Genomic DNA, 139,349 nt, shown 5'->3' with positions numbered 1-139,349 from the left:
TTGTTTGTCCCTTAGTCTAATTACTAAAAGTCTATCTATCTAATGATACCAATATTACTAGGACTATTACTACCAATAATAACACGATAACACGTAACAAAATAAAAATAAATAAGAATAAGAGAAAACGAGAAAAATGTACTCACTTCTCTCTGAAGACTTGCCTGCTGAGAGCCAATGATGATGTCATATGAATAAATGATTTCCTTCAGAAAAGGCCGGAGAATAAGACCGAACCAGTGGCAGGTGACAGATTATCAGCAGGTCTTTTCCCCGCAGTGTGGGGAGAGGACAGATGAACGTGCTGAACACAGGCTTTTCACACAGATGAATGTCGCGGCCCTGCATTATTCTTCATTCCACTGAAAGGACAAGGATCACTAATGGTTATAATCTCTGGCGATAGGCCGCCTCTCATAGATGCTATCTCACAGCCTTGGTGCGCTGGGGAAGGGGATAGCGCGTTTCCCCACGCAGGCTCCCTGCTCTGTGGGCCCCTGATATTTAAGTCCCCGACAGTATGGAATTAAATGTGGGTTGAACAGTAAAAACGTAATTTAAACTTGTAAAAAAGAAAAAAAAAAGAAAATGTTTTTTACGCGCTTAAATCATTTTTTGTTATAAGGAAAGATTTCAATGTCAGCATTTTTTTTTCTTTACAAATTTCTCTCTTTACTACTTTTTTAAATTTTTTTTTATTATTTATTTATTTATTTATTTTTACTTTTTTGTTGCTGTTCTTTCTTTTGACTGTTATTGGCAGCGAGTAAATCAGTCGAATTGGGTCATGGAAGGGTGATAAGACGTTATGGATTTATTGAACCTCCTCTGCCCCATTCTCTGTAAACATTTTCCTAACTGCAAGACCTTTGTTGCTGAATATGAATTTATGAATTACTTCGGCCAAACACACACTTGTCCTTATGCTGTGTGAGGTTTTACCCAAACCCATCCACATTTACAGTTTTTACTTGACATTATTGTGTTAAAACTGTTATATTCTTTAAGCGTCATGGTCAGCCCCTCATGCACCTTTAATGAATAAAGAGCATAGAAGCTGTAACTCCTGATTATGTTAATGTAACTTAATGATTATGTATAAACTTTTCAAGGAACACTGGCATTTACACTGCAGAGAGAACAATATATGCCCCTAATGTCACAGTAAAAACTTGTTGTCTTCTGAGTAAAGTGGTTCGGGCTCAGAAAGAAATTTTGCATGGCAAATATACTAAGATAATTTTTTTAAAAGAAGAATGAAATAATAAAATAATACCAGCCTGTTGTCTTCTCCAGAAAGTGTGTGTAAATAACTACAAAACCCATTGGAAACTAATGCCCCATTACATAGTAATGCTGTCAGCATAGACCCCTGGCCATAGACTACTACTAATAATCAGAAGAAAAAAAAGACTTGTTGTACATCTATTCTATTTGTAAACCAGATCTCAGATGTCTATATGTAACCATGCATGACAATGAAAAGGCCAGGATGGAGAACAGTTATCCCCAAGGTGCATTAAGGACAAGTTGGATGAGCCTTTCCTCAGTGAGTTAAGTGTGTTTCTCCATGAGAGGTGTTGATTAGAAGCCAGGCCCAGCGAGTTGGCCCCCAGCACCACACACACACACACACACACACACACACACACGCAACACACACACACACAAGAGGCCTCTGTGCAGCACTGGAATCTGGCAGGGTGCGCACTGTTTGTTTTGGAATGAAAAAAGCATGTCATTAGTGTTTGTTAATTGCAGCTAATTGGCCCTAACGAGATGAACAAGGCCACCCACCGGGACCATTCATACAAATAATTTGGAGAAAACAAAATTAATTACTAGATGCTAATTAAAGTCAATTAAAACTGATTAGGCAGTAGTGGAAGGGTAAAGTTAGAGACAGCGGCGAGTCACAATACGGTGGGACGAGTATATTTGGCAGCTTAAAGAGCTTCCTGCTGCGACACAGGAGGACCTTCCCTCCTTTGTCCCCATATACTGAATGCATCTTAATAGTCCCCATTGTTCAGACGGAGCAGGATGTATTAAAAGTGACATGATAACCACCTGGCTTATGATGGGGATGACTTGCAAAGGTTCTGCATACAAGATTCAGACTCTCTTTTCAAGGCAAACTTTCCCTTTACACAATGAAATGTGTAAATAATGCTATTAAAGATTTTTTAAGAGGTGTTTTCTCAGAAAATAGTAGATCAGGCGTAACATTATGACCACATTTCTAACATTGTGTAGGTCTCTCTTGTGCCACCAAACCAGTTGTGACTCATCAGAGAATGGACATACGTCTTCTGAGGATGTTGTGTGGTGTCTAGCAACACAGTGTTGTTAGTGGGGGCCTTCGTGTTGAGGGGAGGGGCCTTTGTGGATCATCTCACACACACATACTGCACATACTTGATCATACTTGATCAGTTTCACCTTGTGCTGTTGTTCATGTTTTTTGTGTGTCTGCCTGTGCCAGGCTGCATCCTGCTGGAGTGTCTTTGCTATGTGGTGGGGTTGCCTGGACTGGTCTAGTTGGGGGTGGTACATGTCTAAGTAACGTCCATCAAAAGTTTCTTGGCAGACTGGATCGTAACAAAATGGTATCTACTGTACTCTACATAAAGATGTGCCTCATCAATGTATAATCTATTTAAGCTTACTTTAGTTCCCAAGGACTTCATGAATAGAATTATACTTATTAGTATCTGCTCACTAGATGGATAATTTAGCCGATTAATTGTCTTGGAATACAAGTCAGAGTAACTATTGAACAAATCAAAACCAAAGAACACACAAGATTGAATTGCACCACGTGCTATGAGCTGTTAATTAACAGAATTTTCTTTCCCCACACAAATTTATTTTAAAATAGACACAGGTGAAAAAATATGTAATCAGGTGTAATAAATGCAAAAAGTGAATACTAAAGGGTTAATTCCTCAAACCTCTCACTGGAGTGTGTTATTAAAGTCTCACTGATACACACCACTCAGTATAACACTGCACTGCTCCTGTAAACTAACCTTAAGACTCATTCGATAAATCTTTTAAATACTTTCTGCATGAATTGAATTGTAATCTTGATGAAAGTAGGATTTGTTGCAGGGCTGTTGTATCAGACAGGATTCGTTTTCAGTTAGACTCCCCCTTGAACTGGGTTTATATGCTATCTGAAACTGGTTTTAAACAAAGCTGCTTATACATTTCTGAGAAACGAAAACACAATTTGTATTCCCTCTGCTTTGCGCTCACTGACCTTAAATCCTCAATGTTTTTTAAAGCTGAGAAGTGGAAACGTTTGGCATGACAATTGCAGCACTCAACACTACACAACACAACACAGCTACTGTCCGTGAGCAGCTTGTGCATGAAAAAACAGTCCCTTCAATCCGGCGCAATTACTGGCCATTAACCATTTGACGATAGCAACAAAAGGTGAATATGGTGATAAAAATCAGGGGGGTAACAACGTGGACTCTGCTCCTCTGCGCGCAAAATGGCACATTTACAAAGGCAGGAAAACCCATCTGTGCAAGGGGTGAGGGCCGAAGAGAGAAGAGTAATCCACATCGACCGTCTTTACACTGACCTGCCAAATCATATCAGGGATTTGGTCTTGTTCAGACGTGCAGCTCCAGTCTAAAAACATTGATGTGACTGATTGATTACTTAAAGTAATTTCCATAGTGAGTCAGAATGAGTGTTTCCCAACAAACAAGAGAGGTAAAAAGCCCTATGTGTGTGTAATCAGTTCTTTTCTGTTGCAGAACGCTATTAAATTAAATTTAGGTATGCACAGTTCTTGAAGATAAAGACTTGGCCGAATGATAGAGGCGTGGAGTGCAGTGAGTGTTGGGGATCAAGCAGTGTCATGCAGCTTGCATGAACGGACCCTCCTGTGAGGCGGCGCATGCGAGCGCGCGGACTAGGAAACCTGCCCCATCCGAGGGGAAGAGAGAGTGATGTGCCTGAGGGGCCGTTCAGCGAGCGGGCCCAGGGGACTGAGTGCCCGCGGCCCTGGTGATGATGGTGATTGATGCAGACACAATTCAGACACCCCAGACAGTGCAGCAAATTAAAAGGCTATTTTGTAAAGTTGTAAAGGAGCAGAACGGCTGAGGGGAGAGATGAGCCCCCCCCCCTCCTCCGCCCCTCCCTCCCTCCCCCCACAGCTTCTCTGTCATACCATCAGCTTCTGTTTGGTTTCCTTGGTGTCATCAAGTCCCAGAGGGAGGAGGGCTATTACAAGCCTTTCATGCTCACTCACACTGGATACACCGCTGATGCTGCTTGTGCACATATGTGTGTGTGCGAGTGTGCGGCAGGAGGGTGAAAACCCCTTAAACCCCTGTTTTATTTCTCAGTACTGAATGCATTTTCTGTATAGTGTGTTGCTCTTTAAATGTTAATTAATTCCTTAAATTCTTCTCAAAGTTCTTTCTATTTTTCATGGTATTGTATTTCCATGCAACTGTGCAGCCCTGTGGAACTTTTTTTTTTTTTTTTTTTTTTGCAAGGGGAAATAAAAATAGAGTTTTCTAGCCTACTATTGATCAGAAGATGAACGTCAAGTAGCAATATTGATGAAGCACCCATTGGTGAGTGTACCCATGGATGTTCTCAGCTGATAAAAGTGAAAGCCACAGTGTGCATTCGCTGCTTATCTGTACATGATTTACAAATCATTCATCCTCAGTTTGAATTTAATTGACCCGGCTGACCTCAGGATGCACCCGCGGCATCCTGCCTGGGAGCAGTGTGTGTGGGGAGAGGAGATAGACTGACACACAGCATCAGGCTATAGGTAGAGCAGCCATCGGGGAGGACGACTCACACGCCAGAGGTCAAACCAGTGTCAAGTGGGGAGTGAGGCCAGCTGAGCAGCCTGGGCCCACGCATTGTGCTCATCAATGCAGCTGCTGTCAGTTATCAGGAGTGCAGGCCGAGGGTGGGGGGGCGGGAGGGGGCGTGTGGGCTGCTTTGAGAGAAAGGGCCGTGCTTGTGTGGAAGTTTAGGGGAAGCGGATGGGGTGGGGGTTCTGTTGGAGCTTGGGGGCATATGGCCCTACAAGAGGAAAATGACTCTTTTCCACGCAACACATGCCAGATCTCTCACAAGCAGGTCACCTGCTCCACTAGGCTCCTCATGTCTGATATTTTACAATGTGTTCCATTAATATTTAGTCTTAAAAAATTAAAGATTCTAAAGATGCAGGACTATCAACAACCACTGTGCATGTATTATGTGTATGACCGTTTATAAGAATAGAAAGTGAAATTAGATCAGAGGAACAAATAATCTGAAAAAAATGCATGTTTTTTTTCAGAATAAAAGTGTAAAAACATGCTTTACATTCATGAATACACAGGATAAGATGTTACAGTCCCTTGTGCCATGATCTGAGGCAAAACTCATTTAGAAGAGTAGTCCAACTGAGAAACCGACCAGCAGGCTAGCAATCAGCTACCAACTAGCAACCGACAAGAAGACACCAGCTAACTATCCTAGCCAACAGCAGCAGGTAAGAAATGATGGGACATGCAACTACGCTTCAACGAACACCTCTACCCTCTGCCAAGATTGGAAGTAAAACACTAGAAGACATCAACTAATTAGCCAAGCCAGCAGCAGTAGGCAGTATGTGGCACATCATTGGTGTTTTCAAGTGGGAACCTCCCTTCACCGATATTTCGTTAAGTTAGGCTCACAACACCTCAAGAGGCCTTGACACTGAGCTCCAGTGTCCTGGAGTCACCTGCCTCAATGCAGCCACCACGCCACCGTGTGACTTTCAACCGAGAGATTAGCTTAGACCTAGTACAACTACTAACTACTAATTAATACTAAGAAAGTATGGAGAATAATATGGAACAGTTTGAAAGCAAACTCAGTAAAATCGTATTCCTAATGCAGAAACATTTTTAGAAGGATGACAGTATTTTCATTCCTACTGTTTGCTCTCTCGGTCATATTATCTCCTATATGGCTGCTGCGAACTCAGTCAGGGGTGATATGTTTCGAGCTGCTGTAAAGAGGCTTGATTCACAGACCTAGCAGTCCAGTGTGAGATATAATCAGCCTTACTGCAGTAGGGTCACGACTCTTGCTGGAATGGTTTGACTGGCCTATAGCAGCTTATCACCTGCTCCCACGCCGCCCATCCCAACCACTGAATACTGACTACAAGAGCGGGTGGGGGTGGGGGGCACTGTTTGAATCGATCCGCGCTCAGATATATCCCGCTAAGAGGTCACCAAGGCTGGGTAATATGTACACTGTCAAGTCAATAGGAAAATATTAGCTAAACAGCTTAACAGAGAGGGAGAGAACACAAACACTGCATGCATGAAAGGATAGATGCATGTGTCAGACATCCCAGTCTGCTTCCCCTGGTGCATCTGTCAGTCTCTGATCTCTGAGACGTATGCAAGCAGGGGGAGCAGATTCTGCATTAGAATAAGAGCGGACTGTAAGAGTGCCGTGGACAGACTGTGTCCTGATGCGGCCGCCCACCCTTGTCTTTTCAGCTGGGCCTTCTCATACTCACCCTTTCATTCCAGTTGCTCTGTGGGACTAGTATCGTCCCAATGCACTAAACAGATGGGCGTCTCACAAAGGGCCCTGCATCTCGGCAAGCTGGTGTCCTACATGGCTGATTACACCTAAATACCGAACCCAGAATTGATACAGTGGCTCATGGTCCCAAAAAAAAAAAAAAAAAATATGATATAGGTTGAAACTCATTTGTATTGTTCAAAATTCTAATTCCATTCCTGCATAGGATAAAAGAGGGGTTTAGGGACTGAGAGAAGTCATGCAATATACAATTTGCAAAACCTAGACTATAGAGACAATGATGGTGCTCATATTGCTTTTGCTTAAAGAGCTTTTTTATGTGTTTTAAGTGTTAGTTCCTTTTTTTTTTAATATCAAGACCGATTCATGTCTTCCAGCCCATATCCCACAGTGTTGGAGAATTTTCTGAAGACAGGTCAAACGTTGTGAAGTACAGGGTCTTGTCCTTTAAATTCCGAGAGAACCTAATCAATCATCGGCCACTCTGCATTCACACTGTCAGAAGTGACATCGGCATTGTCACAACACTGCTTTGCACGAGTACTCCACAGTACCACCACCTTTTATGTTATATCTGCCAGATTAAAGCACATGTTGAATAAGACAGCATGCAGCATGATCTATTAATTCTTAATTTAGCTGCTTATTGCTCTAAATGAAACAAACACAGACATTTTGTCTTTTTCCTTCTCAAACCCCTTCTTCAGTAGTGTTGTCACTGTGTGTGTGTGTGTGTGTGTGTATGTGTGTGTGTTTCTGCATACATCAGCGTATCCGTTCTCATCTGATGCCGTGTATGTGCACATAAGATAGAGAGAAGCAGACAGAGGGGAGTGAGTACATGCCTGTATCCAGACTATCCACATTTTTCATCAACATGAAGAAAAAAAAAATCTGGGCTTCTTATCAGCAGCTGTGTCCTTTCCTTCCTCTCAGACTGCCCTCCCATCCCTGTCTGGCCTCCTAGATATGCTAATCGCTGTGTAAGAATATCCTGTTGGCTAATTACCATACATTACCCCGTGCTCATCTCCAGATTAATTCTTCATGTGCATAATCGCATTTGGGTTTCTTTCCCAGTCCGGTGTTAAAGGTGAAACGTGGGTAAATACAATTTACACTGGTTGGAGGTTATTGTGCGGAATGTGTTAGCGCCTCTTACCTCCAGGATATTATGTGCAGACAGAGATGGCTGAATGAAAAGGATTATCTCTTCTGTCATAAACTGTCCAGGCTGCTGGATCTTAGAGAGTTGTAATACCACCACCCAAGGCTGTGTTCAGCGGCGGATCTCTTTGCATTATCCCTTGTGTTTGGATGGCTTCATATTCATTTTTATATTCATGCAATTGATCTCCTGCAGTGTAACTGTCAATGGAAAATCTCTAATTTCAAAATGAATTAGACTCTCTTTGTGTATGTTTCAGCAGTTTAAATTATTTTAATGTCTTCAACTGTTTTAATCAGAATAAAGTATCCAAATTAAATTGTTGAAGACATTATGGAACACCCCGCCGTTTAGGAATTTATATTTTCCAAACAGTGGTTGAAGTATGTGGCGTGGCTCATCAATGCATTCTAGTCACATGATGCTGCAACTGGAACGTCCCTGTACTAATAGCACCGCCCCTATTTTTATGTCTCATTTGAATATATTGAGTGGGCCATCTGTAAGCCATTTATCTACATCAAAAAGCCGTTAGAATCGCCTTCTCCTCCCCCTGGCCCTGCCTCCAGCCCACACATACAAATCAACATGGGCATACATATGTTGCGGCAAGCAGGCAAACACACATCCTAAAAGCGCTAACAATTTGTCTGACAAGCCTAAAAAGCTGTGTATGTTTTCCCCACATCTAGGAATATTTTTAATCAACATTTTTTTTTTTTACTAGTCTTTCCTTCCGTGTACGTTGGAACCTTTCACTCCTGCTGCAGCATCCGTAGACGTCTGTCTGACAGTCACCATTATCGGGGAACACAGGAAGCTGCTTTAATGTGATCCTCCTGACAACTGATGCATATGTCTCTGTCTGCAGACCTTTCTGCAAAGCTCTGCTGTGGCGGTTGCACACATGACCCTTGTGAACAAACCATAAAAGCACTATTACAAGAGTAATGACCAAATTTAACAGTTTGCCTCAGCACACCTGGGTTCCAGGCAAGGACTGTATATTTCCTCTGACAGTCCCAACATCTCTGCGGAGAGCAGCCAACCAGAACGGAATAGGCAAGGTCAATATCCCTAGAGAGAAAGAGAGGAGTACTTTAAAGATGTGGTGCATTTGAGGGTTCCCATTTGTGGCTACAGAAAGGCGCAGGTTACAGAGAGGAAGAGGGCTTTTTGTTAATTCTCATAATACTGGAATGAGACAGCAGACAGGGCGGTCTGTCAAGATAGGCGTTTTTTTTTTTATGTTGTTTTTTTTTTCTTCCAATTTCATTTTGTCAAATAGACAGAGAAAACAAGAAAGATCTCCACATGCCATGTAAATTATACCTGAATATGTAAATAAAGTCAGATGCAAAAAGAAGTGTGTGAGAGTCCGTTAACATCTGCGAGCATCATTTGCTTTAATCACCTTGGAAGCCTTGAGGCAAAGCCAGAAGTCTTCCTTCACCCTGTACAGTGCTAATGTGCTAATCTCTATTCTCCCAACATACCCTTGTAGTTTGCATTGCGTTAAGGTCACAAAATAGTCGTTTCTTTAAATTAGTTAATTGGTCACACGATAGGGAGGGGCAGAGAGGCGTCCTTATAATATCAGAGAGACAGAGTACTTCAAACAATATATTATTCATATCACACTTGGTCACCCTTTTGCCTACCAGACTGAGAGGGGCAGTGTAGGTGGTGAGAGTCAGGGGAGAGCATAGAAAAAAGTGACAGCATGGAAAAAAGAACATCTGATCACGGTTGTAAGTGTGTGAACATCCCTACACTTCATGCCTCTTGTCTTGGATGGCTGATAAAAGCAAATGCAAACCAAGGGAAGCTGGTACAAAGTGAAACCTATCACAAAAAGGGAATGATGGAAAGAAGATTGGGTGGAATGTCTCAAGCTGGTACATGGAGAGATGAGGAGATGCGGAGCTGGAAGCCACGGCTAACAGAGAGGGGTATTTCCTTAGATACCCAGGCAAAATGAAATTTAGGGCTGATCAGGGGAAACTGTGTTGATGAGAAATCAGGTTCAAGAGCTGAGAGGTAGGGGCAATTTGAAGTGGATCCCATTTCTTGGTCAGGGGTCAAAGGGTGCGTAGATGAGAAGCAAGGAGCAAAGGCCAGAGGGTAGCACACAATCTGCTAGGGTGGAAGTGGAAAAGAGGACCTGATTATGAAACTGGTTACAGCTGGTAGGGTTCCGCTCTGACTCCAGCACATCTGCCTCTACTCTCAGGCACACAGACACACAAGAATCAGAAAAAAGAAACATTCAAGTTGAGAAGACAATAGATGGTATGTAAAAGGAATGTTTGGACTCTAACTCTTTACTCAACAGTCATTTACAGAAGTAAATAATCTCTTCACGAAAGACATTTTTACATTTCCGGACATGCTACTGTTGTGCTTAGTTCATTATCACTGGGACACGTAAGTGAAACAAGACATCACTAAGGAAAACACTAAATGTGGACCTCGAGGCCAGTTTTCTTTGGCCATTAACAGCAAAACGATGTCACAGTGGTTTCACATCCATACTGGTCATTATGCTGTACCTGACAAGACTTCACATGGCCACCTCTCGTACATTGCCATGACAACTATTTGTCCAAACAGCATCATCAATGCAGATGTTACATTTGTCATGTCAATAAAGCTATTTGCAGGCAATTGATCAGCTGCAACCTCCGGGTTCCCATGAGGGTTGAGTGAGAATTAAAGAGTCAGACAGAAAGAAGGAGTGAGAATCGCTGACTCTTTACATCTGACCTCAGATAATAGCATGGAACCTGTGATCAGCTCCTCACAGTATCTCGCTTATCAGCTCTTCTCTGAAGAGAATGAGAAGAAAAAGAAGCATGACACTGTGCCCCAATCCTTTATCAGGAATGGTCAGAAATCAGCATCAAGGCCCCTGTGTACGGAAAGGAAGGGACCAGTTTCTGAATGTTGCAGGGTTGATAGAGAGTTTGATCCTCTCTTAGCAAGTTCCCCACAAACAGTAATGCTTGGGATTAAGCCTTGTGATTTTTCTCCTCAAGCATGCAACAGGTGCTGAAGCATCTCGGTACATTCCTGCTTAGAGTGCTTTAAGGTATCCCCGCAATGGGAGAAAAAGAAGACATATGTATCAGTGGAACAAAGGCTTCCTGCTTTTTGAAAAGAAGAAGCAAGATCGATTGCTACCTCCAGTTTGTGAAGACACAATCAATTGTGTGTGACTCTTGTCTCCTCAATGGAGATGAAGGAACAATCATGAAATACGGCCATTTCAGGGTCACAGCAGATTTGGAGAGAAACCCTTTGGTTGAGGTGTTTGTGTTGGATCCTGAGTTTTTGTGTTGTCTATTGATTTTTTTTTCCCTCTTCCTCTGTCTCACCGAGAACATGCCCTCTTTCAGGAGACAAATCACTCATTCGTGGCTGCCCAGCTTTGTGTCTGAGGACATTTAAACCTGTTCTGCTCTTACCCTCAAGAATACCCCCCACCACCCCACCTCTAGAAAAGGCCCATTTTCTGGAGCTTTTCTATTTTGAAGAGCTTTAAGAACCTTTAAGTCAAAATTGTCATTATCACGTCTCATGTGCAAAAATGTATGCAAATTCAATTCAATTTCAATTCAGTTTTATTCATATAGCGCCAATAACAATACAAATCGTCTCAAGACGCTTCACAAAACCCAGCCTGCAAATGAGATCTAGATGTTAGTACAGACAGTCTGGTGCAACAGAAAGAAGAAAAGATAGAAGAGACAGAAAAAGATTAATATTAAACAAATTCAATGTACAGTTTCATGATCAACACAGAGTATAATTGTTGCCTTGGTGGCAATTGTATGTAAGAAGATTTCCATTTTAATTTCTATTAATCTCCTAAAATAATTCTTAATTCTATTCGTCACCCAGAGGATTAGGCTTGCTTTATTCCACTACATCTGTTGTTTACCTCATTTGATTTGATACACTTTAGCCTGCCTGCAACCCAAGACTGATACCCAACAACCAAAGTCTTTACTTGTGGAACATAATCCCTGATTGGCATGGTACGGTCCTCTAGATTAGAATATTAATATAATGTGAACAGAGGTTTAAAGTGTGTCAATTTTATTCTCACAAATTGCAGCTTTGGAAGCTTTGTGCCAGTGCATTCAGTTGTACAAATGATGTAGGCGACAGTCACGTTTCAATTGGATGGTGCCAATGCAGTGGCAGGCAAGGTATCATCTGGCATTGCCTTGAGACAGCTGCAGTCAAAACAGAGATCATACAATAAATGCAGGTTCCACCACTGAAGTGTCTTTTAACAGGAACATCTATTTTCCACTTGTGGCAGACAATAAGATAAGTGTGCCATTGGACTATTGGGCCATTCTTCCTAACCACTACAAATATGGATGAACCACATCTCCAGTAGGATTCCTAAAAAGCAGAGGTGAGTGAGAACTAGTGACCTGCCACTCACAGTGTTCATGGCTAAAATTAAGCACGGATGTAATCCCCCTCATACAACTGTCAAGAAGGTGTAATTCACCTGAAGTCTCTGAACTAATTTCCTGTAAAGTGGGACATTTCTACATGGAGGTGTGGTGTTCATGTGATCCATTTAATGCAAAGCATTTAAGGAAAGGCAGATTTGGTAGCTCTTGGCCTTCACCACTGTCAGTTAAATGTATATTTTAATCTTTTGAATGAGCACATCATTGGATATCTTGGAGATCATTAGTTGCATATTACTGAAGAAGGGGAAAAAGGCTTGTGCACTACTAAATATTGATTTTGTACACATACTACAGTGTTCTTTCTCTAGTCACATTTAGGATTGGACCAACACTAATGCACAGTTCATTTTCTCAAGTGGGAGCAGGACTTACACTGACTTCAAGTAGAGAATAAATCAACCTGTAGAGGATGTGGAGCATTAATGAGCTGAGGGACGTAGTACAGAAAGATGGAAAATGAGAACTGGGACCATCTGTCAGTACTCATGATGAATGGAAATGGGCCTTCTCCATCACCGAGAGCTTGTTATATTTTCCGCTGCCTTGGATGACATTTTTCTCATCAGTCATGTTTTGTACAATTGTTGCAAATTACTCCATCAGACATTGCGAGCACCTATCCGTCCGACAAAGGGGGAGCTTGATGCCTCGCGGACAGGTGAGTGACAAGGACGGGAAAACCAACCGGAGGCAGCAATGAGACAGAAAAGGGAAGAGCGAAGGATGAGAGAAGCTAGGGACTCCTTTGAACGTGAATTCCCCTGGGTGAACCAGTATCAGTCAATCTGGGGCTAATTCGTGTCAGAGTGTGTATGCTATCTCCTTGAGAGGCCGGCAGAAGGTTGATAAAATTCAAGTGGAATTGAAGTTAGATGCACAAGTGGACACATATAACAAGGGTGAAGAGAAGAGGAATTTTGCCAATGTTCTGACTTTTATAGATATTCCTCTGATGTCAAAGCAGATGATTTTTTTTAGATTCCCAAATTGTAGGAACAGCCAATCATTCTAAGTGTTAACATCAGAACATATACTCAGAGTTGTAAAATAGCAGAACAAAACATCCAAAGCTGATTTACAAACTTAAAATTGCAAAAAACTCAACCTCCTGAAAGGCCCAATTGAAAGAGCACATCAAACCTCATGCCCAAAGACTAAGTTGCAACCTTTTGTTTAACACAAAGAAATACAGATATACATTAATTTTGAAACTCACAGTTAATGGCCTTTCCTAATTTAATAATAACTTAAACAAGGGTAATCCTACGTCACCAGAACAGCCATGGACAGCGTCTACAAGATATATAAACACAAGTACTTTATTTATTGTTCCTCCCCCATTAAATATATATATATATATTTTTTTTGCAAACTGTAGTGTTTTTTTCTTTTGTGCAATGCTAAAAATGAAAAATAAAAATACACAAAATGAAATGATGGAGAAGTGTTAGTGAAGGAGCACTGGGTCATCAGTCAGAAGCAGGTGAGAAAGTGGAGCAGATGGTCACGTTGATGCTCTGTGTCGAGTGCATAGTGTGCCCTTGGGCGTGGGGAAGCAATGTCTAAATGAATATGATTTGTCCACCTTTGATATGTAAGAGGATTATACCTTATGTTCAAACACACAGTTGTGAATGGCCTCAGATGAGAAGTGACACAGAGCAGAATAGAATTAGAGGCTCCTGAAGGACTTCTTCATTCATTGTTAACTTCTTGCCTAATCCTTATTAGGATGTACAGGTCTGAGGGAGTAGCCGCTGCTGTGGGGACATGTGCCCCTATTGTGTGTCTGATGGTTAATTGTGCTGTCATGGCAGGAGGAGGGGAAGGCAAATAGAAAGAGAATGAGGGATCAAGAAAGTCCATAAAGGCCCCCCGCTCGTCATGGGTGTTACTCAGTCTGTCGGAGGCCTGATCCTCTGTGCCGTTAAGTACGAGGTGCAGAGCAGAGTCGCATGGCTCCCAGCATGTGGCGCGAGATATGTCGCGCATGTGCTCACACACACAAATCTGCAAATTAAATGCAGGTCTATTGAGGAAAAACAGCGAGCACTATTGTCAGTAAAAATTTTCATCACGAAGAACTGATTAGATTCAGAAAATGGGGGCCTTTGATTTCAGGCCCTGTCCGGACAGATCAGGCTGCTCTGACTGGATCGATTTGCAGATGAAGGAAGAGGGTATTTCACGTTGTAATGATACAATTTCTTTCTACATTGCGGGCACTTAGTTATATTAAGAAGAAAATCGAGCAAGCTTAACTTTGAAAGAAAATGTTGTGTTTGTTTGGAGCTCTAACTAAGGTTTCACCCAGATGAGTAGACTGTGAATCTCTCTACATCATGAATGTATTTTATTTAACTGATAAAACTGATTTAATGTGACGATAAATGATCTACAATATGCTATACATATTTATATATTTATTTTCCTGCCATCACACACTTGTCTTGGCTACCCCAAGACTCTGCAGTTGGGGGGAGACTTTCAATCAGATTGAGAGTCTTTGATAATTTGAAGAATATGAAAATATTAATGTAAATGATTGATCTGACAAATACATTCTTTCTGCACAATGTTTGAATCAATGTGTGCATCTTATTCATCTTTTTTCCAATTGAATGAAAGGTTGCCAATAAGAGTGGGTAAAAATCTTCTCCCTCCCTTATATTTAAAGACACTCTAAAGGGAAGTGCTTTGTTCGTGTTAAATATGTCTTTGTAAAGCACTCTGCATCATATCTTCTCCTCTCAGACACAGGGCATTGTGAATGTTTCGTGTTGTTTGTATTCCTCAGGGTGTGCAAGTTTCCCCTCCCACACTTACTCCCACCACCACCACCACGTGCCTCCTTCTAATGCCACAGTGCGCTGCGTTGACCCCAGCATGCTCGCAGAGACGTTGTGGCAATACTATCATGTAAATGAAGTCAGGCTCATTTCAAGTGCCTTTGGGAGACCACCGGTTTATCAGAAACAAGCCTGCCAGAGCAGCTCAGTATTGTCCATTCATTCACACCAGTGCACAGAGACCATGTGGGACTCATATTCACAGCCCAAAGGTCAGCATCAGAACTAATACATGCGGCACTGCGCGCATGAAAAGCAACTCAGGTCTAGTTTTTCATTCAAAACAATAGCTAAAAGACATGTTTTTGTCCATAAAATTCTACATACTTCTCTATATTATGCCTAGAAGTATCAGTAATCAATAATCTTCTTATATCCTTTTGCTGTAATTTCTTGAAAATAGACATGACATTTTTGCTGGGGGATAAGAGATAATTCTTATGCATAGTCCTACAATGGAAGAAGCAGCATCAGAATATTTATCAAATCAAGTCCGACTCATGTGCATGACACCGACAGCAACGTAGCCTGTTGGTTATTCTTGTGCTTGAAGCTAACCATCAAAATGTAATTAAATCATGAAGCAATCAAGCCCCTCATGCTTGTTTGTTTATCCAGCATTAGAGGCTGAGAGCTTCCCTGCTGTCAGTGACAAACGTAACTTACGATATGAGCCACAGAAGAGATTAGAAAAGAAGAGAGCAGTAAATTGATCTGGATGGAAACACTCAAATAACAAGTAGTAAAGGGTGCATTTTTGTAACTCCAGTCAGTCAGTGACACAAACATATGTCCATTTAAATTAAACAAACAAAAGAATGCACTATTGTCGACTTAATTTCATGGTGAATTATGATTATTTCCCCAAGTTAAACAATAACACATTCCTGCCTTTTCCCAACAAGCAACTGAGACTTTAACCCTTTAAAAATGACCTTTCGCACGACTGTTGACAGCATACTGGTAATAATCAGTGTTCATGTAGTTGGCTTTTGTCCGTTCCTTGTGTGCAGCTTTTGTCGGGAGGAGCAAAAGATTTGCCCCGCTTTTTTGTTTACACACACCAAATTGGAGACACCTTTTGCTTTAGGGGTGAAATTTACTGGCAAGCAACAATTCAACCGCGGGCCTTTGTTCAGCAACGAATAGAAGTTATAATGAGAGATATTGTTGTTCCCTTTTAATATACTGGCCCCCTCCCCCCACCCCCCCAAAAAAGAAAGAAAAAGAAATGGCATAATTGAAGTAGTTAGAGCAAATTATGACACTTGCGGTTGTGGGTAAACGTTCTGTAAACTGCCATTAGAGGTGAGGAGGCTTTCTGGGCGCTATAAAACAGCACACGGAACAGGTGGAGAGGCAACAGGCTTTAGCCTCCACAATCTGCCATAATAACCCCTCCATTTACTGTACTAACACCTCCCATCTCCCATTCTTCTGTGTGATTGAACTACTTCGACAGATTCGGTACTTAGATGGTCTACTTATTTTCTTAACTGTATCAGGCACGTTTTGGGTGTTCAAAGTTTGCCATGTAGTATTAAGGTCTTTTCAAGGTCTACCCAAAGCATCGCGTTTAGCTTTTAGAGTTGACTTTAATAATTACTGAATAACAACAGTTTTTTTCCAAACTTCTCAATGTCTCCCCAATATTGCGTTTTACGTTAATCCAGATTTTTCCGCTTCCCTATTAATTTCTGGTAGGTAAGCATGCATGCTGTGCACTGTACAAAATCACAGGGGAAGTTTCTCCCCATCAGTGAGAGCTCTTCATTTCAAGAGTCTCATATTTCCGTGGCACTTCACCCAGGTACAGTGCAATTACGACAATTACACTTGCAAAGTGGCTCTCTGACCTCAGTGAGGAAACATGTGTAATGTGAGCGTCCGGCTGATTACCATTCCCACTAAACACTGCAACCATAATGAGAGCGGAGTGCAGGGCTTGCTGAGGTCTCTGGCTGGACGTCTGATGTAATGGTATTCATTACTCTGTTGATATTCTCTGATGTGATTATGATCCACTTCTTTCTGCCAAGGAAAGCCCTCCTCCTAATCGTCACAAAGAGTGAACACACATGTAAATGCTGCTCGAGATTTTCAACAGTGCATGTCGATTATGCACTCACTTACCAGTTCATTAGGGACAGCGGTGAAATAAAATGCATTCTAATGTAACAGTCCTGCCCTGAATCTTATTGTCATGAATGTTATGGCATCTGAGAGAGCTGCTGATTCGACTGTGCTTGTAGCGCTGCTGAAATGTATAATGTATGTTTCTATTATACTGACAACCCAAATATAAAAATTTTGTCAGTGGACCACATTAGATACTTTTAATTCATTCCAGTTTAACAGCACCACAAATAACGTCCTCCAAAATGATCATCCAGTTGTATTGCATTTTTCAATCGTGATTAATCGCGTTTTTTTTTTTTTTTTGTGCGATTAATCGTGATTGTTCCACTAATTAGAATGCATTAGTTTTCACCGGTCTTCCACATGAACTGGTCGGTGAATGTGTAATGTCAGGGGTTTAAATAATATGTGAGAACACTGCACAATGTGTGCAAAGCATTATTGATTTGCACTGAATGACTTTGTAGTGGTCATGTATATCTGTGTGGGATAAGAAGCCAAGCTTGCCAGTTTCAGTCCATCATTCATCTCTGGGCTTATCCTCACCTCGTCTCCCTCCAGTGGCCTTTGTCTCCAACACAGACTGGATTCACAAGTAGTGCATGCTTGGTTTCTAATATCTCTTAAGCCAGTGTCTTCTGACAACAGGGACATGTATATGTCTTTCTTTATGATACATAATTAGTTTAATATATGCAAGTTGTTCAGGAAAAAAAAAAACATCCCATTATCTCTGTTTTCATTACATTGTGCACACTGAATTGTATTGTTCCCTTGCTTTTTACCTCTTTTATATGCATCTTCATATTTATTATTTAATAAATCTTTTCAAAGCCCCTCTACCTCTTTTAAGTTTTACACAGAGCTAATATCGCATTGCAGGATTAAAGTAATGGTTTCATTCTGCTATGATATGATTTAATCATTTCATAACAGCTGGAACTGCAGCAATGGTTTACAGGACATGCAAAAGGCGTTTAAAAAACAGGCAACTGGAGTTTTGAGAGGAGGTTTTGCTGCCCATTCAAGTAGTCTTCACAAAACTCTGAAAGTCCAATAGCCTATTTAAAAAAAAAAAAAAAAAAAAAAAAAAAAAAAAGCCTTTTTGATTACTATGACCTGGATGACTGAGAACATTCACAGACATGTTACAGGACATGTGATCCACTTTCCTGAAGCTTTATCATACTTATTACCTCTTATGCGAAACCCAATATATATGCTGGTGTCATTTTGTGTTGGTCTTTAACAGATTGATTAATGGCAGACGTTTGCGTTTGCATCTGAAAATGGGTCATTGTAGGATGAGCTGTTTATTATTTTCGTTTGTTATTGGAGAAAACACCTATGCGTCTCAGACAGAGGACTGAGTGTATGTTTTTCAGAAAACACTCTCTTCCAGTAGTTAACACCGCAGTGAAAATGATGGACTCCCTGAAGCACTGGAATCGACCCATAACGACAGTGCTCAAAGCTTTGGATACACTCCACTGTTATAATAATATTCCTGGCAGGATGTCTAATAACTATGCTAATTATCAAAGAAAAAGTATTTTCCTCCTGATTCTGGTAGCTAGAGCAGGGTGGTGATCTGGGGCATCAAACCTAAAGACTCTTGGAGGGAGCTCAGTGCAGAACTCATGCTTTATCATTAGTGCTATACAGTCCATTAACTAAAGCCTAGAAGACTGCAATTAACCCTGCTATCATTTATTTAGGCTCTATATGTATGGGCTTCATACTTAATCCACTCATATAGGCGGGGTATCATCAACTAAGCCTGTCAAAGCTCATCTTCTACATCTTTAGAGTCTTTCTTCTACTGAGAGAATTAACTCCCATCCCAGACTGCTGTGAACGATGTTAACAGACTGTTAATACTGTATTACTACACAGGTGTATTAGTCAAGATTGTGAAGAAAAAAAAAGAAGTTCTATTAATTTATGCACTTAGTTATTTTAGGTTTTTAATTTTATATGTAATACAAAAGTTAATGTGTTGAGAATTTTACCTTTTACTGTAGCAGTAGTAGTTTTTACAGTAGAAATAGCTACTCGGTAGAATTACCATTTCAATTCAACTTCAATTTTATTTATATAGCAGCAATAACAACACAAATTTTCTCATAACACTTTATAAAATCCATCCTGAAACCTCCAGCACAAGCCTGAAGGCGACAAGGAAAAACTTTGAGCAGAACCCAGCTCATGTGGAGGGACCCATCTGACTAAAGCAAACATAGATACAAGTCATAGCTGAATGATGTTACATGACAGTTTGAGAATATAAGGCAGGTTGGAAAATTGTTCATTCAGGTAGGAGAGGATAACTGCAGGCCATGAAGACTGGGCAGGTTGATGAGGCTACGACAACAGGTGCACTATGGAGCTCCTCAGGTCAGAAATGCACAACTCTAGGCCAGAGACACTCAAGAAGGAGGAGGGGATATGGAGACACAGCAGTTAACATGCTATGCAGTAGCAGAACAGTAGCTCGTTGAGGGGTCTGCAAAGACACAAAAGTCTATTGGTGAGGAGTCATGGGCCGTTAAATAAATCAAATGGATCAAAGGTATAAATTCCCTCTAAAATCTAGGGGTGTTTAGTAGTGTGGCAATACAACACATTGTGATACAAAGTTATTTCCCATTATGTGAAAAAAAACAAGCTGGATTATATATCATTTTTTTTATGACAAATTGCAAGTTGTCTCATCTATATATAGATAATATTAATACATATCGCTTGACATCAGTCATATTGCAGTGTGTGTAATGTGTACAGGCTGAGACGTTTACGGCAAGGAAGGAAAAAGAAGGAGAATGGACAGGAAATTACTTTACCAGCCAACACAAAAATAACACTGTCATTAAGGAAGTAAAGGGGAATCCATAACCAGAGTTAATTAATATTTAGACATTGCTTTCCAAATGGACGCAGCTAGACTTTTTGCCTAATAGGCTGACACGCTTATATTACATTGCTGTTTTACAAATGGCTTTGGAATTGCATATACACAGTGTGAAGCTGGCACAGGGGGATGAATGAGTATTCACAAATCAGGCCTCTGTTAAGTTCTTCAGGCATTATGAATGGCTCATTAACAGGACGTCTAGTAAAACACATCCGAGCGTGAGATAGCAGTTGGCTCCTTTGACCGTATACAGAGGGAGTACTGCATCTGCAAAACAGAAACAAGTGAGTGCGGCCATCCTTTTTGAGTTTATGTTTTTTTTTTTTTTTTTTTTTTTTTATATGACACATTTGTTGATAAAGAATCACAATTTTTCAATGGAAAATTCATTCCAGCTCTTGCTCGTGTATATTCAGGCATAACTGATCATAAAATGACTAATTATAGGATAATTTCAAAATGCATTTGCTGAGTGATTAATCAAGACACTGTTAAAATATAGTCTTGTAGTCCCTCCTGGTTAACATATTAAAGAACATATTAAAGTTTAATGTTTAATTATAAAAAGATCCCAAATGAAATATGCATGACTTTTAATGATCCAGGTGCTGATTTTGATTCTTATTTGTGAAGGTAGCTCTTTGTAACTTATTCATCCTTTGTAACTTAGAAATCCTGGACAATATGAAGACATAATGCGTGTTTATTTTATGCTTATATTGCCAAAAGGTAGAGGACTTTACAAGTGAACCTGAACTTTAAATCAACAATGGAGTTATTCATCTTTAAGTACCTGCTTTGTTCACTCAAGTCTCCTCTTTGTCCACATTTTGTTACTCATCCACCTGCTGTAAGTATTTTCCTCTGTTCTGGTCCTATTCTTTTAATTTTTTACTTTACAAATGTTGCTGAAAAATTCAAGATTTTTTTTTAATCCTATTTTAGTTTGTTTTAATATATTAATATATTGAATCTGAAGAACAGAGTTTCCGGATCTGGAGTTTGAAGCCAAATTTAATGTACTCGCTTAAACATTTTTTTTTTTTTTTTTTTATGTATTTATTTAACATGGTATTAGCCCCAACAAATATAACCAAAAAGATGACTGTCCACCGGCTCTGCTAACTCAGTATTGTTTACTCCTCTTAGTGCCTCATGCATCCAAATTAAGCTGTGTAAACACAAACTTTACCTGGCATGCCACAAATTCCAAATCAATAATGGTTGATAATGATTATGCATCACTATACAGCGGCGAAATGTGGAGGAACGGCGACGAGAGGCTGAAATCGATATGAGCTGCACATTCTTCTCCTCCATGGCAGAAAGGGGGGCCATTATGGAGAAATCATGATTTATGTCAACGGCAGGAGGGACGTCGGGCTCAGCAAGGGATGGGGGTACGAGCCAATAATGATAAATGTCCCTCATGCACATTCCTGCTCCCCCCCAAACACTCTTGTGTGACCCCAGGTGAAGATCTTCAGCCAGTCTGTGCGTTTCATTTTACTGCTGCCTTGTCCAGTCCGATGAGTTCCTTCTCAGCATATTTAGTCCTGGCATCTTCTCTGCTGTCTTCCCCGTCTGTTGTTGTTTCTTCCGTGTGATCTGTCTGTGCGGAGGCCGGTGCCACTGCCCATGATGGATTCCAATGATCCAGCGCGTGTGGGAACATGGAGCGAGGCAGTCACCTTTAAGCTGTGGCTGAGCCATCCGTCTCCGTCAGGCGTCGCCCATACATGGGAGGGACAGTGAGCGAGAAAAAGAGGTGACAATGAAGAAGAGGAATGATGTCCAGGATGGATAGGGGACAAGAGAGGATCAAATTTACTATAAGAAAGGAAGGAAGAGAGGAAGAATTGAGGAGAACAATCATGAGTAAATTATGTTTAAAATATGGATTGCATGAAACAGTGTTTTTTAGTTGAATAAGGACTTCTAGATTAATAATATCATCTACATTCATTACAGAAATGATTTGACTATCAGTGAGAATTGGTATTAATCTCACTAGTGATTAGCACAGTACAGTAGTACAGTAGTAAGTCGTGGTATTACACAGAAATGTCTTTCTTAGACGGGAGCTACATGAGAGCTATATCCCGTGATCACCGGAGCCCTCCTGACCTGTGTTTGCATGCTCTTCCAATTTGCATTTTCTCAATTTGTGTTTTCCCCAGCAGTCCAAAGCAGGTCAAGAAAGCTGATAACTGTCGTACTGACTGACAGAAGCGTGAGTGAGTGATAGTCGATCTCTGTTAGCCCGGTTACCGACCTTCCCAGCATGTCCCGGCGGCCTGACACCTCCGCTCCCGCGTCCCTCCTCTCCAAATGCATTCAATGAAACTAAGCAAGTGAAGAAATGAAACCACCAGTTTTACCTTAAAGTCCACGAAAAGTCCACACACACACACACGCACACACACAAAAAAAAGCTGCCACAGATGCATCGTAGGATCTTTTTCACTGCGTGGTGGCAGGAGGGCACGAGGCACCTAGTGTGTAATTGATGGAGACAGATAGCAGTCAGATGTGATTAGTTCCAGTGTGGTAAGCAGTCCATCGCTGGCATGGCTGACAGAAGAAAACAGAGAAGTGCAAAGGCAGCAGAGCAAAGAAACCAAGCTGTTTGGACATGGGTCAAACTGTCTATGGAGTATACTACATACAGCATATTCTACCTACCCTTAAATTTATCTCAGTTCAACGGGAAGATACGAACAATCAACTTAAAAATACTGGGATATTGCTTATTGCTAAAACAGATCTGAAATTCATTGTGATTATTTCTCACCTGCAAAAAATCTCTCTGCTTTTAATTAATTGCTTCATACGACCTCCAGTGCGCCCTCTCCCTATATGCAAATAGTCAAATTTCTATATTTATTCTCCCTTTCACAGCAATGCATTTACATATAAAATGTCCCAGCTGGTTGTCAAATAAATTCAACATAATCCACTTAATATGCTTAGTTGCGTAAGTAAACAGGACAGCCCTGGACTCCCAACTCCGTATTTGCTGTGCGGTACACAGCGGCCTTCCATTCTTTTAAGCTTCAAGCAAACAAGAGTGTGTCTGCTGCAAATTTGCATATAGGACGGATTACCTGCGATGTCGTCCCGATGCATATGTGCGCTGTGCAGGACAGATTCAAGGAAGTCCACATGGGATTTAAAGATTAACTTTCCGGTAATAAGAATAAAACTTGACAGACACTCAAACACACTTAAATGTAACAATGATAGAAATGGCGACACATTTTTTAGCTATATGTTTTCAAAAGCATTTAAATCACTAAGTATTAACAATCATAAAACACTGCATGGTCCTGTTTAATGATGGATTGCATTAAAAAACAACAGTGCAGCGTTTCGCCCCTAATGAGCGCCCTCCTACAGAATCTCTCTAAACATACAGTGGTGATGCTTAGCTAATCAATGAATTTGTATAGATCACATCTATCCGCATAGGATGCACTCATAAGGATTCATGTATACTGGTGAGGACTGAGCAGAATCGGAGGTGCTGGAGCACAAACAGCTGACAAAATGTTTCTGCTGAACGGGAACATGATCTAAATACTAATCAAACATCATTTACAGCTGGCTTTATTTGAGGCTCCTGAGAGACTGTCCCGTTCTGCTCCTTCACCATGGTAACCAGGGATTCATTTCAGAAGTGTCATGCTGCATTATCATCTCACCAGCTCATCCACTCCCCTCCGCCCTCTGGCTCGCTCGCTTTTGTCCCCTCTCTGTTCAGACCCCTCAATCTCAAACCCGCCCAGCATCCTGGAAGGAAAACATCTTCTATCTTGCTCTGAGATAATGCGTCGATGTGATTTCTCTGCCTGGGACACACGCAGACACCTACACGTGCACCTACACATGCACACGCATACTCCACACAGAGCATAGAGGAGAGACAGTCTGAGCCTTTCTCCTCATGCACAAGCAAGCGGACTCAGGGATTTTGCGTTTACCTTTAAATCAGCTTTCTAGTCTACGTTCAAAACCACTCAATTTTTCATTTTCTCTTTGGTTTAATGGCGAGTCCACAAAATATAAAATTGTACTTAGAGATAACGGTGGTATCAGACTCGCATTCTTATGATTCATCCATCTTACGTTGTTTGTCTCAACTTCTCAGCCTACCTCGTCCATCATTATCACCATCACGCCTCCTTTGGAGTCTTCTAAGCATCCATTCAGCCATGCAGTCATCCACTCATTCCTTCCTACATTAAGCTTTGTGCATTGCCTCCTTCATGCTTCAGGTGTACCATCTGGAGCTGTAAGCCAGCGAGTGCCTGAGGAGATCCACTACGCTGAGTTGTCTTGTTTCCCAGTCTAACAACCTACAATCTGGGAATCTCTGCTATTGTCTGACTACTTAGCCCAGTGGTTTGGGACTTCAGCTGTAGCCAACGGAAGTCCGAGGAACAGACAATGCATATCAAGGCCAAGATGGCTTGTTTCACGTTCCAATTATTGTCTACAGACGTGCCAATGGAGTTGAAGTTAAGCGATAGCATCTATGGCTGCCTGTAAGCGGAGGAGATAAAGGCCTTGTTTAAGGCACTTTCCTGACAGAAACTACATGTTAGCTCACTTGCCCACAGGGTATGACAGAGCGTTCTGCCTCTTTTGCTCTGTTTACCTGCATGCAACCAAAGTCTGCTCTAAAGTGATTGGTGGATACGACTTGGACCTTCTGTCACCAAAACCTTTGCCTGCAGTTCCTGCACACGAGCATGCACATATCAGTTTGCAGACTGCGTCATTTGTCACCCCTGTATATCCATTCATCATCGGGACCTTTATGCTAGCTTTACATCATTAAACTTTAATCATCAAGTGATCCTTGCAAGTAAACAAACCACTTCCACTGTGCAAGTAAAAAAGGGCAAGATTTGTGTTCCTTTCAGCGACGCCCCGATTGCCACCAGTTACTTGCAGATAAACATCTTGAAACGCAATTGAATTTTCTTGTTCCCCGAAAAACAATGAAACTGTATTAGACATTATTTAACTATTAACTTCAGTTTAGAATTTCCAGTGGGTCTCTTTTAAGATGATGTTTGCCATCAGCGGGTCTAGACTTCGTAGGTCTAATTCAAGCTCTCCTTTGTTTTCATGAGTTTCAGTGATCTGAGGGCATTAGGGAAACCCAGACCCCCTACGTATGCTGGAGAGTGAGATTTGGCATCTTGCCACATCAAGCAACACCAGAGGCGTGCAGGGGGTTTGCCCTTTGTTTTGTGCAAAATGGCTTCCTGAGGCTGCAGTTTGTAATAACAGAGACAGTGCGCGCATTCTGCACGATGTGACATGGCTGCCTCCTTCATCAGTCATCGCTCACTGGGGTCTGGAGCAAAAACTAGCTCTAAGATGTAACCAGTGTAAGGCTTACCCTTTCATTTTTGCAAGGTAGGTCATTCACTGGGTTGTAAAATGACATGAAATTAAAAAACAAACAAACAAACAAACAAACAAACAAAAACACCCCTAACTGTACCAAACCTAAAATTGCCAATACTACCTGCATGGTGTGCTTTTAGACTTAGACTTTATTGATCCACAAGGGAAATGCCTTGGTCACAACAACTCAGTTGCGCATAAAAAAAAACACTCTTGAGGACCACTAGTAAAAAGAAAAACAGATGTAAGATAGTAAAATAAATATAAAAAAATAAATAAAAACTAGAAAAATAAAAATGAAAACTAGAAAAATAAAATAGTATAAACAAAAAGTTTGCAAAATTTGCCAGATGTACAAGAAACAGAGACAAAAGTAAATATGAACGATATATCATTTTTTTTTTTATCCACGTTATATTATGTTGCATTTCTACATTTCAGCATCAGCCGTCAGTCAGTGAAGTTTTCATGCATTTTCTTGTAATTAAATTTTACTGACTGAAACAAAATCCCATGAAGAGGCTACGCAAAGTTTGAGGCTTTAAAGACAAAAGGCAGGATGAGGTCAGTGTCGTGAGGCTCACCTCGGTTGAGCAGCCAACCTTGGCACCAACCTTCATTTCTCCTCCACTAAAAGGTGAGATCGCGTAAACATGCCCCGGCTCCATCACCGAGCTGCTATTTTCTCCTTCTAATGCACATAATAACACATTCGTCAGATTAATAGAATCACGCTTTAGGGAAGAAAAACTGCCTGTCAATCTCAGCTAAAACACAGGAATAAAAATGAAAGGAGCCTCAAGGTAAACCATCAAAGCTCCAATAAATCCGATTAAGCTTCAAATGTAAAGCAGCACCCGTGAGAAAGGAATATTTACTTTTATTTCCTGGCTGAAGTAATGAAAGGAACATAGCTAATCTGTTATGTGGTTAAATCAGTAGAAAGGAACAACTAGTAAATCAAAGACGTCCGTGTGATAGTTATTGTTTCAGAGCATCTTTTCAACCACACCGTAATACATTAACTGAACACTGAAATTGATTCATTTTTTGCATTCCTTGCTATAAATGACAATCCACTGCACCCTCTTCTGTGTTTTACTGGGCTGCTGCTGAATTGTCCTGACACAGCTCAGTGCATACTGTACACTAGACTCTTTGAATGGGTCATTACATTAAACTATCTTTCGTAACACGTACCCCTCAGCCCAGCAGTAAGTGTAGTGCATGCCCTGGGACTGCTGGCACATAGAGGGAGGTCTAATGGTCTGCTGTATTAGTGGGTTAATTGCCATGTCCTGGTCTCCATTGGATTGTGAGCAGAGCATTTTAGTTTAATTGTGAACCATTCACAGCCTTCCCATAGTGCACTATGGGAGTATTAAGTGTTGAAGATGGTCTTCATGATGCACTTGATACATGGCCAGCTCCTAAGATGATTTGGTGGTAGATTGCCACCTGCTGGTAACATAACGAAATAACGCATTTTATGACAAAAGCGTCATTCTCTTGGCTGATTCTAACTACAGTAAAGTACTATGCAATACATTTTATTGCATTTCACAACCCATAAATTTTGGTTGATTAATTGCTATAGTATTTAATATCTTTTCTTCCCTTTACTCAGGTCAGTGCAACTAAACATTCAACATGGAAGACTGATGAGCTAACCAGATGACATTTTGGACCAAATCCAAGCTACAGTACATGTTCTTTTATACATTCCCCACAGTGGCACATAACTCAACAACATTGTGTAATCTATCTTAAAAAAAGATTGCAACCAGTTCAAAGAAGTATTTTCAGTAAATTATAACAACATATCCATAAACGCCTTGTGACAACTGACAGTATTTATGACCCAAATTTAAGAACTCTTTTACATCTCTCTCAAACTTCCATTCTGTTACCTATTCAAAATAGGTTGTGACTTTAACATTGTCATCAATTTGTCACTAAATGAATCTGTCTCCTACAGGAAAAAAATATTTGGAAATCTACAGAATCTATTAAGCTGTTCATAAATAATTTAGGTTTCGACTGTTTTAGGCGATTGCAACCTTCAACTGCTTAAGAATTCACTTCTGTTTCTGCAGGCACATTTCAATTTTCGCCAAACAAAGCAATCTCGTCAAACATAAATCCATCGGGTTGTTACCAGTGTTACCATCATGCATCGTGATCTTCTATTTGGAATATTAAAAACTATTCTTCAGAACTGGAGAATCTCTTCCTAAATATCACTGATAGCTCTGACTTAGATGCAATAATTTGATATTGAAGACTTGGTGTCTAACACATGCATACCGTGTAGCACAAGTGAAACTGATGTCATGTCAATATCTAACAGGAGAGGCACATGTTCCTTGTGTGTTTCCAGGGAAAAGGAATTAAACAAACCTGTAGTAATGGAGAAAACCACTGAGGAACATGTCCAATCCACATTGCATCTCCCAGGTGAAGCATCCGTTCCTATGTCCCATTAATGAGAGCTACAATGGCATTTGAACATCTGAACTGGTGACGTAATGACTAATTTGGATTTTTCCAGATTTTGTTAGCATTGACATGCTGTTGCTTTATTTATTTATTTTTTGCATATAATTCACATAAATCTGTTATTTTTAATAATTGTATGCAGAAACTACACAGCCTGAGATAAGCACACAAATACTGAAGAAGAATCCTGGTTTCCCTGGTTCATAAAGCTTAATACAATTCCTCGGCCACTTGTCTATCCATAACTCGTGACTCCTGACCGTCATAAATATATTGCTGCTACTATGATTATGGCTAAACTACTTCAACTTTGTTAAGAACACTCGGGAGAGCTGCTTGGTAGGTAGTGAGTGTCAATGATAAATCCCTGCAGTGACTAAAATCTCCCCTAAACAACCTACTTCTATTAATTTTGTAAATGCTTGACATTAATTTCAGTTTAGTTTCAATAAGTTCTTTTCCTCTGATGCGCCCTACTTCACCTCCCCACCCCCCTGCAAATAATATTCTTGTTCACCATGTGGATCGGCAAAACAAAAAAGTTATTTTTCTGCTTAACCCCTGCCTAATTACTACTAAGAAGTGTGTGGTGACCAACCATGTTTGGAGTCTGTGTGCATGGAGAAGTGAGTGCATTGCATTAACTGTCTCCAGTGACTACTTCTTGTGTCTGACAGGCGAAATAAAGAGAAAATCGAATACATGAGTAGAATCTCAGCTGTGCCCCTCTTCCTCAGACTGCACAGAAAATTTACATTTTAATGGCTCAAGCTGCTCGGTGTCCTCTGCATAAGAGTGAAAGCTCAGCTGAAATCCTGGGTGACTGCCTCCATGTGAAACAAGCCAGGTCCCACATAAACCCCAGCACAAGAACCAAAAAAATAAATAAACGAAACATTATTGTAGTAGATATACTGTTATGTACCACAATGTAAATCAAACTGGAGGACCAGGAAGAAATGAGAGTCTAATAATATTCTGACTGGATAGGTTAAGGTAAGGCATTGTGAGATGTTTTACTGCCAGAATTAATGTTAATACAAACACAGTGGAAGTAGATTATAACTAGTAATACGGTAATATGGTGTCAAGTGACACTGACTGATTTCCTTCTCATTTACCTCATTTCCCTGACAGACACATGGATCCACGTGAGCTCCGGTCATTTGAAACGGTTATCTGGACATCCTCTTTTACGTCTAACGTGCTAAAATCAATGAACCCCAATCAATTGCGCAAACGCTGAGTGAGACCACTCATCAGCATTTATGGAAACCGTCAAGCTAATTAGTGCAGAGGCTAGAGCCAAACCAGAGCGGGGGGACTCTGAACGTGGACGAACCCAAATGTGTTCACAGAGCAAACAGAAAGGTGTATAAGAAATGCACGTAACCTCATGGAAGTAGAATTGTGCTATTTCTATACAGACCTACACACACCGAGGACTGGACAAACCTTCCTTACAGTTATGCAGTTTATCAAGTCACACCCTGATAGCAATTTCTGAACCTTTCCTTTCTCCATGTTTATTTAGCCTTTTGCATTTGTCTGACTGAAAATATAATCAGCTATTAACTGGATAATAACTGTCCTTCTTGGTACCATGCTGCCATCTAGAGGTGAACAAGAACAACTGTACAACAATTTAATGTTTCTGAGCTCCTTAGATTTAACTGAATATAAACACAGATGCTTCCGTTAGATAAAAAAACAATGCTGTTAGATAAATATCCAAGATATCGCTTTCATTACATCAATTTTTTTTTCTTAATTTTGACTTGCCGCGCTTTTGAAAGCTCTGCAATCCTTAGAATTTTAAGAGTAGCTGTGTTACTGTCCGAGCTTTCTCCCTTGTGTTTGTTGTAAGGTGTGATGAAACTCAGTTTGCTCACTAAAGAGTCAGTGACAATACTTTAAACAACAGTTTATTTTATTATTAATCAGAGGATTATAGATAGTTGATTATGTGTTTTCCTGGGTGTGGTTGCACCTGCAGTGATGCCGAAAGAAAGATTTGTTAGCATGTAAATCATCTGCACATAGGACATGTGCACATTTACAAGATGATCATTAAGTAAACTCCCATCTTTTACGGGAATTTATTTTGCACACTGCACGATTCAGTCTGATGTTTATTAGCCAGATCCATTGGTGTAATATCAGATTCTGCTAATGCTGAGGTGCAACCACATTCTGGAATATATACAAGTAAACTAGGTGCTACTTATCCTTTGAAGCAGACTTTACAGTGTGACATACAGTAAGAACAGTGGTATGCATAGCTGATGGGTTCCATTATGAAAATGTGCACCTGTACAGTATATCTGAGAAAATCCTCTGAGGCCAACTGCAGTCGGAAACACACATCAGCGAGTAGGAAAATATCCGGCATCATTTGTTTCTTGAGGGGAAACTGCACGACGGGGAAAAAAAGGGTGAAAACATTGTGCAGCGCTAATAACGCCAGGCGCACAAATACAAAATGAAAATTCAACGAAAAGTTTAGTTTTACAAACATTTTCACAAGTGTTTTTCTCAGGTTATAGTCAGTCGTGAGGCACTCATATTGGACAGGCAGTTTATTTACAAGTAGCAGATCCACACACAAAAAGAAAATAATGATGGCAAATTTTCCAAAGTGTAATGGGGTGATGGGTTATTTTTGTCCGACACATCTCGATGGCAATCAAAGCACCATTTCCCCCCATCTCTAATTGCCGCTGGGCATCCAAAAAGAAAAAGAGAGAGAAAAAAAAAAAAACGTACAGTCACCAACGGTCATCAACGATTTACTTTATAAAAATATCACCATGGTGTTCCACAGATTCACAGGTTTGACCGTGGAAAGAAAGACGTAAGACATATTTACAGGGATACACGTAGAGGGAAAAGTAAAATGAAATTGTGGGAAAGAAAAAGGGGCTGGAGGAAAAGATGAGCAGTGCAGAGAGGGTCCCAAAAGGCAAAGCTTGAGCACTTCCTGCTTTGAGGTCTCTTAACGGACCCCTCTTAATCTTTTTCATTTGTCCTGTAAAGACCAGACAAACAGTCAATTAAAAGTTGAATGGTGATGACAGAGAATGATGGAGCTTATGAACGCAAATAAAGACTTTAACACAACGTTACAGGATCTTTTCTACTGCGCATCTTTCTGATAACCCATGACATATATACACAAATCTACATCTTCTTACACATGTTTGCAGTTTTTATGTAATTTATTTACAAGTACTATTTATTGGTTTCGGGAATTCTATTAAACCTGAAATAATAAGAAAATAAACATAGGAATACACATAAAAAGAGAAGAAATTTACATGTGAATAAATATTTTAGACATACATTCTCACTGTATGACAGCACATCAGTGTTAACATGACAGAAATGTTATGTTGACAGAAATGCAGTGTGTCCAAGTGACAACTTCCAAGTTAAAAACTGTACTTTATTTTATCCCTTATTCATTTTTTATGATGAAACGAACTTAATTTGCATTTCTCTATAGGTCCCACCATGTATCATGGCTGCCTCAACGCTGTGCTTAAAAAACCTTTCCAACATATACTTCTGTATTTTCATGAATGTTTCCAGCAGGTCAGAATGTGCAGCAGGTTAGGACAGGTAGTGAACAACCCTTCAGCGTGGCTGAAGACGGCTGAGGGGTCGGTACGATGAGTTCTCACCTCATGGTTGTTCTGCGGCTCAGTCAAAGTGACATACAGGCAGGATTTAGTATCTAGAATGAGCCTGCCAGTGCTGAAGGAGCAGAGGGGAAAAAAAAGAACAATAAACAAGAGAAGACGTACTTAGAGTGGCTAGTCACATATAGCCCTGTGGTCATGTGGTAATTGGTTCTGCTGTGCATATACTGCACGTACAGCATCTTAAGAGACGTGTGAGTCAGCTGGCGAGCGCAGGACAACACGGCAAATGCTGTAGAGGTTTTTCAAAGTAAAACAGCACTTTATGTATGACTGATTAATAATGTTGGACGACGTGCAGTATTTTATGACGCCGTCACATCTGCGGAGGCTACTGAGACGAACAGCATCACAGAAACATTTCACTTCTGCAGATTGGCGCAATTTACATTCATTTACTCCACAGGGGGTTGCAGCATACCGCATGACAGCACAGGACAGTGTGCAAAGTGGGTGAGAGATACCACAATGAGACGAGAGCAACATGTCACAATCCACGTCCATGCAGATGAAGTATGGAAACCCAGCACCCAGAGTGGTGTCCTTTTGTCATAACTGTATGAGCCACATCATCAGTTTAGGACCACTAGCTCTTACTGATGGTTGGAATGGTGGTGAAAGATGAGGTGGAGAGCGCCCTCTGCTGGTAAGATGAAGGTGACGAAATGACGACATGATGGCAGCCAGATGGGGATGGATCAGGACAGCACACTGGTGTTCTGAGAATCCACGTCTTGCATGCTCACGTCCTCCGTACTTACTCCGCTCTCGTACACCGGGTTGTCGAAGGCCGACTCCTCTGTCATGTTGTCATACGGCGGCGAGGATGTCGGCATTCTGATGGACTTGCCTTGGAGTCTGGGCAAAGAGAGGAGCGACAAAAGAGCAACATGTGAAGGGTCGTTTGATTGTAAATAAAATAGAAAAAAGTTTAAGTTATCACTCACTTTGCAAAGTAGACATAAATCCCAAGGACGACCACCAAGATGATTGCAGTTGGAATAAAAACTGCAAGGGCGATATTGGTTCCCTCCATGTCATAATCCATATTAACAACTTGAAGGGGGAAAAAAAACATGAAACATGTATTATTTCTGCAAAAAATATTCACCACAAAGAAATATCAGTGTGTTGATGCTGCAGTGTGCCGAATCATGACTCACCATCTAGCCTGCGTTCATTCACATACTGTTTTGTGGATTCTGCAAAGACGATATTTGGTCAGTATTTGGACCAGAGATTTTGGTTGAATAAAATAAAAACTAAAACAAGTGTTTTTTCGGTGTGAACTTAAATCTTAAAAATCTCGCCCTCGACGAATACCCTCAGATCATAATAAAAAAGCTAAAAGTTAAACATAAAAATTTCAACTGAAACTGAACGGAAAGTAGAAACAAAACTAATGCATAATACAAATCTATAGCAACTTGGAAGGACAGTGCATGTAACACGGTAATGTTTAAAACCAGTTTACCTCTGCAGGCAGGAGGAGTGCTATTCCACTGTGATGGGTGTCCAGGAATACAGTAGATGGTGGCCTCACCCTGTAGCTCATAGCCAGCATGGCAGGAGAAGGTCAGCATCTCTCCTGCTTGGTAAAAGGCCTTCTCAGAACTCTGCACGCTTGTGGAGGCAGCCCCAGGGTTCCTGCATGGTTCGTACTTTTCAGCTGAAAATCAGGATGGAGTCTTATATTATGCTTTCATGCATACGTGTCAGCAGTAGAAACAGTGGTTTTTCTTAGCAGGTTAGGGGTAAGGTTGAACGCACTGAGATCACTCGCACAGCGACGTATGCCACGTCACTGAATGCGCGTTTTTAATGACCCTTGTGACTTACGGACGCATTTGGGCAGCCTCTCGCTCCACTTGGGCGCGGCTGAATCCCTGTTGTAGCAGGTGAGGAGGCTGGAGCCGGACAGGACGTAGCCTTTGTTACAGATGAACTGCACGGTGGATCCCACGGTGAAGCGGCTGCCAGCGATCACTTTACGACTGTGCTCCACGTTTCCAGGATCCCGACACGTCATAACTGCCGAGCCACGAGAACAAATGGGTGGTAATTTAGTCAGCACCACTTAAGTTTTGGGAAACTGTTATGTTTAGCAGTATAGCTCTGTGTTGGTGTTGCATCAGCAGAGAGAAAAAAAAAAAAAAAACACTAACTGGCACCTCGGCTGAGCTAGAAACTCATGGGCCGGTTTATCGATTAACTATCAGCTGATGTGGCTGGACTGAGCTGGGATGGCCGCGCGGCCTCTAATGCTGCACTCAATTTGGTTGTCACTGCCACAAGCAGTGCAATAAAAAATACTTTTTAACAAAGGAAAACAGATGAAAAACAAATTGTGAACAAGCAAACTTAAGAGACTGCGTGAAGGCCACGCACGCCAATTAATAAATAACAAGGATATAAAAGAATATTTAACCAATTCAGTGCTAAACTAGACGAACAGGGAGGATGTTATCGCGTAATCACGTCATTTTGCCAAAGGATTCTGAGAGTATGCAGTATGACTGATGACTCCCGCTCACTGTCCCCGGGTGACTGCTTTCTCTTACCTTCCTCGCATTTTGGCACATCGCCGCTCCAAGAGAGATCCCACTGGCACATGAGGATTTCCGAGCCTACCAGCTCATATCCAGGGTAGCACTGGTATGTGATGACGGTGCCGTGAATGAGGTCAGGGTGGGATGTGCTTTTCCAGCCGTTGGTGATCTCTGGCAGCTCTGGACAGGTGTCATTCCTTGGCACCTCTTTTGTCGGGCGTGAAGAGAAGAAAGAACAGAGAGGCAAATGGCAAATTAAGACGGGGAAAGATACTCGCTGGCAACTATTCTTGTAATATTTCATTTTCTCGTATGATAAACAAATAAAATTTTCATTCCTCATACGGGATATAAATCATCATGGGATGACGGGGATCGTCAAGGAAACCAAAGCATTAATATGCAACAACCTCTGCTGGGAAGGAATAGGAAAATGCAAAATGTTCTGTTCTCTCAGCAACGGTTGGGGTGGAAAATGTAAATAAAGGCTTGTGATGTTTGCTGGGAGGAACGCAGCATGGGGTTTGGCACCAGTCAGTCTGTGCTTCTCTAACTGCATCAAACACAGCCAAGAACACAAAGCATTGGGCAAAACCAGCTGATGTTGAAGTGTCCCCTATTATTGTGTCTCTGTGTTTGTTGTTACCTAATCCCGCGCACCTGGGATGAGACAGGAGACAGAGGCAAAGAGAAAGAGGAACAAAAATGCTACATAGCGTGACTAACATTTTATATTTACCATTTATATTACCACTTTTTGTTTTCTTGTCAGTGTTAATTTAATGTTGACAGTCTATCATACATGAGGCTGCACTATATAATACACTCATGGAATCATGTCACTGCTCCAATGCAGGCGTTTTCAAAGTGACCCAAAAAAGCCAGAGACCTACTGTGCGCAGTTATAACTAAATTAAAAATCGCAACCGCTACGCACAAGCACCTCAGCAGAAAAGATCTGCTATCTTTCTGACCTCAGCAGTTAAGTCTTTAAACATACATGCTTTGTTAAAAAAAAAAAAAAAGTAGCTGCATGCTAGAGCAGCACAACCGCTACGCAAGAGGCAGCAGGTATCAGTGAGCACCTAACGTGTTACACTGAGTTTAGGTGGATTCTTGGACGGCGTTCAGTGCTGAAGGGTGGTGACGTTCTGTTCATATCTGTTGTATTTCAGACAAGAACTCAACAGCTAGTGGCTGATATGGCAGCTCTGCTTTTCAGGGAATATGTCATAAGAACTATGTGCGCACATATAGACTTATACAATTAAACAAGACCTCTATTTACATTAGACTTTTGGTAGGTTTAGATGATTAATTCACTCATGTATTTCCAGGGAAGTTAAATCACACTCAACACTGTTTACACTATTTTAGTTAAATATTAACTTCTGTGATGAAGTTTCAGACATTTGGGTCATTCACAGAAGTTGCGTTAACACATGCAGCAATATATTTGAATAAAAGTTTGAAAGTTAAATGTAAGAAGTTGTGTTTATTTAGCGTGAGCAAAAAAATATATGATCAACTGACAAAATACTTGTATCAGCCCTCATAGCATATTTCATTTTCAGCATTATTTCCCCGAGCTTAACGAAAGTATATCCGTACCAAAGAAGTGAACCACAAAGCCGTTGTTGTAGCCGTAGATGTTGGTGGCAGGATCAGACTGGAACTGAATGGTGACATCAGCCATGGAGGTGTAGAGCTTGAAGTGAGGCTTCGTGCCGCTGTATTGGCCCAGGATGTTGGCTGTCAGATCATCCCCATCGTAGAAGGTCAGCAGGTCATTCTTACCCACATGGAGACTGGGATAGACAAGAAAATATGATGAAAAAATTATATCACTCTTTTTTTTTTTTTTTTCCAACTATACACAGTGTCCCATTTCTCTGGCGGTGTATTTTGTGAGGATTGTGCTCGGAGCATTTTCTGTTTACACTGAAGTTAAGCTGATGAAAGCAAAAAAAAAACTAATGATATTAGGGGGATGTCAGCATAACTTGGAAAATTCTAATTCTGTTTATATTGGACGGATCGGATGTGAAGTAAACACTAAATAATTCATGGTGTATGTCTCTTCGCTCCCCACATTGCCCTCATGAATATGTACTAATGTGCATATATAGGCATAATAATCCAAAGGAAAAAGCCATTTTAATTGCCCTTTACGAGCCCTGCACAAAAGCTGTAACACATGGAAAACAAGATTACAGGAATTTAAAAGGGCTAAAGAAGCCAGAAAGGTAAATAAATACTGAATATGTGATCTGAACATTACCTAATCCACAATCTAATGTTTGTACAAGACTGAATATGAGGTCGTCAAGAAAGAGTTTGACAGAGTCTCTGCTGCCATGTTTAACTTAAGAATGCATTAACCTTTTCCATTTGGAGATTTGTATGTCCTTGCTGTCTTTATAGAGCATCAGCAAAGCTTGACATTTATTCATACACTGGGGATGGAGAAATGGGTGGAAGAAAACGAATAAACCACAGAAGTTGCCGTCCCCTGCTGATACAATAAGCGGGGGAACGCAGTTGCTCTTTGCGTGCCTTATGGCAGGTGTCAAAATAGCAGAGCAGATATGCTTATATGTCTGCACTGGGTTATGTTAATATTCACTAAACTGTGCTGATTAGAACCACAGCGCTAACTGTAGCACAGTGCGATGTGTAGAGATAGCTCCGTAACAAGTGGATCTCACAGAACCTGAAAGAAACATATAGAATGGAAGACAGGTGGTTTTACATGACTTCACAGAGACATCACACTGCCTCAAGAATGCCTTCAATCATCTGTATGTTACTCACAATAAACAAACAAATAAATAAATAAATAAATAAAAGAATAATTAAAAAAAAACACAACATACAATAAATACATAGTGCAGACATTTAAATTGTGTAACATCTACAATGGAGCATGTAGTAAATAATTTGAAGACCACTAATTGACTTAATTTACATTTAACTAATGTGAAAATATAAATTCAAATGTGATCCAAACGTGATCCAATGAAGCACATGTGAACAAAATTGTTCACAATTTTCCTCATTCTCTTTCCTTTTTCTCCCAGCTTTCTCCGATTAGATCTGAATATACTAGAATGCAAGATTCACAGACTTTGTTTTGGAGGCAAACAATTGACCTGAGTCTGTTTATCTCCACTAAATCTGTCATGCACAAGCTGCCCCCACAGACTGTCCACATTACGCTTGAGCGGGAACAAAACCCTGATTACGTCATGCTGACTCCCAGTATTAACAAATAACCAACATAACAATTGAATATATACCTGAAGGTGTATTCAGGCACAACGAGCTGGTTCCTAAAGCGGGAAGATCATGGACTTAACGATCTCACTATGTACCACAGAAATATAGATGAGCTTCTCCTGCCAGACAAAAATAATGAACACCAGCTGTATGAACCTGAGTGAAATGAGGTGCTGAGGGACAAGGTACTCTACTACTTCTTTAACAACCAGCGTCTTTGAATAGAAGTGACAGGAATGTTACCTCTCAATCTCCATGCCAACACTTCATGCACATATAGACCTTGTAGCTTTTAAGAGGACGTCAGCAGGAGAAATGAATAACACTAAAGGCTTTAGTGTTTTTGTACCGAACACCTTAATTGATGAATCCAGGAAAAAGAAGCAACCTGCACAAGCTTCTAATAACAGGCAATGTGGATATATATATATATTTTTTTTAGTAGAACTGCGTCTGGACTGCAGGCTCGTAACCATCTGCTAAACAGTCCCATAAGCCCATCTGTGCACAACACAAAAGAGAACCCGCCAAATTGTCATAGCTGCCCTTTACCTGTTGCTCATGAATAAAGGCTGTCCACCATGCCTGCTTCTCTCTAATGCTTCCCTGCTTTAAGACAACCATAGGAGGAGTGGGGGTATTGCCAGAAGGCATATTGCGGATCATTTTGTTGGCAATTATGAAAAACATTTCTTTGTCTCAAGGGTGTTCATGTATGGCTTTCATAGCTGCAGCAGTGCACAGTCTGCCTGATCCACGCAGACCCTGAGACTGCCGTCATGCTTGTCCACTCAACTTGAGGACAGCAAAGTGTATCAAAGCGTTGTCTCATTCGATTAAATATCCCCTTCACTGTGCCTTCGCGAAGTTGCAGGGCGTGCATGCGAAAGGACGTTTGCGAGAACTTCTGAAAACCCCCCTTTTGCATATAAATGGCACGAGCTCAGTTGTGCAGATGAGGGGATGACAGTTATTTTTTTTTCCCAACAAGCCTCAAGCTTTTTATCACCTTCACTGACCTGTCACGTTTAAAGAACCCAGCAAATTTCCAGTATCTCTGACTGAAATGGAAATTGCCTTCTGTGTCATGCTTTCAAAGGTAGCCCTCTACACCTTCGCATACACATATTTGACATTTGAATTGTTCAAATGAAATAAAAACAACAATTTAGTTTCCCGGCACCAACACAACCTCAACACAGGCCGACTTGCCGATGACATGTAATGCTCAGAGCCTCCACAAGAGGTCTCTATAAACCCAATATGTGCCATCTAAAAAGTCCCCATTCGTGGTTAGTAAGCTGACACAAACATTAACACTGTTAAAGACACTTCCTTATCACACTGCACTTCGAAACAACATACTCTGAATGCTGACATCCACACGTGTGAGCCATTTACCTGGCTGTGTTCCACAGGTGGGGATATCAGCTGTAACCTCTTGTCTCTGGCTCTTGCTCCAGCCGTGCTCCATGCTAATTAGCAAGGAGCCAGCCCTCCTGTTTGGCCTAAATTAATTAATCAGTCCTCATTATGCACACTGCTCCTCTGTAATTGCTAGCACAGGCACAGTGATGAATGATAATACAGAAAACATTCTCATTAACGTGGAAAAGTGTGTGCCCACCCTTATAATGAGGCAGCTCTTAACCACAAGAGCCTTTTGCTACTACAACATGCAAAATGCATGGACACAAAAACTCTTTGACACAAATTACATGTTGACCAGGCCTTCAGGAATTTTATCCTCGAGCTGATTGGACCAGACAAGAAGGTAATGGTGGGGCCTGCTTTGATCAGACAAGCTTTGGGTTTGTACTGCCGCGGAAGCCACGCATGAGCAACCTTGAGATCAACTAAGGCCGGCCGCTGCACCCTCACGTGGCCCAGATTAAAACAAAGTTGTGCAATTTAAAGAGGTCTCTGAATGAAAAACAGTTTACCTCCAATCAAATTTGTTTACTGCTGCATGGAAAAAACAAATCCCCTCTGATCTTTTTTTTTACCCTAGGTACACTGGCTGGCTTTCAGCATCAGACATTAATCACTAAGTCTTAAGCTTCATCTAAAGAACAGAGAGCCATGCAGGGTCACACAAACCCCTGTGTGGCATTCAGACATTGTGTTTTATTGGTATCCTCTGATGCTATTATTCCCTCTTGATCTGTGGATCACATTTGAGTGATGGCTCATATCTCGGTGCTCGTAAGTCTGACGGATATCATTTGGGGAATTATGTGCATTGTGATTATGCAGCAGCATACAGAGCTGAGGCTATAGAAAAAAAACTTACTTCAGCAAACCATAATTATATCATATCTAGGAGAAATTAAACAATATTCTATACACTTGATTCAGCGAAATAATTGAAACAAAACGCAAAACCAGTGTATTTGTTGTGTTGTGACCTACTAATCTGGATGCAGTTTAGGTAGAAACCACAACATCACTGGCCTTGATGGTTAATGATTAATGATGATAACAAACACAACGTGAACACAAATGAGTGGTATGCAGAATAACGGCGACCAAATAAAAGCTGCACAATATAGAGGTTCTACAAAGATCACACAATAAGCTACGAATGATGATACTTTTCCAGCCTCTGTGCGGTGTGCGAAGACGTCTGTGATTTCTCAAAGACACCTGACTGCCCTGAATCACTGTCATCTCAGAGAATCCGCAGCGGAGCCCTGCTCACTTCTGACTGAGAGCGCTATTGTCTGCTCAGGTGTGATTCACGGCATTAGATTGTTCTGAAAATATTTTTTGGAATACCATTAAATATCCAATAACACAATCATAATCCGATCATGTGTAAATCATAAATAAGGTTTGAGCTATTGATGCAATGTAGCATGGGAAACAAGATGAAAGATGCCAAATTAGTGTTAAACATTAGGATTAATACTGAACAGTGATTTAAACATTGTGCACTGAAGTGTATTCGTCAGGAACTCTGAATTTCTGCTTTTTCCCTCCAGTCAAAGGACACAAAGGCCCTCCACTAACAACAGTCTGTTTCCAGACACCACAGGACACCCTCAGAAGACCCATGTCCATTTTCTGATGAGTCACAACTGTTGGACGCACAAGGAGACCTACACAATGTTAGGAAGTGGTCATAATGTCATGACTGATCTGTGTTGACAATGTTTTTTTTTGAGGGTGGTCCTAAAAAGGTAGGTGATTTATCTGCAGCACATCCAGTACCTCATGTCATAATTAAGTCATTCCTTTTAATGCCAATAGACTATTTAGAAAGAATTCTGGGTACAGAAGATATCAAAACTGAAGGGAGCAAACGCCTGCATGCATTAATGATCACTGTGACCAATAGCTTACAATAGCTTCTGTTTGAGCTTCGGCAGTGACTGTGTTTTTCTACAACCGCGGGCAGTATTCCCACTGGTTTAATTTTAACCTCTCTGTGCCCTCTTCTCTGCAAGCGCTTCAGGCAATAACACAAATCACTTATGCTGTAGTTTTTGTGCTCACTATAGGATGCATGTGGTAATCACTCTACCGAGGCAAACGGATAAATCCATGAAAGATAACAAGAAGAATTCTCACATTTAATCTTTTGTTTTTTTTTTGTCTTTAAAGAAGTGTTCCATAAAAAGAAACGAGGCGATGTGATTGTTTTCGCTTCATTTAAGACCAATAACTGGTGCAGACTGTTGGTGTGTGTGTGTGTGTGTGTGTGGTATAAGGGGCATTCATGTAAGAGTGATGGGCAAAGGCGAAATGGTGCGACTGTATTTGTGTGCGCATGCATCTATTTTAACATCTGTGTGCATGTGTGCAGAATTACTGTTGGGTAGGCCGGATAAGTGGCTCAGAGTAGTTCACTGCCAGAGCATATTCATTTCAAAGCCAACTCTGAGGCAGACACCAGGGAAGTGAGAGCAAGGAGGCTTACTGGCTAATCTGGTCAGAGAGCGAGCTGGAAGCGACACAGAATTCTTAATGCAGAAGATGTAAAAAAAAATCTAATTAGTGACTGCAGCCGCAGAAACGCTTCCCCGTGAGCATGTCATAGCGTCTGTGCGGATAAGGGCAAAGATGAGAAAGTCGCAAAGAGCGTGTGTGTTTATGTCTGGAAATGGAGTGTTTAACATCCCGAGGTCAATCTGACCTCCTCCCTAACCTCCCCGTGTGATTTCCACTCTTACACCTGGGTGCAGACTCTTACACTTGGATGTCAAGCATGATCCTCTTGTCCTCTTCCACATGAATACCCCAGATGCAGTCCTGCCCCTTGTCGTACGCCTCAGGCCAATTAGGAGACAACACCACACCAGCAGAGTCCGTGATCTCTCCACTGCACACAGCTGCAACACACAAACGCTGCAGGTTGACAACGAGGAACAAGCAGTAACTGCTTATATGAAAATAAATACCACAGTCTATTAAATATACGCACGCTTGCCTAATCTGGTCTAAGCATATCAGCAGAAAGAAGTGTATTGTAATGTAACATTCCTGCACAAAGCCTTTTTATTTCTGTTCTGTTCTAATGCTCAGTTTATGATGAATCAGAGTAAAAAGCTTCCATTTCAACTGGATGATCATTTTGGAGTCAGTAGTTTGAGGTGCTGTTAAACTGGCACCGCAAAGAAAGTGTTTGTTATTTAGCCTTGCCCCCTGACTAAAACGTGATTGTCAAAATAACAGAAACATGAATGAAAACAAGTTTGAATCACCAGTTCTTTGATTAAAGTGCTGCATACCTCCATGAAGCTAAGAGTTAGGGTTATATTAGAATACATTTGTTTTCCCTCATGTACCTAATGAACTGGCAAGAGAGTGCAACTTAAACAAATACGTCTCGATACGTAATAATATATAATACACCTGCACAAGCTCCTTGGCATCATCCTCGCAAAACTGTGCACTGTCACTAAAGTGCTTGGTGACCATGACCCATAAGTGCAGAAATTAAATTTTCTGATCTATCTAGGCTTACCAGAGAGCTTTTCAATTTCACTTTGTGGTAGAATGAACTTGCAAACCATGAGTAAGGTCAGCTGCTTGCGTGCGCGCGCATGTGTGTGTGTGTGTGTGTGCGTGTGTGCGTGTGTGTGTGTGTGCGTGTGTGTGCGTGTGTGCGTGAATGAGAGGAGAAGGGAAGAGCTCAGGCTCAGGCCGCTATTAAATATGGTGCATAGTCTGCGGACTGTGGCAGGCTTCATCTTAGCCCGGCAATTGTATGCCTTTAATCTTGAGCACTTCTAAAATCTGCCCTGCAAGCACACATATCCAAGTAAATCATTGTTACAGTTTTAAGAGAAAATTTATCATGGATCAGAGGAAAGCAGCTTAGGAAGATATAGTTAACTGCCGGTGGTTTTTAATATTTGAACAAAAAGACTTTGCTGACTCCGGCTGTGATCAAGCATACAATGAGAGCCTTGGGTCCTTGGGTCAGTTTTAGCTGCCTTTAAGTTCTTCTCTAGTGGGAAAAAAAAAAAAAAAAAGATTTAAAACCCCACAATTACTTGAGTCGAAATCTCTTGACTCACCCCTGCAGGCTGGCTCCGTCTCATTCCACTGCGGGTTTTGTGCGTCCATGCACTCAATCACTACAGAACCTTGCTCCAGCGTGTAGCCGGGGTCACATGAAAACTCTACCACTGTGCCCACGCTGTAGGTGGAGTCGCTGCTGCTGAAGTTGCCGTACTTCACGAAGGGCTCGTAGCACGTCCCTTTCGAGAAAGCTGTGAACACAACACATGAACAACGCGTGAAACACACACACGCGACGGGGAGCGCGCTGTCAGAAAACGGCGTGACGGCGAACGATCTGCCTGCCTTCGTATCGGATGGCTGCACCAGTGGAAGTCGTCGTCGCGTCTGTGGTGAACTCCACGAACAGGTGACGTCCGGTGCTGAGCACGCCTTCGTTGGGCAAGTACTCCACCTCGTAGGAGTCGTACACAGGGGGGGAGTCTATGTTGTTGCCGTTTTTAATAAGCAACCTGAAAAAATAAAATAAAAACATGGAAGGAACAGAGATTAAAAAAAAAAAAGATGTAAGGGAGCCTTGAGAGGAAAGAAGGGGGAAAAAAAGAGAAGTAAGAAGCAAACGGAGAGCTGCTCACTCTTCCAGTTGTGGCTGTAATAACTTTGTGATAACGTTCTACACTCTGTAATGAGGTGAATGGCCATGCATGACGATAGCCATGTGGAGTAGTTAGAGAAGAAAATGCAGTGCATTCGCCGTTTCCTACGTCTCACTACCTTCTAGTGCCTTCCATTCATTTTCCTGACAGAACGGTCTTAAAGGATTATAATGATAAAAGGTCCTTTCAATTTCATCTGTCACTCCTTAAAGATTTTTCCCATTTATAGCACTCAAGAGTTTCCTCACTGCAGGAATACTGTTACTCATAAAGTGAGTTTTAAAACTTGACGCCTTAGCTGAAGACACTGAAACGTCCACACTTTCCTACTGTATGCTTGATTTTGTGTGTCTGTACCACCTGTCATCGTCCTCTGCCAGGGCCACCTTCTCAAAGTGAATGTGAAGCCGGTGGCCTTCGGGGGCTTCCAGGACCCAGTGGCAGGTCAGATTGTTGCTGTAATTGCCGGGGAAACCGGGAGAGACGATGCGGCCGTAGGTAGCATTTTTTATCATCCCCCCGCAGGACGCTATATGAGAAGAAGTGGTGAGGAAAGAGAGGGAGAGGACAAAGAGTTGGGGGCGGGTAAAACTGGATGAGAAAAGTAATGACGGCAACAATGGTGGGGGGATTTTAGAGAAAAGTCCCTGTCTGAGCATAGATTGCATCAATATCCAGTGGACTGTGGCTGGGCTACACTAGGCGGCTCTCCTGGGTCTGAGAGTGTCTGATTGTTTGTGAACAGAACAGCAAAACGGCAGCAGTAACACTATCAGTTCAGAGCAGCTGCAGGCATGCACAGTGAAAGGCTGGAGGCGGCAGATGAGCATTTACCAGCAGCGAAAGGATAGTCATGTGGCCCAGTTCTAATTAAGGAAGCCGGGTCCAATGGCCTTGTTTTGCCCCATCTCCAAAAAAAAAAGAAAAAAAAAGCGCTCCCCGTGCTGTGAATCACATGCAAACACATTCATTTGGCCTCTTAGTGCGACTAATCAACTCAGCTGGAGACAACCTAGTGTGGAAGCTTTCGTTAATCAAAATCACCTGTTTTCTCGGGGAAAGCTGAAAAGAAACAGTCTCACCTCATTAATTTTTTTCACTTTTTAGATGATTCATTTGTCATATTCTAAATAGCCATTAAAGCTTCGTCATGGAAGTTTTGTCCTCCCCCACTGACACATGACGTATGCCTATAGTCTGCCGGCCCTCAGCTTCTTCCCTACTGTTTCCATTCTCCTGCCAGTAAAAGCCACAACAGCTGCTGTCAGTCCTTTTTTGTTTTAGACTGTAATCCTTTCTGTGAACGCACAGTTTCTTTATCTGAAGCATCCAAATTTTGTTGGAAATTCTCCCTCGCCATCTCCCTCTCCGTCAGTCTCTGTCTATAGTTGCTCCTTCTCACCTAAGGCATACCAATAATTGCTGGTCGACATGACCACTGGTGCACAGGAATGTAACAGACACATTCATAACTCAGAGGGATTTACCTGTTGCTGATTAGCTTAATGAATGCCATGTGAACTAGTCTGGCTTGAATATAGTGGATGTGGATTTGACGTGTAAAATAAAGCTTTAAACAAAGTTTCTGGAGAAATGACTTGTCAAAATAAGCATGTTTAATTAAGTATGAATACAAAATGAATGTCAATACAATTGTGTAAGCATTGGAACCAGGGCAGGTTCAAGGTTTTAATAAAGATGTTGTTTAATTTAAATTCTGAGCCGGTTGTGAGAGCTACATCAATGCCCTAACATGCTGTAATATTAAACTGAGCCAAAGAACCAGTTCATCTTACCCACACATCGCGGTTCCTTCCCACTCCAGTAAGGTGTTGTTGCATTGCGGCAGCTGAGCATTTTGGGGCCTTGCAGTTTGTATCCGGTGAAACAACTGAAGTAGGCCTCTCCGCTGGCATGGAGGTGTGTGACCGAAACTTCTCCACCGGCAGGCTCCTTGGGAAATGCACAGCTCAGCACAAAAGCTGAGGAAAAAGTAGAAAACAAAAGAGCTCCTTTATCAAACTGTAATGCAAGTAAGATTGTTGTTGTTTTTTCCTGTGTTATTTCTGGCTGGCATCTCTCTGAAGACAAGGCAAATGGGGTCGTATTTTTGCTGTGATTTCTCCTGTTATGTCCAATACATCAGACAGTAGTTATTTGAGGGGAGGAAACAAATAAGTTTTTAGATTCATGATTTCCCGGGTCTGAATGATTTGTTTGTCTAAGGAGAATCCAGTCCAGCATCATTCCGGCCAAAAGTGCCAACAATGTTAACTGGCTCCACAACATAATCCTCTGTGTCCTGCATTGTGTTTCCTCTTCCGTTTCTGTTTTGTTTCATTGTTGACCAGGCTGTCTCTCTTCCAAACCACTGCTGAACACCATTACATATTTACAGTACATATAATGTGTTAGGTTCTGCAGATAAATCAAGTACAGTTTCCATCTATTCTTCTGTCTTCTCGATTCACCCTCAAACACGCACACTTTACCATCCTTCAGCTGTGTTTTTATACACTCCATCTCTTAATTGCGGTTTTCCAGTAGTATGCAAATGCCCAGAGACGTGTTTGCAGCCCTAATTATCATCACCGTGCGATTTGGTGTAGAGCCACTGCAAAGACTTTGACAAATGGAAGTATCGCCGATCACTTTAACATCATAGCGGGTCTGTAACACGACGGATGGAGGAGGAATAGTCTCTATAGTGGTTGTCAAAGAGTTGCAATTGCAGCGGGGTAAGATCAATGTTCCCGACTCGCTTTGCATTGTTGTCCCATTCCTGCTTTTAAATAAATGGTGTAGGATGGGGATGGAGTTCACATGGATAATGAAGTAAGCTTACCAGGTCTTTAATGGAAGCTATTAAACAGCCTTTCTCTTCCCGTCTAATAACCACACTGTTCTACCTCATTAGTGCAGGCAATTTAATGACCAGACTAAAACTTTAAAACTTCGGGAAATGTGCGAACAACAGGACAAGCAACATAATTGGAACCACTATGGCTTAGTAACATCAACGGACCGCCGCAAAACTGAAACCTACAAAAAGCTACAGAAACCTTTCAGGTTGCATGTCATGTTTCAGCTTAATGGAATGAATGCAAACACTAAACAACTGCTAATAGAAGAACAATTAAGAAGAGGGCAGCTTGAAGACCTGTTTGTGTTGAAATAATATTAGCAGCCTTAAAAGCAATTATGATAATAATCCAGCAGAGCCCATGTAGTGTAAACACCTTAATCTACTTATGTTAATATGATTGTTTGGCATTTACAAAATAAACATGGGGGGACTTTTTTGTCGAATTGTTTAAATTGTTGTTGTTGAGGAGTCTCAGTGTGAGGCTGTCTACAAAAACTAGAACTGAATTTTTTTACATGAAACTTGTGTTGCTCAGTTTTTAATGTATCTACTTTAACTGCTTAAAGATGATAATTTTAATGTACTAATATTAATAATATTCATTCATTCATTCTCTGTCAGTAGGCGAGACAGGGCGCCAGTCTATTGCAGGGTTAACACATTATTTTTTTAAATATATTTTTGGGGCTTTTAGCCTTTAATGGACAGCATAGTGAAGCCAGACAGGAAATGGGAGGCAGGGAGGACTGTAGCCTCAACACATGGGGCGGTTGCTCTACTCAGTAAACTAAACACTGCCCCAACCTACAGTCAATTTAGATTTCATTTTAATTTGTGTCTGTGGACTGTGGGAGGAAGCCGGAGTACCTGGAGAGAACCCACGCAGACACGGGCGGAACATGCAAGCTCCACACAGAAAGGCCCGAGTGGGTTTGTGGATTCAAACTAAAGCTAATATTTAATTCAGAATCTGAAAGTCACAATACAATTTGTACATTTTCATGTACAATGACATTCTGATATTTTTGATCTAATTTTAATTCATTCAGATCACAAACTGCAACATTTGTTAGATACTGACTCAGGTTTTAATGAAAATGTATGGCCTCCCAACCTCAGTTCAGAGCTGAAGCATCAGACACTTGATAGACAGGGTCAGTGTTCCCTAAGCAAGTGGAGGTTAAACGGCACAAAAAAAAAGATTAGACGGCGTGCAGCAGGTTGGATTTAAAGGGCTTTCGATGCAGCCAGTCAGTTGTAGATGAAAAACTCTTTAGTGATGTTTTCTACCATTACCTTGAAACTAAATTGTCTATTAAAAAATTCCATGCTATCAATCTTTGAACTTGAACTCGGGGGGAAAACAGTCCTAAATGCATGATGGCTATAAAGGTTTGTGAAACTACCGACTTATACTTTTCTTTTACACAAGCCACTGGTTTCCTTCATAATGAAACAGGCCTTTTGTTTGCAGTAAATCAGTGAGCCACAGGGACGAAGTACACTGCCCCTGGGTCATCCATTCCATTCATAGTTTATCACTAGCTCCAATGAACCTAGTTATTGCCATTATCATAGCAGCATTTACATCCCTATTGAGCATGCAGTGAGAGAGCCAGAGGCAAAAATTGCGGAGCCAATTCCTGAAGTATTAAATTACGTGCCGCCTCCATTCCAGTAGATGTGGTGCTGGGCCATAAAGTCTGATTGTTTTGCCATTAGAAATAATAGATCCAGAGTGCAGGCAGCCAGGAAGATTAGCTGATGGTACTGTGGAGCCACAGGAAACAGATGTGGAGCTTATGTCTTTAGTTATTGTTTTCTTGTAGAGGTGAGGAAATAGTCATGTTGGTAACGCTCAGGTAAACCGTCAAGTATGCACAAGTATTTCAGATAAGATTTTAGACAACATGGTTTCCAAACACCTGCAGTGGTATAGTGCAACACAAATGAAAACAAATGTTTTACTGAAGGAGAAAAAGACGCTGCATGTCTTCCACGCAATGAAATAGTATCACTTCGTTTAATATCGGGTTAAAAAGTGTTCCCTTGAAGCACTATTGGAATGAGGGAAGAGCAGCTGAAAGCCATTGGGATTTAAATGACAGTCATAAAGAAGTTGTTTTGTATATATCTTGTCATAACCAATAGAATATCATAAGGCACCTAAAAAAAGACTAAATGTTGTTTTCATTTTATTTTTGTCATTTCCCTTTACCTCTTCACAAACCGTCAACAGAAACGACTCCAGTCTTTCTTATCACAAGTGATTGTTTACACTGACTTTCTTGAATCCAGAGCATTTCTGTTTTGCGTTCTGCCTTTTCTCACTCATGTGGAAATCAAGTATCCCACGTCAACAAATGGGGAACCATTAATGTGTATCTTGGATCCAATAATGAGCTACAGTTTCTTCAGCCCTCTGTCAGCGGTTGCTTAAGGTGAACCCTTAAAGGAGAGTAAACATCTCCTGAGAGAGCGCTTGGAGTGAAACCCGCATTCACTCGCACATCCTTGCCATTAATGAGCCTTGTTTGGCTGCATGCACGTGTTTCGTTTGCCTGAGCACTTTAATTTGAGAGCGCTGCTCTTCAGCCAATAATGGACAAATGTTCTTGACTAAACACAATAGATGAGCTGCAGAAGCCGGTAACAGTAAGTTTTCCAGTTTATTTTGGACAAACAGATAAAATGCATTTCAATTTAGCTCTAATAAACTGTTACACTGCTGTATGTGTTTCCTGAATCCCTTCAGGTAGAGAGCTGGAATAGGATCAAATATGGCACGGTGAGGGCGGGAGATAATGAAATGGGGTAACAGAAAAACAGAACACAAATAATGAATGTAGATTGTTATTATTGTTAATGGCGGTATATTTGGATAAAATTATCCACTGCGTGTCACACTGACATTTAGAGAAAAATGTCTTTCCGTAGAGAGGCAATTGTGTGCCAGCACCTCGTCACCTAGACTCCGTTATTGTTCTGATATATAGTTGTAACAGCAGTCCCTTAGTCAATAGGCGACTTGTGGGGGAGTGCAACTGTCACTGTACCAAAGCCTCATGTCCTGGGTGTGCATCAAAGCATTTCCTTTTCACACAAAGGTCGATACTGTTGTTTCTCGGAAAGTGATTTAGTTGTAGAAAGTCAGACCATACTTCTTACTGTGATATGGTCTGCTGGTATTTATGTGGCTGAGTTAAACTCGATGTTAATGGTCATTTACTCAATAACGGCCATTAAAGAGAAATAACTTTGGGCCAGAGGCAGAATCTCATCAATGCTACTCAGATCACGTGAACAGTAGTGGAACACATGCCACAGTTCTCTAGCAATTCCCCCCACTTGTCAATGCAGCTTATTAGTTAATGCCAATATATAATCCCTGTAAGACATCGCCGCCATTGATTATACTCCATGCAGTTTACAAAATCCTGACTTCACAATTCAAGCTCATCTGACACTAAGAGGTCAGATGTGAAGGCAATTATTTCATGAGCTGCATGATAAAGAGTAATTGAATTGTGATCGAATTCTACCCTAAGTTAAACCTTTGATCATCAATATTCCCACGTGCAGTGTTCTATTTAACTGCACACGTTGTGAAAATTGCAAAAGATGGCAATTTCTGAGTACATCTACCAACTGTCTGTTTAAAATGTGTTTAAATATGTCTTTACTGGTATAGAAGGTATGCATTGATGTCACTGCCGCCTGGTGGCCACGCCCCCTGAGCGGCATAAACATGGTGAAATGTGTCAGTAAATACAGACTGAGGAAAATGTGGATTACTATATCAAATTAAGAACAACGGACTCGCCAATGATCCATAACAACTAGTATCGATTTAGAAAAGTGGATTAGCCTCAGTTTCAGTTAGTTTAATTAACGTCAGTTAACATTAAGTAACATTAGCCACATAATACTGTAGCGTCGGACCGGACGTTAAAAGGATGACGAGGAGTGATCACAAATCTTCTGTTTATATTTTTATTGCTATTTTTTTAAGAAGTGACCTAAGGTATGGCTTCATCAAACAAATATAGCATGAATTAACATTATCTGACACAAAATGAGAAGCACAGCACCAGGTTTCGGTGTCAGGATTCCGGTTGTTTTTTTCGTAATGCAGCGATTCATGTACTTCTCTTTTCTTTGACGTATATCTGTAAAAATATATCTATGACTGCTTTCCAAATCTGTTGGTGAAGTCAATGCACAACAGCTCTTCCCCATTTTTAAATTAATTGTATCAAAGCCTATGATTCCTTTCATATTACAGATGCTTAGGATGAAGCATTCTCGCACGCCGACTCTGTTTTTGGAGTTGCAAACAGTCCTTGTTACGAAAAAAAAAAGAAAAACTCTTTAGACTTAAATTGTGCAGACTGATGTCTACATAAGAAGCCAATTATGGAGTAATGAGGAACCTATTTGAACACCAGAGAGTTTCCTTTGCGTTAACATAAAATAAGGTCTAGAAATACAACCCAAAAAGAGTAAATACTATTTTCTGTAGTTAAATAATACTTTCATACTTTGCTAAGTTAATTCAGATTGACTCTGCAAGCAATACTGATGGAGTGCATACAGGCCAGTTTACACTCTACATGCACATGTTCATGTTTTATAAGATTGTTGTTGCATACATTTTAAAAATAGATGGACAATTGAGATTGAATGCTGTGCTGTAAATGAGAATGGGTGCCTGTGTGCGCACGCATGCAAGCATCTCTTCATTCCCCACACTCCCACCCCCCACTCTCAACATAAACAGTAAAACACACCTTTAATCATGTTCGAAGTGTCAGGCACACGACTGATGTTATAGAGGCATCCATCAGTCTGCCATCGCAGGCACAGCTAACGTTGTAGCAGATATTAATTACCCCGAGCTGAGATGCGTCTCTGCACAGTGCTGTCTCCTTTTCCGCGCTTGTCCAATCGCATTACTCACAGACCATTATAAAGGACAAGGGGATACTTTGCTTACCAAGCAGGGGAACACAAATTGAAATATCTTCTCCATCTCCAACACGCCTAATCTTCAAGAAATCTGCTCATTGTTATTTTGTTTGTTTGTCTTTTCTCGGTGTAAGTGAACTTGTCACATCAACTTTCAAACACTGCACATCTGATTGTTTTTTAAATGTTTTTTAAATTACAAAACAGAAAGTGGTTTATGTGGTGAAGTGTTTCACATGCATGAAAATACAGAGAAAGGAGCCAGACACTAAGTATTCTTTAGCTGGCCACTTTGGAACCCTCGATCACATATCTACCGGCTCGCCTGTAAGAACTGTCATCTTCACAGACCAGTCATTTATATAGTATAAGTTGCTGCATCTATGGTGTATTTTCACATATCCTACATTTGCATGCCCACTGCCTCCGCCGAGACTTGCTAGTGATATGTGATCTGACACAAAGGGAACCGAATTATTCATTTCTCTGTATAATTCTGCACTTGTTTCTAGTAGTCCAGGAAGATGTGTCTAACTATAAATCAACAAAAGGCAGCGTGTGTAATTTCTTCACCGAGGTCCAGGTATTACCACTGTGTGTAAGCCATGCTCTATTATCAAGATGTTTTTAAAATGAGCTATTTATAATAATTTTTTTTTTTTTTTTTAGGTGTCTCTTCTATCGATCTCACAGTCTCACAAAGATGTGTTTTAATAGAGTTGCTATTTTTGCAGCTAACATTAGAAGAGCAAACATCTGGCTTATGTGCTGGCTTATGTGTCCCATTCAAATGTCTGCAAGTCCTCTCTTCTATTTCAGAGAGTACTGTTTTAATAAAGATAAGCCTTTCCTTGACCGATACAGGTATGAACAATACATTCCTGCGTGGTTATGAGCCTCGTCTGGGTTTTTATCTCATTAGGATCATATGCATGTGCAGGACACAAAAAACCACTTGGTTATTCATGTTCTTTATGAGGAGGTGTGAGCATATGCTCTGTGGGTCACAAAACATGCTGTAGTCAGCCGTTTCAATTAATAACACTGAGGATCAGCAGTACATATACGTAGTGTCCCCACTGAGTTCGCCTGCGGAGTCCTCTCAGCATCCGGTGATCAGCGCAGTAGGGATCGAGATATTTTAACGATACAAGCAAGTAGAACAAGTTGTCCATACACAATAATCAGTAAACCTGGAAAAACACATTTCACGTAATTATACTGATTACTCAACTGCAAAAAAAGAGGCAAAGGGGAAAAGTACACCTACTGATGTGATACTATACTGCAATATTTCAGCAATGTGTCACAATCCGTCCTCGGCTATGCATCACTTTGTATTATCTGGACAGACCCCTCGCTGTCATCCTTCAGCCTGACCACACAGTGATACTCACACATCCGACAGCGATGAGCTGATTTATCTCACAATCAGCAGCACCGTTTTGACGGCCCCTTTCATTTTCTAGCTGATGAAAGTGCCACAGTAATGTGGTGGAATGAATGTTTTGTCCACCGGCTTCCACCATCAGCTCAAATCGATGGGGCATGTAATTGGTGGCCACTTTGTGGGATTGCTTAGATAAACAGACATTGTTAGGGACATGGAAGATCAATGTCACGCACAGCACAAGCAAGGGAAAGCTTATCAACAGCATACCGGAACTATTTCCACCGACAGCGCTTGCTACCGCCACCTACTAGTTACTGTAATGTTTGTTCACATGTTACAATTTATTCTTTACGGATTTAATCTGTGCAATGGACAATGGGAATTTGGTGCTCACAAGAAAGAATGGCTAAATGAAAAGGGAAAATTGAAAAAAAATTCTCCATTTTCTTTTCATTTTACTGTGCTATAGTTTCCATAGCAATAATACAGCCTAAATCTTCAGTCCATTGTAAACAAGTCTAAACTGATATGTTTGTGTGAATGACATGTGTACAAAGCTAGCATTATAGTGACTACTCACCTTGGTAATGCAGCAGGAGGAGGCCTGAATCGGACCGCTGGTTGCTACGAAAGCGGATGGAGATCTGGTTGCTCCAGCTGCGCAACACAAGGCCCCTCATCAAGACTGACCCATTGGCAAGCACGAAGGGTTCTTGACCACCCGTATCCTCCACAGTCACCTGCTCTCCCTCCAACACGCTCACATTCAGCACCTAAAATCAAACCATGTCACAAGGTTAAACAGAGGCCTGTTTGACGCACATCCGCGCACCGCGTAATGGTTCACTAGCTAATCTTTTGCGAAGAGTCGTTTAAGCCCAACACACTGCAAAGAGAACATTCAAAGCTAAGAGCGGGAGCAAGATTTATTTTCATACTTTCACATATTTATTATCCCTCACCGTTTTCCTTTTGCAAATACAAATAGAAGTTATTTGTAGACTTTTACTCCAACACAAAACATAAAAAACAAAATCTAATTTCACACAAATCTGGCGATTGTTGACTTGCAATATGAGGCTTCACTTCACACCAGATGGGAACTTAAATCTGCACTGGGGTTGTAAAGTTTCAACTGAAAGCCACTGAAAGTCTAATGTTGCTCTGAAAAATGGGTGTTTTTACTTTGCTCAGTTGTCAACCAGCACAGTTAAAGAAGGGTCGGCTTGGTTTAGCCGCATCTTTGTCAACCTGCAGCTGGACTGTAGACAGGGTTTTGAATAATTGCAGGTCATTCCACACATACAGCAGCTAGTTGTACGACTGATTCATCCTCTTCCTGTGTTCCCCTCATGCCTGTAAGCAGCTCTGCCCACAGTGCTTTATGTCCTCAACAGGTTTGAGCAGCATCTGCAGCTAAGTCTGGCGAAGAAATCTCAGGAGTACTGCATGTAGTTAAACTGTCAGGATAATGGAGTACTGACACCTTTTGGAGCAATGTTTGATTAATTCCCCACAGAGCTATAAAAGAGGAAAGTTAATCCAACTGCAGGTCACGATTTATTAATATTTTTCTGTATGATAGAAGAAAACACTTTCACCATGCATTTGCTAAAGGAAACTCATGGCATTTGATTTTTCAGACTTAATCTAGGCTTGTTTCTCCATTGCAGATCAACTTAACTTGTTCTCAAAGAGTTACACATTTACGTGTGTCGCAGTTACGTATTTACGCTATCATTGTATTTGTATGGTGTTCTCTATTATATTTCACCAGCTAGGTACTGGCTGTTCTGTTCTGTCTTCAGATTCCTGAGCATGCAGGGCACAAGGGGTTTCCTCTCGATGCCATTTGGATCCAAAAAAGATTTGAGTGTGAACCAGAACAAAACGCTGTAGGCCGGGCTACTAAACAATGAGCTTGTATACACTATAACATGATCTGCACAAATACAACTGACAAGTAGAGGGAATTTGTAAAGTGCGAAACGCTAATCTAACTGCTCACAGCTCAGTAAATCTGATTTTAGACCTGCGTTCCACCAAATGCAAAATAGATCAAACCCGTCTTGAAAGACAAGTGCCACATCAAAGCATTTTCAACCACCTCTATTTCAAGCCTGTAGTGGAATTCATGACATGTTCTGAAAGCTAATGCTGTCATAGGTAGCGGGCTCAGGCCTCAGGTATGCCATCAGGCAGAAAAAATGTTACCCTCTGTATAGCCTGGTGTCCCCGAGGCAATATGTGTTCAGGAGTGTTAGTGCAGCAGCCCGGAAAAGCTGAGACAGTGGGCAGGATGAGGAGTATTTACAATGATGGCAGTAAAATGAATTTGGTCACGTAGACTTAACTGTCACTCACTCGACCGGGGGCTTACAATCAGTGCAGAGAGGCTAATGGACACTGTGAGACCAAGCTTAGAGGTGACTTCTTCCAGTGATCCATGAGGTCGGACACTTTGATTGATTTGATTCTTCTTTTTTTTTTTAATCAGTGCCAGAATTAAACACAACACTACTCAGTTTACAGACAAACTGAGAACACAAAGAGCAGTCAAACAGCTGAAGAAACAATCAAAAAGTATATGCAGCTATGATATTTGTGTGTGAAAGAATGATTTCTGTATGTTTTAATTCAAAAACAGCATAGTATCATTGCAGCTACGACTTTCAAATGTTCAACAACCCTCTGATATTAGTGGCACAGTGAGCAATAAAGGAATGTCACATGAGTTTAGAATCCCAGATTCACCATTCCTCAAGGGTAATGGCAATGACAAAGCCTTAGGCACTGTTCCTTTTTCCCCACTTCTGCCTTTTTTCTCTGAGTTAATATGGAAGGATTGGATGTTTTGCAAATCAGGTTACCTCAGCTACTTGCTCGTCTTATAACTTCGGGATTCTTCCCCCGCAGTACAGCACACTAATTCTCCTTCAATTTAACATTCACACTCATGTATTCAACAAATGAGACTGGCATGCAGACAATGTGGAATTGCAATTTAGTCAGGCAAATTTAGCAAATAAGAGCCACAGAGAATCTGCAGTGAAATTTTTAAATGTACTGTGTGATTTTTTTTTTTTTTTTGTCCCTGTACATATCACACCTGTAATAAAAACTCAGTCTGTTTCAAAGGTTGGAAAATAAATATGCTGCTGTTTAGTCCATTTCCAATTCAGTTTTGATTATCTGGAAGTAAATGTGTAAATGATATAATTTGTCACTTATCCATAGATACTAGAACAGTTCATTTTATCCTTACAGCAGTGGAGATGTTGACTACATTAGTGTGTTTTAAGGTGGGCATTTAAATAAATAAATAAAAACAGCTTAGGACTAAAGAGGTGGTTTAATTACAGTCTGTAGAAGAGTTGAGTTTGGACCAGCTGAGAAACACATTTTAAGCTTGCGAATATTTTGATCAAATCTGTTTAAGGATTATAGGCAATTAAGGGAGACTCTGTTAATGTCTCAGTTGTCATTGGAAATCATTATTTTTTTTTTACTGTGATGTGTTTTCGGTTGCCTCCACTATTGAGTATTTTTTATGTTGGTGGTCGATGAGGTATGGCTCCTATTCCGCCGAGGTTGGTTTCCATCCCATGGAGTAAACAGAAGGCCATGGGCTGCCATCACTGCTGCAAGCACGATCACCCAGGATCACAGGCAGGCCTCTAGTGGAGATGTGGAATTGTGTCTGCCTCTTCTGCCTTACTGAGTCTTTCTTTCATGGCAATCAGACGACATGGTTTTTGTTGTGTTTGTATGTACTTTATTTGCTTTTATGTAATATCAAAAGTAAATACATTTATCCTTTATTGAAAATCATCGTTGCTGTTGCCCTGTTGAGGTATCAGACTGTGTTGGCCCCGATGAGAATGAAGCTACTGAGTCTTTAAACAAAAAATTGCCTTTTGGAATTTTCCCATTAGGGTCAAGCAAACATGTTGACAGCATCTGTGTTACTAAATATATTAATACGGATTCATATTTGTCAAGATGAAACTGAAAATAGTACCGATTTAAGCAAATCCTCTGCACACGTTTCCTGGATGTGTACAATTTTCCATCAGTCACATGCTTCCAATGCTATTCAGTGGGGCTTTTTATTAATACCAGCATTCATAAAATGTATAGTGGTGGTAAGAAAACTGAGTTAACATGCAGTCTACTCAACTGCAGCAGCTTATCATATTTAATGAGTAAATCTGTGACTGCTTGGTTTCCATATACTGGGGAGGCTAGTGAAGGATAGGTGAGCAGATAGTGGACAGTGAACATTTGGACTGATAGATAGTTTGGCCCCAGAGGGCCCTATCATCTGTCATCCACCCTGGGACTTGTCAGTGCAGCCAGCAACAGCTGTCCAGCCTCAATTATGAATCATTGGCCATGTCAGGAGACATCAGACTATCTTATCTTCACCAGTGCTGCAGCCAAATGTCCAGAGGGACTTCTTCTTTCTCACTGTCTCTCTCTCTCCCCCTCGCATACACGCACACATATACACAAAAAACACACACGCGAGCACTACAGTACGTGCACATATGCACACACGCATGCGTGTTCCTCTGGACTGTAATAAGAGTCCTAGCTGGAATCCCTGCCTCAGCAGACACATTTGTGGAACCGGGGATTTGGCTGACCAAGCACAGTCCTGCACCAACCACAACATTATCAGAGGATGCCATCTACAGCATGCTGCCATTTTGAGAATTGTGTTGAGGGAAGAAAGAGTGTTTCAGATTCCAACTCATGGAAAAAAAAAAAATAAAAAAATAAAAATAAATAAACTATGGAAAAACATTAAGACCGTCCTCTGAGTGGGTGCTCTTTCACTTGAATCATTCTCTTCTTTCCATACTCTTGCATTGGTTATTTTTTCTTTATTCAAAATGAGCAAACTAGAGAGAACAAGGTCATTGGTCTTCTAGTTCTGGTCCTTTCAATCTAACCCAAATGCAGAGAACGCACCATGCTGCAAGGCCGCATGACAACAAAGACGCCTAGAACTGCACTTGGATTACAAACCATGAAAGAAACTATCTAAACTGTTTCAAAGGATAACATTATTGCATATCTTGATCTCGCTTCTGTGTTACCCACAACCTTTGTAGATCACGGAGCTTCCAGTAAGTGTAAATATGAGAGTGAACAGTGAGAGGGGGTTGAAGATCCATCTTATCACATCCAAACAGAAAGCAGCCTGGCACGGTGTTTAATCTGAGACTAAAGTCACCGCTGATATCATACATTTAATCCCACATAAAATAGAAGCTACATCATCTGTATCATGAACTTAGGGAGTTATTGTCTGCTTTAATAACACATCTTTAAATAAAAAGCCTAATAAAAATTCTAAATCGACACAGGATCAGTTTATCCCGGGGCTTTGAAGTAAACGATCTGTCAAACTAATCGGAATTTTCGCGCATTATGTATCTGTCCTTATTTATTCATTTCATCCAAAAGTGCGCAAATGAGTTAACTGTCCACAGAGACTGTCTCTCACTGATAGTGTACTGTTAAAAAACATCTGGTGGTGCTCTGCAGTGAACATTTAGACAGACTCAAAGGAGCCATTGCTGATGCAGAAATGAGCAGTATGTAATCAAAATGATACTACTACACATGAAAATTAAATGACCCCGCTGCTGAGGGCAATAAATCAACAGCCACTGGTCTCACCAGCTGCAGTGTCATCATTACTATGATAAAAACCCACTGGCTTATACAGAGGAACATCGTGGTAATGCACCCACCTCATTGCCCATGCTATCTCAGGCTTGCGTTTGACTAATCTTGGTACACCACATCCAGTCGGTGTTTTTGTGCATCTCCTGATAATTTCAATGCAAAAAAGACTCATTATGTGAAAAACATTATCTTAATTGAACATTCACCTCTATATAAAACTTCCAAGGCCATTTCCTGTTTGCCCCGCTGTCTAAAACAATGGATTCTAACCAATCAGCAAAAGCTGAATGTAAATGAGAACATGCTATATCCAGGAGCTGAATACAATACTAACTTTCCCATTGTCTCTTTTTTTCCCAGTTGGGATGGTTCACATTGTGCTCCTGAGATTAACAAAATGCATCCACCGTGTATTAACTCGTTCTCAAATATCTTATATTCTCTTTTTCCCCCCAGATGCATACGGTAAGGCTGATATAAAGGCCCCTCTGCATTAGAAATCATTTCATGAGATGAGATTGTTGCTTTCTGATAAATCAGCCTCACATTCTGAGGAGATGCCTCTCGGGCCTAGACGGCTCAGTTTATTTGCTGCAGTGTGCATCTTTGCATAGATTTAAATTCATGCATTGCTGATTGCTATTCATATTTCCAAGCATGCATCTTCACACTCCCATCCTCATCATGACTCTGAAAGAGTGTGAAAGAACTTAGCTTTCTGCCAGACAGACTTCTCCATTTATGACAGCTAGCTGGGTGGAGGGGCAATTAGTGTCACCTGAAAGCATTCCTCTAGAGATGGCTGGGCCCCATGAAAACTCATCTCAGCAAAGTCCTGACACACTAAAAAGCTCATCAAGATCAAACTGGCCTTCTTTATGTCCTGGCTTACTCGCCCACGGCACAGCATGATGAAGGTTTCCTTTTGCTTCATTTCGACTTGATTAAAGGCTGCAAGCCTGTCTTGGCCTCTGTTACTCAGTCAGACAGGTTCCCTGCGACACATCTGCTACATCCCGCGCCTCTTGTGCTGCTGGATACACGAGCCGGTGAATGGGCCAAACATTACCATGTAAAAGTCCCCCCCCTTTGATATGTCAAAGTGGAGAAAGACAGATTGCATTTATCAGTGAATTTTAAAGTGGAACTTTTCTTTTTACATGGTGTCACGACTCGCCTTTGTTGGAAGCCCTTTCTCGCAGTCTGTTCATTCCATGAGTGCTTTGCTGGTTGCTGAACACCAACAAAACAAATTTAATTCCCTACCTCATCAGCCAGGGTCAATGCCGTGTGCATTTTGCTTCTTTTGTAAGAAATACTGGAATTAAAATGAGAGTGCAAGGATCAATACAGCAATTCACCCAGCACTGAGAGGGGGCTGTGTGTCAAGTATTGGTGGCGCTTATTAACATGACTATTGATTGGAGTCAGAGGAGCATGGTCGCAGAGGCAGCATCAAATACCAATCATTAACCCTCAAGTCAGGGTTAGCTGTAAACACTTGGCATGCACTGTTACGTCTCAATCCTTAAAGGAGCGCTCCATTGATGATGCTCCTCGACGGTCTCACCTTAGGTTTACTTTATTTCCCATCTAGCCGTGTGCTCATTAGACGCTTGGTTTTAGGTTGCTTAATTTTTAATTGTCTGAAACAGGAGGAAAAACAGGGAAGCTATAATATTCCCCACTCAAAAGCCTTTTATTTATGTGGTTGAATTAACAAAACAAATACAGAAAAATCTGTTTTCTTTCACCTGATGGCCACTTTTACAGTTCACTTATATTAGTTTGGCTCCAACTATGATCAACATATATTATCATTTTTATGACATGTTTTACTTATGGAAACGCTGATATTATTTCAGCTTGTTGTGTTAACCAGCATAATCAGGAGAATAAAATGAAGTCAGTTGAGAAAAAGCGACCATACCACGCCAAGCTGGTGTCGTGCTAATTCACATCTGTGTTCTGTTAATTTATTCCCAGGTTCACCGCAACAATTTACACTGATTAAGACAGGGCCAAGAAGCAAGACAAGTGGAAAAAACAATACACGGGAGCAAGACGGAAAAGGTGGAAAGTATGGCACCGTAACAAGTTTTGGACGAGGGAGAAAATCATATTGACCTCAGATCCCTCTCCAACATTGTCTTGAACGATGCCACTTTAAGCCTTTCAACGAGTGGAAACACAACTATAATAAGCCTTTGTGACAGTGGAAGAAATTGGCCATGTCTAAGCTTTAAACCGCAGAAATGTATTAACCAGTGCCTCCCACACATTATTTTCTCTTTCAGAGTGAAAGACTCCAGGATGTGGCATGAAACAGAGCTGTGACAACGTGTGCAGAACCTAGGATGGCAACTCCTAGACACCCAGGCAGGTAGATCAGTGAGCAGAGGAGACGGAGAAATCAGAGCAGGACAGATGGTCTGGAAAGAGCTGATAGCTAGCGAACCCACTAGATTTATTTGATCAAATAAAAGAAAACTCCGAAACAGATTTTAAGCACTTTAATACCACGGCCCAGTTCTGGAAAGCCTCCATCTGTACTCCGCTAAAACCTTATTGCAAAAGCGAGTGTGGGGGAGAAAAGGACACGGATGTCGAAATAAAAAAATCACAAATTCACAGTAAAAAGAAAAAATTGTCTCTTGAATGTATGCATACAGCGGTGCGAGGGCTAACTGGGTTAGTGTTGACACAATCCATGCATGATTTGGACAAATAAAATGAAATGATTGCAGCTAGAAAAATATGTACAATAATCAATGAGCCAAAATTGAATAAAGCATGAAAGGAGCAAGTCAACTGAAAGTTTTTCCCACATCAAACCCACTTAAATGTATATTAATTCTTTAAATGTTTAGATTACTTACTTTAAATCTGTGAAGGTTCTCAGCCATTGGCATAGACAATAAAACTAAGCTGAAACTAGAGTCCTGTTGTGTGTTCTAAGATGGTCTTAATTTATGTCTGCATCCCCGTTCACACCTTGGGAGCCATTAATGACCATTAATGGTTGTTAAAGTACCATTTATTTGGGAAAGAAAAGCAGATGATTATCAATTCCCAAGTTGTTACAGAACACAGTCAAGTCAGTTTCAGGTGGACAGCACCCACAGACGTCTCCAATAAACAAACAAACAAAAAAATCCCCCCCCTGTCATTCAGAACAGAAGAATTATCTTGGATGAGCGGTGATATGTCTTCAAGAAAACACCAAAAGTCCAGTCACATTTGTTTCAGCTTATTCCATACCATGAAGAAGTGTCCCGATGTTGTCTAATGTGATAATGTTAACAAGTGCCAGAATAAGCTCCTGTGTTTGAATGATCTAAATACATGTTTACATTTGTCTACCACTTAAGGACATGGAACCATATATGGTAAAGGAAAATGTTTGAAAAATATCACCAAAGTAAAAGTCTTCTATGTCCTATAATATTACTCTAGGGTTGAAATTTATAAATCTGAAGAATTTTAATGAACGCTGTAAGGGGTTAAACAACCTTTTATAATACAGAGATCTTCTCTGCCTTTTTTATCTTATATTTTTTATATTTGTACACTCTGCCTGTGAAAACATCTTGTACATACAGTATTTTGCATAATTGACCAAATGCACTGGATTAAGCTAGCGTTATAGCTAATAAGTGCAACGTGTCTTTAAAAATCACTTTCAGTGTTTATTACACCATTAGATAATCTCACTGCTGAAAGGGGCTCTTAATATTTGTACAATTATTCTGGAAATAAATCATAATATGGTCAGAATCACCAGATGGGGCAATGCATTATATGCAGTTAACTGTGGCAGAGGGGTAGAACAGGCAGGCTGAGGCCAGTAAATTCTCCTGATACATTTTTCATCCTCCCTCTCACACAGACTGCCAGACTGCTGAAAGGAGTATTGACTAAATAGAGAAAAGGTCTGATCTTGCTTATTTATTCCCCACCAATCTCTGTGATATTTTATTTTTTATTTTTCTTGAACGCTGCTAGGATTCAGAGAGGTCTGAATCTTGGAAATGACATCGTGCCTATTTATATATTATGCTTTACTGAACGATAGGTGCACAACATCAACATATAGTAAATATTTATCACAACCTCTGCATCCGTCCTTCAGAGTATTTCTTTCATCTAATTTTCTCTCCTTTGCCCTTGAAAACTGCTGGTCTGTCTGATATGATGATAACTCACTTTCATGAGGAAGGCTGGCTGCCAAAACAAAATACGCGCTTCAACTATGATGTCCCTCTTGCAGCTCCTCCAATCTAAAGATGGTATATTCGGCCTATTAGTGCACATTGAATCAATCAATCAAAGCGAGTATTAAGAGATTTAAAGCCAGTTGTTTTGTATGTGTATATAGCTGGGAAAGAGTTATAGTCACAAACCAAAAAAATCATTATAATTCGACCAGAGAAGTGTCAGGGGGAGGTGTGATCGCTCCGGAGATTGGCGTCCGTTTATGACAAATAAGGTCATCAGCAAAGTGGATGCAATCACTTTTTTCTCAACAATTTCATCTCTTGTTGCTTATGAGACACTGAAAAAAAGTTTAGCATCTTCAAAGTTAGGAGGACTCTGAATGAAAGACATTTAATTGAACTGTTAGGTATCAGTCGGTGTCAGTCTGCCATTCACTGAAAGGACATGTTAATCAGTAAAGAATACATTTTACGACACGCATTCTGTGACTCTCCATCTGCAGAAAAAGGAAGTGTAGCACCTCACTGCTAGCGGTTAATCTCAGAAAACAGTTGCAGCGGCATTCCTAAACGCGTCTGTCTCTCCCCGCTTACTTTAAGGATTACCTACAACTCAGTGACGAGATTACAAACTATAAACTGTTGAGGACATTGCGTAACATTTCTGGAGCACTGGTGCTCCACAAGTCTACTCGTGGTCATCCCGTGTCTTTAAAGCCTCGAAACATGGATAAACTCCAGGGGCTGATGAGGAGGCATGACACATGCTTGATTTTAATTTCTGCCTCTCAATCTTCAGTCACTTTATGCGTTCCCAAGGCAGAAACCTTGGCTCCACGTTCACTTGAGCCATGCCAGGCAATTGTCTGTGTAGTCTGCCATTGGATCACTATCAGTTTAGTTGAGGGAGCGAGACAGTGGCCCCCATCTGTTCACATGGTGGTGCTGAAACACACCTCCTGTTTCTGTAGCAGGCCTGGTTGATGTGTGAGTTTCTCTGTTTCTCTGTTCCTTTAAAGCCTTGCAGTTCTAGAGTCTGCAAATATGTTTTTTTTTCCTACCATATTCACTAGAGAAGCTGCGAAAGCCAAGAGCTGATACATCAAATGCCCATGTGTGTTTGCATGCGCATGTGCAGGTAAGTGTGTCTCTGCCTATAAGTGCTTCAAGGTTTACTTAAGTTACCCAGAAGAAGAAAAGCACACTCTCAGAACATATACTCTGTCAAGACTTATCTTGGCCCTCCAGAGGCAGCAAGACAAAGCTCACACATTTTCAAGTCTCCACTGGTAAATGAGGCGTTTGAGGAATTGCAAATGCCAGGGAACGCACACACTGACAGTTAATTTTTATAACCTTCAGTGAAAAGACTTACCAAGCAAACATTCGACCTGAGACAGACCCCGCCACTTGTGCCCTCATCCACCCACTCACAGTAATTCACTGCCTGTCTATCTCTATCAACCCACACACAAGACAAGTAAATACTCTTACAGCTGAAGCTAAGCCAAAATATGTCAGCACTCTACCCGGGCTGAATAAAAAGCCTTTGTTGCAGCATTTGTAGCTTTGAGGAGTGTTTTATAAAGCATCACACTGTCTTTTGCAAGTTTAAATCGCTACAGTCAATATTTTTACATTTAAAATGAACCATGGTATTTGACAAACAGAGACAATTACGCACTCTACCCCAGTGACAGGGAGCTGTGTAGTATTTTTCAGCTAAGTGTTATGGTTTAACAGCCTACACGTTTACTATATTGGTTCAGGCTCTCCGCTTGTGTCAGTTTCATTTGTGATGCCGACAGCTGTTGTCAGACACAAAACCTGATACGCCACTGAATAAATAAATATATAGATGAATAAAATGCTGGATTCACATAACTCCACTATATTCCAACTATTGTCTCATACAGCACTCAATCCAGCCTTACAACATCTCACCTTTCTTTAAAAGATACGTTCATCCATATCATTGGACCTTACCATTATCCTTATGCATATGGGGTATATATTCACTCCTATTTCTCTCTCTCTTCAATTTGCACACTTGCACACAATTGTTTTGCCTTATAATCCATTATGTTTTATTGTATTTATTTTATTATTCTTGATACAATTTTTATTTTTATTATTATTATTTATTTTTACACCTTTACACCTATTTTTCTTTTACTAGTAGTCGTCAAGAGTGTTTTTGTTTTTATGTGATACTGTGACCCAGCAATTTTAGCAAAGTCGGTTTTGTGGTTGCACAACCTCAGTGTTTATAGCCTGTTATCCCTCCCCCTTAAGTGGCAAATTAACGCAGGTCTAAGATGCAGACATGTTATCAAAAAGCATCGTTTCAAAGCACTACTAACAACATTATTGCACTGACCTGAACCTCAATGCCATATCCCAGGTAGACCGTAATCAAGTAGTTGCACTCCACTCCAGAGTCAAGTTGCTGTAGGATTTCGATGCTACCCTCAGGGTCAGTGAAATTCAGACTGCAGGGCTCTGGGGGAGACAGCGAAAAGACAAGTGATTCCCTTTTTCCCGGACCACTGATCTTTCTGACAGCCCACCTGTGTCTCCCTGGCCCCATAACCCTCTAACTATCTCTGCAGATATCCTGTCCGACAATACTCATCAGGGCTTTCAGCCCTCTGTGGCCAGTGGAAAGGACGGGCAGGACACATCGGGAAAAATCAGATTGTTTTTGACACATGAGCAACTGTGTCATCCCTGGTGGAGAGATGAATAGTTGTGTGCTGAATGTGAAATGAAGAGGAATGATGCTGATGACCTGATGCCTAATTTTCTTGTCCTCTGGGATGCAGCTGTTAAATTTCGTTTTGAAGACTCAATTCTTTTTAATTTCCACTGGGGACAGATTTATGCAAAACTGGTGCCATGTTGTACTCACTGCTTTTTGCACTTCTGGTTAGATGCTAAACTGCGTTTCGTTGTCCTGTACCTGTACATGTCTAATGACAATAACATTGAATCTAATCTAATCAATGTCATTTGAATAGTGTGATCTGTAATACAACAAGTCTACCTGATGTTTGCATGGTGGTGATGGTAGTAGTTGTGATAACGGTTGTGGACGTGGTGGTACGTTCTTCTTCAGACTTGAGGAGTACATGGTCAGGGCTGGTTTTGTTTTTCACTGCAGTTTCCCTGGCTTCTCCTTTCTCTATCCACAAGGAGGAGGGTGCAATAGTAGCCCGTACGGGAGAAGCACTCCAACTTTGAGGCCGACTTTCCCGTGAGGATAAGGAAGCCACTGGCTTGTTTTCGCTGCCCGAACCTCTATTATTTGGCGTTACTTGAGTGGTGAGGGTGTCTGTAGTTGGCTGTACTTTGTCGGCCACCCTTGTCCTCTCCTTAGATGACTTGCTTTGAGGGAGAGACATCGGCGACCCCGGTGTCGTGGGAGAAAATGTGGTCAGCGGGGAGGTGGCAGCCGCAGTGGCCGTAGTGGCGACGTCGGAGAAGGCCGGGGCATCCTCATGGGGCACGATTTGAGTGACAGGGTCTCCAGCATTTGAAGCAGACACAGAGCCTGGCATTGTGGGATATGCAGCAACGGAGCCATCCTTCCTGAAAAAATGCTGATCCCCCTGGAAATCCCTGGTAAGTAGGTGCTCATGAAGCAGCAGGCCCTTGAAGACACGCTGGTGGTTGGGGAGGTTCATCGGTGAGACGGTTGTGACTGGATGAACTTCGCTTTCTGTGTCCTGTGTAGACAAGTGTGTAAAGAGCCCCCTGTCTTGGTCCAGTGTCCTCTTATTAATGCTGTTACTTTCTTTTGGACCTGAAAGTAAATGAAAAAAAAAAAAAAGATAAAATGGTCATACAGTATTAAACAAAATATAAAACAGTTCAGTGAACTACTAAAGCAACACACAGCGCAAAAGAGCCGTATGTCTTTTTGACAGTTTCATTATAGAACCATCAACTCTGCCAGTTTATAATCTAACAAAATAATGCCTAATGAGGTGAGAGGCTGTCCTCGTGTATAATTCTTCCACACATAGAGTATTTTGCTGATATTTTAATCAGTTCATTATCCATGTGCGTGTGTGTGAGAGAGAATGAGAGAGACTTCGGGAGGGGGGAATGGTGACACAGCATAGGCCTAATCATTACAGAACCTTATTGTGGGTTAACACATGTCAGTCACAGCAAATCTGATATTGAAGAAGAACATATGCAGTCAATACACTTGGTGTGTGTTGGTACTTGACGTGTTTGACTGAATATCTTCGTTGATAAATGATATTGTTTCAAGTGTCCTGTCACTGAATAAAACCAACAGTGGAGAGTAGCAGCTTGCAGGGAGTCAGCTTATCAAAGATTAATTCCAAAATCACACCCCACGGGCAGTAAAATCTCAGCAGAGAAACACTGAGTAGAAGTGTAGTTACTTGTTGGATAAAAAGGTTTAAAAGCACATATTTTTTTCCAAGGCTGCCTTTCACACTCTAGTATTATAGACGTACTCTCTCTTTTCTAACCTTGATCAGTGTGCACATGTGGACTTTCCAGCTGCAAGATCTGTGCTAGAGTCTGAAAACGGCAAGTACCCTGTCTGCTGAATTGCTACGGGTACTATACTTATCTGTGGGTGTTTAACCTCACAGTGAAGTCTTGCCGTTTTAGTAGTTTAGCTATTTTTGCTAATTATCTGTTAGCATTGTGAAATAAACAGTTTTTTCCTTTTACGTTCTTCAAACCTTCCACAACGACAAGCATCCCAGTTTCCTAAATGTTTAGCTGTGAACTGCATCCATGTCCCCTTATTCCCCCAGAACGCTTAACTTAAGCTTTGCTTGTGTCAACACTCGGATAGTTAGACTGCGTGTTAGGAAGACTTATTATGGCCTGGAGGATTATCTTTTATCTTCTGTCTTTTATCTTTTAAGGATGAACTTTGCTTTGTAAAATACACGTATCCACTCGTCTCGATTCAGTAAATCAAATTTCGACGAAATATTTGCATGCAGCAAACCTCTTCATTTATCATTTGATTATCTCAACAAATAATGCTCTCTCTGGTGGCTTTGCTAATATGTCAGTGGCACTGTTCATCCATTTTAAATACAGACTGAGCGATTTTCTACTGAAAAAGATTTTATTCAATGATGAAGTGAGCAACCCATATCTCATTATTACCAGGAAGAATTAAAACTGCACGTTAGTTACCTTTAGCTCGGAGTCTGTCTTCTACGCTCCCTGTCTTCCAGTCCAAGCAAAACAGAGCGGGGTAGCCATACTCACTGCGTTTATATGCACTCATTTACATGTAAATTTAAATGTAAACGAGTTACTAATATCGGAGTTCTCCTTATCCGACTAAGACACCCAGATAACGCGGTGGGAAATTTTCACGGCATTTCACTGCGCGGCATCTGCGCGTCATAAATCCGGAAGTCACCATATTGGAGGCACTCGGTAAGGTAAACAAAGCGCACCAACTTAAGTAGATCTGGAAAATGGTGAATTATTGTGATGTTTTTGGCTGTACCAACCGGACAGAGCGTGAAAAAAAGATTAGGGATTTTATAGACTGCCCAAAAGTTTTTAAAACTCAGAGGGAGCAATTACAAAAGTTATCAGAAGAAAGCTGGTTGCAGAAGAAGAAGGTAAACAGAGCCCATAGAAGAACCACTTGAGGGATAGTGCACATCCTATCTGCACCATAAGTAGCGCGCACATTACATAGAGGTTAAAAGGCTGTACTATTATCCATCTTGTTGGTGTTTTAAATGTGGGATGAAGGGCAACCTGAAAGGGCGCCGTATTAACCCGCTGCAAAGACACATATCGCCACCTAGGGTGGAGGAGGAGGACACGTTCCTGTCAGTTTTTCCTGTCAGATTTTCTCCTTTGCATTTAAACTGGGACAAGGACTGTATTCGGAAAGTTGAATTTTGGGCATAGCTCGATTATGCAGTGCATGTAAACGCACTGACTTATTTGCCCAAAACGAGACAACGATGCTCATTTGTGGTAGAATTATAGAAAATAGCAACTGCTGAGGCTCACATCTGACATTTATGGCATTTTAAACACCAGCATAGCTTTCAACATCTGCGGAAGGACAGACAAGCCAATCAACTCATGTTGTGTAAGTGTTTTTTTGCAACTACATAATTGCACTGCACACCCAAAAGGGCCATATTTTCTCCATTATCTGCTACATTTCCTCATATCAGTTGTTTGGGGAAATCTGATAAATGAACATTTTTCACCACTTAAAATCCCTAATTGCTCCATACAGTATAGACATTTGCAAAGATGAACTTCAGTATGTCGTTTGTGTCTTTGATGGGCCAGTTAACCTCAAATGATCAACTCCCAGTGCTACCCAAACATACTTACACTACCTAAAAGATGCCTCATTTCTGAACCATTTGCATAGTGAGATTTTTTCTTCTGGTTTTGACACTCCACTGCTGACTTTATGGTACCTTTCATACATAACATGCAACACAACAAGTACGAAAAGCATAAAAACAAATATGTTGATTAAAAAAAGATCTACTAATAAAACCAGACGGAGAAATAAAAATGGAAAGTGGTAGTGGAGAGAGATAAATTCACACTGCATTATCTAAAGGCCTGCCTGAATAAGTAGGTTTTCAGGAGCTTGCATATCTAATATAACTGCACAGGGTGTTCCACAGTCTTAGAGTTCAATAGTTAAAAGAAGTTTCCCTACTGACTTTGTGGGCCACTTTAGGGACAGTTACAATACCAGCATCAGAGGACCTAAGAATGTGCCTCAGCATTAAGAGCTTTGAGTTTAAGGATCTCATGAAATGAGGAGCCAGAGCAGGGTAGCCATATTAAAGGAGTGGTAATGTGCTCTATTTTCCAAGTTTTTTTGTTAAAAGTTTGCCACCAGGGTTCTAAATAAACTAGCTGAAGTTTTCTAATCAGATTCTTTGCCTTGCCTGCAAAGAGGTCATTACGGTATAGTCCAACCTCCAAGTAATGAAAGCATGAATCCATTTCGGCATCATGCAGATAAATAAAGTCTGTGTCTGAAACTCACTATCCTGCAGAAAAGTGAAACGAGCTGACAAAAATACTGCTGATTACTGTGAATGTGTGATTTTATATTAGTGTTAATGTCATCTCCTCCTTCTCCCTCCTGTAATTTTTAGTCCTTACCGGCTTCTTCTCCTCCCAAGATATACACTTGTTAATCTTTATTCAGCACAGTGCAAAAGCTAATTTACAAATTTAAAGATGATGTGATGATATATGAACATCAAACAATGTTTTCCAAAGTAGAAAACGCACAGCGGCTAAATGCTTAAAACAATGAGGGAGCGTCTGCGTACATGTGTCTACATGAAACAGTACTGTCAGCTTTGACACGGTAATTAGCTTGCATTCGGGGTGACAGTTTGTCTTAATGAGGCAGAATAGCTGCCAGCACACTTTTCACGCTTCTAGATGAAAGGATGTTGTTGACACAGGCTGCAAATGAGTGAGATATCCCTATGCGAGTGTTTCTATTACGGCGCCGCGTGAGGATGAAGGAGCCTCAGTTGGAAATCAAAATCATTCGGAGGTTTATTTTAAAAAAGTTATTCAGTATTGGGTGAGACAGTCTACATCAAGTATTCAGTCTATTTAGTCAGTTTTCTGCATCTTTTTTTAGTCCCCAGTTATAACAACCTGAAAAATCGACATTGTCATTATGAATTCTATACGGATTCTTATAACAGAAAATAAACATTGATGTTTTAAACAAGAAATGAATAAATGTGAATTAACCATGCCTCCGGAGAAGCTCTGCTCCGCTCGTAAAACTTGGAAAGTAGTTGTAAGCCTCTGTAACGTTTTTGCTGATGCGGAGTGATTTTACCACAATCGAGCGCGCTAATAAAAGTTTGATCAGGCCGTACATGAGCAAGAGTAAACAGTTTTGTTACAAAGCCTCTCCCAGGCTGACAGAATTGACACGCGGTTTTACATTTTACTGACAAACGCGACAACACCACATTCATCTTTCTCGACGACAGAAGCAATTCAAAAGACCTTTTGATGTTCTCAGATAGAGGAGAAACATTTCCTTGTAGCCTTATTCTGTCACAACAAGAGCAGCCAAAACTGCGCTGTAAAGGCAAACTAAGCACATCTGACATGTCTCGCTACCAGAGAGAATAAAGAATGTTAAGGGAGGTCTTAATAAATGATTGAAGAATATAAGACTGGCCTCCCTGCTTAGAGCTGCGAAGCACAGAGGAATCTCAAATACATTATTGTATGGGGAATTATCTTCTGCCAAGATAATGTTTATTGCTGCACTGGACTCGTAAGGATACCCAGCCTCCTGTTCTCTTATCTTAGTCCCCCTCTCTGCCTCTATCCATGTTGGGCAGATTTTGATCATCCAGTCGCTGCCCTTCAGTTGGAATATCGAGTGAATGTGGAGAGTGAGAACAGAGAACTGGGTTAAAGCAGAGTTTCTCATACACAGATCAATACAGGATCAATGTGTACAGGTTGGATCCCTCGCAGTGGTGATTACAGAGAAGAGGAGTACTGCTACCATACTGAGTTTATCTCCAAACCTTAATTGGGCATTTACAGTTGAGGTTTCAGAGAGAAGTGCTGAATTTAAAGTGTCATTTCAGTAGTGGACAAATATTTTTGGTTTGGTGCTTTAATGATTTTTATTTTTTTTATTTATTAATCAACTAATTGAGAATTGGTTGTCCAAATACAAGCTTTTTGAAAGTGACTCCAGGCTTTTCATGATCATCAGGGAATTTCTCTTTATTTTCAGATTTATTTATTTTTTTACAAAGTCAGCCATAAATCAAGAAAATAATCAGCAGATTAATCCATAATTGTGAGTTTCACCTACAGCAGTTATGGCATTAAAATGATGCCAGCATACTGATGTATCAGTTATGATAATATAATAATAATATATAACACTGCAGCATTCACAGTGGGTGTATTTCAGCATTGAGTGCTGTTTACTTTTGATACCTGAAGCTATTTTCTTTTTTTTTTTTTTACTTGTAATGGAGTAGTATTAGTTCTAGTACTTATACTACCACTACAGCACTTAGTGTCACTATAGAACTCCAACCATTTCTTTTGTAGAGGGTCACAGGGGGCTGGAACTTATCCCAACTGAACTCAGAACCAGAGATGGGATTTGTGGCTCTTTGAAGGGAGCAGGATCTTGTAGATCTATTCCTTTCAAAGAGCGGTTCAAAGGGGTGGTTCATCTATCCTCAAAATAAGTACTGTGATAGGGTATAATTTGAATCACAATCATCCAAACTTAGACATTCTACTAATACATATTCTCTTAGTGGAATATCTCAATCTGTCTATATAAAATATAGATTCTCGATATAGATAGACGCTTAATTATTCTGTGAGAATTTCTGCAAGCACCTTTGTGCTGACCGGCAAATCAAACCCTGGTCCACATCGCTATGCTCACCATCTCTGTCACCATCACTGTTTGCAACTGCGTGAAAAAGAGTAAAAAGAAAAACAGAATGACTCACAACTGTGAGTCCCACTCAGGTCCCATTGTTTGTTTTAAAGAGCTGGTCAGTAGATTCATTTTGTTCACATATGTCACAATAGTACTCCCTGCACCACTGTCCCCCCTTTAGTTATTACCACTGAAGTCAAATATTGTGCCGCAGCAAAATATTCTGAATGTAATGCAAACCTTTTATCAGAATGGTAAATATTACAACCTCTGCTGGACCCAGGGGCTTTATTAAAACACAGACAATCCCTCATCTTAGAAAAAACTCACCCCTTAAGAACAAACCGATTTGAGTGTATTGTGCTGGAAGGTCTCCAATCAGGTATTGATGTACTGAATATTCTGGCACAACCAGCGCTGTTTCAGAGCAAAGTGATCTTGATGTTCCCTGTCAGGTTGACAAAATGGGTGTCATCCTATCATAGTTGTGGCACAAAGCAAGTTGTAAGTTGTTCTGTGAGACTTGTGATAAATCACAGCGAGGTGACAGATGTGTAAACTGCTGTTATTCCACACATCTCACTCCTAAAAGTAGAAACAGTGCAGCACACTCAAGACATTATGCACATGACTGCATCCCATCACGTAACACTGTAGCTGGTTAATTAGAGCTAATTCATAAATTAGAGGTGGTAATTACCATGACAGGAGTGAGATTACCTTATTCTAAGCACTGGCATAAGTACAATATAATACCATTTATTGTCTCAGGGGAAATTTAGCTTGTGATTTTTTTTTTTCCTGTGAATACATCCGGTAGAAGGATCTGAGAAGAAGAACTGTGTGGAAAATTCTCACCTACTGAGTCCTTATGGCAAATCGCATCCAACAATAATGACCCTGTTGTAAAAACGTAACAATATTAAGATATGGAAAACCCAGATCTAATAATATAAAATCATGCAAATAAGCAAAGCGGATTTGGTACATAATTCTGTGTGTCTTGATATCAAGTGCATTGACTCATCTCATCACATCTTCTATAACCGCTTGTCATCTTGAGGGTCGGGGGGGTGGCTGGAGGCTAACAGGTAAGAGGCAGTGTACACCCTGGACAGGTCTAGGGATGGGCATCTAGAACCAGTTCTTCGGAAAAAAACGGTTCAGTTCATCAATATCATTAGCCTTCATGCTTATCGATTCCTCTTATCAATTCTTTTTGTGCTGAATCTTTACATCCCAGTCCAGAAGGTGGCGGTAATGTACCTAAGACTTGTTTGTCAATCGCCATAAAAAAGAAGAAGAAGAATCTTTACATTGAAGGTCCCATTCACAACACGTGACGACAAGGAAGACGTGATGCCAGAGAGACTAAAATGGTCCAAAGTGTCGCTTCACGTCACCAGAAGGGACTGTACCAGTGCAGCATGCAATTTATGCAGCACTGATTTCAAGCAAGAGCTTTGTTCTAAAACCACCAAAATGCTGAAGCATTTGTCGACGACGCACTGCATCTCTGGTAAACCAGTTCTCAATCAGTGCAACTATCACTTAGTCTCAGCAGAGCAGTGCTAGTGATTATCTAGTGACCAACTTCCTATTCGCTTACTTACACAAGGTCTTATCTGTTGTTTAGAAGCTGTTGTTTACGCAAAATCACGAATGCCTGCTTTCTCTAAACCAAAAATGCACCGGAGGATTTGATAAAGGAATCAATAAAGTATCGGATTGATAAGCAGAATCGATAATGGCATCAGTATCAATAAAATCTTTTCGACGCCCATCCCTAGGGCTAACATGTAGAGACAGGCAAATATCCACACTCACATTCACACCTACAGCCAATTTTGAATCACCAATGAACCCAACGAGCATGTCTTTGGACAGTGGGAGGAAGCCAGAGTACCCGGAGAGACACAGGGAGAACATGCAAGTCTGCACAGAAAGGTCCCAGTCAGATTCAAACCGAGAATCCGACTGGGGATTCTTGCTGTGAGATATCAGTGCTAACCACCACACACCACTTTCCCGCCTGTGCACTGACTGAAGGGGAAAAGAATTCTTGCTGCTTTCTTCTGACAAAGAATATCCTTATCAAAATGTTCATGGTACCCCGATATATTTACAAATGATTATAACAATCTGTGTAGCCCCACTATAATTCCCTGTTAGATAACGTGTCAACTGGACTTCCCCCCCTTTTTTTCTCTAATGAAAGTATATGTCTTGTAGTCCGCTTGCAGTCTTTCATTCTCTGCCTCTGTTTTATTTATTTTTAATTTTATTTATTTATTTGATTAGGACAATGCACATTAATCAACATATCAGCAAAAAGCATCAATATAAATATGCCGTAGTTAGCACAGCCGCTAAATTTCATCCGCTGTCCTAAGGCAGGTATTTTAAAAAGCATACGGACAATACACCATGACAAATAAACAAAATTTGTAAAAATCTTACACAAAACATTAGTCCTGATTCACATAAAGCTTAAAAGTCCATACGCAAGCCAGAAAAGATGAAGAAGTTACCCATGAGGGCAGGTTTGGCTTGATATTCCATGGATCTGTGGCAGGCCCTCAGTCTACTGGAGGACGGCAGAGTGAGCAATCATAGGGGAATGCTCCTCAAGATAGCAACAGACAGCCCCCTCTCTTCAGTTGCATATCAATGGAGTCATCAGTGAACACTCAGTGCATGGAGAGAGCGCTAATAAGATGGGACAAGCCACACTTGAGGCTGGCTGCTGATTGACATCAATCTCCTAATATCCAGGGGCTTTATTTCCTTATTATTACAGAGAGCCCACTAGACAAGCAAATCAATAAGCAACTTCCGCTGGGCTCAGATACGAGGCCTTCAGATCACTCTACATGACTCCTCCTAGGGTTCTCAGTGGAGGCTCACACGCTCATGAATTCATTCATTCATTCTAACACCTAAGGTGAACTTTCCCCGTTCGTGACTTTTCCTGCGTTTCCTGCACCATGTGCAGATTCTACGCTAGTTTGCATAAAGCAGTGAGGGAAGACTATGGGAAATAATGAGGTGAAACTGATAAATGATTCCATTAGTCAACTTAATGAATTGATCATTTAAAGTTGCTTGCGGGTGTGACAGGTGCGTGAAAGTGGAAATGAATAAACATATATATAAAAAAGGTAGCAGGAGGTAAATGAAGAAAATTTAATTAAGTGAGCACTGGAACTAGCCTTTCAGAAAAGAAAGAAAGAAAGAAACAAAAGGTCACAATTGCTTTCCTCACACTGATTTACAGCCTAAGAACAGAACAATTTAACCATGAATGTGCAGATTTCCCAATTTCAAAGCATCTAAATTTCCTTTCACTCAGATTTTTTCTAGTCACGAGGATAACGCCACATTGAGATGAGATACAATCTTATCCTCCATCTGCCCTTTGACTTCATTGAGCGGAACCATAACTTTTCCCTTTCATTTATTACGGGCTGTCGGTGTTCCGGTTCATTGAGCATTGTCCTTCAGACAGGCTTTTAAACAAACTGTCTCTTAATGGTGCTAGGAAGCTCATAAGACCTGACCTTTAAGCTAGAGCAGAGTGAAAACAGAGCTACCCGGCACCACTATTTGCATGAAATCTACTGTGAAGCATTTAATCTGCAGGGGGTAAACGGGCCACAGTTAAACAAATCTGAACTCTGTGGCGAGGAGTTGAATGTATTTTAATTGGTAATAAATTGTTTTAGAATCTGTCCTATTGTTAGCTGAAGATATTTGAATTCTTTAAATCACAGCTGTCTTCATTTTTGCATTTTGCTTAAATTTTTCTTCTCCTACCCGAGAACCAAGGAATAAATGATTATGCGTAATGTTGTACAAATGCCTGGCATTAAAACTACATCATCTTCCGTAATCAAGGCAGAGTCTGTCTAATGTTGAAGCCGAATCCTTCGCTGTATTTCAATTTACCAATGCTCCGCATCCCAGAAAATATACTGGGAGGAATGCCTCTTTTCACACTCCATTTCCTTCCATTAGAGTAATTTATCTTTTCATTTTCTTCTCATTTACTCCATGGTGGAGTCAATTAAGAAGAGAGCTGTGGGTGAAAAAACACCTACAACTTTCAAATCTGTGGTGGATCACAATGTGATTTGAAGAAGTCAAGGAAGCTCTGGCTTAATAGAAGAAACTTTTAGTGATTATGTCGCTCCCATTTGACTGTGGCGTGCATTGCCTTTTATTGCTGCCAATGACTTTTAATCTGTATGTAGAAAAAAAAATATATGTAGTGTATACACAGTCATTCTCTAAATGGTGTTCTTTGAGAGGGGAAGCTTGTACATCTGGCCCTCCCTCAGACAGCACAGACATTAGCGGCGAATTTAAAAGCTACTTGATTGATGTCACACTCTCCACCCATCCTCAAATGATTTCCCAGCCCCATAACAAATCCATCAGCTCACGGAAAAGGACCACACTGGCGATTTTCAACCTTATCAGTGTACTTGTCATAGATTGACATTCCTATATAAGGCATTGCACTTGTCAATACCCTGTATCTCATGGGGAGGCTCTTGTTATAAAACCAAATTAGTCAAGGGCCAGACACCAAAACAAGGAAAACTCATTCCGGCCTCAAGAACTCCTCCAAATCTTTATTGGACAGAGAGGAGCATCCGAAAATTGAAGCCCCAACAAGATAGCTATCTTGCTTTTGGCAACAAACACAGTTCTCTTGTGTTCACTTAAAAAAAAAAAAAAAAAAAAAAAAAAAAAGATAGTATTGTCAATGACTTGTGCAAGCTTGACAGGATTTGGCTAGGCCACAGAGATAGTCAATAAGGTGGCCCTGCTTAGCAATCTGCAGTTTTAGTTTGTTTAGACTTTTATTGCAGCAAACGATAAGAAAGAAGAAAAGCTCATCAAACAGCCTGTTTTAAATATCTTCAGTTGCACACTTCAATGTAGAACAAATCCAGCAGGACACACTTACTCAAGTTATTCTGTGGGAATCCTCCTCCAAAGTCACCTTCCTCTAAAGTAAAATTCCCTGCCATTTACCAAGAAACAGATGCAGGCTTTGGGTCTAATTAAGTCCAGACTTAAAATCCTGCCTTGCACCTTGTTTCTCACCTGACCAGTTGTTCCGTTTGTCTACAACTTTATAGTTCGATACTGTGGTCCATACTCAGAGACACACGTACAATACACACACACAGCTGGATGGCACTCAGACACACAATCCAAACCCACAGTCATTATCACATTAGACAATATTGTGTCTCATTACTCAGCAGCAGTGACAGTCCAAAAGTGGTGAAGGCAAATCGTTAAAACGATCATGCTGCGTCATGTTCTAGGGTGGTATTAATGACAGTTCTTAATCGGACATGTTCTTTGAAAATCTGCCTGAGCATTTAGCGTGATAGCACAAATTGTGGATTTAGGGTTCTGATCTCTTGCTTTCGGCAAGTGCGCCTCATTTCCACAGGCTGCCACGAGGAGCTTGTTAGGTGATCGTGACTTGAATATTATGTCTCATCAGTGATTTCTGATGTGTCTAAGAACTTATGAGACAGAGGGAAAATCTATAACATAAGCACTTCTCCTTTATGAGTTCATGTTAAAATAATAAAAAAAGCATTGCACCTATGGAGGAGAAGGAGAAGTTGTATTTAATAATGCTGAAGCATCTAAAGGAATAAAGACCGCATCCAAGAGTGAACCTCAACCTTGAAGTATTTACAGGAGGAGTTTTTTGCACTTAGATCTGTAGGAATCAAGGCAGAGTGAGTATTTTTGGTGCACACTGCTGAAGCGAGCGAGCAAGCAAAATAAAAGTCAAATTGGTCAAAGGGTCTAGAAATGAAGAGAAAAGCCAGGAGGAGCATGGACACAATTGGCTTGAAATGGATGTATGTTTCTGACACACGGTGGTTAAATCTCTTTTATGGAAAGGCAGTCATTGAGCTGGATAGAAAGGCCCACAATTAGGTTCTAATATTATTTGGGAGTGATGTTATTTTCTGCCTTCTAAACATGACAGACATACTGGAAAACTGCCTCTAAGTGTGGAGACAGTGTAAACAGAGGCTGGACAGCATTTATAGTTTAGGCTTTGATCTGAACTACAGGGTTATTTCATACATTTTAGTGTCCTGTTTTAGTGTGTGCAACATTATTGGTGATGTTTTCTGCTTGACTTTTTTCAAATAGCAATTTTTACAACTTAACAATGTGGTAGGGTATAAGATTTGGAGTAGTTATAGCTTTGTCAGTCCTCTAAACAAAAAAAATAAATAAAATAAAATAACATAATTACATTTTCTTGTCAATTCTCCATCGCCTCACTGCATCAATCTCTGCAATTGCAACCTTTAAGCAAGAATTTAAAAAGAAAAAGAAAAGGAACAATGAGCTGTGGAATGCGTGATTAGACAATTCGAAAGAACGATGTCTTAACCAGAGGCATTTTAGCATGCTGGCTGCATGTAATGTTGAAATTAGTTTAATGTGATTTGGCAGGGGGATGCCAGAGAGCAAAGTCAGGTGAGGGCCTGTGAGCACACAAGTCTGAAAACATAACTGCTGTAAACCAAAACACAAGCTGCCTATTGGGAGGTGAGGGGAAACAATATTAACACTGACAGTGATGGATGGTGCCGCTTTCTGTAGAGGTCTGATAGATACAGGACCCTTTGGAGCTGAGAAAGCGCCATGTTTTTGACTAAAAGGCGCGTTCCATGTGTGTTTCACATACACATACCAGCATTCGTAAGGAACAGGTAAATGGCATCAGTGTGTTTTTTTTTTTTGCATTAATATTAGAGATGGGATTTGCGGCTCTTTGGAGGGAGCCGGAGCTTGTGGATCCGTTCCTTTCAAAGAGATGCTCAGAAAACTGGCACATTTTGGTATTTGTTTTTAAGATGCCAGCCCTGGGGTAACTCATTTTATCCAGGAAATACTCACCAGGAATATTGATAGGGTGAGATCTGGATCAAAATCAACGACTCACAACTGCCATTTGGTTCCCATAGTTCATTTAAAAGAGCTGCTCAATGGATTTGGTTCACATCTGTAATGACTATAGATGGGTTTGTTTTTATTTTTCATTTATGTTTCTGAAGATGAAATTTGGTATATATCCATTCTTTTGTTTTACAGTATAACAATAGTTAAAGCTGTGGCATATTTAGTTCTATCAGAGCAATCAGTTGGCAGATGTGGTATATAGTATTATGGCTATTGTTTCTCAAAAGTTTCAGTGTACAACCTGAAGCTTAAAACAGTAATCTTTTCTGTGTTGCTTCTGGTCAAAGCAGCAGATCAAATGAAACATAGGGATTTACTAACACTGAGATTTCAATTCAACTGATATGGGTGGCACAGTGGTTGGCAAGAAGGTTCTGGATTCAAACGTGCTGGCCTGCTGGGGGCCTCTCTGTTTGTTTTCATGTTCTCCCTGTGCCTGCTTGACTTTTCTCCGGGTGCTCAGACATGCTTGTTAGGGTTCATTGCTGATTCTAAATTTGCCATAGGTGTGGATGTCAGTGTGAGTGGTTGTTTTGTGATGCCAGGTGACCTCTCCAGGGTGTACACAGCCATCTGCCCAATGACAGCTGGGAGAGGGTTAAGGCCCCCTGCAGATCTCTAAATGAGAGGTGTTCAGATGACGTCCATGACGTGTCACTGTAACTCGACTGTCCATCACCACACAAAGCCCACCTAAACGATTTGCAGATCTTTGCTAGGGCATAATCAGTTCCCAACAGACAGAAACTCTGTGGATGAGGAAATCTCTGGCTGGCTTCCATGCTAGTGGTTTAGAATGAATACTGCAATTTGTAGCCCATTTTGCTACTTTGCTTGCAGAAAACATCACAACTGCACAAGTGCCTGCAGCATGTCAGTCATAACACAATGGCACATTGATGGTGTTCCAGTGTATCAAGTACGTTCATGTCTACATGGTGCTCTCTGGTATTGGGTTTCCAAAGCTTAATAATATCACATCTAGACATCAAACAATAGATCCAAAAGTTGTCTAGATCAGGTTGCTAGCAAGAGAAAGACCAGCAATAGGTCAACAGCCCTCCTCTCCAAAAGTAATGTATAGTCTACATCTGTTGCACTCTAGAAATTAAACTGATGTTGGTCTTTATGTATCAGACAGGCACATCATTTAACTTCAGAGAGATTTATTTGGTAACTGTCCCTGCACGGTGCTACTGCTTTTTGTTTTTACAGCTAATGGTTAAAGGGAAATAAGACCCAAAATAAATCCTGACATTGTCATTGATAGTAGTAAGATGTAATGACAAGTCCTGTAGGTGCAGGGACAGAAAATCACACAGAGATAGTGAACATGTAAGATCTTACATTGCTGTTATATTTCAGGATTTTCATCATGCGTTTGTCGCAATAGGATCATGCAGTTTCTGAAACAGCTGTAGTTTTTTTTTCTTCATTATTTGATGTACAATCCATTTTTCCATGGTGAGTTGACTCCTTGGAGGCTATATAGGACTGCCAATCTGCTCCAGTTCCTTAATCCTTCTGTGCTTTACATATTATGGGCTGTTTGTAAAGCTTGGAATTAATATTGTCTTTAATTTCTAGACTGCAAAGAAGCAAGACAAGTAACCAGATAACATTTTTCAGTGGTTCAACCAATTAAAAAGAAAAACATTCATTGGTTCCATGATATTAATAGACTCACTTTATTAAAACCATCATTCTCCTACAGTGGTCGGGTTTTCACCTAAGAATAGCTTCCTGTGATGGCTTTAAATAACTGCAAATCACAGCCTCTTGAAGCTTAGGATTTTAATAAACTGTTATTGAGCAGGACACTCATGTATAATTGAGAGACTCCAGATATTCATTTATAATCTTGTTTAAACTTTTCACAGAAAATGAGGGCCCCCATCTGACGGTGCAAGGGCATGTTATTATGAAGTGCTGTGAATTACCACACCAGGTAATTTAATCAGTAAAACTATTAAAGTTAAAGCTCTGGCAGATGGTAAAAACAAAGCCCAGCTGATGAACACGTCTCTTGGCAAACAGCTGTTACTCTTGAGAGACAAACTTTACATTAGCATTCAAGTATACGATAACAAAAAACACGTATCACTGCACCAAAGTTGTAAAGTTGTTCTCAACAGGGTTCCTGAGTAATGAAAAGAATCATCACAGTTTGTAAACTTTTTATGTTTTTTTTATTTTTTATTTATTTATTTTTTTTACGTGCTTTATAGCTTCACCAAAATTGGATTTCAAGCCTGGCTACCCTAAGAGGATCTACAAACACATGTGGTGCAAAAGCAAATCTGTGTGGAAGAGCAGTGAAAAAAATTAAATAAATAGTATATATATATACATGGAGAGAGAGAGAGAGAGAGAGAGAGAGAGAGGGAGTGAAAATTAAAGTGGTTTAGGCTGACTGGATTTAAAGGCCAGAAATAAATGTTTGTGCCCAGTCTTTTATCCATGTCACTACACTTTTAATATACAATTTAATGGTTTTTCTGTTTCTTTTCCAACAAAAACAAAAGTGTTCACCAGGGGGTGTTTCGCTCTCACCTTGTTTCAAGCAACCGAACTGCTGTGTGGGTGGCCTTAAATTGTTGTATCATTAATTTTGTTCTGTTAATTATAAATCCCTGCAATCCCTGTGACAATGCTTGATAGTAATGAGCAGTTTATCAATCACACGGTCATTACACCGGAGACAAACATGAGGTGTCACAAAAAAAAAAAGAAAAAAAAAAGCATGTCATGGGGTTGGACGTAGCCAGTAATCCAATAACCAAGATGAGCACACTACGCATAAGATTTCACACACATTCATTGTGTCTCCTTCTCAATGATGGTGGGTTTCTCGTGCCACCTACACGTGCATTTGGAAGAAGCAAAAACCACTTTTAGAATCTCTAAATAAAGACTTGTTGTGTCAGCATTTTTTCTACCAGGATAAAGCACGTTAAACCCTTTTTTGCACGCACTTCCATTCCATTGGGAATATTACTTAAAAACTGTGAAAATGCATTTAAAACCTAAATAAAGGCTTTAACTTGGAGTGTCATTACATAAACGTCACATAAGCAGCACTGCACATATCACAACGTATCACATATAATAAGAGGCTGACTGAGAAAAGCAGGGCCTTGAAGATTTCAGCCCTGGTCCTTTGGGTGTTTTAGTAATGAAGGTGTGAGAGATCATTCTGAACATATTTATCGACCACTGAGTGCAGCAGATACATACTCAACAGCTACTTTGTTAGAAGATGACCAATGTGTATTCTTATATATCATAGATTTCTTATAAGCATAATAGATTTACATTCCTAAAATGAAGAATGAACACCAAAGAACATCATATTTTGTATTTGAATACCTGCATAAATAGTATTATATTATTTTTTTTTATTTAGATTTATATTTAGACATTAAATCTAATGTGACTTTTTAAAGTGAATTTTACTTTCTGCAAACATACATGCAAAATAATAAATGAACATAAAACATCTCTGTAAATATTGTTAATGTTTGATTTCTATTACAGTAATCTTTACAAAAGTGACCAGGTCCAAAACCAAATACAGGATACTGAAAGGAATCACTGTCTTGGTGTCTTTATTTGTATTTCAAACTGAGGCTTGGACAAATGTGTGATTTAGTGCATTGAGAATATAGCCAACAGCTTGCAACACTGTGTACCTCCACTTAATAATAATAAATGATACTGGAGCCCTTTTAACAGTGTAACTAAACTGAACCATTTCCAGAATGTCTCCCTGCATGGGCTGCCTGCAGAGTCTCAGCAGGATCATATCCTGAATTAGCAAGTAACTATAGTCTCATTCCTGTTAGTAAATATGAAGAATAGTGAATTCTGAAACTTGTATAGGCACTTTGATGTACATCTACAGTATGTTAATAGCATGGGATCGTGCGCCATCTGGACTAAACTGAATGAAAAGAACTCAGGCCAGCGTTAATTGGTTGGTGACTGGCAATGCGGCTGACAATGCTGTAACAGTGAGGGAGATCTTCTCTCATCTGCCTCTTTCATGTCTTTTTGCGTGCTCCTCTTTGAACCCTTTTGAGATTCTAACGGAGCTCCTCAAGGTCTTTAGATACAGCAAGTGGTCCCCACACCCACGCCAGCGCTAACCCTTCTGCTCTCACACATGCGAGAGACCCACATCAAAGCTTGCATCTGCAGCTGTCTGTTTATTCTGCGGCTACGCAGCAGCATAGGAGGTGAACAGCTCTTGATTTTTTTGCATTCTCTTTAGCATAAACACACAAGTCCCGCTTTCAACCTCTGTGCCGTGAACGTGTTTTCCTCTTGTTGCGGCGCTACATCAAACCAGACGGCTAAAAAAAAATGCAAAGTAGAGCACAACAGTAGGCTGCGATTTGCCATAAAACATTTTTATGTTATTACATTTTGTCAAATGGGTGGCCTTTCTTGAATTTCTTACAGCCCAGCACAGGTTGTGGTTTCTTTTTAAGATCATCATCAGTCTGCTCCGATATATGACCTTCATTCTGTAGTTTACCTGCGGTGTCACCACGCAGACTTGTGCTTTAGTAACTCTTTAAAGAATCTCCGCTCAGTTTGTGCTCTGAAAGATTTGACTGGAGAGCCACATCCCCTGGAAGTTCACGGTCATTTGACAAGAAGCATCTCAAAGCAGACCTGCTCGCATTTTAAGCTGTAAAGAACGATTCAGCACAAAAAAAAGAAAGAAAGCAATATGACTTCACACATCTGTGCCACCAAACCGAGAGAAAAGCCTCCACCAATACCATCAGCGCTGATCAGTATCCACTGGCAGGTTTCACAAACATGACCCAAAAACTTCTCTCTTATCTGGTTTGAAAGTGATGTGGACTGACAGTGGCAATATCATGCATGGAGCAGACTGAATAATTCAATGTATTTTTTAAAAGGACAAAAGACTAGGGGAGAGTGACAAGTCGTCAGAGGAGATAAACCCGGGGAATGAATAAGAGATGAAGAAAATAAAAGTGTGCCGGCAGATGTAGGTAACCCAGTGCCATCCACTTATCTACACCGTCCTTTTATGTGTATTTATCTTTTTTACCCTTCCGCTTTTTCTTATTTATTTATTTATTTATTTATCTTTTAAAGGGATTGCCGGATTTCATCCTGGCGTCTTCTTTAGTTCAGACCAAGGCAGGGATTTCTAGTTCAAAAGGGGTCACCGGGGAGAGAGGTGAATAGATGTTTAGTGGTGACTAGTGTTGGTTGCTAATGCCTTTGGCCACAATGTGACTCACTCCAGCTCCCGTCAAAGTGAACTCTGACCAAGTGCATCCAGCGCGGCAGCACAGGGCTGAGGGGAAGTTGCGCACACAAGACAGGAGAGAAAGGGTGAAGAGCGTAACTAAGGGAGCGGCCGGGAGGCAGGTTCTGCTATGATTTGACAGTTTATGGTCAGTGCATTTATCACAAATGTCATTCTTCATCATTTCTGAGGTCCACCACACAGCCTGTACATGTGAAATATGTGGTACAGGTTTGGGTACAGGCATCAGCGAAACGGAAAGTGCTGGAAATGAAATGTGATGTTATTTTTATGGAGATGCAGTAATTGTGTGGCTATGTGCAGGAGAGACATTTGTTCCAGTAGGAAGAATATGTCTGTGCAATATGTGTGGCTGAAAACCTCTTACTGCAAAGCCAATTATATATATATAAAATGAAAAAAAAAAAAATCTCACATTGGTTGTTTGGTACAAAGAGAAAAGGCACTGCGTGAGAGTGGCCTTGATCAAGGCATGTTTTTTTTTTATTATTATAGTACAAATTTTAAATGCATTTTACATGCACATCTATAATTATTACGACCATCAAATATAAATTAGATTTTTTATTCAGAATGTGTATATTGTATATTTTTTTTCTTCTAACCATTCCTTCCTCCATGAAAATTCACCCCAATGTAAAATGTCAGAGCTTTTAACATATGACAGATGTCAACAATATAACGTGTGATTCTCTATTGTTGTGCTAAAGCTTAAGAACATATGCACCTTTTATTATTCTCTTTTTCCCCAATATTACAGTTTCTTCCTTCAGGGGTCTTTTTCGATGCATATTATTTCTTACCATATCTTAGTTTGTTGACCTTTACGTTTAAAGAGTAAAAGAAATAATACATTTTTGTGCTGCAGCCAGATGTTTTTATTCACGTGTATAAGTAGATGAATTCAGATATGTGTGCAATGACATATTCAATGCCACTGCTTTATAGATTGAGTTGTATGCGGGTTCAAAGCTGTGCGACAGCAACACAAGAGTTCTTTGAGAAAAGCAGTGAGCCAGAGCCCAGCAGGTAACAATACATGTTATTAACATCAAAATGCCACGACTAGAAATGAAACATCAGAATGAAAAAACACCTCCTGTTATAAAATTATTTCTGGCACGAAACGGAGCATATTAGTACATGAGGTGCTAATTGAGTAAGTAGTCATCTCCAGAGCTGGGGTTATGAAAAAGCTATTATCTTGAAGATCAAAAACCCCTCAGATTCATTCAATTTGCAGTGACACCACTCCTTACTTTCTGTAATCTATTTGAATTATAAGACAATTAATCTTATGTATGTTCCTACCCCTCATTTTCATACTAACCTGAAATTACTCAGGTCACACTTTATCACGCGATATTGATGTGGAATATAATACGATGGTTTTACAAGTAGATGTGAGGGTGTGGAACGCAAAATGCACATTTATCAGTGCTTACATTTAGCAAGCTGACTGTCCCAAAGTAAATCTGGTGAATGTGCACATTTAATCTGAGTGGAAAGCGGTTGTCACAGTAGCACAAGGTTAAGCGGTCTGTGGCACCACGGAAAATACAATCCTGGTCTAATCCCTTAATTCTTGGCAGAACTACCAGCATAGGGGTAGCCAGCATTACTGGAAAACCATACTGTGTGCTACGCATTGTCTCATTGTTAAATGTTTGATTAGCTGAGCCCCCCCTGTGTAAAGAGTGTTGGCAGAAATAAATAAATGAATGGACGGAAGTGACAAACATTTAAATCGCCACATTGTCCAGAGTTTTTAATTTTTGTGGACCAACAGTAACATTTAAAATGATCCTCTTGAATTATGTGAATCCATTTCACTGTTAGTGCATTTGAGTTACTATAGGGATTTAATAGTAAATAGTTTCAATCCATGAATCTGCATCTGTTTTTATTATTAGGATTTAATATTATTTGAGTAGCATCGTAATCCTTTGGTTTACTTACATCTATCATTCTTTTTACTGCAGTTTTTAGTCATAATACCATACGCTAGCATGAAATCTATGAACTGAGCAACCATTTAAAACATTTATCTAATGACACTATTAATCACTAAGGTTAAGATTTATGCAGAGCAGATCTAATTACGAAAGGCGTTATTAATTACATTAATAGCAATGAGTATGATTTAAAGTGGCTGATTGTAAGTGAGAATGTAGCTGTATTATTTATCTGCAAACGGTTGCTTACACCCACATTAATGGAAATCTGCAGCAGTGATTTGATGTGCAGGAGCATAAACAAAGTGCTCACAACTTGCCAATGCGTTGGAGGGCAGCGTTACCACACTGTCCATTAGCGTCTGCTCCAGAGAGTCGTTGTTGAGTTCTTGTCTCAAACACAACAGATGGACAGCGACTCCCAGGCACTGACCGCCAACTGAGAATCGGACAAAAGGTAACTCACTGTAATAGAACAGAAACTTGCACTGCTGTCTTATTGTTCTCCACTTCTCTGTTGAGGTCCTGTTGTATAGAGTCTGTGCTGCTCTGGTATGCAGTTTTTAACAAAGCATCCATTTTATCAGAACTCTGTTCAAAGAACACTTTTGCTGAACTGGTTTAAGGTTTTTCAGATAAAGTCTAATTTTCTAAATGTTTTGACAGCAATAGCCGGTGATGAAACTGATGTATTTACGTAATCCATCACGATGCTGGAGTCCTAGTTTGCAGTTGACAAGTAGCGTTGCTGTGAAGTTTAAGGCTGGTCTTCAAAAAGGCCCGAGGTCTTACCAGACACCCCTAGCATGTGACTTAAATATTTAAATAACAGATTCTCAGAGTTTAGGGTTTGTTACAGCATCAGTTGTCATCCCTACCGAGTCAGCCAGCCAGCCAGCCTCACACGGCTTCAGAGACCTGTCAGCTCTGTCCTGTAGGGAGGTGAGTAAGCAAGCGGTCCGACACATTGGAGTGTCAGCGCTGTGAGCTGTGCCCGCCACAAGGTTAAATGGACAGTAACCTGTGGGTGCGACTGTACCAGTTTAAATCTGATCTTAACTCAGTCTGAAAGAGTGTTTCCACTTTGTAGCACATATATCATATATCATAGGTCGTATTATTATCCCTTATCCTGGGGGGAAAAAAAAGGTAAAACCGAACTTGACTTACAGATGACATGGAGACTGAACTCATGTTACCTGCATTTTAATATTCTGAAGCTAAAACATGAAAACATTCCTCTGCCCCCAAGGCCATGTTTTGAGATGATAAAAAAAAGAGAGAGCCAGTCACGAGCATGCAAATGACTGAAAGAAGGATGAATCGATATTAAATATTTATGAGCAAAAAATGTTTGGACAAAAAACTAAGGCTAATAACCCTGAGGTTTTCTAGGTTTTATTAATAAATGAAGATGTTTATGAATCAACATTCTGCATTGTCTGGGTTTCGTTTTTCAGAATGAATGAAATATAAAGTATGACATATTTTCCCTTTACGGACCTATCTTCTTAAAAGTTGATTTTGCAGTATGCTTGCTTTGGGATTTTAAGAATTTGCTGTGGCACTCTTCTAATCTAGACAGCCAGCTGCTCACTCCAGTACACTGTGGTTTCTTCAGATGATGCTCTGTACCATCCCGTATCAATCCAGCTTAGCATCAACAGCGCTGATGGCTTATTCGCTGGACTGAAGTCTGGGAATGAGGACTGGGCCACAGAGAGCCCAAGTGATCAACTCACAACTCGTAATAATTGTCATCTAGGGAGAAGAAGATTTATGTGGGATATTTAACACAAAACACGTATGTTCGATGCACTCTCTAGCTTAATGCTGCTTTCCGTTTAGGGCTGTCATTGTTTTACGTCAGAAGGTATCATTTTTGCTACCGCTGCTTTTTTCTTCACCTTGAGTGACAGTTAAACGTTTAATTAAGTAATAATTATTTTTTTTAAATCCCGGGCAGCCAGATGTTCCCATTTGTTCTCTTGTCCGTGCTGCACAGCGAGCACAGCAGCAGCCATGACCTGCCCACTAAAGTGCTCCTCTTATCAGCTGAGAATTTATGTCAGCATGTGTAGCGCAATAGCTACATTTACAGATAAAACCATCTATCTCCCTCGGCCTCGTGGCTGAGGACGGAGCAAGTGTAGGTCGCGCTGCTGTTATAGTGGAGAGATAACTGATGAAGCGATGACCCTCCGATGTTGCCGAGATTGGCACAGACAGAGCTTTATGGCACAGAAAAGGTCACTGAAGCCATAAACAAAATCAGGTAGGACAAGGTTGTTGATTAAAACTCCAGACGTTTGCTCATAACTCTGCGGTGAACCGATGAGACGCGGGCTCATGGACCGATCGCGCCGTCACTATATCTCGGAGACAAAGGGTAGTCCAGTAAGGCGATAAAACAAATGAACAGCTGACATTTGGGCCAACAGGTGGCAAAAATGGGGCGAGAATAAATAAAATGAACAGGAACGGCGTTTCATACGGTCTCAAAAGCGGTCCGCGGCACAGCTTGCAAAACGGGGCAGATTACTGTCATCAAAGATCTTTCAGAGTGCAGACTGCTGAGCTTCACTGAGTTGGCAGCTTGACTTCCTGACAGATTTAGATAAGAAAGTGATTGCTTTACAGTATTTTTATGTCTGTTGCTTCATCTGCTGTCATCCTCAGGACATGAAAATAAAAAAGTCTTGTAACAAACAAGAGGGTGTGAGGGCGTGACTAAAAGGAACGAAACATGTTTGTCAGTCCGGAGAGCTTGTGTTTCCCATCCAGAGGTTCAAATGGATTTAACGTAGGTAAGCAATAGCGGCGGGAATACTTTTATCTCGCTAAGCTGTCCTTTTGGTACTGATCCAGTCTGTTGGTAGAAAAAGTTTATTTGCAGTATAAAACAAACAGTACGTTGTCAGACTTGGATATAATCTGTTCACAGTATTAACCTCTATACATATGAATATGCAGAACCTCATGGCTTTGAGATCCCTAGAGCAAGACTTTGCTACCAGAAGTATTCTGGTTTCTATTTCCATTTGAATAGTGCTGACCTTTGAGATTTGGTTGCATGCAAATAAACAGTCCATGTGGTGAGCAAAAAAGATGGAATGTGCCATCATACCATGTTCGCAAGGAAGCACGCACCATGTTTGTCGAGCAAATTTAAACAAAGCTAATGTAGTGGTTTTAAACTGTCATCTCAGTATGAACTAAACATTCATATGAGTCTGCATCTTAATTCTCAGGTCTCTATTTATTAGTATGACTGTGATGAATACTGATGGAATAGGAAGACTTGGCCCCTAATATCCATTATCTCTTATCAAGAAATCCACTGGCTTCACTGGGAGCCCCGACACCTTGGCTGTTGCCCCCTGTGGCCAAGTCGTCAGATAATAGCTTGTGGGTTCCCAGACTGACACATGAGATGCTGTCACGAGAACCCTGAGGAAATTTATATTGTTTTGTTCACAGACAATATTGAATCAAATGCATGTGGTAGCGTGTGGTAGTGTCATAAAATACATGTTCATTGAGCTAGACTGCCAGTCTCAAAAAACAAAGCAGTTATTCATTGCTAGAAAACATCCACGGGCTTCAAAGCTCTTTTATGAAAAAAAAGAAAAAAAAATCAAGAACTGATTAAGAAATTAATAAAACTCTCCAGGAATCTCACATGGAACGATCATCACCATGATGATGTGTCAGTGACCAGATCTGAATTCTACATGCACCTCTCCCTGTCTGAACTTGTCATGCTGTCAGTTAAATTATATCTTTCATGGCCCTCATGTCAGCGGTTCTCTGCCGCCCCTTTATAGATTGCTCTATATGTGGAATATATATTTCATTTTTATATAATACTGCACACTGACATAACCATGATCTCTGAGATAAGATTTAAAGCTGCTAAAGCAGATGGCTCGAACTGGCTATCTCTGGCTTTATTCCTTGAAAAGACCATTTGTTCTTCCTGCTCATCATCGGTATAAGAAAAAAAAATACTGCTATCGGCCCTGAAATGTATTGTGGCTGATTAAAACTACTGAGAGGGACGAGAGGACAAAAAAGTGAGTAAGACAGATAGCAACTGATGTTTGGAAGAGATGATGGCTGGAGAAACCCTGGCCATCCAGCAGAATTTTAATTACTGCAGGCTGCAGCACTTCTCGCCGACTAATCTCCTCCACAGAAGGATTTAAAGGCATTACTGATGCTGACAAAGTGATCGCTCAGGGAGAGCTATAACATTTCAAAATAAAGCGTACAAATGCTTGTGAAGAGCACTTCCTCCACGAGGCGAGGTTATTTTAATGTTTGCTTCCCTAAACTGAATTGGTTATTAAAAGATTTTCATGGATTACTATCATTTTGTAAAGAATATAAGGGATAAAACAATTCAGCTCGGAGGAAAAGAAGTATCACACTGACCTAATTATGAAGCAGTTTTGTTCCAAACTGTCAATTTTTTCACATCACAAGTATGAATTTTATCAGTAGCAACAGTGAATGCTATTTGAAAGCCTACGTGAGTGGGAAGTAATTACGATGAATTCTGCTCTAGCTGTGATTTCTAAGGTTTGCAGTTAGGACATCCCCCTCACCCCTCCTTTCCTTTCCTCTCCTTCCTGACATTTCTATTATTGAGAAACAGCAACTCTCGGATAGCATGGTGCTACTGCTGCACTACATCCACTCTAACTTAATCCTCCTGGCATTTCACTACCCTGCTGTCCTTCTTCTCAGATGCCATACTATTTAATTTTTAATCCATTTGGGATGGGGTTACCATGTCACAGGTTCAAATGTTTTCCCAGGTACAGTCTCATCAAAGGTTATGATGCGTGGCAGTTTTTTCCTTGTGTTTCATTTTGGCTAAGAAATTGGATGTACGTCGATTGTGTTTGTTGATTGTGCACAGGGACTGATGAGAGGTCTGAGCCTGCAGAGAGAGTTCCTAATGAACAAATAAATCAAACATCTCTGAGATCGAGTGTGCGTCCCTCCTCCCGGATCCCAAAGTCACACTACATCAGACTTGTAAAGGAAGATGATCACGAGTGCTAATTGAATTGCAGTATACACACAAACACATCGCGGCACACTCCGCCCCAGAACAACCAGAGCTTTCACCTCAGTGGCTTTTTTTTCTTCTTCTTTAATTTCACAGCCTGGAGTCAATTTCACAGCCTGCAATCTCCATATGTTTATCTTCAGAAATGTAATTTCTGTTATTAGTGACAGTCCTTTGGCCACATGCTCAAGTGATCGCGCACACGCCTCGAACAAGACACACACATTGCCAGACATACCCTGAGAGAACACTTATACACCCGCAAGCTTTCAGCATGAGACCAGTCAAATGTCATCTATCCAGGGGAAACAATATTCATCTTGAATGCATTCATTACGGCAGATGTTGAAACCTGCAAAGTGAATGTTATTTCATAAAGATGAAATACTGATGTCTTTAGAAAAAGTAATAATAAAAGGGATACTGTGGGTCAGTGTTGAGCAGTGACACGTCAGCTTAACATACGGCACAACTGATACAGATGAGCACATAACTTCTGCTAATTTCCTTTAAAGGAAATTACTTTTAAGACGCTATTAATCAGTGAAGTAAAGCGCATATTTACACACATATTTACATTATTAAGATACTCTCTTTAATTTCTGACACTACCTATTTGTCCACAGGGGGTCATGCTGTCAGCCTCACAGATGTGGAGGACGTGGATCATTACAGGAAAAACCACCACATATATTCTTGTGTGATCAAAATAAAAGCAAGAGCCCCACTGGCTGGCTGTCTGACTAAGAATAGAAACAAAACATCAGCTCACAATCCTTGTGAACTAAACGCAGTGATAGAAATTCAATTGAACCAGTTTCAAAGCATTCTGCAGTTAACCATCCCGCTGTATCTGCCACTGTGGCATATGCAGCAAACCTGAAGCTTTCCAGTAATACAGATAAAGGCAAACTGATATTTTGCATCCACAAAGCCTTGAGTTATTTTCTCTAAAATTTATTCAATTTAAACCATGTGCCTGTATGCAGATTTGCATCCGTCAAAGTACAGCTTGCAAACACAAAGTGAAATGATAAGGGTGCTGCTATTCAAACGCAGACAAACACACGAATGCACTCTTTGATACACATGCACTCTCCTGACTTTTAATGGTTTATGTTTAAGACCAGACACACAATCTGGTCATAAACATAAATAAATGGTACCAGAAGCCATATGTTTTTGTCTTTATGCAAAAGCTGCCAAGAAATGTACCTTCCATCAGGTTCCCCACACAATACAGTTAGGTTAAACTGAAGAACTTGTGCAAAGTAAGCTGATGTTATTCACCCGAATGCTTTACAGGTTGTCAAGATACTAGCGTTGACCCTTATATTGCATCTCACAGTGCAAGTTCTCTTGGTGGAAGCTCATAGATTGAAGATAGAACTTGACTGATCTCCGACATAGACAGATAATCATACCTACCACTCTGCGCCTTCAGCATAGTGCTCTTGAGGCAGTTTACCGCTTTTCTCATTTGGTTCAAAAAACATCTCTACGAGTCACACGTTGAGCTGGGAACCTGTAGGAGAGGGATTTAGATGTGTCGCGCGTCCGGGCCTATGCGATTATTGAGAAACCGCGTGAGAGCTCAGTGCACTACCATGAAGAATGAGATTTGTAATGTTGAGATGTGGACTCAGTGCAACAGCACAAAATGTGCGGATGCCCACTGGCCTCGTTCCCCGAGCTTACATATGATAAGCTGCAACTATCTTGTCTTGAGCTGCCAAGTTGGTGTGTAACACAGCCTCATCTAGCCAGGGCAGTGGGCTGTGACATTTCACCCCGCTTGCCAAAAGGATCCTTCTTCTATCTTCTCTCTCTAAAACCCCCTGCGGCCTCTGAGAGTACCATCAGCATGCAGCAGTCAGCTGAGGGTGATTGAATTTACTGACACAAAATGGATTCTGCTTGCCCAACCTGCTGGACAGATGAATGCATCAGTGACAGGCTTTGAATCCGAGCAATGTGAGCGTGCGTCTGATACAAGCTTTTGACAGGATCTAGTGGCTCAGACAACCATTAGGATAAACACATTCTCAGGGCTACATCAAATACAACTGGGATGAGTGTAAAAGATAACAACCCTTAACTCCAGCATGGGTTTTCTGAGGCTTGCAGAAAGCTTTCTTGTTTCTGAACTGCATCAAAGGATCGGGTTTATTGTGTGATGCGTATTTATTTGTTTCCTAGCAATAGAGTGTTGTCCTAAGTTTAAAGAAGCAGGCTCGTGACTGCGGGTTACTTGAAAATTGCGGGTTGTAGAAATTAATGAGAAGCACTTTCCCGTGGTTGCAGGAGGCAGCCCTCAAGCATGAGTTAACACAATTCCATGAACTGCATATAATCCTCCTTTCCCTCCAACTTTGGCCCCGGGGATGCAAATGAACGTGAGCTGTGAGTCAACATACCTGCAAAAATAAATCTAAGTATTCTGTGAAATCCTCAACAATATCAACCACCAGTGTTGTAAATATGATGCTGGGGCCCCAAGAAGAGCTCCGCTGTCAAAGATCAAAATATTCAACAGCATTAATGGATGTTTGAGTCATTTGATACATTCAAAGGAGATTATGCATGGAGAGTTGCTTAAAGGGGGATTTTACTGCTTCTTCGTTGCACTGTGGAATATAGATGCAGATAAAATTCCAGTCTGATAACAGACAAACATTCTGAGACTGCATGATTCGCTTTCGTGGGATTGTAAGTATTAATAGCCAATAATAAAGAAAAACTACCGAAAGGAAGGAAGGCTGGTGGAATTAATCTTCCAGTGAACCCACACTGTAGCACTCACTATTTGGTAATTACTGACCCAGATGCCTCAGCTGCATGTTACCGAACACACTAATCACACTTTCTCCTCTTAATTTAGCGTTGCCATGTTCACAATGAGATGCCTGGCGCATAGAAGCTCACAACTGGAGCAACCCTGAGAGATGGGTGTGGATTCAGCCTCAGGGATTGACTCATTGATTCCCTTCAGCCCTCGAGGCTGGCTTTGAGAGCCACTAGGCAGGTTTCAAGGGCTCTCATTACCAACACGTACATGTAAAGCTGTTCAATGCTGCCTGAAGCTGTCTGCAGAAAAATCCTAAATTGAGCGCTGCAGCGAGGATGATGGATAGCCTTGTCCGAGATACAGATGGCTCCTGCAGGGGGGCCGGTTCCCCTTTGGGACGAGGCGGCTGGGCTGAAGACCACATGTTGACAGCCAGAACCTCTTTGCAGTGTAACATAAGGCACCACAGTCATCTATAACAGCTTGGAGACCATGCATGTCTCAGATGTTGCACAAGTACAACACAATCAATAACGCAGCCGAGCGGAACACTAACAGCTCCAACATGCATGTTAGTCATTCTGAGTGTGCATGTATGATGTGTTTCCCTTCTGGCAAAAAATATCCTACTTTACTACTCCTGCTATCCGATCCTAATCTACTGTGCCACATTTATAATATTTAAGTAAATGATATGCTTTACTAAGAATATCAGCAAGCCATTTTAACTGTGTGGACCATAAAAAATAGGAGCTTTGTAGATATTATTTGACATATAACACACCATCATGATAGTCGCCAACCAACAACCAGCTAAGACCCAACATTTAGACAGCCATTGCATGTATCCAAAGAGACTCAGCAAAGAAAATCACGATACTAATTATTGTGTTGCGAATCAGACTCAAATCACACTTGGAGGTGGTCTGAATTGGGATTCTAGTCAGATTTCTGACCAGTGTGTGTTAAAACTGACAGACATTGTTAAAACCACCAGAGTGGCCGACGAGCTGAGCAGAGTCCATGCTGCTCGCAGTGGAGCACGAGGGAGGACAACAGCTTGTGGAAAGATGCCGTAAGAAACTGCCTGATGACGCGTTTGGAGGGAGGTTTTTGCACAGAAAAAGCGGAAAGGGGAACCTAGAGGAAGAGACAAGAGACAGGACAATATAGGCTGCATCGATAATGTAGAGTAGCTAATTAATTAATGATACTGTTGCCGGAGCCACCCACTCAGGTTGATAGTTATATTTTTTTTATTGATATTATTGTTTTGTACAGCACTTTGTTCTAAGCTGTAACTGTTTTTTTTCTTTATTATTATTTTTTTTTAAGTACTATAGAAATAAAACTGAGTTGAGCTGAGAGTAATATTACTTTGTGACAGCTTATCCTAAAGATTTGATTTAAGAAACAAATATGGTTTACCTGAAGTAACATCTGCAGCCTACAAAACATTGTCATCATTATTAACAAAATCAGGTTTTTGTGCATGCAGTCAAGCTGTTAGCACAAGATCCTGACAGAAAATTACTGCCTCCAGCCTCCACTGCAGGGCCGCCATTTAAATAAAACCAGGCAGGTGCAATTTATAGTGTTGCTATAGAATAGGAAGATCTGCGCTGTATTTCACTTTGACTGAGAGAGCAGGAGGGTAATGGGTGATGAAGTGCATTTGTGTGAGAGAGGGCTTCAGGTCACATGTCTTTGTGTCCTGCCCTTTGAATAAGTCTGGCCCTGCTGGTCCTGCTGGCCCCGTCTCTCCTGTTGGTACAGGTAGAGTTAATCACAGACTGTGGCATTGGGTCCACGCAGTCAGCACTGAATAAAACATAGAGGAAAAAAAAAATTAATCAAGAGAGGGCATCTGTGGTTGTCTCTGGCTGCTGGTACTAACACTCCAGCTATTCTCCACATGTGTCCTCATACTAATGACAAGCCTAAAAGGAGGCAGAGGGCAACCTCTTTTCATAATCAAAGTGTTTTTATTCATGACATGTCTATTAATTAGTTTGGAATAGTCAGCACCATGTGCTCAGGAGAATTTAAATTGGCTGAAGAGGATTTGCCCTTTCTCTGTTGAGCCAATGATTTCTTGGCAAGTCTTTATAACCAGGGAGGGACAAAGAGGGGGAGGAAGGAGACAAGGAGATAGAATGTGTGCGTGTGTGTGTGTCTTTCTGTCTCTTTCTTTCTTTTTCTTTCTCTATGTGACTCATAGAGCCTATAAATCACTTGGGGCAGCAAAATTGAAACTGTCAGTGGTGTTTGCTTTGTTATATTGTATCTAAGCTAGGTGTGTGCATTACTACGAAGAATAAGCACGTACGCAACTCTGCTTTCTCAGAATCATCTAAAATAGACAACATAACTCAGAAATCATCATGAAAGCACGGGTTAATCTCTGGAAAATTGTTCTAATCTTTACAGGAATTGGATGTATGAGTTCCATTTTATCAATGAAAAGCAGAGTGAAATGAGTGTGGAGAAATATCCCCAAAGACGCATTCAAGTGGATTAAACTGGGGAAAAAATGCAATGTAATTTCCTCTAATGAATGTATTAAATAAATAGGATTGTTTACAATTAAGTCTTGAAAGAAACCTAATTAGAAACCTTATTGCCTTATAGGATTTCTTGTTAACTTTTATAATCATGCACTAGTGGCTCCCATGTATTATTCAGCTGTAACAATTGGCACAACAGATAACTAAGTGTCTGCTCTCATCTGTTGATCTCCGTCATCTGTGTCTCACCTCCAGAAAGGGAGCTATTAATGTTCATTTACGTCTGCCGTCATTAATAGTGCGTCAACTTAACTGACACAACAATGAACAATGTGGCATTTGTCTGCTTTCATTCAAACTGGGAATCAATAGCGTATCCAGTTCCCAGCCACAATGATGGAAGCTCATAAATAACCTGTATCTGGTACAGTTAACACACAGGCGTGCAGTATTGACACTTGTCAGGACATGATCAGCGATGATTCTTTAGTCACGGTGAAGGATGAAACGGGAGGCAAATTGTTTGCTAATTCTCATTTCACACTCCCAATGTGAAATCAGCACGGACGCACAGAGCACCAGTTCCTTTACATGCACAATAGCCTGGCTCGCTGCATAACACCAAATTATCTTTCCCTGGGCTTAATTATTCATTAGGCAAACATAATTAATTTAAGAAGCTTCCCTCACAGGAAGTGTTTCAAATAAAGGCCAGAAGGACAGCTTTCTGCTTAATCATTAAGTGAACACAGACACAGCCAGGAAGCTGGGAGGGTCTAAATGCTTTATTGAATACGAACTTTACATGTGTGCAGATTTTTTTTTTTTTTTTTTTTGCTAAAATGAGCTGAAACTTTTCTATCGGTTCGACTGATACAGATAAACAAATGCATCATCTTAAACTTTTTTCTCAGTGTGCGTAATTCAGCCACCCACTGATCAATGATCAAAGTAATTGCACAAATCCTCGCTTGGTTTCAGGAGCAGCTGCAGGTCCTGACTCGCACACTTCACTTAGCCGGCCCCGTGGTGTCACGCAACGAGGCGACCGAGGTAGCTTGAGACCCAGACAGAAGAGTCCTCTCCTCCGCCGATCCATTTCCCACCTCACACATTTAGCAAAAGAAATATATAAATAAAAACCCATCCTAATCATACGCAACGAGTACACAGGCACAGAAGCACAAACTTTGCCCTCCATTCTCCTCCTTTATCTTCCCTTCCTACGCTCAATCTTCCCGACTCAAACAGAAGCATCTTAGAGAGCAGGAGCGCGCTTTGATGTATCTTCTCCATGATTCGGAGCTTTCAGATCAAGGGGCTGTTTGTCTTGAAGCTCACCGAAACCTCAGACGGCCTGTGATGAAGAGCAAACATGCTGAAGTGTCTTTCCAGATCCATTTGGGTAATGGCAGAGCTTTCCCTTATGTTCATGCATTGACTATTTTTTTTTGATGTTGTTGTAACCTCTTTTGCCACTCTCCAACAATAAGTACAGATCATTATTATTATTATTATTATTATTATTATTATTATTATTATTATTATTATTATTATTATTATCATTGTTTCTGTCGAAGGATTAAATGTGTCCAACTGCTTTCGCCATTGTCTGCATTTGCCTCATTTTAAGTAAAGTTTCTTCCTCTCTTGTCACACACATTACCATGGAAACAACAGATCTTTTTTTCCCTGAGGATCTATTAAAACACTTCTTTTCTCAGAATCTATTCATGAGTCAATGAAAGGGGTGAATATGACACCTGTGTTCCGTCTGCTGTGAGCCTCTTGGTCAATAATGTTTGCTTTTCGACAGACTGTAACAAAAGAGAGATGGGTTGTTTTGGTCGTAATATAAAAAAAAAAAAAAAAAAATGTTTTGTGTTTAAAACAGTGCGACTCATTCAGGTTTGTGTGTGCGCTATGGGTTTAGATGGTTTACATCTCCATACAGGAAGTGTAATAGGTAACCAGATAATGTGTTTTTTTTATGCTGGTACTGCTGCATCTTTTGTTGCGATGGGTTTTCTTTCTTCCCACAAAGGAGGAAAACAAATATGAGAGAAAATGTAAAAGCCAAACATAGTGCAACTTACAGCTCTTTTATTTACTGACGTGTCATTCATTGGAGCAAACCTGCCTATATTTAAATGGCAGCAAACACAAAACACCGCCGCTACTTATGTTCCACCGCACAAATGTGAACCATCAGAGAAAGTCAGTGAAAGTATTTTTTTGTGGACTGAATTAATGTTTATTATGTAGAACAAATGACAAACAATTTTCTTCTCACACTAAAGTGATCATTTTAAATCATCTCTGAAATTGGTCTGAAAATGTACTGCTTGTAAACCAGTCCATTTTACAAGCAGTGGCATATAAAAGAAAATAAACAGGGGTAAAAAAGAAACATGCCAAACTTGTAGAATCTGCTTGGACTCAAGCAGTTCAGACAGACTGGATTGTGTGGTACAATAAAATGTGCCTCACTCACCTCTGATCGAGGTAAATGTGGACATGTCTAACTTTGAAAAGAGTTTAAGGGGTTAAAGTGTGTGTTGGTTGGGGAGTGGATGCAGCAGAGCAACTCGCACAAATGGCAACGGACACCGAGACAGATAATTCACATGCAGACAATAAAAGGAAAAAAGGCTGCAGAGGAAAATGACTCCAAAATCACAGCAGACGTTAAATCCAATTTTCTTTGGCAGCCAGAGCTGTGCAGAAATCGCATAGTGGTTTGTCCCCAATAAAAGTCACAGGAATGGCTATATGCCATCCAAATAGGCGATCCCACAAAACAAAAAGCAGAATAAATCTTAAATTTAACAAGACAAAAACTGTTCTGAAGACTATCCCAGAACCGGATCACAGAGGACGTTCAAGGCATGTAAGGAATAAAGCTAAGTTTAAGTTTTCATGTGTAGCTTAAATAAATTGTGGATTATTTTGATTTTTATTTTAGGAAAAAATCTCCAAATATTGTCCAAAAGTACAAACCTGCCTTAGGCAAACTGAAACCATGAAGGACATGGATCTCCAACATTAGATAAACAAAGATTTATCACATTTCTATGCTACTAAAACATTAAGTGCACTACAGGCTGACTTAGACTGCTTTAACTATGTTACTGGTATGTGCCTCCTTGCTCCTGTTTCTGCATCATCTTTCATCACTACCTGAAATGTGCATCCACATGCGGAGCAGGGGCTCCTGGAGCAGGGCCAGGGAGCGTCCCAACAGCCTCTCAGCGGAAACAGCTTTGTCAAACTCAGTTAGTCGCCTCCGAGGGGAAACACCTCTTTCCACAGTAATACTCCAACTATTCACATCATGCCCCTGCCTCTGCCTCTGCCACCTCATCAATCCACACAGCAACAAAGGTAAACAGCCTCACACCTTCCAAGCATGGGCCCGTGCTGCTTTGTTGACACAGTGTATGTGCAAACCGCCTGCACAGAGGGTGAGCAACTCACAGGACAGACAGAGCTTCATTTACAGAAGGTAATTGCACTGGAGCCAAGTGGTGCACTTTTGTGATGAGATTTTTTTTTTTTTTTTTTTTTCAGCTTTGCTAAAACCTTCTAGACCCTCTGCATTTGTTTACTCGCCGAATGAAACTACTATGACAGGGACACATATAATAAGATCAGCCAAACACAAACATGTCACCTTCAAGCAGCAGTGGTCACTGACACTGACGGACTATTTGCCAACTGCCCTGCTCACGGTGTACACCTAGGCATGAAATAACATGACACTTGTCTGGCAGGGATCACTTAACAGGCTCTGGATGAAAACACAGAGGAATATTAACATTTGCAGGGTTAGTGTTTTGGGTCCTGTGTGCTTTGCTGCTTTTGTTAAGGCACTCTAGATAAAAACGTTGACTAAATGGTGCATCTGATGTTTTCTATCAAACCGAACAGACAGGATTGCCCACTACCGTGACCTATTTTCCCCCAATATCTCTGTAAGTCTGCTCTCAGTTTTGCACCCTCCTTGTCAAATTGTTTGTAACCTGCTACCTTAGCCAAGCCAAGGCACAACTGTAGGCGTGAAAGCACAGTATACACCCTCACAGCTGTGATCACTGGACATGCTCCTTTCCTCTCAATGCAAAATATGCCATTTCTTTTTTGTTATACTCCATACTTAATATTAGCCTTGCTTTGAATTCAGTGTAAGAAAAAATGAGTTTTGAAGACACCCTATGCCAAACAAATAAATAAATCTGTGTCACCATGTGTTGCGAAGATAATAAGAGACAGACACCGTGTACCGGAGAGTCTAACCCAGTCATTATTTCAGCAGCTGTCCTCATGTGTAGTATAGCCAGGTTTTTTTTTCCCCTTTGTCCTGATGAAAGACACAGGACGTAGCGGAACATTTTGTGCAAAACACGACAACAGAAATGGAGAAAACTCGAGATGGAGAAAACTCGAGATGGGTGAGAGGGGTTAGTAGCTGCATGGACAGATGATCTTTCATAGAATATTTTCCCAAGGCTGCTTGCTGATAAACATCTAGGTTTTTTTGTTCCTGTGGAACAGGCCCCTCTGAATTTTGTGTTTATGATGCTACTCATGTTGATAGTAGGAAGAAAATAGAAGGCCAGCTCAGAGGGTTTTTTCCTTGGTTTGGGCCAGGCTGCCTCTATTATAAACACAGCTGCTTTCTGTCAGTTATGTTCACAATATGCAGACTATTAAGGGCAGAGACATGGAGATTTTCTAGGCAAGAAAATTGCGCTGTTTATGCGCTGTCCAATATTTGTAAATGCAAGGACGGGGAAAAAATCATCAATTCTTTAGAACTGGCGCATTTATGGGTAGCACGGCATGGCACAGTGGTTATTGTTGCCTCACAGCGAGAAGGATCGAGTTTATTTCCCTTTGCAGGTTCTGTCCTAGAGTACATATACTGAGATACTGAGCTATGCTATAGAATTGGCCTGTTACAGCTCATTATGTGCTGGTGCAGGAAAGAGACAGTGCATTCACTCAAGCTGGACCAAAGTAGAGTGGATTTATTGTCGTCTTGTAATCTTCCAAAGAAAGAGAATAAATACTTGACGGGGTTATAGTATTCAAGATGCTTTCAGATAAAACACAAACGTATGAATCCACAGCGCTATTTGATGCCATCTACAGAACATGACTCTGCGCTGTTATTTTCTGTTCTCTTATTTCCAAGCATCCCAGTTTGCCTTGTGTAACAGCTAACTAGCTAGCTAAACTAAAATTCAGTCATTGTGAGATTATTTATACATAAGGTTTGCCAGTGATAAAAAACCTGTTCCTGTGTTCCTGTGATGTGCTCACTGGTGGCTCCTCCCCTCATCAGCATTCCGGACAAGAATAACCACGTGTTCGCTGAGGCAACTGTGTACACTGTGAACATAATGTTTGTCATCATGTTCAGTCATCTTCTTGCCCATGTGCTCAGGAAATGGACGACTGAAGGATTCAGACTGTCCAGAACTTCAGTATTATTAAGTTCAGATTATTTTGCAGAAAATTGTTCTCAGTGGACCCATGATTGTCAAAATTGCCTAGCCAGGTCTGATGACTGGGGAACAAAGCACGCCATCTGCACCTTTCTCTGGTTCATTTCTCCAAAATTTTCCACCATGCATGGAAGTGACGTTGACGTCAGACATTGTTTTTCTTCTTTCCTTGTATTTTTTCCATGTGGACTTCTAAAAATGTGCTGATCTCTCACTAGCTACTTCGGACTCTTTGACACCGCCAGCTGCAATGACCCCTCACAAAGACACAGACTATAAGCTTGTGTTCATATTCCAGTACCGCTGTTGTACTAACATTTTATGTATGTGCTGCAAGTTATGTGTATGTAAGGTATTTTCCACAAGACCACGCAAGACACGCGGGCTGAACACGCTCATGAAAAAATGCAGCAAAAGGCAATGTATGTCTCTTATCTAGTGTGACCTTCTTCCTCTTTAAGTTACATCTTCTTACTTTTTCTAGTTCCTCTATCTTATTTTATGTAGTGGGCTGTGATTTTCCTCTGCCTTTTCCTCCTTTCCATGTTTACAGTAAATCTTAGTGAGTTGTCTACCGCGGTTGTGCAGCTCGGTGTCTGAAAGATGCGGTGTTGATTCCACAGAGGACTCGAGTGATTTCCCCATTGAGGTCCAAGTCTGCATATACTTGCATCATTAATACTGAATCATGTATGAAGAGGAATGGACTGACGACGTTAAGTGGGCCAAATGTTCATGTGTGCATCTGACTTAAACTCTAGATTCTTTTTATCCATTCCCCAGTAGCCTAAACGTTGGTGAGCACGCGGTGATGAAGAATTAAATCCCAGAAGAGTTGAAACGAAACACAAAGTCAACGGACAGAATATGTTCCTGGCTATTAAGAAGTTAAAACATTCACATATTGTTCTACAAACATTTCTGGATTGATAATACGCTTTTGATCAGAATATTTCAATAACTCACTTTTTGAAGAGCGGCTGAAAACCTTTTCAAACATATGATTTGCATTTACGTGGCATTTATGTGGGTTTATGTTATTTGGATTGCAGTAGCTGGCTGTTTTCTTATATCCACAAATACTGATAGTGGTTGGTTTTATTATGGGTTAGCACTATGAATACCATTACAAAATCCTCTGGCCTATGGAAACCCAATCAGTTCCTAAGCCCTGCAGTTTTTCAGTGTAAATACGGGGAGAAAAGGCCTCGTCCGGTCTCTGCAGTGATGATCCCCCACTGTCAGAATTCCTTTTCTCTGTTTGCCTTTATAATTCAGATTTAATCCTGCAAAGTATACACAGTCAAGCTTCGCAGATTCAATGCGTGCTCCTCCCCCAGTGCTTCTAATCTATGCTTAAAGAATGACAAAATCAGAATAACAAAAATAAATAAATAAATAATCCAAATGAACTGCAACAATATAATATAATATAATATAATATAATATAATATAATATAATATAATATAATATAATATAATATAATATAATATAATATAATATAATATAATATAATATAAAAGTAGGGCCTATGATCTGAGTGATCACTGAAGAAGTGATTACAGACTGTGAAGTTTAACACATTAGAAAGCATGGGTGTACAGGCTTCACTGACTAAAAACCAGAAGAAGGGGGTAAAATACACACCTGTTTCCATGTTACATAGATGCAACAAACTAAAACCAAAATGGCAAAATCAAAACATGAACCACAGGCAGATATCTCCCACAATGTAAATACCAGAAAGGTTGGATTTATTGAACTCCTCAGTTCAGCAAAGACATAGTGTATTGCTCCAAATAAAAAATAAAAAAAAGAGTGAGTTTGTGATTTTCAGCTGCCACCAAATAATATCATAACTCTTCTTTTTTCGATAAATTCACTAAAGGAAACAAACAAAAATCAAAGATCCTCCAAATCAATCACTCCATGTCTCCACAGCCCAGTAAATTTAATGGCAGCCCATCTCATTCCTTTTGAATCATTTCATCATGAAGCAAAACTTAACACATCATGACATCAGTGGAGAAAAATCATTAAGACTGCACCTGTGGGCTCTGTGGGTATCAAATTTAAGAAAAAGTATTTTCGAAATGTTGACTTGGTGCCAGTTCCCAATGAAAAGTCGAGGGTTACATTTATTAACGTCTCGGAATCCGTCTGAATACTATTGAGGCATTTCCCTCAGAAGCGCAGCTTTAAACCTTCATCATGAGAGAAAAATCATCAAGATTCATCCTTTGAAGTCTGTAGATATCAGAATCAAATTTCATGGTAATCCGTTTAAGAGTCCAGACAGTCCAATAAAAAAACTATATCAGTCACATCGAGCCAGGTGGAAAATACCGGTGTTTACAGATTTCTGGAACATGAATATCTGTCCAACCATGTCAGCATGGTTGCTGAGATACGGTATATCAGGTGATGTACTTTCCTTGCATTTCAAGCTATATATAAGCAGATTTTAATCAATTGAATGCATCATGTCCCTGTCAAAGATACTGCTTGGTCTTTTACTCCCGCTGTTGGAAGCTTCTAAACATCACTTCACATCTATTTCACATACCATCTGAAAGAAATGCACAGACCAGCATTCACGCCTAAAAGCTACAGTCCAGCAATCAATGGCATGGTCTAACAGAGCTGCAGCTGTTCCCTGCTAAGCAATCCATTCTTAAGGGGCGAGTATTCTTTTTAAAGGCTGCTCACTGCTCTGACAGATGAGAACAGCCACAATGAGCTGGCTCTCCATCACCGAGCGAGAAGTGGAGGCAGACGACTGCCTTATAACTGACATACAATTGCCTGACCACCCAGCAGCCGCTAAGATTGACAATGTTCGATATTTTGAGGATTGCGGTCGATGTTAGAACCTCTAAATTATACACAAGGTCCTCTGGGACATGCCTTCAACACGTCTCACCACAGAGAATGAGGCTCACAGTCACATCGCGGGCCCATGTTCTGTCTGCATTAAAGACGTCTACTGCGCGGCACCCTTGGAAGAGGCTGCATGCCTGTGATATTTCGCTTAATTTTAGCGAGGGACTCAAACTCTGGGATGTTATTTCCTCTGCAAAAATGTTTCTGCGATCTTATGCCGAGCGTGTGATAAAATCCTGCGTGGAGAAGTAGAAATAAAATCAACACTTTCAAGATGTGAAAGTACAGTGAAAGGCAGACAAACTCAAACTATAAATGCAGCAACTTTCTCCAGTGTCCTGCACACTGTCTTTGCTTGTGTTTGTCTTTGACTGTTTTCAATTACTCGCGGAGCTCCTATCCTCTTCCTTGATCTATCCGCAACACCGTTATCTTTCTCTACTACTTTTAATATGTTTACTCATCCTGATGAATTCAATTACATCTTTTCAGAGGAAATTACTGTGGGGGTGGCTCAGCCTGCCAGAGGTCAGCACTAACTGTGAATACTAAAACTACTCCCCCAAACACATTACACAGCCTATTACCTGCTGCTTTCCACACAGCACTCTCCGACCCTACATAAGCCTTTCCACTGCCACAGATGAAATGCTTTCTAGATGGGATCTGGCGTGGAGAAGAGGGGAAGAGAGCTGGAGCTGTCCCCAGGCCTAATCGTTTCAGAGAGCCATCCCCACTGCAGCCGCAAAACACGCCAGTCCTGATTAGGGAGGTGTGTACACGGCCAGGCAGAGCGTAAAAGGTGCGGAAAGGAGGCTCGGCCTGGGGGATGCTATACGTGGCTGACTTTTTTTTTTTTTTTTTTCTTTCAGTGGACGACTGGTGAAATCGATAAGGCACAAGGCCAAAGGCAAAACAGGTAGAGTGTAAACTTGTAGCGATGTAGTGCCTTGACAAAGTGGTAGACGTCTCTTCATTTAGAGTTTTGCTACGGGGTGCTCTTCACTTGATATAAATTAAATGTGGATCCCCCTGCCTCCGCCAAATTAGCAAGGCGCAATTTCTGAGCCTTTTGCCCTCCCTGCAGGAAGTCCTGCCTCGGTCCCCTACTTCTGAGTGGGAGATTTCACAAGTGGAGCGGCTCAGGCTGCCTATCCTGAGGAAATCACTCTCCTTTGCCAAGGATACATGTTGACAATTTCATTGTAAACCTGTTACTTTAAATCTCCGAAGAGATGATTGTGTTGAGACAAAACACAGGCTGTTTGAGAAACCTCTCACATAATTATCTAAACGCAGGAACTCATTTCAGCTCTATCCAAACTGTCAAACTGATTAAACAAACAAAGAATGTGAAACGATCAGGAAAGAAAACACCGTCTTCTCTCTGATCTGTGTGGTTATTATTTTTTATATATAAGGAGTATTCTGGGCTGAATGCTCCAGAAGTAAATGCACAATGAGCATATTATTACATTACCTCTGAAATCATTGATATATTATATGTGTTTGCTTCCTATGAGGGTGTGTAAATAGCAATTTCCAAAAGTAACATTGTTCAGTCCTTCTAATGTTCTGGTTGTAGTTGTGCTGCTTTATTTTTGAATCGCTGTGTAGGCAGTGATGTAATTCACTTCTGTGTGTACATATTTTGAATACATGTTCAGTGTTGGCGTTGTTTTATTCAAATAGTCAAGGAAAATGTTCAAGGGTTCAGAAAACATTCAGGATTTTCCAGATTCAGACATTAACGCATTAACACATACACATTTCCTTAACTGAGCCTTTATGTTCCTTTGAACATAACGTTTAACTGTGACCAGTGAGACATATTTTTTACAGCATGCTATATTTCTTTTTAAGCTCTATTTTTTTTTTTTTTTTTGAAGATGCAATCTTAAAATCGGAATGTTAAGATCGAACTCGAGTTTTCCTCAAGAATTAGCAGAAGTAAAGCGCCATTCAGCTGAGAACACAGCGGTTTCCTTTCTATAGGGTGAACTCAGCTGTTAGATAATCATTCCAAGCAAAACAGTGATGAAATCCGAAAAGATCCCTGCAAACTTGGCCTTTTTTTTTTTTTTTTTTCCTTTGACAAATAAAGCTCCACACTTTTGAGGAAGTAAATATATGAGGAAATGAGTCAAATTAGGATGCATAGAACATTCTCACGGAGCGAGAGAGGCATTTGCACATGAAGAGTTGAAAATGAGTCGCATTCAGCCAAGCTGTGAGCTCCACCTAGGAGGCAGTGAAAGAGACCGAGACAGGCACAGAGAGGGGCTGAGGCAGGCAGGCGCCAAGCCTTGAAGAGGGGCATTCTGGCATAATGACTCTCATTTACCATTGACAGGCCTTGGGAAAGTTAAACTAATTATGACAGCACACAGATGCTGAATAGCCCTTGATGAAGTTAATAACTGGCAATCCAACAAACAGGTGTTGAATGATTTCTGTAACCTCCCCTGGAATTATGGGATGTTCAGGTTTTCGTAGCACATTGCTCAAAGCAGTAATCTACCCAAAGGCAGAATTATGCTGTCTTATACCCATGATCCTGGCAAATTTCATGCACATTTGTGAATATGCCCGGCACATCCATTGATGGAATACAGAAAGCTCGTTCTGTAACCTGTAGCATTAGTGAGACAAAGAGGGAGAATAACCGCTGAGCTGAATGGGTGCACACAAAGTGCTTGTTTCAAATGAAAGGGGCTTCATTCCGGTGTAGTGGTAACAGGTGTCAATACAAAAGCGTACTCACGGAAATCATCCTTTCTCTGAGTTCAGTATCTCTGTGAAGTGGTGCAGCTGTAATATGCACATCTTCCAGTATTAACGTCAAATCAAAGCCTCATTTAGGGGTCACACACATCGATTTTAGGGCTGCGCGCTGGATAAGAAATGTATTTGTCTCTACATAAACTGTCTTACATAATCTCAGCACAATGCAAGATAACTTTTATTTGATATTGCTGATCTGCTGCTGTCTGAAACAACAAAGATTTGCAGGATTCGCAATACATATCCTGAAAACCAACAAGCGCGTTTCAAGGAGAGTTGGCAAAGAGAGGGAGATTGCAATTCATTTAATCAACTTTGGATGGCATGAAACCTCCTTTCCTCCAGTTCACAACAGATCATTGTTAACAGGCAGAGAAAATGTGTATACATAAAGATAATAGGCTCTGTTGAATGTCATTAAATTGTGTTGGTTTTGTGTTCTGTCTGTTTTGTTGTATACTGTTTGTGTTTTCTTTTGTATTATGTTGTTTTATTCGCAGTTTATACTATAAAAAAAAACTATAAATAAAGTCTTGGGAAAGATTCTCTATTACTGGTCTACGACTGTTTTGGTGTTTTAGAACGTTGCCTCCAGTCCAGATTAATGTTTGAAGTCAACTAGTTACTCAAACAAATTCAACCAAGGCAGCCGTACACCAACAACTCCAGCATCTGGGTAAAATTAATGTTTTTGTCAATGGGGTCTGGTGGGTTTGAGGAGAGCATAGCATGATGATATTCTGAATACGGAGTACACTTAAAATTATAATTTATTTTTCTAATAATAATTTTTTATTTAAATATTGTGTAGCAGGTGTTAGATTGCTAAAGTATATATGTCTGATCACCTAGAAGTTCATTGCATTCTGACCACCATCTACTGAATACATACCCTATGCAGCTCCACTTCAAAGAAGCCAAACTGGCCTTTTAAAACTGCTGCCTTCAGGTTGTCTAAGTTTACCAGAAGAGTCATATCGAGTGCTACAAATGACTTCTCTGTATTAGTCATACTAAAACGGAAATGTATGTTTAAATTTCAACATATAAATTCTGTTTTAATTATATTCAATATTAATTAATGCATTTATTTTGTTTACCCATTCACCTCGTGGAACACGTTCTATACCGGGAAACAGATGGCACACCAGTTGCTAAACAGGTTTGAATATACAAGTCCTTGTTTGCATTTGAGATTAATATTCAAATATGTAGGTGTCAGAAAACAATGATGATTCCATACAGAGTGGCTGAGTCACAAGCCCATAAACTCAAAACATAAGTGAAGCTTCACAACGAACTAAATGGAAATGCCTCATGTAAAGTGTACTGTAGATTCAGGAGATCTCCGTTTAATTGTTATTGTTTTTGCAGTTAAAGGTGTTCAAAGAGCTGAGATAAGAATGTTAGGACCTCTTTTTAATAGGAAATAATTAAAGGGGTAGCTCGCAAAGTAGCATTTTCACACAACTGATGGTCTATTTAACCTAATCGGTGGGTTTATTGCTTTTCTCTTGAACTTTCTTGAAATATGAGAGAAGTAGCTTATTAGAATTATTTAGTCAAATGCCATGAGATTAATATATTAAATTTGCTTTTGTAATGCATTAATGAACTCGCATGACTGACTGGGGGATTTGCACTGCAGGCAAGAAAAATTAGAAGTCAAAGCAATTAAGAAAATTAAGACATTTAGAACAATTGCTGCATTAATGCTGCAAGCTTTATATACATGGAGCAAAACAGTCTTGATTATTACACCTAAGACTAGTGCAGCATAGTGTAGGTAGTTGTAACCTACATACCGAAAATATATTGTCAGCCATAAAATTTGCATTTTAGAGAATAATTCCTAAATAAATAACAAATACAGCCTGTATGCAAGTGAGCAGGGCAAACTGAATGGTAAAGGAGGGAAAAAATACAAATAACCCAGCAGTTAAGGAATAATATTCCTAATTAAACACAATTACTCATATGTTTTTTTTACTGAAATTTATTTTTCTCTTCACACCATAATAAAGAAAAGAAAATGTCCTTGGCAAAAATAATGGCACGGTTCCCAAAATTTGTCACTGACATAGATGGATGGATGTTTGTATTCCCTGCTAGGTGACAGACTGAGGCGGCTTTACTTCAATGAGAAATGCCACAAATGAGAGATTAAGACTAAACTAAACTACGACTTCAGTCTTTCCTGCGGACACGCAAACATTCGGCGCATCTGATAGTGACATTATGGAATTAAAAATTGAAATGCCCCACCTTTTACAGTCATGTGAACATTTGCTGGCTAAGCAAGAGCAGAGAATGCACTAATGGAAGCTGTTAAATTTTGTTTTGCTCTAAAAATAATGCGCTGTGCATTTTTTTTCTCCTTTTTTCATTCTTTTACTCCTGTCCCTAGAGCTCCAAGCCGCGAGTGAACAGGGAAGGTGTGTTCTTGGGATGTGTGCAATTGTGACTGAAAAAAACAAAACACTTTTTAACACATATTCTAAGCACTACGCCACTGTGTTCCCCTCTTGACTCAAACGGTTCATTAGCATTCAAACAATATAATGTCCTCAGGATGTGTTAGACTTTAACACGAATGACTGGATTGGCACTTTGCTTATAGAAGGTTATGAAATTCTGTAATGATGCAGCACCTTTCCTCTACTAGATACTCAATCAGTTGATGTTTTGTTGATTGTATTATATATTGCTTCAGTCACTGGTGCAGAATTGCTGCTTATTTTTCGATGGGCTGAGGTGTAATGACTGAGCTAGCCAAGGAAATTTCTTGCTTATTGCATTGGTTAGTAATCACTTTTTCCTCATAAATGTGTTCATTCCTTTCTGGTAAGAGACGGACTTTTATGAAAGGTTTCAAAATACAATGAACAATGCAAAGGCCTTCAATTTACTGCCATCTGCCTTACCTAATGATAAAGAATTTTATACTTGCAGTTACTGAAAGCAAGTGCTCACTGCAAAACTGTCTGAAAGCTGTCAGTACCAGTTCGGGTATAAAAACGGTGTGAAATGTGTCTTTCTTTCATTCGTTTGATTTCTAAGCTGCACACCGGCCACACTGTATCTGCGCTACTCCTTTGGAGGTGGCTAAAGTCTGTGTCCAGTTGCCTGACAAAATAAGAGATACACATCACCTCCATGGAAGAACTGTGTGGACGAGCCAAAACACAAATTGTCCAAACTGAAAGCATAATGATGAAGAGGGCAGACCCGCACAGGAGAAATAATTAGGACAAGGCCAATGTGCATGAATCCGTTGCTGCTTCCCACAAGCACTCATCTGTGTCAAACAGCTTGGTCAATAATCTTCAGCAATTCCCGAGGATTAGAGTCTTATTACCGGGCACCGTCTGTCACACAGACCACAGTGCCCAAACAAGTCACTTCCTGACTGTTTACTCTGGGCTTCAGCACTTTATAAATAAATAAATAGAAAATTGACCGTGTGGCACACAACAGTTTGTCTTTACACTGATATGTGTATGTATGAGTATTGGAATCTAAAGTGATTCTTGTCAGTAAACCGTTGTGTAACTGTTAAACACATTTTTACCCATGTGAGTCCTTATAACTTCTAATTGTTCTATGCGCAATTTGGAGCCATTTGGAGGTTTCTTACATTTCCCGCTTGCTTCTGTTATTTGACTTATCCCTTTAAAGTTTTACAAAGCAGTACTCTAGACTGTGCGTAGAAAAATCAATGTATCTATCCTGATTAAAAGTCTGCAACTTTTAGCATAACAGTATTACAGTATTACCGGCTCGGCACACGCTGACCAGTTCAACCTGAACCGAAATAATAAACGCGTGCGTCTCTCGTACGTCTGAGAATCGTGAACCCAGGTGTCATTCACCAGCACCGAGCTCAACCATCGTCTTGTACACTTTGACATGGAACAACAAGCGCCACAAAGTGCGTGAAAAGAGCCAAGTTCTTACCTTGCCCACGTATTTTGGTCGCGGCGCAGGCGAAAATCAAAACCGCGAAGAGGGTCCTAAACTGGCTGTCTCGTCGCACGCACATGTCTTCTAAAGTCGAGGTCGCTCTTCGCGTAGAGCTCGTCCTTGTGTGTGTTTTTTTAAAAAAAGAATACTTCCAGCGAGGGGGCAAAAAAAGAGAGGATTTTAACGTGTGGAAAAAATTAACATCTATGAACGGGTTGCTCTCGGAGTTAGTCAATAATTTGCGGAGTGAAGACAGTCGAGGACGATCAAGTGAAACGCGGAGGTCCCTTTTTTTAATTTGGACACACTGTAAGCGGATTGCTGTCTGTGTGAGCTGTCGGCACATGGAGAGAAAAGGCAGCCGAGGCTTCAGCACCGCGGACAGCTCCTAGCGTCAGCTGATGGAACAGCCTCCTCGAAGTTACTTGGAGGACTTAACAATGCCGTCCTCTCTGCATTCACTGCAGGTTCATTTACAGCGTTTACCTTTTATGTACAATTTCTCTTAAAGTACTATTTGAATTTGACTGACATTTTCACCAATAACATCATAATAAATTAAAAATAAAAGTGAGAAAACAAAGGGGATATTTTAGCTATTTCAGTCTAGACCTCATATCAGAACTGGCACATGATAAGTCCCAACAAACTGTCTGTTCTTGTTTTATTTTTGTGTTTGTCTGTTTGTTAAAGATAAAGTTTTCTACAATGAAACCACACATGAAGCACATAATTTGCATCATATAGCCTTGTAAATAACCCAAAAGAAAAGAGAGACGTTTTAGATTTCAAACTTCAAACCCATTGCATTTGGAGGAGCACAGTGTTTAAAGTCAGTTAAGCCTGAACGTGAACCTACTCCCTTCTGTTAAAGAAGACCAGCCCACCTTTTCTGAGTGAGGAATTTATCACCCGGGATAAAGTGCAGTGTACTGTGATACAGACTCAACTGCTTTAAGGATCAGAGAGGATGAGAGGCATGACCAATATCACCATAAAACACAGAATGGTAGATTAAACAACCTGTCTTTTTGGCAAAAATACAATTTGGTATTTGATGATCAGGTGTTCCACATGGGTCTTAAAAGGGAATAGCCGTGTACCTTGTATTCCACCATCCAAGCTACCATTCAGTTGCACTGTTTTTCCTCCATGGAGCTATTTTTTATTTTTTTTTGGCATTCACTTTTTTTTTTAACTTTTTTTTTTTTTTTTTTTTTGTGCCCACAGCAGTCAAGTCTGCATCTGAGTGATTTTTTTTTTTCCATCTTATTCCCAGTAAAGCTTGGACTCCGCTGTGCATGACAAGCCCCTGAGGTGAGACGTTGCTCGGGTGCTGGAAATAACCATGCCATAGTCTGAGTCTCTTAGGTCACTTTTTTTTTTGTCCCTCTTCCAGGTGCAGTCTATGTCTCAGGGCCGTAAATATTTGCTAATATTGTTTGTCTGCACAGCTCACAGGAGACTTTTCCTTCTAGATGAATAAAGCATGATTCCTAAATTGCTTAGTAAGGGTAAACCATGATTGAGTGTATATATTTAAAGAAAAAAAGAGAAGAAAAGAGAAGGATACTGTAGCTGGTAGAGCCAAAGCCACAATGTGAATTTATCAGACAGAAGCAAGACGTCAAGTCCTTCAAGCATTTAGTGCTGGTGATGTGTGGCCTTTGACCTTTATGTGGAGTTGGAACAATGAAATCAATAAAGTGTTGCATCTTTGATAATGTGACCAGAGATATTCAGACAAACGTAATCATCACAAACAGCAAACGACTTGCCGTACCCTGTGTTTTCATTCATCAATAATCTCATTACCCCATCTGACAAAAGAGCATTCAGAAATGACTAGTTAGATAAGCCCGTTGAATAACATGCTGTCATCTTATGACACATAAATATTCAAGAAGTATTAGTAGATAGTATCTGCTGTGCTTATCGTTACACCCCCTTCAGTTATCTAGGTCATGTTAGCTTGTTATATCAAAAGAGGCTTAATTTAGTAAGTAAAATAATTGCTATGTGCCCACATTTGCTCCATCTGCTCAGCAACTTCTGTAATAATGGACACAATACAATGTTCACATGTGACAGAGTGCAATGAGAAACAAAGCTTGTGCTACTATTCAGAATGTTTCTCTGTGCGGCCCTATTGCACCGTGTCACCTGAACAGGAGAGGATACACGGGGTTGACGTGCATTCACAGCCCGTCTGTTGGGCAAGGGACACCAAGACAGCATCAAAATAAAAGCAATTATAAGACAAGAATAGAGATGGCGGGGGTGAGGCGGGGGAATAAAAGCACTGGAAGACAACCCGAGCCGGTCCTTGCTGGGGATGTTAAAATAGTATGTGTAAGCAGATTCTATTTCAAAACCTCTTCTAAAAATAAATGTGTCCACTGGAAGAAATAAAATGTACACCTGGCTGTACACAGGCAGTATCCTGTCATGAGCTAAACACAATGTGCTGTCATCACACGACTCATTCTTCTGTGACTCCCCTGGGACTGCCTAGTATAAGCAGAAATGTTATTTCTGAAATATTGTGTACGTCATCACACAAAGCTTCATTTTGTTCTGTCATTAAGACTCTTTTGCTGCTTTTTTTTAAGTTCAGTTTCTATTTGACTTTGTCTCCCTTTGCCTTTCCCCGTCTCCTCTATCTCTGCACCAATGTCTCTCTTTTTCTTCTAAATTTATCTCCGTTTCCCCTCCCACCTCCCTGAGCCTGGGACACTCTCCGTGCATTGCTCCCATACTCCCTCTGGCCTGACTCTAACAGTGCAACTTTCCCTTTAGTGAAGCTCGATGGAGCCATAAAGCAGCCCTGAGGTCTAGTTGGCAGCCAGATGGTCGCAGCCGAGCTTTCATTCTGCTAATGAGTAGGGGGGCCGAGCAGTTAATGAAAATCAGACCCTTGAAATGAAATGACCAATGTCCCAAGGTAATGAGGCACACATCGGCAGCAAGCTTTTACAAGCATTAAGGTAATCTTAGATGGCAGGATTATGTAAAAACATCTTATGATGACTGTTCATTAGATTGCTAAGGGCTCTCTGATTATTACACTGCGTGTTCAACTAACAAACACACTCATATTGACTCAGAGCACTGTCTGTGATATTTAGATTGACTGGCTTGGCTAAGTGCTTCATCCAAGCAAGGCTGCGTGCCAAATGCTATCAATGAGTGTCTGCCCACGCAGCATTACATCCTCCAAATTACAGCCCATTTTACAGTCACGGGCAGCAACAATATCACAGTAACATGACTCACAAATGCACACAGGGCTAATCATCATGCATTACATTCACAGTGCAGAACCGTGACCCCTTTCAGCCAACAATCGCAATTAGAATAGCTTCCTAAAATCTGTTCACTGTTATTTACTGCTATTTGTCTTGCACTGGGCGACGCCAATCAGACTTCAGCTGCCTGGAAATGTGAGCGATTTAGGACTTAAAGCTGAGGGATAATATCAGACTTTGTAGTAGAAAATAATATACCTGAATCAGCACAGTTACCAACAGCATACTTCCTTATCTGACGCAACTCAGTCCGCGGTTGATTATTCACATTTGTTGTTTTCAGCTGCATTTTTTTTTTTGCTCCTTTTTTTTTTATGGATTTTTAACTTTTTTAGGAGAGAACTACAGAAAAGTTTCAGAGACAATTTGAAGATCACAGAGAACAGAACAGCTGTTGTTATTGCTCATTCTGTCTGCTCAAGATTGTCGGGGACGTGAACGGCTAATAATATTGATTTCCTCCAAGAGTTTTTTTTTGTTACGTTTGCTGAAATGTGTATTCGTCTATTTTTTTAAGCAATTTTCCCCACCATTCAAAGAAATGGATTACACGGTTTTACAAAACAGTAAAATTATTGTTTTCAAGTGTTTTCATACATAAAAAGACACAATGATTTTTTTTTCCTCAGCGTCAATATTGTTAAATCAAAACACTGAATGTTTTAACAGTTCTGTGAGTGCTGTCACTACTAGCTTTGTCATTTAACCACAAGCACAAAGACATGACAGAAAATACAGAGGAACTAGTTAACTTTCACTATCGAATTAATTCCTTACTTAATTAAATGCAGTTTGTAGTATGCATGTAGACTGAGTTCTGGATGATTGAAGGATGTTCTGGATGTTCATTATCTCTAAATAAAACTTTGATTTGACTTTAATGACATATTCATTTGTTTCACCTCACTCCGTAAACCGACAGAATGGCATAGACAAGCTGAGAGTTTGAAGCGTGTGATCCAGGTCTCTGACGAGGAGCAAACCAATACAGGCCAAAGCACAACTGACTCATTCCATTCTCTGTCACGCTTCCTAAACCTCCACTGGAACTGACATTTCGAGATTAAAGTGTTTTTCCTCTGCAGCTTTTACATATTTAATGGGCAACATTGGCAAGTGACGACGATGCCCAGTGAGTAAAGTAACCAAATTCCTTCTGCTCTGAGCCTCGAGATGATGTTTCTAGTTCATCAGACTCTCGCTGGCAATGACAGCAGTTGCACACATTACACCTGCGTCCACTCCCGGCACATATTCAGGGCCAAGAGGGGAGATTACTGAGTAACAAATACATTTAAAAATAAATCCATACCATGATGCAATATACACCGATAAGGCATAACATTATGACCACCTTCCTAATATTGTGTAGGTCTCCATTGTGCCTCCAAAAAAGTTGTGACTCATCAGAGAATGAAGGTCTGTTGAGGGTGTCCTGTGGTGTCTGGCAACACAATGTTGATAGTGGGGGCCTTTGGGTCCTATGGGTTGATCAGTGACTTGATGAGTTTGGAGGCCAGGTCCACACCTTGTGGTGTTCTTCATGTTTTTTGAGTTGTTCCTAAACTGTTTTTGTGTGTGTGTCTGTGTCAGGCTGCATCCTGCTGGGGATGGCTGATCAAGGACAGTCATTGCTGTGGAGTGGAGTGGTCATAATGTTGTGCCTGGTTGGCGTCTAAAATGAATGTGTATTCCATTACTGCATGAACAATGAGGCTGGTGATTGGAATTTACCAAACACTGTGAACATTTTAAAGCCTCTGTTTTATCTATTATCACTATTGAATGCCCTAGTCCTGCGGTGTGCCTTGCCATATACTTGGAAACTACTGGGGTGCTCTCATGCTCTGCTTCCATCTTACCTACATTTCCTAATTATCCCAAAACTCCCAGGACCAATTCTTGCTCTCTGTCCCCAAAGCGCTGGGAAAAGGGTGTTTAAATATTTTCCAATTCAAATCAATGCAAAATTACCTCCTAAAAAGTTGGTGCCACAATTTGCAGTGGCCCCAAATCCTGCAGAGTTTGTTGCATTTGTGTTTTGTCTTTAATATATTGCTTTCTTTGCCCTCTCGTCAACTCTGCATCCTGGTTGTTGCTGGTGCAGTGACCCAATTTCCCCATAAATATTGAGTTTCTTCTTAACAAGCTCGTGCCTGCGTATCATAAATAGTCTAGCGTAGTTTGTAGCATTGTTCTGTCTTCCTTCATCTCCCCCTCCCCCTTTGTTGTGCGCTTCCTCCTTGCAGAGCCCAGTTAATTGCACACTGCTCATTAGCATATATTGGAAGGGAGCTCCCTCTGAGCAAGTCAGCTGTACAGTAGACAGTTTTATTTATTTATTTCCAAAGCTTTCTGCACACATCTATTTTCTGCAGGAAACAAATGGAAGATTTTACATTGTGGTATAGATGACCTGTTGACCTCAAATGATGAATTTCACAAACTGCTTTATGGATTTGTAACTGCTGGGTACAAGAGCGCTGGGAGACAGTCAGTATGACAGTGTGAAAGAGAAAACATTCCTCTCAGCTGCCCTTTTTCTTGTTACCACAACAAGCAGTGTGTATAGTCGCCGTGCTTCCTCTGCTCGGTCTGGGCCCCAACAGCGGGAATAGAATGGATGTGACCCCCAAAGACTGAGCAGCATTTGTTAACCCCCTGATCATTGCTTCTATCTGACGGCTATGCTGGAGCAGCGTCTGCCCAGTCATGCGGGGCCCTGCCAATAGATTCAGCAGACTATGGTAATGAGCCTGAAAGGATTCCCAAGCCCCGCGCTGTCACTTTGATGACTCCAAAATTAACGCCGCGCGAGAAATTCTCCACACCTGCTGCAATAACATTCAAGATAGAAGGAATGTGTCTTCGGTAGTACAAGAAAATTAATGTAACCCCTCTTGTCAAATGTAATTAGAACCGTAGTGGCACAGATATGACGGAGGGAATGTTTTGGAGGGGCGAAGCAAGAAATTACTGCGGCAGTGAGAAACTCTATTTCACCCTGATAACAGTATTCAGTTTGACTTTGCAGAGGCATATGTTAAGATGTAGGGTTCTGTATCATATAATGGAGTGCTGCGCTTCTATAGTACTACACTCAACCATTCATTTACAAGTAAACACACACGCACGCAAAGTAAGAATGGACACCTTGCATACATGCTGCTGCTATAAAAAAAAAAAAATGCTATGACAGGAACACACAAGCTGTCATGCGGAGCTAGAAAATTAGCATTCCATCTCTCGTGTGCACACACAAACCTTTCATGTTGTCCCGTACTTTTACATCCACATCTCTGTTCATCATTCCTCCTCTTCCCCTGGCTGTAAACCCCTCCCTCTCCTTGACCTTCTCTTTTCATTAGTCAGAGTGTGTCTCATGCCTCTGAGCATGCTGATAGTGCACTGCTCCAAGGCTGCATTTATCAAGATGATAAAGCACTCCCAGACAACAGCCAAGTATCTCAAGGCTAGCGGCCGTGCTACCTGACAAGTGACAACAAGTCACACAAACAACTGCACCTCCTTCCTCGCGAGCTCCCCCCTCCCACTAGCACCGGCCATATACCATGCCTAGTTGGTCACAGGTTGCTGCCTTATGTCAAAGGGGCCCCTAATGAGAAGTTAAGTGCAGATGAACGCGGGGGATTGCACATGATAACAGATCAGCCCCCGCCGACACGAACGAGCGCCTCCCCATCCTCCGCACGCGCGGCCGTGTGCGTCAGGGTTCAGCGACATCCTGTTAAGCTGCGCAGGCCCCGAGTCACAGAAGCGCAAGTCTTGGCACTTTAGCTCCAGCTTTCATCTTTGCCCACTGTTCACCTCACTTTTCCTCAATTCAACGGCTTTTTCTCCCCCCACCCCACTCCCAGCCATAAAGGTGCTCTCTGACTCCAGCCGGTAATGCTCAGCTCTCCGACTCAAACTGAAAACTGAAATGACGGGGAAGTTGCGCTGTTCTCTTCAAAAGGTATTAGCAATTGCTTTAATGGGAGGCAGTGAGCGATTTTATTTTGCTTTTATTATATTTTTTGTCTCCCTGCTACTTTCTAGTCATCATTAAGTTTCACTTTGATGTCATTATTCTATTAAAGCATGCGTGCGGTTACAATTAAAAAGTATGTTTTTAATAAAAAGGCACAGAGGTTTTTTTTTTCCTCTACTGACAGACTTTGATTTCTTTTATTCCTTCCAAATAAAACGTGCTTCTTGCTCGGCTTTTCTAGTTTCTCTCTCCTATTCACACACAGAGTCTGACTGAACCCTTCCAACATGTAAAAAGGACATTTTTATACACTGAGCTACTTGACTTATCCGTGCTGTTGCACTGTGCACTGACATTTCTTGTCTATTGTGTGCTTATCAACTTAATCTGTCTTTTTACATCCGTATCAGATGCAAACTAGCGAAGCTGTTGCTGCTATACTGGAATAGTTACATACATATTTAGAATTTTGGTAAAAAAAATAAAAAATAAAAAAAATAAAAAATGAATGAAATAAAAATTTTAAAAAATCACAGGTTTTAAGATGCTGCAGAATGGGTTGTTTACATGATGGGCCGAAAAGCATATAGTTTGCAGAAACTACAACATATGTTTCTCTGAAGAACAACTCTTAAACTCTATAATGATAGCTATGTATTTCTAGTAATAGTTACTAGTAAAGGCTAGCCACTGGACAGCTCAATGGTTTTGAGATGACTGTCATACTCAACTGTTGTAGGAACACAAGACATTGCAGTGGGAGGTTGCAAGGACCTCTGCACTGAGGCAACAGGAGGACCTTGAAGTGTTTCTGAAATAACAAATGACAGGATGGATGGCCACTGTATTATGTCTTGTCTTTTCTTTTTTTCCTCCAGGAGCTTCAAAATTATGAAAGCTTTCATTTTATTTTCCAAAAATACTCATTGTTAGCCTAATAGCACAATAGCCTAAATCATGTTTGTGAATGTGTTCAGAAAACAAGCATATTGGTATTTGATATTGTAACAGTGAGTCAAAGAATTATGTTATGCTAGCTGTCCACATTAGTCTTTTTTGTGTTGTTAAAATGCCTTCATTGAATTGTTTTTTAGTGCTTTCAATTTTCTCGCTCTAACCTTCGCAAGCTTTATGTACTGTTGTTTCTATAAATATAGAAAATATAGAAAAACAGTCTAGATATTCCACTTACTATACTTGCAAATAAAAGGACACTAGAGCATTGTTTTTATGACACCTTATACCAAAAATAATCAGTAATTTGAACCACTTCTAATTGTTTTGTTTGCCACATGTCTTCCACTGTACTTCAAGATACATTGCTTTCCAATTGTGCTTTTTAATAGCTTTTTTCCCCACAAGAATGTTTTTGTATTCTATGTCATATCTTTCTGTAGGTGCATGGCTCTACCCTTTGTCAACCTGAATGTAAACGGTGCACAGAACCAAAGGCTATAAAACAGCTGCAGTTGCTCAGGGTTGACTACCATTGTAGGAAATTCTTTGCGTTTTCAGTTTTATCCTGGGTTACTCTCTATACTTCGCAATCTGACCATCTTGAAAAATGTATTGTGCGAAATCTTGGCAGAAAATATCTAATTTTGTGTGGTGGTTGCAGTGTTGTGTACTTGGCATTGCCAGCTGCACTCATTTTGTTTCATGCTTCGCTATTTCCTTTAATGTTCCTTCGCTGTGTGAGTACTCGGATTCTTAATGGCCTCCTTGCGTTAGTCTTGATGTGACAGTCAACAGAAGCTGGCCCTGGACCCCTTTTGCTTTATGTATTTGTGTCTTTTTTTTGCCTCCCGTGGTGGATACTTGTCCTCTCCTCGTGACAGTGACATAGGAAGATGACGACACCACACAGTAAACATAGTCAAAGAAAATCTTTCTTCTGATTGCAGCAGCCATGTAGAAGCTACATCTTTGCTTAAATGATGACTCAACAAAGGATGAAGCTAAAACAAGGGCAACTAGACATGTTAGGTATTTCTTAAGATAATTTGCCACTCACCCAAGTCCTAACAACGTTGCTGTAGTACCATTCATGTGGCAGAAATCTGGATGAAAGATTAACATATCATAAACATACCCTAGACACATAAGTTCAGGTGGGCACCATGCACATGTTCCTAGTATAACCTCAGCTCTCCTCTAGTCACTTAGAATTGAACAAATAACTTAGGTTTTTAAGTTTTTAATGTGATATCTATGAACGAAGAGCTTTTATCAAATGATATCAAATGATGATATTCAGCAAAGTTTCAGATTCATTAAGTGGAATTAGCTTTTTTTTTTTTTTTTTTTTTTTTTTACTATATTCTCCCAGATTGTTTTTTTTAGGTTTATATTTGCAAGAACCACCTGGCTAGAATTTGTAAATCTACCAGACATGCTAGCTGTTAGCTCTGGGATTATCTGGCGAAAACAATTCTAGCCTCTGACCAACAAGCATCAGGTCTAAACTCTGGAATAGTCCAGATTCTCAGGTACAGCAGAGTTTATCAGTTTCAGTACAGTAACTTTTCAGTTGTTGATTGTGAGTGGCAGCTTCTTTTATCTTATTTAGAATAACTAGATAGAGGAAATTTCTTGGTCCTCAGTAGCTTAGATGCTAAGAACCACAAGCAAAAAGAAAAGAAAGATAAAAAAAAAAGATGAAGTAAATGAAATAGAAAATAGTGTAATATATATGGTATTTACTTCTTGTTTTAGTTATATATAACGTAAAAATCGGGGAGTTGTTATGAGGCGCGTGGCAGCCTCGCTCAGAACGCAACCGATCGTGTGAGCCCTTTAAAATTTGCATAAAGCGCATATATGTAGAGAGGCCGCTGTGGTTCAGGGATTCACACTTAGAAAATAAACTGTGTGGAAAATGTTTGGACTTGGCAAGACCAGTGGAAAAGCCAGAGCGAAGGCCAAGACCTGCTCCTCCAGGGCCGGGCTCCAGTTCCCCGTTGGCCGTGCCCACAAACTGCTCAGGAAGGGCAACTACGCCCAGCGCGTCGGGGCCGGAGCTCCCGTCTACTTGGGACTACCAACTTTTTTTGGGAGATACCTGTACAATGGCAAGACTAGATAACCTTCACAGACAACACATTTTCCAATTTTAGGAGACCTAATAGTGTGGAATGTAATTAAGATAAAACTGCTCAAGTGAGTGACTTCAATGATGGTCCCTCCATGATAACACACAGCATTGTCCAGAAGTGTCCAGACTGCTGGCAGACAGCTAGGGTTCCTGGGATGGCGAATATTCACATCTTATACAGTTATCCTCAATGGGCCAATTAGATATAGAAACCAAAACTATGAATTGTTCCAGGCTGTTAACATCTGTAAAGAAACTACTATGTTATGCTTTTGAACATGAAAGTCGTGACTCCTTCAAGTGGTTATTAGAGAAACTGCAGTTTTCAGCACTTTCAGTCCTACAGAAGTTTTTATATCAAATGATCACATACACGGTTTTTGCTTTCTTTGTACCTTAAATACATAAAATAAATAACATTGCATGACCACTGCCTCAAGAAAACAATGTTAACATTCAATCTGTATCGTTTCAATACAGTGTTCTGCCACCATTATGATCTGGAGATGATTTTTCCAAGAAGTTTGTATCTTACCACTGAAGATGGACAAATGACATTAGTCAGATCACTTAGAAGCTTTTGCATGCAAACGATGATGGCATTGTGCAGTAATAATAGGAGACGCATTAGCCAAACTGTCCAGCTGCTCCAGTTATATGCAGAAAATCTTATTGTAGAAATTGTATGAATCTTTGTGTTGTTAAAGGACAGCAGGACTCAGTGCATCTTCCCTAGGAAGGTAATCTTTAAAAACCCACTATGAAAGAAAAAAGCTATTCTATATTGTGTCCGAGTCTCAGTGATGGTGCCTGGCTGAGGCCGTCAGCTTGACTTTGACCTCGCTGAGTGGCCTCAGGTGTGGTGCAGTGATGAGTGCTATCTGGCAACGGAAAGCTGCTTATATGAGAAACTGCTCTGTTCTTGCCCGGCCTCACTTCTGCTGGTAGAGCAGAAGAAATGTAGCCCTGACCTTATGGGACTTTGGCAGGACTTTTCTTTTAAGAATGCATCAGTATTTGACTTTACCTGTTCTGAGAAATGCCAAAAGAAATACGAAGAATGCTGAGATTGCTCACCCACAAAAATGGAATTTGCTGTTATATTGTTTATAATGGTCGCTTCACATTGGTTCCTCCGGCCTAGCTGAGGCACATCAGGAGATTATGACGTGACATGCTCAAGAATGATTCATCATGCAAGAGGCTCAGATCTGCAGTGAGTCCTCTGTAGATCAGTGGAGATTTGTAGTTTTCTTGTGCAGGCTGTGTGGAAACGCTGACTAAACGCCAAATTAAACCATTGCCTATGAAAACAGAATCGCATTAAGTTCAAGCATTTACTGTCACACTTCCTCATTAACACATTGGTGAAAACTGCAAGAACACAAAAACATGGCAGTGTACATGTAGTATAAATAAACCTGTTAAAAAAAAACATAATATCATATACATATTCTTTAACATGTCCACAAACAAATCACTGAACTCACAGCATTGCGCCCGTGATGATTCACAACAGAGCATGCACATGTCTTCAGAGCCAGGTGAGAACCTTGAAACAGGAAGTGACTAAACAAGAAGTGACTTAACAGGATGTGACGTAACAGGAAGTGATATCATTAGCTTGTGTGGTTTTCCAATTACCAAAAAACTAATATAAACCTTATGATTACAAATAACTAAAATAATTGCAAATAAATACAGACAGAATGTGAAACATGAGGAAAATATCTTAAGAAGATCACTGCAGATCTTCAAATAATAGCAAACAGACTCAGAAAGCTATGTAGAGACTGGGGCACCAGTGTTGCTTAAGTCTAAAGCACGGTTCCAGTACCTCTCTTTTCTGTCTCTCCTTCAGCAGATGGGTCCCTCCATATGAGCCGGGCTCTGCTCAAGGTTTCTTCCTGTGAAAAGGGAGTTTGTCCTTGCCACCGTCTCCTTCGGGCTTGCTCTGGAAGTTTCAGGTCGGATTTTGTAAAGCGTCTTGAGACCACCTGTATTGTTACTGACGCTATATAAATAAAAATTTAATTGATCCAAGTCAAATCACAAGACACATTTTATGCACTTACACTGTTCACATTATTATGAAAAGAAAAGGCATTGTACCTTTTTTTTAAAATTTAATAAGACCTTTAAACAGTGAGAAGCTAAATAAAATATGACTAAACCATATCTATAATAGATGAAATATAACAGTTGATAACAATTAAAAAAAAAAAGATTTATTTGTACAGGACAGATGTATGTTGGTATCATCCAATTGAATTGTATCATTATCAATCGAGTGTTGATGGTCTGAGTGTGTTTTTAAGCATACAGTATTTTGCTCCATTCAGTGAGTGAAATATCTTCTTGTAAGTCTCGTATCCCAGTTAGACAGTTTGATTCCTGCCCCCTGAATGTGAATGGCCCGCCCTGAGGTGTATTCATAGAATGAAGTTTGCCAGGAAAAATATACATAAATTGTATAAAAGTGTACGCTCATGCAAATGTTGTGATTTATGGCAACATGAACAGGTGGGCATGCCGTCGGTTTTGTTGTGTTGTTGCATCCTTTGCGTTTCACTTACTATGTTAACATTATATTGTATGTAATGTTCTCTGACAGTCCTTGTGCTATAATATCCACATGAAGTGAAAACAGAATTATGGTATTAGCATGGTTATGTTACTTGAGACACGTTTGCTAAGATTTCTACCAATTTTATTCATACCTTTGTACACTGAGCGCAGTATAAGGCACACACTGTACACAATGCAATTTAAGGGACCTCCTGCAGATTTGCCTTTAAAATGAAACAATCACACGGATTAAATGCAAATATGCATTCTCAACGCCCAAGAGTCCTGCTAACTGTTTAAACACCGATGGAATTAAATAAATAAACAATTCAATAAAGTGTGAGTCAGTGACATTTTGAGGCTCAAGGCTCTGCACTGGTGGCTGTACGAGCCAGCAACTGAGAGGTGAGTGGGATGCAGCAAAAAGGCAGGTGAAATAAAGTGACCTGGGGTGAGAGCAGAAGGGGGTGATAATAAGGAATCCATGTGACTGAGTCAGAGTGATGGGCTTACCTGGCTATGAATATTTCAGGCAGCAGTGAGGTGTGTTATTACAGCTCAGTGGGAGCGCTCACAACATGGGGCAAGACATGTGCTGTCACGAGATAGGACTAGGCACAAAGACGCACACAAACAATGCAATTTTTTCCGGCATTCAGAAAGAACACATTTCAAATTGCTCATCCATGCTGAATGGTTGAGTAGAAAAATGTTTTCATCATCAAACTAACAACAGCATCTTGCACTGACATGCTCCCTTAAATCAATATACCAACGAATCAATAGGCAGGGAAAACTTTACACGCGATCGGAAGCCTAGCTCTGCAAGCAGAGAGAGAGTAAAATAAATCCATGTGCAGCATTTTACTTGAGTTGGAACAGTCCCACATGCCAAGAACACGATTAAATAAATATTCTGTTTACATGGACTGGCAGCCCAGGGGTCTGCAAACTAGTCCGGCAAAGCTGCTTCACTCAGCTAGCTAGCAACCCAGAGCCTCTGGCCATTCTCATTTATTCCCTCCATCATTTCACCAGCCTCTGCCTCTCAAGCCACCACCTCTTTTACAAAACAGTGTCTGGAGACTACCGTCATAGGGATAGGGAGGCATGCGTTGCTTTATAAACAGAGAGGAGAAGTACACTTTAAATATATCCATGATAGAAGCAGTATTGTTATAGTGTGAGGTTCACATCAAATGCTTACAGCAAAAACAGCAATACACAATTTAAATTTTGGTCTTGGTGTTGCTATGTGCAGTTCATTTCAACTGAAAACAAAAACTAAAAATAATTCTGTGGGACTACTGTCAAAACACCGTCTGTAAAAGGAATCATCTGGCATGTCTTTAGTATGCCTTTATTCTAGTTAATGTGGTGTTCAGTACATTAAGAAACAATTCCTCCTGATGGTGACTTCCTACAAGGACACCTGAGTCAAAGGCAGAGCCCCAAGCAGAGTCAGTGTTATGCATTTTACATCAGACCGTCGGAAAAGACGAGTTCTAACCTGCGTGCAGGCTGGACGGCATGAGGCTTAAACAGATCCCAAAATAAACACTGTCAAAGTGTGTGAATGGTAATTAAAACAAGTGGAACGGCACACACGCACACATCCGTAAACTAGAAGGAAACTGCACTGAATTTGCAAATGGGTTTCAAACTTGTCATCATTTTAGTTTGTCAACAGCTCCAGATTTCTTTTCTTTTCTTTTTTCTTTCTTACCCCCAAGAGTCGTGGGTAAATACTCAGCATGTTTTATTTATATTGACCTAACTCTGTTTAATCAAGCAAATTTAAAGTGTGGATGTCATTTCATATTTAGGTATGTGGACCCTAAAAATATTTCTGGGTAAAAGATTGCAATGGAAAAATAAATTCAAGTTAAAGTAACAAAAATAAAAAAATAAAATCTCAACTTTTTACATATGTCAGTAAAAATGCTTTTTTGTCAGTAGAAATGTTGTTTCCAGTCTAATTTGGATACCATCATCTTCTGCTGGAGGTGATGTAATGGGGAGGTCTGTCACAGTTTGTTGTCTTCATTTGCTTAAAACTGAATGTTCTCGTAAGTCCAGGGATTTAAATTAATTATCTTGTTGCGAAATCTTCCGGCTTTTAGCACTGCTGTGGGGTCATCTCTGCCCTGCACACACATTAAGTGGTACCACCAAGATGATACATCAGCAAATAAGCAAATTGATGCTGCTGCAGCAGCTATTTGTTTCCTCACTGATGCTACAGAAATATTTATGCCTCTCTGGAAAAGTCCAAACTCTATATTTCACCCGGCCAATTTAATTATTCACCACATTTCAAGGAAAGCAAAAATGATAGTGAGAATCCTGCCAGTGCAACCAAACTGGAGAAAGTTAATGAAGCTCTCCTGCCTGGCAGAAATACAATTCTACAGCCGATTCAGTTAGCTTCTGAATTAACATGATGAGCTTTCTGTCATGCTGGCAGGCGCAGAACATATTGGTTTGAGACTAGGGAGGGATCCTCCCCTAGAGGAAGCCTCCATTCTTACTAGCATGAATAGCACCTGTAAAATAGCCAAGCAGGCGCACGATCAAGCTGCATAGAGAGTTCTCACAGAGTAAATTTTTACACCTGCAGAATGCAATTTTGGCGGAGCAGCGGGAAGCCTTCCAGTTTATACACAAATCACACTGTCTCTGTGTATAGGTGCATGTGTGTGACCTTTTTTTCTCAGGAACAAAGCAAAAAAAATAAATAAATAGTTCAAAACCACATCGTATCTTTTGCATTTAAAAGCCTCGGATTAAAATAAAGCTTATTCAAACAGCTAGTTGTTTTGCCATTCATTTTAAAGTTCTTCTCGTGTGATCATCAGAGCAAGGAATATCTCCAGGAGGTGCAGAGCAACCAGAAAATACCTAACTCGCTGAGTTTCACCCAGCATGAGCATGTGCACTTAATTTGGAGATTAGAGAAAAAGGTCTGTAGAGGAGAGGTTCATAACCTCCATCCATCCTCTGTCCCCTCATTCATTCTCAGCTGTTCTTAAGTGCAGGACCCTGACACTGAACTGATGTAGATTCACACTTGGAAAAGTTAAAACTAAACGAGTTTTACCACAAGCTTCAAATGTGTTTTACATCAATAAATGGAGACTTTGTTGACACTGATGAAGAGTTGAGGCCAACACAATAACCACTGATAGGCAGAACTGCACATTGAACATTATCTTAACCAAAATTTAAAAGAGAAAAAAATATAATTAGGTAAGTTTCAATAATAATAATAGAAAAGTGACGTGTAGCTCTCAGACCCATCCTAATCACAATGCTTCATTATTTTTCTCTGGCTGATCCAGTAAATAGCATTCAATTAGCACTGATTCACTTGTCTTGTGTACCATATTATGATGAAGTCAGATTTGTTAGTGTGAAAGTGCTTTTTGCATATGGGCAAACAATCAGAGAAAAATCTGTAGTCAACAGTGTGTCGGTTGACCTTCTTTTGTTGTTAAAGCACTTTAGTATTCTGCACATAGTTATGGAAAGCATGTATGCCACAGGAGATGTTACAGTGTTGAACAGGTTGAGGCAATAAAGACATGTAAGTAACTCTATGAGTGAAATTAGCAGAGTGCCTTTAGACATGTGAATGCAGATGAATATAGTGGTAATTAGTATTATAATCATGATATCATTAATCATGACTGTCATAGGAGAGATTTCATGGAAATGCTTATTTCCATGAGTAAAACTTTAGATATTCTCTAAATTTGATGTATCAAACTCTGTTTCCTCGTCCAGACAAGGAAACTGTAGCCTCTGCAAATAACTTTCACAATGTTGTCTAAAATGAGCAAAACTCATTTTAAAAATAATTAATTGAGAAATAGACTAGAGTTTGTGTTTAAGCTTATTTGATGAGTTCAGCAATCAAGCTGCTGCTGCTCTATCGTGCTGCACAGAGCAACAAGCCGTGGCGGTTGAAGTGCGGAAGCAGCAAATGTCAGATGACAAAGCTTCCCTTTGTGCTTTGTCTTGACAACAGTATGACTCACAGCGGTAGCATTAATGCATCACGGTATTGATTGATGAGGACGGGTCAGTGCAAAAATTGTTAAAGGAAACAGCGGCGTCTTTAGATTTCAAATAGAAGGATATCTCACTCTTTTGTTGTGCATGTTGCTCAGAGAGCACCACCTTAACATTAAGAGCAGCATGTGTTGAATGAATGGGTCCGTTGCTGTTGCCAAGGGAGCTGCAGTGGACATACATGAATAATCTGGAAAGAGCTGTGAGCAGGACTTTATCCTCCAGCAGTGCCACCAGCTCTGGGCAAATGTGGAGGTGAGGCTAACACCACTCAATGCCTTCTCTTGTCCTATTTTCCCATTGCTCAACCAGGGCCATCTGATAAAAATCAAATAAATATGATATAATGTTTCAGAATTCATCCCAGATATTAATCATTTTTGCACACTAGCCAGGCCAATCCATTGTCTCTAGTTGACTCTTAGTGACAGAGTTTCTAGTCAAGTCAAGGATGAAATTGTAATGCCACCCTTACATGTCGATAAGGGGATGAGATTACTTTTTTTCCCGCAGTTCCTGTCAAGATCTCGAGAGGTTAAAGGAAATGGTCAGATCTATGAAACCCCTTTACATCAGTATTTGAGGTGAACTGTTTATTTTGAGCTGAAAAATAACACACACCAAAAAGCATTGCAGGCGCAAAGTTGCAGATCCCTGGGGGGAGAGTTGAATGACCTGCCAAATCTAATTTCTCAGTGTGTGTACTTACCAGAGTGGCTATAGCGGGGAAAATGTATTGTGTCAGCGCCTGGCAGTTCCCTCTGTTATGGAAGTTCAGTGACCCATTATGTGGTGCTGCGGTATGCACTGTAGTGCATACTAGCAAAAGGAAGAAACGTAAAATTACTTGATGGGATACATTACACGTGTGGCTGTTGCACGGCTCAGGCTGGCTGATTAAAGATTAAAGATGCAAAAAATGGCACAGTGACGGCTATTTTTTCCCCATACAGACCTGAACATTGTTATTATTAGCCAAAATGCACCAACAAAATGTGGCAATGTTTTAAATTAATGAAAATGAGGTAACACTTTCTATGAAGGTTGTACTTATAATGCCCTATGAATGCACCCATAATGTTTTATAAGGTGTCTATAAAGCATTATAATGGTCATTATTACCATCTATACATATTCACAAGTCGTCATAACCAACTTCATGATGCATTATGACAACTGGTTATGAATGATTATAATTTTAATCTGAATAGTGCATTATAAATATGTCAATATCTGCCTGTCACTTGTTAATGTTATGATGCATCATAACTACTTTGCTTTGCTAAATGTGCATAGTGATGCATAATGAGTTTTGACTTCGCCTATAGTGCTTTATATCTGTAGTTATAAGTATATGTAATAAAGTTATAATAATGTATACATCTCTCTACAGCACACAGTCATAAAAAGCTATGCAATATCATAAGTGCTATTTGTCAGCGCTAAGTAAAGTGACAAGAATATGACACTATTATTAACAGATATAAGTTACTATGAGTAATTAAAAGGTGCAATGAACTAAGTCCTGAGTGTGGCATCTTTACCCCATATGCACAATGTTAATATCATAGGTGTTATTTGTCAGCTTTAGGTAAATTAGTGCAAATGAGGTGTTGTGGATATAAGACTATTATAAACAAATATGAGGCACAATGAAATGAGAGCCTGGACAGTAAAGAAAAAAGGAATACATTCAGTTCACTTTATTTTCATTTAAACCAACACACATAATCAGATTATCAATGTTCTGAGCACATTACACAAACACATGAAACAGCGTGGTCCTAGAGATGTGGCTCTTAAAAGTGCCTTTGGGTTGGTGAGGTGATTCAGGGTCAGAGGTCAGGAGATGGTTTGACAGCAACTACAAGAAGAACAGAGGCAAATCTTTAGTGCTCTAGCTGGGTTGGTTTTTATGCAGAAAGGTTTGATTGAAAACACATAAGCAGATCACGTTTTTTTGTTTAAAGCAGCGTAATGAGACAATATGTTACCGCATATCGTGCAGGCACCGCAGATTACCCGTAGATGGCTTAAGCTAGCTAGACGAAAGTTACCAGACACGGCTAGTTTTAATTCACAAATTAGATCGTTTTCATTATCTTGCGTTTAATGATTGAAACCATTCAAAATCATTGCTTTAATATGTAAACGATATGCTTCATGTAAGCAAAGTAAGACATTAGCTCACAAAACATTAGCAGGACAGAGAAACGACCTACCTGTCCTGGAGAGGACTCAGCGGAGAAAGGAAAGAAAAGCCGCTTTACGACTAGTACATACAGTCAATGCTTTACGACAGTGGGAGGAGCTGGGGACGGAGGTGGGTGGGTGGGGTCAGAGGTCAGGGGTCATGGACTAAAGAGTGACATTTCTACAACAATAATAATATAAATAAAAACGATATTAAAATAATATCTGACGGCATTCAATAAAGGCGGACATTTCTAGTGATCCTGTATAAGAGACCGATATAACAAATAACCATTATTTTTTTTTTCGAATCTCAAAGTGCCGAATCCTGCAGCAAAATTGACGTTACATTAAAAACCGAAATAAGACCATTACAAATCTAGTCTAAATGAAATAAAATCAAACCTCTTCATTGTCACATTGACAGTCGTCCTCATAGCACGAAATAACTTCCAATTGAAATACATCAGTCTGAAATTCGTTTCGAGCAGCATGAAAATTTGAGAAAAATCGGCAGGCACCAAACAATAGATTAATTTTCGTGACAGTTTCACATCCACCGTGACACCGCTTCTTTATAAAGGGTCGCTAGAAATGTCCGCGTTTATTGAATGCCATCAGATATTATTTTAATATCGTTTTTATTTATATTATTATTATTGTAGAAATGTCATTCTTTAGTCCATGACCCCTGACCTCTGACCCCTGACCCCACCCACCCACCTCCGTCCCCAGCTCCTCCCACTGTCGTAAAGCATTGACTGTATGTACTAGTCGTAAAGCGACTTTTCTTTCCTTTCTCCGCTGAGTCCTCTCCAGGACAGGTAGGTCGTCTCTCTGTCCTGCTAGTGTTTTGTGAACTAATGTCTTACTTTGCTTACATGAAGCACATCGTTTATATATTAATGCAATGGTTTTGAATGGTTTCAATCATTAAACGCAAGATAATGAAAACGATCTAATTTGTGAGTTAAAAATAGCCGTGTCCGGTAACTTTCGTCTAGCTAGCTTAAGCCATCTACGGGTAATCTGCGGTGCCTGCACGATATGCGGTAACATACTGTCTCGTTAGGCTGCTTTAAACAAAAAAACGTGATCTGCTTATGTGTTTTCAATCAAACCTTTCTGCATAAAAAAGCAAACCCAGCTAGAGCACTAAAGATTTGCCTCTGTTCTTCTTGTAGTTGCTGTCAAACCATCTCCTGACCTCTGACCCTGAATCACCTCACCAACCCAAAGGCACTTTTAAGAGCCACATCTCTAGGACCACGCTGTTTCATGTGTTTGTGTAATGTGCTCAGAGCATTGATAATCATTCTGATTATGTGTGTTGGTTTAAATGAAAATAAAGTGAACTAAATGCATTCCTTTTGTCTTTACTGTCCAGGCTCTCATTTCATTGTGCCTCATATTTGTTTATAATAGTCTTATATCCACAACACCTCATTTGCACTAATTTACCTAAAGCTGACAAATAACACCTATGATATTAACATTGTGCATATGGGGTAAAGATGCCACACTCAGGACTTAGTTCATTGCACCTTTTAATTACTCATAGTAACTTATATCTGTTAATAATAGTGTCATATTCTTGTCACTTTACTTAGCGCTGACAAATAGCACTTATGATATTGCATAGCTTTTTATGACTGTGTGCTGTAGAGAGATGTATACATTATTATAACTTTATTACATATACTTATAACTACAGATATAAAGCACTATAGGCGAAGTCAAAACTCATTATGCATCACTATGCACATTTAGCAAAGCAAAGTAGTTATGATGCATCATAACATTAACAAGTGACAGGCAGATATTGACATATTTATAATGCACTATTCAGATTAAAATTATAATCATTCATAACCAGTTGTCATAATGCATCATGAAGTTGGTTATGACGACTTGTGAATATGTATAGATGGTAATAATGACCATTATAATGCTTTATAGACACCTTATAAAACATTATGAGTGCATTCATAGGGCATTATAAGTACAACCTTCATAGAAAGTGTTACCGAAAATGATAATCCCAGACACTGTCAGAAATCTGTAGAGAAACACCACATTGAATGCAGAATGAACCATACTTATTCTATATGTCTGTACCCAAATTGACTTGTGTTGCCCATTTTTTTTTTTTTTTTTTTTTCAACTTGCACAGCTTAGACTGCATGAGTTTTGAAAAACAGTGCAAAGGCTGCCAGAATACACTGAAGAGAAGCGTATTTCCAACCTTTGGACAATGAGGCCCATCACTCAGCATCTGCCATGTAGCTCCATAGATCATATTTACAGCCAGACAGCCGATTGGGGCTCTGGGGACAGGCCAGGATGCACAGGAAGCGGAGGTCACTTGACCAAACACAGCCCATGCAGGCCTGTGGGAAGAAAACAGCAGCTATACATCATGCCCTAGGCCATCCATCACCCCAACTGCTCGATTTGAAGCAGACGCTCAGAGATTTGCTGCACCTACTGTCCCTTAAGGGACAAGCTGGTGACAGAGCCTACATATACTCTATATAGCTCGGAAAGGCTGGCCAGTAGCCTATACACAGGTCAGAAATGTCAGAAGGTAAAATATCATCACACCTATTGCTTTCTTATTGCATACACAGGCAGTGATGAGATAAATGTAAAATAAAAGTAAGCTAAGTAAACTCTAATCAAACGTTATGCATTTGCTCACAAAAGAAGGTATTTACTTTCCCTCTGGCAGATGGAAAGATGCTGGAGTTTGGCTGAGAGAGAACCATGTCTAAATAGTGTCTGTAGTAACGATCCAGTGGTGCTGTATGCAGACTGAGCCCAGCGGAGCAAATCGTCTTTTTATGGTGCAATCAGGAAGAATCTGGCGGTGGTTACAGGAGTGTAGCCTAGTTCTGCAATAACTGGAGTATTTCTGGATGAATGGAAATGAAGCCATGAGTAAAAGCGGTTTCTGATGTTCCCTTAAAGCATTATTTTTGAAAGGCAGAAGACGTGCATTTCCATCATTTTTGTACCATTTCCCTGATGATTTCTGGTTTCAAATGTGGTAATGACTTGTCGTATTAGCATTTCCTATTAGATCAGCTTCTTGATCTAAATACCGGTTCAACAGCAGACATTTTCTGTCATGTTGCAAAAGAAAGGCTTCAGTTCTCGCATAATACGTAGAAACCACACAGTGTCAAATCCCGCCAACTGTCTCCGTGACTGTGATTTGTTTTGGGGTAATTAATGTTGAAAATGTGTGTTTTAGTGGCATAACGAACAGGAAAACAGGACAAGGTTTCAAGATTCCCGAGTTCAGATAAAACAATGTGAGCTTAGGAAATCCAAGAAAAGACATAATGTTTACACCATAGCAACAAACAAAAAAAGTAGATCAGTTATAAAAATTCATCACTGTTCTGTATGAAATGTTGACATTAGCCCTCGTCACTCTGTGAGAGGTGATGAATAGTCCAGCGCTATTCAGCCGTTGTGGTGACGCCGGACCGGCTGGTTCTGCCTCTCTAACAAATGCTCTGTACCTTCACCTTCACCTGGAACTGCCTGAACACATTAAAGACTTACACTCCTGCACTCCGAAGCTCAAAGAAGCCCTTCAGCTACATTTTTCAAGATGTCTGCTATTCTCCTGAAAAATGCAAGCAGTTTCATTTTGAGTATAGTTATATAAACAGTCATAAGTGCTGCCTCAAATATTCTACTGTTTGTTCTAAGGTTGTTTCATCTGAAGGTTCAGGGAAGCAAAGTATATGTGCAATACTTTAGACTATAATTCCAAGACCTCAATAGGGGTTTTGCAATGATTTGGAAATTTATAATAACATCTCTCTCGTCTTTTTTAAAAACACAAGAGGGCAGCCAGAAAAACAGCACAAGAGAGCTCTAAAATTACATGTCCCTGTGTATTTGGCCCAGCAGGAAGATGGGAAATAAATGCACATGCCCTTGTACAGTCTGAGGTCTCATGCAGGTGGACAGGTGGTGTTAGATTAATTCGTGCCACTGGAATAGGAAAGGTCCATGCATATACAGTACAGTGAAGCTCGAGCAGCGGTCTGGAAAAAAAAATAAAAAAATAAAGAGGAGAGAGCAGAGAAAACACAGAAGCACGTCCGTCTCCATGTCCTTCAGTGCGCACTGCAAAGGATGGAGGTGAGGAAATATTATACATAAATGGATGCACCTGAACTTCCAGTGATGCGGCCCTGTTTTTGTACGCTTGCAGAGGTCTCGGGAAAGAAAATAGGCTGATATAACTTTTCTTAACAGCATCATCTCCAGTGTCGATACTGAATAATTCAGTGCCTATTAGTCTGCCATTTGTCTGGGCATAAAGTCTCCTAGCAACATTGTGATTAGGTGACTGCCTTGCCATAGAGAATGCTGCTTTAGAGTCCAAAACAAAGACCTATATTTTAAACTCATTTTGGCAGCATATAATCAAGTTAATATCGAGATCTTGTGTCGACTTCCGTGTATAAATGGGCAAGTTTCTCTAACAATATCTCGTGCTTTGGTTTGGGTTCAGCGTCTCCATCACTGGAACATTATTTATTAAAGCTTCTTCACAGCAAATATTCAGCATTCATTAAGTATTTTATTTAATCTGTCTCGCCAAAAGATGCTGAGATAGAGATGATCTTGTGCAAAAAAAAAAGCACACAGTTCAAACCGAGGGCACTACCTATCAACAGAAAATAGTGTGGTAATAACATTATGTGGTGTTATGTTAAATTCACTAATAATGACCAATCATTGATATCACATCTTGACACAGGCATGCTTGCCCACATTTTGAGTTCCAGAGATTGTAAATGTCAGTGGCTTGTCACTCAGAGTCGGTCCCACATGGGCAGCGAGATGGAGCCTGCTAAAAGGGACCGAATGACAGGACAGACATTAGTATCCTGTCTGACTCACTCAGAGTCTGGCCTGTCATTCTCTGGATATGTTTGAGCCACTGCTCTGCCCCTTTTCAAATTTCTCTTCCTGATTATCACTTTAAATACCCAGCAGCCAGATGTTGATTGGTTGTCCTCGTTGAGTAACTGTTTAAGATCTTCCAATTGGCTGCGCCTTCAAATTACTCTCCCCAATTTCGCCGGGGTGAGCTCGAAATGGAAAGGAAATGATGGCTCCGAGCGAGGGATCAGATGTGAGGGGAAATGTATTTTTTTTTTTCTCCAATCACCGCAGAAATCAAAACTTAAACCTTAACATCAGTGCAAACATCCTGAGAAATAAAAGGAGTATTTTCAAACCAACACACCTTTGGGTGGATGTCTGATCTAGGATCTAGGAAATTTGTTTTTTTTTGTTTTTTTTTCCTTTTCACACTTTAATTTCTTTGAATAGATCATGATATTAGCACCTTCATTTGATGACATTTCATTTTGTTGCACAGACTAAGGTTGCCTTTTATTGAAAGATTCCATTATACAGCTTTACACTGTACAGTTCACACTGGGTTAAGATGTGTCCACCACCTGGCAACACTGATATGCATATGGTCTTTGACAACTGTTTTGTCTGTGCATGTCTTGCCAAGCCTCAATGACACAATACCAGTCCAGAGCCAAGTGGCCACTGGGTTTTTGTATTAGTTTAGATAAATCCCAGTTTGAAGAGGAATATGTTTTTCTGGATATGATGCAGTGCGGCATCCTGGGGTTTGAATAAAGTGACTCCAATGACTTCCATCTGCTCACTGAGTTATGCTTATAAAATTCCGTAATTAGATGCATAGTTAATTCCTGCTATCCATCAGTTTATAGCTGTGGCGCTCGTGAGTTTGGTGGTAAAGACCACCAAGCTGTCAAATGCTGGCATCGAGCAGAGAACATTTTGTCTCTCAGCGCCATGACTCACGCAGTGACACATCTGAAGAATTTATTAAGTATCTTGTAAAGTCACCACTATTGATTTTTAGTTTTTTCCACCCATTTGCAATTTGTGGCCTCTACCAGTCCAATGGATGTATTAATTTATATTCCTGTTGTGCATGGATGTCTAATAATAATCAGAATATTGTGACTATGAAGAGGAAGTGGTCAGCAACTCTAAGGAACAACACAGATTCCTGATTGGAAGATGGATTTGGAATTGGATTATCATTATAAATGGACTTCAATACATGCATGTGTAGCTGTAGAGAAAACGGTGAAAAGGAACCTGGCTCTTTGCATAATACGTACTGACTTCACTCCCATTAGGACTCTTTAACTCCACAGAGGTGAAAGTAATATTGGACTCTATAGGTTGGTGATCCATCACTGCATTGATCAGTTCCAAGGAAGAAGTGCAACACAGTGCAGTACCATCCTCTTACACAACCCACTGTCACCGCTCTCACTGCCACGTCAGTTAACAGTAAAGATGCTGTTTCTGGTGAAGCTGGACCCAAACGCAGGACACAGGAATGAAATGAAATGAAAACGTTCAAACCGAATCCTAGCACACAAATCACAGGAGAGAACACAGGAACATAATGGTGAGACAAACTGGGTAACACCACAGAAAGGGAAACACAGCAGACGACGTGACAGAAAAAAGAGAGAATGGCAGGGCTATATATACACGTGGGCAGAGGGGTGACACGACACAGGTGAATTGAATGAGGCCGGAGCAAACAAGGAGAAACCAATCACAAAATCAAAGGGGGGGGTGGGTACTCAGGAAGTAACACAAGACAACACCAAGGAAGACATTTTCAAAATGGAACACAAGGGGAGGAATTGGAACTCAAGGAAAACCAAACAGGGTCACAGGAAATACTCAAAATCCAGACAGTTTTGCAATGGAAAGAAGCCGATGAGATTCAGGAGATGCAAAATTGCTTTGTTGTCAACCATTTGGATTCGAGAATAAAGCTTTTCAGTATGAATTTGATACATGTACATTAGAACTTTTGTCCAAATAGGTAGATGAATATTTAATTCTAAGATTATGCGCATGCCATCAATATGTGTGACCAAAAATCCGACATTATTTAAAAGTTCGATGTGATACCAAGTACCTTCATATGTTGAAAAAATATAGCATAGACTGCATATGAAGAGATATAATCTTCTAAGTTTGAAACTTTTATGAACTGTTAAGAGAAAATGATAGCATTATTTGCAAATTTCAAGGACACACCTGTATCTCCTATCTACATCTAAATGGGTCTGCCAGGCTGCAGAACTAAAAACATAACAGAAAAGAAAGAAGGTGAAAGACAACACAAATGAAATCGCGTCGCGGTGCGGAAGCGAGTTCTCACAGTGTTGGTGAGACAGGTAAATGTACTTCCCGACACTTTCCCACTGAGAAAGGTGAGGCGCAACGAACATTTGCACTCTCACATCCCTTAGATGTGGCGGACTGCTGTAGAGGACATCCTAAGTCTTCATTTCCCACTCGCCCACACACACACACACACACAAACACACCAGCGCACTTTGGCAGGGACACTAAGCACTGAACAGCTCTGAGCACAGCAGGAGGCTTTGGCCACCTGCATAGTGTGGAGTGGAGATAGAGAGACAAATCCAACATTGAAATTGGTGATAGACACCACAACATTTTCTTTTTCCACACCAAGGATTTCAGCAATTTGTTTTTAAGGTTTACACTGCGCTTAGGCATTAGAGTGGCAGGAAATGAAATAAATCACAGATTCCCCATTGCTGTGGGCGTTAAAATGATTCACTTTTATGGTGGGTCCCACACAGCAAGGGACAATGTTTCTTTGTTCCCTAGGCCTTACGAAGACCTATGCAAAATGTAAACAATGTCTGAGCCTACCTTTGAGCCTTGTTACAAGGGCCCACTACTGTGCAGTGTTCATTAGAGTGGAAATGATATGTGCAAACAAAGAGAGGCGCCCAAGCAGCACACTCTGTTGCTTCTTTTCATCTCAGAATTGCAAATGATTGCAGCCTCCTCACCTGGTCCCTGCAGGCAGTGTCCCAGCGCCTCCAATCAGTGCTTT

The 139,349-nt window shown here is 40.5% G+C and overlaps 1 protein-coding gene across 3 annotated transcripts; it reads right to left on the bottom strand.

Annotated features, from left to right (window-relative positions):
* Positions 1 to 29,980: 29,980 nt before the first annotated feature.
* Positions 29,981 to 112,504, bottom strand: LOC125021677 (seizure protein 6 homolog). 3 transcript variants are annotated; one of them, XM_047607809.1, is made up of 18 exons: positions 112,135 to 112,503; positions 65,916 to 66,674; positions 65,250 to 65,371; positions 53,533 to 53,725; positions 45,522 to 45,707; positions 44,086 to 44,254; positions 43,415 to 43,581; positions 43,126 to 43,320; positions 41,796 to 41,934; positions 35,933 to 36,129; positions 34,334 to 34,528; positions 33,612 to 33,803; positions 33,247 to 33,441; positions 32,936 to 32,974; positions 32,720 to 32,828; positions 32,534 to 32,630; positions 31,755 to 31,827; positions 29,981 to 31,099 (listed from the first exon to the last, which is right to left on the bottom strand). In XM_047607809.1, the coding sequence occupies exons 1-17, from the start codon at positions 112,484 to 112,486 to the stop codon at positions 31,801 to 31,803; spliced, it is 3,333 nt and encodes a 1,110-aa protein (XP_047463765.1). In that variant the 5' UTR covers positions 112,487 to 112,503; the 3' UTR covers positions 29,981 to 31,099; positions 31,755 to 31,800. The 3 variants fall into 3 exon arrangements, with proteins under 3 accessions (XP_047463765.1, XP_047463764.1, XP_047463766.1); XM_047607808.1 differs by lacking the exons at positions 29,981 to 31,099; positions 31,755 to 31,827 and having other exon boundaries at positions 31,834 to 32,630; positions 112,135 to 112,504; XM_047607810.1 differs by lacking the exons at positions 29,981 to 31,099; positions 31,755 to 31,827; positions 112,135 to 112,503 and adding an exon at positions 68,066 to 68,221 and having other exon boundaries at positions 31,834 to 32,630.
* Between the last annotated feature and the right edge of the window lie 26,845 nt (positions 112,505 to 139,349).

The sequence above is a fragment of the Mugil cephalus genome, chromosome 15, assembly GCF_022458985.1.
Source record: "Mugil cephalus isolate CIBA_MC_2020 chromosome 15, CIBA_Mcephalus_1.1, whole genome shotgun sequence".
Lineage (NCBI taxonomy): Eukaryota > Metazoa > Chordata > Actinopteri > Mugiliformes > Mugilidae > Mugil > Mugil cephalus.
The sequence above is the reverse complement of the archived record's forward strand: the minus strand, read 5'-3'. Positions and strand labels throughout refer to the sequence as shown.

Bases quoted from the DNA above. Each gene is read 5' to 3' on its own strand.
- LOC125021677 (XM_047607808.1), bottom strand. From the start codon at position 112,486: ATGTGCCGACAGCTCACACAGACAGCAATCCGCTTACAGTGTGTCCAA. The intron at 66,675-112,134 runs GTAAGAACTTGG...ATTTACTTTCAG, and splicing joins GACCAAAATACGTGGGCAAG to GTCCAAAAGAAAGTAACAGC. The intron at 32,631-32,719 runs GTGAGTGATAAC...CTCTTTGCCCAG, and splicing joins ATTTATGTCTACTTTGCAAA to ACTCCAAGGCAAGTCCATCA.